General features: G+C 41.2%; 10 protein-coding genes and 1 long non-coding RNA gene across 19 annotated transcripts in view; 6 read left to right on the forward strand and 5 right to left on the reverse strand.

Annotated features, from left to right (window-relative positions):
* Positions 1-27240: 27240 nt before the first annotated feature.
* prss23 (serine protease 23) lies at positions 27241-30847 on the forward strand. Its single transcript, XM_082555091.1, has 2 exons — positions 27241-27508; positions 29207-30847. The coding sequence occupies exon 2, from the start codon at positions 29224-29226 to the stop codon at positions 30325-30327; it is 1104 nt and encodes a 367-aa protein (XP_082411217.1). The 5' UTR covers positions 27241-27508; positions 29207-29223; the 3' UTR covers positions 30328-30847.
* A 2041-nt stretch (positions 30848-32888) lies between these two features.
* On the reverse strand, positions 32889-39692 carry cfl1 (cofilin 1). The gene is made up of 4 exons (XM_082555214.1): positions 39561-39692; positions 35606-35916; positions 35443-35519; positions 32889-33923 (listed from the first exon to the last, which is right to left on the reverse strand). Exons 1-4 carry the CDS (start codon positions 39561-39563, stop codon positions 33811-33813), a joined length of 504 nt encoding a protein of 167 aa, XP_082411340.1. The 5' UTR covers positions 39564-39692; the 3' UTR covers positions 32889-33810.
* A 775-nt stretch (positions 39693-40467) lies between these two features.
* Positions 40468-43073, forward strand: LOC309719257. Its single transcript, XR_014280181.1, has 2 exons — positions 40468-40585; positions 42652-43073. It is a non-coding gene; the product is annotated as an uncharacterized lncRNA (long non-coding RNA).
* On the reverse strand, positions 42708-58436 carry LOC309719132 (atlastin-3-like). The gene is made up of 14 exons (XM_082555024.1): positions 58277-58436; positions 55716-55939; positions 55016-55150; positions 53053-53157; positions 52918-52968; positions 52518-52574; positions 52343-52435; positions 52050-52188; positions 51818-51945; positions 50835-50891; positions 50664-50735; positions 48697-48888; positions 48324-48563; positions 42708-44833 (listed from the first exon to the last, which is right to left on the reverse strand). The coding sequence occupies exons 2-14, from the start codon at positions 55917-55919 to the stop codon at positions 44771-44773; spliced, it is 1536 nt and encodes a 511-aa protein (XP_082411150.1). The 5' UTR covers positions 55920-55939; positions 58277-58436; the 3' UTR covers positions 42708-44770.
* Positions 58437-60297: 1861 nt separating this feature from the next.
* Positions 60298-65411, reverse strand: LOC309719146 (uncharacterized protein). Of its 4 annotated transcripts, none has more exons than XM_082555061.1 (5): positions 64807-65411; positions 63519-64141; positions 63231-63352; positions 62148-62203; positions 60298-61792 (listed from the first exon to the last, which is right to left on the reverse strand). In XM_082555061.1, the coding sequence occupies exons 2-5, from the start codon at positions 64104-64106 to the stop codon at positions 61461-61463; spliced, it is 1098 nt and encodes a 365-aa protein (XP_082411187.1). In that variant the 5' UTR covers positions 64107-64141; positions 64807-65411; the 3' UTR covers positions 60298-61460. The 4 variants fall into 4 exon arrangements, with proteins under 4 accessions (XP_082411187.1, XP_082411184.1, XP_082411186.1 ...); XM_082555058.1 differs by having other exon boundaries at positions 62124-62203; XM_082555060.1 differs by lacking the exon at positions 64807-65411 and adding an exon at positions 64238-64582 and having other exon boundaries at positions 62124-62203.
* A 1035-nt stretch (positions 65412-66446) lies between these two features.
* yif1a (Yip1 interacting factor homolog A) lies at positions 66447-74549 on the reverse strand. Of its 2 annotated transcripts, none has more exons than XM_082555173.1 (9): positions 74323-74549; positions 73892-73943; positions 71497-71741; positions 70422-70526; positions 68938-69016; positions 68781-68838; positions 68537-68692; positions 68294-68387; positions 66447-67114 (listed from the first exon to the last, which is right to left on the reverse strand). In XM_082555173.1, the coding sequence occupies exons 2-9, from the start codon at positions 73920-73922 to the stop codon at positions 66956-66958; spliced, it is 927 nt and encodes a 308-aa protein (XP_082411299.1). In that variant the 5' UTR covers positions 73923-73943; positions 74323-74549; the 3' UTR covers positions 66447-66955. The 2 variants fall into 2 exon arrangements, with proteins under 2 accessions (XP_082411299.1, XP_082411298.1); XM_082555172.1 differs by having other exon boundaries at positions 74319-74547.
* Positions 74550-81680: 7131 nt separating this feature from the next.
* Positions 81681-85028, forward strand: fosl1a (FOS like 1, AP-1 transcription factor subunit a). Of its 2 annotated transcripts, none has more exons than XM_082555148.1 (4): positions 81681-82064; positions 82387-82644; positions 83524-83631; positions 83742-85028. In XM_082555148.1, the coding sequence occupies exons 1-4, from the start codon at positions 81951-81953 to the stop codon at positions 84294-84296; spliced, it is 1035 nt and encodes a 344-aa protein (XP_082411274.1). In that variant the 5' UTR covers positions 81681-81950; the 3' UTR covers positions 84297-85028. The 2 variants fall into 2 exon arrangements, with proteins under 2 accessions (XP_082411274.1, XP_082411275.1); XM_082555149.1 differs by having other exon boundaries at positions 82390-82644.
* A 1471-nt stretch (positions 85029-86499) lies between these two features.
* On the reverse strand, positions 86500-89005 carry ccdc85b (coiled-coil domain containing 85B). Its single transcript, XM_082555188.1, has one exon. The coding sequence runs from the start codon at positions 88247-88249 to the stop codon at positions 87647-87649; it is 603 nt and encodes a 200-aa protein (XP_082411314.1). The 5' UTR covers positions 88250-89005; the 3' UTR covers positions 86500-87646.
* Positions 89006-91604: 2599 nt separating this feature from the next.
* fibpa (fibroblast growth factor (acidic) intracellular binding protein a) lies at positions 91605-98201 on the forward strand. Its single transcript, XM_082555104.1, has 11 exons — positions 91605-91968; positions 92055-92139; positions 94603-94801; positions 94949-95075; positions 95325-95425; positions 95647-95780; positions 96658-96766; positions 96876-96939; positions 97028-97114; positions 97319-97416; positions 97949-98201. Exons 2-11 carry the CDS (start codon positions 92055-92057, stop codon positions 98016-98018), a joined length of 1074 nt encoding a protein of 357 aa, XP_082411230.1. The 5' UTR covers positions 91605-91968; the 3' UTR covers positions 98019-98201.
* A 1368-nt stretch (positions 98202-99569) lies between these two features.
* Positions 99570-111117, forward strand: efemp2a (EGF containing fibulin extracellular matrix protein 2a). 2 transcript variants are annotated; one of them, XM_082555038.1, is made up of 12 exons: positions 99570-99788; positions 104540-104769; positions 105396-105444; positions 105533-105721; positions 106202-106324; positions 106786-106902; positions 107728-107847; positions 107956-108075; positions 108233-108359; positions 108861-109056; positions 110256-110445; positions 110818-111117. In XM_082555038.1, exons 2-11 carry the CDS (start codon positions 104668-104670, stop codon positions 110427-110429), a joined length of 1317 nt encoding a protein of 438 aa, XP_082411164.1. In that variant the 5' UTR covers positions 99570-99788; positions 104540-104667; the 3' UTR covers positions 110430-110445; positions 110818-111117. The 2 variants fall into 2 exon arrangements, with proteins under 2 accessions (XP_082411164.1, XP_082411163.1); XM_082555037.1 differs by having other exon boundaries at positions 110256-111117.
* A 26805-nt stretch (positions 111118-137922) lies between these two features.
* The window catches only part of npas4a (neuronal PAS domain protein 4a), a 6019-nt gene continuing 3488 nt past the window's right edge, over positions 137923-140453 (forward strand). The window contains exons 1-7 of one of the 3 annotated variants that reach the window (XM_082554989.1): positions 137923-138450; positions 138901-139064; positions 139155-139257; positions 139350-139659; positions 139788-139897; positions 140059-140194; positions 140314-140453. The exon at positions 140314-140453 is cut by the window's right edge and continues 1626 nt beyond it. In XM_082554989.1, coding sequence (XP_082411115.1) covers positions 138276-138450; positions 138901-139064; positions 139155-139257; positions 139350-139659; positions 139788-139897; positions 140059-140194; positions 140314-140453 — 1138 coding nt within the window. In that variant the 5' untranslated portion in view covers positions 137923-138275. The remainder of the gene's footprint in view (positions 138451-138900; positions 139065-139154; positions 139258-139349; positions 139660-139787; positions 139898-140058; positions 140195-140313) is intronic. The other 2 variants (XM_082554990.1, XM_082554991.1) reach the window with 2 other exon arrangements.

The following is a 140453-nucleotide window of genomic DNA, read 5'->3' on the forward strand; positions in this document are numbered from 1 at the left end:
TAAGATGTTTGGAGGACAAGCACACTACATGGACAGAATTACTGAGCCATGTGCACATTATACATACAGGCAGTACTCAGCCACGATGCTCCCAGCACAGAGTGTTTATGCCAGAAGATTGTGGAATTAAGAAAATGAAATGTCACTAAGTGACTTGTGACAGCAGTTGCATCCCATTACAGATTTCAATGAGCTCTTTAGACCAAATCTTTCACAAGTCATTGTAAAGTCAGACTGTGTGGCTAGGCACTTGATCTTATACACAATGGCAATGGGACTGAAAACACTTGAATTCAAATATTAAAGAGGTGTTGCCTAATACTTTTGTTCATGTTGTTGATGTGGTAATGGAAAAACTTTTGCAGGTATTGTTTTCGATGTTAACTGTTTCACCTATAAAAATGACATGTGACGAGCTCCCCTGTAACCTTGAGGATGAGTTTTCCTCAGTTCATATCAATGAAGACGTAGTTTGATAACCATCAGAATAGAGTTTTTCCAAGGGTAGCTACACAGGCAGAGGCCACCCTCACTAACGTCTTATGCAAACTCTGTCATTCTGTTCTATAAGCAGGCCTGAGCTATGACAGAAACCACTCAGTTCAGGAAAGAGCTTCACGGATTAGTCCTAGTCTGTTTTCAAGTTGTAAAAGTTAAAGATTTGACTTGTTTGTACTCTGACCTTATTACTTTAAATTCCGGTCATATCAAATAAGAACATGGCACCACTGTAAGAGCAAATGTTTATGACTAAAAATAAGGAAAAAGATAATAGAGTTGCCTTAAAATATTAACCATAGTTTTCAATGTAATATGATCAACTGTCATACTCTGAATGAAGAATTTTAAGGAGGCAGGGTTATCCCTTGGTTAGAATGATCAGTGATTGATTAGATAATTTATTTAATCACAAAAAAGAAACTTTTTTCTTCACATAAAAGTTGGCATCTAGATTTTTTCCCTCTGATCTGTGCTGTAATCTTTGTGTTTTTTGTTTATTTAACTGCACAAAATTGAAGTAAGGGATGTTTTTCTATTATTGGGGTTAAATTAACCTTGAAAGAATGGTCTACACGGATATTTCTAAAGGTTATAGTTGCACAAATTTTCTGTTTGGAGCTTTAACGAGAAGGAGGCCGATGGACAAACTTCTAAAGATCTACTTGGTAGTATTGTTGCAGTTTAACGTCTTGACCTGTAGGTGGCATTGTTCCTCTTTTTGCCTAATGAGTGAAGGCTGTTAGAGGCTGCTGGTGGAGGGTTTAAAAGTACAAAGCGGTGAGGAGTGTTTCCACGGATGGTTTTTGAGACTGCTTGAAGTTTAAATGAAGTCGTTTGAGGGTTAAGTCTGACAGAACCAAGGGAAAGGAAACAGCTTGCGACCCACATGCTGTCATCTCCATCAGCTCCAGTCACTGCTGTGTTGTTACATCGGGGTCATGACTTTGTGTTGAGCTGATTTCTCCTTGTCTGCCTCAGGAATCCGCTCCTGACGTGTCGCTGCAAGACATCCAGGTTTCCAGTTGACACTGGCAGCGTAACGTAGGAAAAGTGCAGTCCACCCACATCCCCCTGAACATACTGCACTTTTAAACCTGCTGCTGTGCAGAAGCCTTTTTTCTTTCTGTGTCCCCTCACCTTTTCCCTGTGACCCCAGTAGTTTTGGGAGTTTTGACAGAATTCAGTGGAGAGAAGAGCCTGAACAGGAGCTGACCGCAGAGGAGTCCAGGGAGGCAATCTGCTGAAATCTCGGCTACTTAAGACCACCACATTCACAGCTGCTTCTGCAGGATGAATTGCTTTCTGTGGTCAACATGACTCAAAGCACGCATGCAGACAGTTTCTTGAGTGTGCTGCGGTGTGCTGCACTCAAACCACCGTTCGCTCGTGGCATGTTGTCCCTCTGAGGGCGGACTGCACTCCTGAAATGTAGGGCTTAACTCCCACTCTGACAGCAGAGGTTCTTGCTGCTTTCTGCTCCAGGAATGTCATGTTAAGTCGAAACACTGCTGTAGTTAAACTGTATTATTATTATTTTAGCTTTTTTTGTTAGTGGGAAGAAAACAAACTAGGCCCGTAAGTTTGTGGCTTACCTTATGTGGACTATCACAGAGGATTTTAAATCAAGCATCAATCTATGATTGAATGCAGACTTTCAGCTATAAGTCAAGGGGTTTCCTAAATGCAGCCATATTTATTCAGTCTCCCACTTTCAAAGGATCAATATCAACTGGACAAACGAACAGATTTTTAAATACTGGAATTGTTTTTAATAGTAGGATGAAAATCCTTTGCAGTTGACGACTGCCTGAACTCTAGAACACGTGGACGTCACCAGACGCTGCGTCTCCTTTCTGGAGACTCTCTGCTCTGCTAGGCCTTTACTGCAGCCGCCTTCAGTTGCTGCTGGTTTCTGTGTCTGTCTGCAGTCAGTTTTGTATTTAATAACTGAAAAGCTGCTCTACTAGGCTGGGATCAGGTGACTGACTTGACCATTGAAAAATAAACATTTTATTTGCCTTGAGAAGCTCTTGGGTTGCTTTTGCGGTTTGCTGTGGCTCATTATCCACATGCACTACTAAGTGCTGTTTCTCTCCACGTCCATACTTTTCTCTTCCCATCATTCTGGCTCCAGTTAATTGTGGTTTCATCTGTCCGAAGATCTATTTTTTTCCAGAACTGTGCTCGCTCTTTTAGATATTTCCTGGCAAAGTCCAACCTGTCCTTCCTTTTTTGTTTTCTTGTCTTGTTTGCACCTTGTTGTGTCCAACCCTCTGTTTCCATTCATGAAGGAGTCTCGTGCTTGTAGACCCCGACAATGACATGTTTACCTCCTTGAGTGTATTCTTGACTTGTTTAGAAGTTTCACCATGGAAATAATTCTGCCATCATGCACTTCTTCTGTGGTCTTTTTGGTGTTGCTTAAGAATGCACCAGATTCTAATTTTTTCTGTCTCTCTGCTGAAGAAGGCCATGAGATGTGATAAGAAGCTATGAAACAGCTGCTGGACCATATTTTCTGCTGATGTTTGATAATATTAAACACTTTGCCAAACTTCAGGGTAATTTTGCAGACTTTTGTGGGCGTGTAACCTCAAATCCATTCATTCATCTTTGCATCTTTGTCGTTTCTTTTTATTTAACAAATTTAGAGGCGGTGGCACAGGGGAGGTTCGTGGATGTAGCAAAGGAGGAGAGTTTCTTTTCGTCCCATGCAGAGGGTCACTGTGACAGATGACGATGCCAGGGACAGGGTGAGATGGAGGCAAAAAGGTCCTTACTGTACTGACCTTGAGGTGAAATTGTTCTTTTACAATTAGAAGCTGTTGCCAAGCTCCAGAGTAAAGTTTTAAGGTTGAAAAGAAAAGAAAACTTTGGTAGTTTTAAGAAATGATCATATTTGCTCATTAATGTCCCTCTCATCTCTGAGTGTAATGCAGGACAACTGAAGAACAGGAAATGCAGCTTCACATGAAGACTGAAAAATAAAAGCTCACTTTAGTTTGTTAGACTCATAACTGTTCAGAACTTCTGCTTTCTGTGAAAATGCACATAGTAGCTGGACTGGATGGAGAGAAAAGAGCTGAATGCCTGAATCCACAGGCGACTCTGATATATGTGTTATTTTCTTTGATGGTATTTTGAGCTCCAAATCCCCCGTTCCCTTCATTGTAACTCATTTTCTAATCTGCCAGTTCCTTCTGTATTAAAACCAGCTGTGACCAGCTGTTAACACACACACACACAAAAGCAAGCACATACCGCAAGCGACTGATACACTAAAGTTAATCGTTTGGAGGCTGAGTTTATGTTTTGACACCTTTCATACTGCATAGTATCATTTTTAGAGTGCAAATTCAGCTACAAAAACATTATTAAAAAATTAGAAACATGCCTAAAATTTGACAAATGTTTTATTGTAATTAGTCAAAATGTTTCAGGGTTATAGAGACTTAATTTCCTCTCTATGCTTTGTTTCCTTTTATATTTAATTTTGCCATTTTTTTAACCAAAATTTCACCTTTTACAACAAACACGCGCTTATACATATTAACAAGCCACTTTATTAGGTACATGTTGCTTGTTCTGTGTTTGACTGATGGCATGAATCTTCTGTTCCACCTCATCCAAAAGGTGCTCTATTGGATTGAGACCTGATTATGTGGAGAACATTGGAGTACAGTGAACTCGCAGTCATGTTCAAGAAACCAGTTTGAGATTATTTGAGCTCTGTGACATTGAATCAGACTGTGGTCATAGAAGGGCCGACATGGTCAACAACGATACTCAGGCAGGCTGTGGCGTTGCAGCAACGCTCACTTTGTACAAAGAGCCACAAAGAGTGCCTGGAAAATATTCCCCACAGTGTTAAATCACCAACAGCCTGAACCACTACTAGAAGGCAGGATGGATCCATGTTTTCAGTTTTTATTACGATAAATTATCGCCCTACCATCCAGATATCTTAGCAGAAATCGAGACTCATCACACCAGGCAACATTTTTCAAATGATCTATTGTCCAATGTTAGTGAATCTACGCGAGTTGTAGCCCCCGCTCTTCTGTTCTTTGCTGGCAGCAGTGTACCAGGTGTGGTCTTCTGCTGCTGTAGCCATTCTGGAATCAGAGATGCTCTTCTGCATAGCTTACTTTGGTTCCAACGAGGGGTTATTTGAGTTAATGTTGCCTTCTTATCAGCTCAAAGCAGTCTGGCCATTTTCAATCAGAATCAGAATCAGAATACTTTATTGATCCCTGGGGGAAATTATTTTTTGTTGTTTGTTGTTTTATTTTCTTCTGACCTCTGATATTAACAAGACACCCAGAGAATTTTTGCTCTTTTTCGCACCTTCTCTGTAAATCCTAGAGACAGTTATGATGGAAAATCCCAGTAGATCAGCGGCTGCTGAAATAGTCAGACAGGCCGGTCTGCCACCAACAGCCACGCCAAATTGAAAGCCACGTAAATCAAAGTCAAGCACTTTGTTTTCTTATTCGTCATATTTTTGTCACATGTGAGACGCTGGCAGCTCTACGTGTCCATTATCAACTTTTCCCTGCTTTGAGTCTATTTGTCCACACCAGAGGTCCTCTGATGGCATGAAATGAAAGAGTTCAGTAGGCCAGTGTGAAAACATACACACTCATGCAGGGGTTGAATTAACCCAGCAGGGTGTTAGCAAATGAGCAGCTTTCATGCTGCTTCCAGAAGCTGCTGCTGTCTCTCTTCATCTCCAGCCCTCCTTTCTTCTCCTAATTGGGAAAACGACACTGGTTCCTGGTTTCTGAATGAAGGGAATGTAACCGGTACTCTGAACCAGGTGTGTGTTTTACCTTTGATGTTTCCATAACCGAGCTGCAGCAGAAGCGTGACTGAAGGATGGGTCGGTTTATTAACCGTTTATTTTCCCAGATGGTCCCCAGTTTCTTGTAATGTGCTGCTGTGAGGGAGCCATGGCTTTAGCAGGAAGGTCAACTCTGTGCATGGGAGAGAGAGAAGGAAACCTCCAGGGATCATATACAAGATGGAAATCTAAACACTTCTCTGCAATACTTTGGTACAGAAACCTCTAAAGGTGCAATAAAAAAGAAAAAAAAAAAACAGACTTTTGCTGACTCCTTCAGGAAAAAAATGGCCAAACGTCATGGCTGATATGCTTGTATATAATTTATAGTCTGAAAAATAATTCTATCATTATTCTACAAATAGTCTTTTCTGATTTGTGTGCTTGGGTAAAAGTTCCTTCAGTCCAAAACTGGGGTGAACTTTGACCTCTTTCACATTGTCCACAGGTTGCAAGTTTGCACTCCTTTAATTTTAATGCGGTTAGATCTACATTACTTATTAATGTACGTATTATATGTGTCACGGACCCGGATCTGGAGGACTCGGGGGTCCGTGAGCAGGATGGATTATTATTATTATTATTATTAGTGTTGTTGTTATTTGGGGATGTGTGTTTTTCTGCACTATGCTGTGTTCGGGTTTCCACTCATATGTAGAGGCAGGGTGTGTACATGTGTGGCTGGAGGATGGAGAACAGCCACATGCAGGCCTGATGGGTGTGGCCCTGCAGGAGGACTGGCCACACCTGAAGTTCCTGCCACACACCTGTTGGTGATCAGGGCTCGTCGGGGGAGCTACTTAGGAAAGTGTTGGAGCTCCCACGGTGCGGGATCATTAAGCTAAGACTCCAAGTCAGTGTGTAGCAGTAGGAAGTGTGGATCGTGTGTGTGTGCGCGCGGGTTCAGTGTTTAATGGCTGCTTCTGTATTGTCCTGCAGGTGGAACGAGGGACCAGAAGGGCAGCACGCACAGGGTGTGCAGAAACACTACTGCCGGGAGCACGAGCACGGACGTCGGAGGGGAACACACATATGGGAGTCTAGGGAGCAAAGGGGATTTATTGGGCATCTGTTACCTTCACTGTAAATAAAGTGCACTGTTTCCATCGCAGAGTCTGCGTTTTGGGTCCTCATTCCCCCCATAGCCCCACGGTCTGCCAGCCAGACCGTGACAATATGTGGCTCATGTGACAAATAATCCAGAAAATATTTACTGGTATGCTTTAAAGAATTAGAATTTCAAAATAAGAGCATTCTGTTTAGCTTTTTTAAACTTCTTATTGTCAAATATTTTGTCTCTTCAGCTTTTTTTAGCCACACCTGTTGAGTAGCAAACAACAAACTCAGCAGACAACAGTAAAAAGACCTCTGAATTTCTTCCAGGCTGTGTAAAGTCTTTCAGTTTATTAATGGAAGATAAATATGCTTTGAAAAATGCAAAATCTTACAACTTAAGCCTCACCAGACAATGCAAGAAGACAATAACTGGCAACAGCAACAATCATACTGCAATTTTCTCCAGAAGCTGCACAGTCTAATCTTTAAAACTAGCCTAATTTTCAAACATGTTTCCTGGTTTTTATATTTTTAACAAAGTGGGAAAATATCAGATTATAATAATAACGTTTAAAAAGTTTAAAACCTTCAGCACCAGTTATCAAAAGCTTTAAGTGTACAGTATATGTACATATATTTATGTATATTTGAGTCTGTATATATCTGTGTGGATTAGGGAAAAATCAAATAACCAACCAAAAATCCAAGATAAATTAAAACTTGCACCCAATTTTTGTTTTTTTAAAGTCATTAAAGAGGTGTGCTGTACAATCATTCCACCCTGTCAAAACAGACAGTTTAAAGAAATTATTAAAAGCCCCAAATTACCAAAACCTTCATGCCTTTGATGAGTGTAAGTAAACTTCAGGTCTTCACAGTGCAGTTTTCATGCTCTAGTGAACGTTTGCCAAAAAATTCAAAGTTTAGCTGGAGGCTAAAGGTGTCGGTGGCAGTAATAAGGTTTTAGAAACCAGTCGGCTCATTGAAACTTTATTTTATAAGCTGCAATATTACACATCAGAACCCGATAGTAAAACCAGAATTGTAATGGCTCAGATGATTCCAAACACTAGAAATCTTTCCCCCACAGGAACGCTTTTCTGTTCTTCTTGGCTCCAGAAATGGTGTCCTCATTGTTTTGTTAGGACAAGTGGTCACTGGAGGGTATTGGCTTCTCACCAGAACTTTCTGCCTTTATTTCCCTTCGACTGAAAAGCACAAACTTTGAGGGGAAACATACTAAAGTGATTACACTCAGAGCCGAGGCCAAAATGTGGAAAATGGAGCCCAGAGTAATTCAGGCTTGCTCATTACCCATAATCTCCTGCTGATTACTGCTTTGTTTGTGTACCTGCGACTTGGATACCTGAATTATAGGTCTTCTAATGATCACTGAATTTATACGCGAGCCTTGCTCAGCTCTCCTCAGCACGTGATCGGCCTTTTTTCCCTTTCCCTCCTTTTTTACGTTGAGGATCAGGGTTGCGATTTGTGTTCAGGTGTCTCCGATTTCTTCACCTTCATGCTCCAACACCCACTCTGATCACTCTCCAGACATCATTAAAGTGAATAAATTTCCTGATCTCCGGATCTAGTCCTTGAATTATTTCTCGTGTTCATATCGTGTGTGATTATTGCTCAGTGACACCAGATGCTGACCCAGAGCTATGTTACCCTTCTGTAGGTCTGAGAAGAATGTAGACAGCCCCCCCCCCCCCCACTCCTCAGATTCTTTAATTTCACTTTAAAGATGAAGACTTGTATTAAGACTCATGAAGATGCACTGAACTATAATCTCCACCAGTTTTAAAAACTGCCAAGCTGCATCTGTCCCAACTTCAGCTCTCAAAGTGTTTCTTACTGTTTAACATTTCCTGTCTTCGCTGTGAGCCGTCGCTTGTTTGAAGCGGTTTCTTTGCTGTCTGCAAACTCTGCTGCTCGTTTCAAATTTATAAGTGCGCCTTATTGGACTTGTTGCTGTGTGTGCATGTTGTTCATTAAGACATCAAAATGCTTTACAGTTCATTGCTCTTTTACACTGCCCGCTGGAGCCGGAGCTGTAATTCCAGTTAGTTAGGGATCAGATGGAGGTCACCGCTGGCCTGTTGGGGGGTTTGCAGTGCACCACACGTCCATCAGACCTCTCTGGACTACATTACAGCTTTTATCCTCACTAATGGGATCTCTTGGTGGGGAATCCCAAGGGTGGTGGGGATTAAGATACCTGGCCATGTGGGGCACAGCAAATATGTTGCACATGCTCAGACTTCTTCTCCTGCTGCTGCTCTAACCTAAACATCTTCTGGATACACAAAAGTGGAAGGGGAATTACGTGCTCACACCCAGATTGTTAGGGATCTATCTTACATGCAGCCTCTCCTTGCACATTTGCAGCATTTCTGCCTTTCCACACCTCTGACTCCTTGTGCAAGTCGCTGAGAGAGTATCAGATGATGGAGCGCTGGGACACCATCTGAATGTTAATTTTCTACTCTGTTTGACTTGAGTGACATTGTTGTATGTGTTCTGGGGTTTCCCAGCAATCCAGGCAGGGAGGAAGAAAGAGGACAGAGTGAGAAAAACTTAACTTGGAGGACAAATAAAGTGTTGAGGCGAAAAAAGCTGTGAAGGAGGAGACCGGCTGAGAAAATCATCCCTTTTATCGAGATATTGCAACAGAGCAGGAATTGTTCCTCTCAGCTTGTCTCTGTCCTCTTTTGTGTATCTTAAACCTTCATCACGCTCAGTCGCTACAGTCTGTGTGAGTCACGACTTAACGCCCCATCTGTGGTTCACATGGCGTCTGGGCGACTCTTTAAAAGCAACAACACAGCTCAGTAATTCTCCACCTCCTCCTTCAGCGTGTTTGTTTCCATGTTGTTCATCAAATGGTTGATGAGAAGGTTGTGTGTCAATGACAGCAGCCAGTTATAATAAAGCATACTGTAGCACGTAGCTCGCGGTGCTTTCACACACTCCTTGTTTTGTGTTGAAACAGCGCGCTCATGCCCGTAACCCTGCTGGGCTGCACAGATCATCAGACTCACACCACCCTGCAGCAGCAGCAGCAGCAGAGGCGCTCTGGTGCTGAGAGCAACAACAAAGAAAGGTCAGGTGGAGTCCATTGTTACAGAGCAGCAGGTTCACACTATTTGCGGTGCCCTGACTCACCCACTATTTCCATATTTTTGTTTCATATACAGGAAGAGACAGATAAGATACAGACGGGAAACAGCGTGCAGACCCTGCAGAGCGATCGCTGCACAGTCTCACTTTTGAACTTTAATCATAGCAGCTTTAGAGCAGAGCTGGAACTACTATTTACTATCAGTCAATCTGCTGAGGCTGTACTTGAATTGCTGTTAAAGTGTAAACATGCAAAGCATGGAAATGGTGCATGACAGAATACTTGATCCACAGGTTGGCTGTGGATTAGTGAAGTCTAAGTAGCATCTAATAAATGTTTATGCTGCTTATGAATATTATTCAAAAGAGGGGTTAAGAGCTTATTACGCTGCTTTTATAAACATCTTTTTTGAAAGAAAGTGTATTTACATATAAACCGGCCACTTTGTTAGTTACAGCTTGTTAGTATCTAGTTGTCTTCAGAGCTGCTTTAATTGTCCGTGCTGCCATGTAATGATTAAAGATTTGTGTTAACGAGCAGTGGAACAGGCGTGCCTAATGAATGAAGATGTTTCAGATAAAAGCACAAGAACATCTTCTTTGTGTTGAAATCACTGTTGATTACAGTATTATATGCTCTTGTCCCTGAGCTTTTTTTGTTTTTACAGCTCTCTTCTGTTTCATTTCTCTGTTGTATGGAAGTGACACAATGTAAAACAAAAAGAGCGAGAGAGCGAGAGAAATAAAATGAAGCATATAATGCCCATTTATAACTATATTTACCATTCCGTCTGCAAGTTACTTCTTATATTGTCCAATTCAAACCTGAAAAATAATTGGGAAGTTGAAGGAAGAAATTTACACTTTATTCTGCTGAACAACTTTAAAAAAAACAATCTTCGAGTCGCATCTGTGAACGATCCAATTACCGCTATGTTGTATTTACAAGGTAGAAAGACTGGTTTGTGGTTTCAGTGTTGCTGATTCGTAGCAGTAGGACAGGGAGTGACACATTGTTCGCTAGAGTCAACCTTAAACTACAAATGCAACAATCAGCTGTGAAACAGGGTGCTAAGAATACCACAAAGTCTAAATAAAGTTTTTATGAGCCGTTTTAAATATAATACTCGTAAAGTGGTTTTTTGTGTGCTTTTTTTCACCTAATGTTGGGGACCTAATGACGACACAGTTCAGGTTACATCCTTTGTGCTTTGTATGTGTCCCCGGGGGGAATGACGGGGTTGCTGTGGGTGACTTGGCGGCTGAATGGAGTTGCTTTGGTTTTACAGCAGAGTTGGTGAACTGCTGCTCTTTAAGTTGACAGTCATTCAACACGCTGCCAAGTCACAGACTCATGATTCAGAAACACCTTCTGGCTCCAGAGGCCCTGCATTAGAAGAGAGGGTGACGACAACACAAACCCTGTACCCAGCGCAGAGCGGAGCTCCAGAGAGACGTAATGCAGCCTTTACATAATGAGTAACAAGAAACAAAATATATACACTGATTAAATTAAAGGAGGAACCCAGAGGAACTTTATTGAAACCATAGTTTGTTTATTTATGTGGACTCTGTGTCATGACTTTTTCTGAAGATTAGGTTAGTTTACCCACAAACCCTGAGGCACATTTACACAATACAGGATAATAATGGGAAGCTAGAGAAAGCCAAAAAGCTTTAATCTCTTCTCAAATTTCTGTTTATGGTCAATGTTAAGGTTCAAACCTGCTTTTATAGGCTTTAGCCCTGTTGCACAGTAAATCAGTATCAGAGTGGGGTTTTTTTTAATGCAAATGTATACCTGTTATAGGCTACATAACACAGACTGTATATAAAAGATGGTCATAGCTCCTAGGTCTGAAAAGTAAAGCCACCAAGGAAAAGCATGAAACCTGCAATTTTTCTAATGAACAGTAGGGGGCAACTGATCCACATGAGTAACGTAACCTCAGTAGCCATGTTACCAATAAGTTTGTGATCTCAGTTATTACTTTCAAATCCTAATGGATGTAACATGGTATGTATTTTAGTCAAAGAGGAGGGTATCCTTATGGCGTAGCTGTCTTGTGATTGGCAACTCGGCTGGGTGAAAATCCTCCACAGTCTATCTTGAGTTGGCTGCTTTCGCAAAAACTACTAGGGTCAAAATTATTAGCCCACCTGATACTAATAGTCAACTGTGTATCTTATTTCTTGATAACACCCGGAAGTTGTTTGTTGTAGTTTTCAGTAAGTCTCCCAGTGCCTCCTGAGCAATTCCAGTCTGTTCTTTATGGTGGCCCCTAGAGACAAAGCACATACAAACTCCAAAACATGTACAAACCCTGAAGCACGTACAAACTCCAAAACACCACTGAAGTCCTTCAGGACACTAGGGGCAGTGTTGAGCTTGATGTGCAAAATAAACGGCAAGTTTGTTGCAAACACATGGAGTTGGATAAAACACCTGCAAAGATAGAACAACCACGCTTTATAAGAAAGGATAATGTGCAAACTGTTGTTCGTTTAATGTTTTTTAATTACTATGAACGCTTGCTTTATGGTGGAGTGAAATCTGACGTCAGCTAACAGTCAGTGTGCTTTGCTCAGAGAGAAGCTCAACACTGCCCCTAGTGTCCTGGAGCACTTCGGTTGTGTCTTAGAGTTTGCACGTGCTTCAGAGTTTGTACGGTATGTGTTTTGTCTCTAGGGGCCACCGTAGTTCTTCAGTGAATCTCTCAAGCTGAACACACTTCAAATATGCTTCACATTTCTTGAGGTTGTCCTTAGGATACTCCAGTCTGGCTTAAAGGTGTTTCTTCTGCAGAACTGGAGTTTTTCTTGGTCTCTAACCTCGCAGTACGTTACTGTGCACGCTTCCAAAGATTTTCTTCTTTCAGACCACAGTCCCAGACTTGGCTAAGTCATTCACAAGTGTCTTGGCAGTTGTTCCGGGGTCTTTAGTACCATCTCTCAGTAGTTGTCTTCCCAGAATCTTCGTACCTCTGCCAGGCTTGTTCTTTACTGTTTGTCTCTCTTTGAATTTTTTAATGATACTTCTCACTCCAGTTCTTAATACGTGGAAATGCTGTGATAACTTTGGATATCCATCTCCTGCTTTGTAGCATCAACAGTTCTGTTTCTCAAGTCTAAACTGATTTATTTTGGTTTTGGCATGCTTATTTTTTTTGGAGTGACAGCTCAAACCCTTGAAGACCCTGGAAGATAACCCTCAATTCTAACTTGATTTCTACAAGCTTTGAGCATTGCAAGTCAAAGCACATCATTGCACAGCAGTAGTTTGTGCATTTGCTCAATAAAAAACTAAATTTTTGTTTTTTTCTGAAATAATTCTGCTGTTGTGTGTAATTAGAAATAGTTTATGTTTTCTATCTAAATGCTTTGAAAGAAAACACATGGGGAAAAATCTGACAAAAATGTGCATGGTGGTGGCTAATAATTTTGTCCTCATTGCGTGCATCAGCGAGCTGTCATCCTGCATTTCCATTGGTCTTATGAATGTACATCACATTGCACAAGTGCTCCCCAGCCAGTGCGCTTACTCAACGCATCAGGAAACCATTATTGTGCGGCACAAACCATAGAAAAAAATTGGTTACAGAGGGCATGCCATTTTCTATGAGAAAGGGCCCTCAGTCAGAAACACTCATCATTCCTGCATCCAGTGCACTGTTCACAGCAACACTTTCACCCGCCAGTGGGTGATTAGGCCTGTGTTTTATAGACGGGCTGTGCACCCAATTCACATCGGTGTTGACCACACTGAACACACAAAGATGAAGAAAACAAAACAACAAATAATTTTTTTATTACTTTTTATTACTAATTTTGTGGCCAAGCAGTGAAGCCCTTCTTCTATCGTTTCTTCTTCCTGCCATTGGAGTCTATAACAGCTCATGAATCCTGATGTAACCATTGAAAGCTTGGCCCACTGACTGTGGATACTCCCTGACTCTTTTCACCGAGTTTCATGTCTGCACCTCTAGCACAAGCGTTTTGAAGTAAAACTATACCAAGTTTGATTCCTTGGATCAACCTGAGATCAGGGTTTTGTTTCTAATTTATGTAATTAAAAAAAAATCTGAATATTTAGGTCACAAATTTGTTCTAGCATTGGACATCTACAAACCTTATTTTTTTTGCCTGCTAACTGGATGTCCTGAAACATCCTCAGCAGAAAAGTGATGGAGCTGGTTTTGGACGACCTCAGAAGAGGCTTTCCAAGTCATACACCAAGCTTTGGTGTCACTACATGCTGAGATATGACCTAGCTTTCTTCTTCATTTGGCTGTAACAGACAAACGGATTTGAAAATCTGAAATCCTGTTAGCGTTTGTGAGACTCTATGGCCTGTAAAAGTTTATAAAAATGTACTACATTTTATAAAACATTACAGACTTAAAACAAGACCATACAATATAAAGGTCTTTAAATGATAATATTCAGTTATGGGACAGCTGTTGCTTGGTGTCTCTCTTTTTTCCTCTTTTATAATTGCTTTAATATGTGGTATAGTACATTACAGCATCGTCAGCTGTCAGTATGCGTTAGAGTTCAGTATGGATTATGAGACAACGGTCCCCTGGGCACAGTCAGACTCAGCCTACAGAGGAACAAACAGGATGTGTGCATCCTGTAGTTGATCCTACTGGTCTTTTTTGGAGCTTTTTGTGTCTCTGCGGTTATTTTTGCTTCCTTTTACTGTCATTTATTCTTTTTGTTGTTGTGTGCATTGTTTCTGGTCTCATTTGTGTTGTTTTGCATTACTTTCTGTTATAATATCAGGCCCTGTGCCTCCTTGAGCCCAGGGCCTGTGCCAGGTAAAAATCCAGCTGAGTAATGTCTCAGTCTAGTGCATTAGACAGGTCTATTTATCATGCTAACAGTTTACATCTGCATCCTTGTCCGTGTAGTTAATGCAATAATGAAGCCATTTACAAATTGTGAACAGACACATGCTGCAGACACATCAATAGAAAAATAAAGACCCCAGCTTTGTGTAAATGTATACCACAGTGCATTTAGGTCCAAGTGTCAGTGGGAGCAGGTCTTGGCTGAGTAACAGTGTTACTAATCTGGATCTAAAGGGGAGTTGAACATGAGGACACACAGCTGCAGCCCAGCCTTCTCTTAGCTGAGATCAGGCCTTGGCCACCTTGGCTGCCTCGTGCGTGTGTCTCTTTTTCAGTGCGATTTCAGACTGTTGTCACCCTTCCCACTGCCTGCTCCGTGCCTTCAGACATTCAGGCCTTGCATGCTTTTGGGAAAAACAGGAACAATTAGTGTGAGATGTCAGAGGAGTTTCATCAGTGGGAGTCGGGTGGTGGGAGGTATCAAAGTGATTATCATGGGTTGTAATTTTTCACAGGATTGCACAATAGTCACTTACATAACAATTAGAGAGTGAGATAATTGTGAACAGTGGAAACTAAAATGTTTCATGGGTTCAGAAGAGGAGAATAAAATAGAGGAACAGGTAGACACGACTGCAGGCAGCGCCGATTAACTGCACACACTGGTTTTGGTGATACAGGACATCCCCGCCAACTGGATCTCCGGTGTTTTCTCCAACTTTTCTTTGGCTCGGAGTGTTTTGGATCCCGTCACATTATTATAAACAGACACGGTTTAGGAAAAGCTTTTGTGATCGCCACAAATCAAAGGGCTCTGAGCTGTTTGTTCTTCTAGCTTCGTATAATCTTTAGATAAGTTTACAATTAAACAGTTGTCGCTGGAATGTTTTGCAATTGCACTGATGTCTCTTTGGAGCTGTAAATCTGTTGCACCTCCTGTCTGCTGGATTTATAGACCAGAGTCAGCTTTGGATTAAAAGTTGGTCAAAACCAAAAACAAAGCTCCAGCTGTGCACAAAGGAGAGATGTGCCCATGCTGGAATCTAATTATCAGCTGCATTTTCTTCATGAATCTGTCTGCAGCTGAAAGGAGTGCAGGTCTGGGGGACAAAACACTGAGTCAAAGCTTTTGGCTGGTCTGCGCAGAGAGTATTATTCTCAGGAAAATGAGCTCCGCTGTGTTCAGAGGTCTGTTACAGACACTTTGTTCATGTGTTTTATGCAGTGTTTAAGGATGAAACTGTGGGTGTGTAGTTGCCCTGAACACTTGGACAGCTCTGAAGCCCAGTCTGCGGCTTCCCCATTCAAAGCTCACTGGGACAAGTAATGGACGGCCTTGTTATTCCCAGGCGAGCAGGAAAAGGCTCCAGTAAAAAAAAAAAAAATGAAATGCACAGCCAAACCTCAGTGAATTCCTGATGAAGGAAAGAATGCGGCAGAAGAAGCCACGTTCTTGTCCTTCTTAGACTGTTTTTCAGCGTTCTCACTTTTGGCTTGCACAGCTCTGCTCATTCACTTGCACAGCTCTGGCATAGTCATGACCATAAAAATCCTTTGGCGGTGGGAGGAGAGAGGTGAGCGGTGAAAAAAATGCTTTAATTTCAGTGAGAGCAAGCCCAACACATGCACTGGTAATTAAGTTCTTGTTAGGAACTTTAATTTGCTCGGTAGAGACAATGATTGGGGTTTGTCTGGCTCTTGAATCCAGCCCAGTGGGTTTTTTTTTTTCATTCACAGAGAAGTTGTTCAGTATTTTGTCAAGGAAGTGATCTTGACAGCCGTTACCATCATGAATTTGGAGTTGATTAAACAAAGCGAAATAACAGAATTATAGAAGAAACGTACAATAAAAGAACAGCAGCTTTTTCAGTGAAGAGGGGGAAATGCCAAGTGTATTAAAAGGCCAGAGGGCAACTTGCACCAGTGTGATGGAATAAAAATAAAAGATTTTTTTAAAAAATGCTTGTGTGAATAATGCATGTTGTATAAAGTGCTTTGAGTGCTCAGAGACAATAGAAAAGCACTATGTAAGAACCGTTTACCACTAGCTTTCTGGGACGTTAGTTTATTTAAGTGAAAGAAATGTCTACATGCAGTAGGTACTTTCAGCTGTTCCCTTATTATCAGATGGATCTGCATATTTGATTTTACACCAAATGCCCCCCTACGCCAATGCATCCATCCCTCCCATTTATCTGGGCTTGGAAGCAACACTAGGAGAATCGCTGAGGTCAGGTCTGTGTCTTCTCCTGGAATAGAGCCAGGGCTCTTTCAGGTGTAAGATGAATGTGTTATTCATTATTATCTGCATTACGATAACAATCAGTGTTATCTGAGAGTAACTCCTCTGTGTGGATATAAATGCAGCAGTTATCTGTGTTTAAAACTGACTTGTAACTCAGTTTTAAGTAGATGATTGCTCTTGATGAGGGATAGACATTCTTTCTAAAATTATTTATGCTTTTCTGAAGTTACTTTAAGATTTTCTGGTATGTGATTTAGTGAAGCAAACTCTGAAACTAGTTTAGCTGGTGACCTTCAGTCCTGACTGTTTTACAAGCATGAACTGCTTTATTTCTAAAAGGTGCTGTTGTGTGTTGTGTTTGGTGGGCTTGAGTAAACACACTCACACACACACACACACACACACACACACACACACACACACACACACACACACACACACACACACACACACACACACACACACACACTCCCTGGATTCCTCTCCTCAGTCCAAACTCCACACAGTGGTCGTTATCAGGGCTTCTTAGTTTCCCAGCAACCGCACAGTTCTCGTGGGTGGGCTCTTTGTGAGTTCTTCAGAGTGGAGAACTGTGGCGATAACATTCCAGAATGTCGCAGAACATTCCATTCAGGACTCAGGTACCCCTCCACCACCACCACCCAGCCTCAGGCTTGACTCAGTGGATGTAACTGTCCACTACATGATGCAAGACTGGAAAACATCACGTTATTGTTTCTGTTTTTTTAAGACATGTTACTGTGTGAGACATGTAAACCTTTTCTCTAGTCTCCAATAAAAGCTTCAGTAAAATAACACTGAATTAAAATTGAATCACAATCAACAGGCACTATGAAAAACACCAAAATTGTTTAGGAATTACAGCCATTTTTATACAGGACCACACTCAGCTACCTTGTTGTTTCGTGACAAATGAAGCAGACATAATATACAAAGTTTATTAATAGTGTTTAATTTCTGTTTTGTAGCTTTTGTAATTTTAAATATGAGGACAAAAGAGATATGAGTGCAAGTGGAGGAGGTCAAAGAGACAGCAAAAGTTTTAGCAAGTCATCAGTCTGGTGCATTCTTAGGAAGAACGAATGCTCTGGCCACCTCAGCTACAACAAAAGGCCCAAAGGACCACAGAAAACAACTAAAGTGCATGATGGCAGAATTATTTCCATGGTTAAGAAAAACAGCTTCACAACATCAAAGGTAAAAAACAGTCTAGAGGAAGTTAGGTATCACTGTCAAGGTCTACAATCAAGAGTTGCGTTTACAAATACAAGGTGCAAACCACCGGTTACACTGAAGAACAGAAAAGGGCGGATTAGACTTCACCAGAAAACATCTAGAAGGGCCTGCACACCAAAATCCAATTTTTAGTCAGATGAAACCAAAGTATACTTGCACCAGAATTATGGGAATGATTCAAGACATATCACAAAGTGTACGACATCTTCTGTCAAACATGGTGGATAGAGTGTCATGCCATGGACATGTATGACTGCAGACAGAAGCAGAGGGATGTACTGACACCGATTCACGGTGCAAGTGGATAACGACCCAAAGGAAGCTGCAAAAGCAAGAAAACAAATGAGATATTCTTCAATGGTCAGTCACCTGATCTCAGCTCAACAGAGCAGCTTTTCAGTGAATGCAGAAAGAAGCACCAACAGCAACTAAAAACGGTCTTTTTCCAACAAATTAATGGCCTAACTGTATATGACATTTTCTATATTTACAACACATGCTTGTGTTTTCAAAACAGTCCACCAATTAGCACTGTTAGCATCTAAGAAGCTAAAGAAGTAGCGATGTCCATCTACTACTGGATACGCAAATTAGTTAGTTCTAACACTTTCCCACTGCAAAGCTTAAAAGTTGTTTTTTTTTAGCTTGTTTCTACGTCCTTTATCAATCTATGCAGCCTTAATTAACATAATTAATCATGTTAGTGAATCAAAGGAGCCCATGCATGCTTTACTCTTTGTAAACTTACTCATAAACAGTGCATAAAAAAGATTATTTATCTATTATCCATAGGCCTGAAGCTTTTTACCAAGACTGATTATACACAAATTGGCAATACTTGTTAAAGAATATCAAATATAATAAATTAAACTCAAAGGAGCTCATTTGGTGCTCCTGGTTACAAGTTTAGTTTCATGGAAACTTAAGCCGGTTTTCAGGGCAGGTAGGCAGAGATCTGAAGGAATATCACGCTACTCAGAGGGTCAAGTGAGGACATGCAGGTGGATCAGAGGGTATTTTTAGCAGCAAACTCATCAGTGAAACTCTGCTGCGCCTGTGCCTGCACGAGAGATCCACACAGCCAGAGTGTCAGTGGGAATGTTCACCCCGAGCCTGTAAATATTTGAGTGTGTTTACAGAGTGCTTCACACCAGACTTGTTCCTGCGCTCGAATAGCTTGAATGCTTTTTGTCTCCATCACCTCCGCAGAAACAGCTTTAGCTTTAGTGTGATCCATCTTTTGTGGTCAGATGGTCTGCAGTCGCCTGCACTGTGTTCCTGTCACAGACTCTTTTGATGATCTCTGGATATCCAGACTTTATTGGTGCGATGAAAGCTCCGCACTCAGTCGCCCTACTTGAGACACATGTTTGCATTTTGCACAGCATATCCACGCCTGTCTTTTCCTCCAGATACTTTCGCTGTTGTTGACAATTGACAATTCTGCATTAAGTCTGGTCTCACCATATACCTCCAAAGATTGCCAGCATTCCTTTGTCCTTCTGGTATAAATTACCCAGATATTCAGCTCTTTGGTGCCTGCCACTCTTGAGTTTTATCAAATATTCTAGGAGCGATCTTTTAATTTTGCTTGGAGATAGCTAAGCTGAAAGCACAACTTATTTACTTGTTTTTAGGGTCAGGGTTTGTTCAGGGTTAAGATAAAACAAAAAAAAAAAGTGTTTTCTCGTGACGCAGCAACAACTAATGCAGCAACAATCTGGGAGGCGATTTTATAATGATTAGTGGATTTATTTTCATCATTTTTGCTCCCACCATCACTTGTAACTTGATTAAACAAACAGATGCCCTTCTCCTTTCCATATATCCAGTTCAAAGGCTGTTAAAGGAGGCCTGAAATCGAGAGCCGGCTGTTTGGGATGACTTCCACACTCCCTTCCACACTCTCTGCCCAGAGTGGTTAGAGATATGAGGAGGCACACTTTCCTCGTCTCTCCTGACGGATTTCATCGCAGTCAGTTTGCATTCCTTACTTCTGTTTCTGCTAACTGTGTTTTCCCCCCTTTTTTTCTCCTTTCCTCTTACAGCTCGTGCAGCCAAAAAATGAAATGACATCATGCCGAGGGGAAGTCAGGCTGAATGCGTACCCACAAGGCCCTGCAGGAGAACCAGGGACTAATGGCAGGAAGGGTATCTGCTCAACAGGAGGATGAGGTAGTTATCAAAGAGGAAAATCTTACTTCTGAAAAGGTCATTGGTGGCACAGATGAAGCTTTTAGTGAAGTGGGAAGCGCAAGGACTGAAATATGGAAAATATCTGCTCTGTTTTGAACAGATGATGAGGAGAGACAGATGGGATGAAAAGGGAAGGAGTCAAGACGCAATAAATATATCTGGATGGAAAAAGGGGGCGGGGGGGATAAAACACTGAGGCACAGGCTGGAGGGGAGAAGTGGAGCACTCTTTCCTTTCACAGCCCTGCTCTGTAAACGAGCTGCTCTCTAATAAAGGCTCCAGTTTGTGTGTTTTCAAAGTGACAGGAGGGCCCAGCCGAGATCGTGTCAAGAGCATCAGGACTGTTATGAACAGTTCATTCTAAGGTTTTAAAGCTCGGGTAGTTTGTTTGAATTTGAAGCCAATTATCAGATTAAGGAGTGCAGAGAAAACCCTCTGATCCTGCTAATAAATCCCTCAATCTCTTAGACAGACTGTCGTGGGGCCCCCACAGCATGTCAGCTGAACGGTCACACATATCTTGATCTCTCGGCCCACCGTGCTGGCTCGATAATAGGAAAGGAGACTGCATGCTGGTTTATTTATTTCAGCCTGAAGTGCAGGTGAGGAGACATATGTTAGGAATGAACTCTGTTTGTACAGTATGGCGCTATTACAGGTTTTGACATGTGTTCAGTGCCACAGCACCACTCTCAAGAAAATTTAAAGTATGCATGCACACTGCTGTACTGAGCAATGAACTCTGCAGGCTGAATAAGCTCAGCTCGAACTGGTGGGAGTGACAAGATTTATTAGATAGCCCTATTCAAACACAGAATTATAGATAAAAGAAAAAAAACTGACACTCATACTTTCATTTTCAGTGTCCTGTATTTGTTTTCTTCTCTTTCCTCTTCAGGCAGTGACAGACTAAGCACTGAATTCCCTTCACAGTGGTCAGGTGCAAAGAGGAGTGTAGAGTCAGGGCCTTTGTTTACTTAAATGAATCATCTTGGAAAGTGTGAGTGTGGGTCAGCGAGAGAGGTAGTTTTGAGAGCTCTGGGGTCAGCTGGGAGCTGAGCAGGGAGGTCACTGACCTTCAGGAGCCAAGCGTTAAAGACACAAACGTGAAGTTGAGGAAAAATACACCAGGAAACTATGTTAAACATCTGAGATATGTAATGTTTTGTGAATTTCCACAACTAGTCAACAAAAAATATTTTTTTTGTACTTTTTCTAAAATTAGCATTTAATGGATGGAGGAGAAAGTGCTCACTCATCTAAAAAGGACTTCATCCACACAGGTGAAATAGGTCTCATTTAAGGCGGACTCATCAATGCAACGGACCAATCAGAAAATAGTCAAGTTTTTCTAAGAAGTGGTTTCTGACTTTTTGAACTTTTTGACCAGTTACATCTTTTGTAATGAGTCCTTGTTTACTTGAGACCAGTTATCACAAGTAAATTAGAGTAAATCTTTCATGCCTGACTGTTTAATCTGAACAGCTTTTGGATGTGGCATTTGCAGTCTCCCAGTGTCTGTGTGGGTGCTCCACCTTCTTCCCACAGTCCACAGACATACATTTTAGGTTAATTTGTGATTCTATGTCTGTCTCTCTGTGTTAACACATCCACTAGACTGGTAATCTGTCCAGGTTGTACACACTCTATGACAGCTGGGCTACTAAATTCAATTTTATTTACATAGTACGAATTCACAACCACACTCACTTCAAGCTGCTTTATATTGTAAGGTAGACCCCAAAGTATTAGAGGGAAAACCCCAACAATCTGACCATTCCCTGTGAACTGCATTTGGTGAGAGTCTGAAGGAAAAATTCCTGTTAAACGGGAAGAAACCTCTGGCTGAACCATTTTCATTGAAGGAGCAGTCATCTGACACAACCGTTGAGGGTGACTCCTGGGGAAAGAGAAGAGCTGAAAAGAGAGCATAGAGAGAGGACAAAATTTAATGATATGTAGTAGTAAAACCTCCTCCCAAGGAGTCTGAGCCTATACCAGCATAACTAAGGGATGCTTCAGGGTTGCTTGATCCAGCCCTAACTATAATCTTTATCAAAAAGGAAAGTTTAAAGTTTGATCTTAAAAGTAGGAATTCAACTTGGGAGTTGGTTCCAATGGAAGGCCCCCCTGCCTTCCATTGGAACCAACTCCCAAGTACTTCTAGAAACAGTAGGAACTTCAAGTAAGCCTGCTGGGATAATATGAAACTATGAGCTCTTTAAGACTTTGTATCTGATGAGGTTTTATTATCAGAGAGACATGAAAGGTACCTACCGCCCTGTGACCCTAAATTGGTTAAGAGGTTAAGAAAATGGATGGGTGGATGGTTGCATGGTATAGTATATATGCTGTGTTGGTCAAATAGCTCTTACATCTGGTCTGTGAAGGACCTGGTGCTTAGACAAAGAATTTCCACTGAAGTGAGGGTCCCACCTGGTGTCCATGTATGACAAGCATAATCTGTAACGTGGCGTTTGAGGTCTGCAATGCAGTGGGAAAAAAATCTGTCTTCTAACAAAGGCAGCAGTGTGTCAGCATCATTTGAGTCTCAGTCCAGGAATTTTCTTTCATGTGGAGCTGACGTGTTTCCCCCAAATAGCAAAAACATGAAACTCGGGCACTTTTACAGTCTAAAATATGCAAACTAGTCTAGAAACGTGTTTATTTTCACTCACCAGCACCCAAAGCTGGCAGCTTGGTTTCCAGGCTTTAGCCCTTTGTGACCTTTGACCAGAATTGGCAGGTACAGCTTAAAGAATTGAACTAATGCTGGCAAGCATAACAAATGGTTTCAGAAAGGAAAGATATATCACCACCATCTGTTTTTTTTTAACAGCTTCTTCCTTTAACTGAATATAGCGGCTGTTCCTTTTCCTAAATACTGAACCATGGACAAACTTTGAAACATGTGCTTAACAACGATCTGCTAATCAACCACATTACCAACAGGAGACAGGTGGGACACTGGGAGGCTTTTTATACACACTGATTTATGCAGGATAACAAACTGAGTAAATTGTACCAGAGAATTTCAGTCATGTGTAATAAATTTGAATACAGCTGAACAAATACAGGCTATAAAAGCTTTTGGGGGAAATCTGGTTTTCTACTTCCTCTGAAGGGCATATTACTCTACTGTAATTAGAGGACCACTCTCACCCCAGCAACCAACTGTTTGAACTATTACCGTCAGGCCGACGGTACAGGTCACATAAAACCAGGACAAACAGATTCAGGGATAGCTTCTTTCCCAGAGCTATCACCGTAGTAAATAAGCACAAAAACAATTGAACCTATTCCATACCGTCACTGTCATTATATTATGCTGCTATTCATACTGTCATTATATTAATGCTGCTATCCTGTATATATTGTACATACTATTGTTTGAGTACTTACGATTGGTTTTTTTTGTACTTTTTATATTTTACATTTATATTTATTATTGAAACTTGCACCAAGGGAGTGGCACTCCAATTTCGTTGTACTCTGTACAATGACAATAAAGGCTATTCTATTCTATTCTATTCTATTCTATTCTAATTCTACTTTAGCTTTTGCTAACACACCTAGTAGCACACCTTTTTTCTTCAATTGAAGGATTTTTTTTTTCATATTTTGAAAGGTAAAATCACACCTTTTATCTTAGTCCACACACAGCACCTCCAAAGTTCACTGCTTGTATCACATTTATTTAATTTGCTTTAAGTGTAGAAGGTGAAAAGTTATCTGTGGAACTTCTAAAGTGGTGTAAAAATACAAACTATGATTGTTATTATTATGCTTTAGCTTTTGCAGAGATTTTGGGTAGCTGTAGAGTCTGTTGGTAGATTTTATCACTTGTGGTTAAACGATGGCCATAGTGGAGATGATACAACCTACTGACACGACCTTTGACACTGCACTCACACATTGTTTGCACACAAATTACCACCGGCTGCAGCAATCATCAAGGAGAGAAATAAAATCGTTCTTATTGAATTGCAGGAAACTGCAGAGCCAACAGTTTATATTTGATTGTGCATTCAACGTTTCATAAAAAATGCCTGATAATGTTAAATGATTGTGTATTAATTACTGCACTTAATAACAAAATTATGTACAGCTGGGCTGCATAATTACTGGTGGTTTATCTTTCTAATCATGCATGTAAACATTTGGCATGCAACATGTGCAGTGATGGTTGAAAATATAGATTTACAACAATATTATGATGGTATTTACAAGTTTTGATAGTATTTTATAGTACTTGCCTGTAATTTGCATGAAGGCCACCAACTTGTCTGCAAACAGTCACCAGCTACTCACCAAGCAGTAGTTGTGTTATTGTAGGGTCATTGCCTTACAATATAAAGCACCTTGAGGCAGCTGTTGTTATGATTTGGTGCTATATGAATAAAACTGAACTGAAATTGAACGGAAATAGTGGATCTGTAAAAAATGCTATCCGAACTGGAAACTGAGAGCATTAAAACCTGTACTGCAGTGCTACAGCCAACACATTTGAAAAAGTGCAACTTTTACTTTGAAAGAAAATGGTCTCCGTTTCCAGTTTGCATCGCATTTTTCACAGTTTCACAACCACTTGGAGAGTACTTGGGGAATGTTTGCAGAAAAGTGGGTAACTTCCGTTTGCTAGTGCCCAAAGCAATCACAGTGAGGTTTTTAAACCATCTTTGCAACCAATTTCACCTTGAAACTCCCGACAACCACTTGCCAACCAGACTGGGAGTACAGATTTGTGGTTGCCAGGGGATCACTGACTGGTCTCTAGGCCTGTCTGACTGGGGCCTGATCACTTGATAGTGTCACACGTCCAAAACAGCAGTTATAGTTATTGTTGTGTGGTTAGCAGTCATGTGACTGAACAGAAATTACCCCTTTATTCCAGTCTTTGTAGTAAGCTAAGCTAACAGGTTGGTGTCTGGAAATCAATACTTTGCAGAGGGGTGTTAATCTCCTCATCTCCGCGCTGGCAGGAAAGCAAACAGTATTTTACATAATGTTTCTGGTAACATGTGCATCTTCTGCCCTGTTTAATTTGAGCAGAATGTTTTGTGAGGAACATTGAAAAGAACAGGACGGAAAGAGAGAAATTCCAGAGAGAAACATAAGCCAAGCTGCTTGGTGCCAAACACACACATGCGAACACACAAAACTTCTTGTGCTCGCTGCCTGTAGCACAGAGACAGGCAGTGATACCATCTTGCTTACAGAAATTGCATCAACACTTCTCTAGCTTTTTGCATGCTATCTTTCTTACCATCCTTCATATCTCAGAGGGAATATACCTTACACTCAATCTGTCAGCACCATAGTTCTCCCTGAGCACCAGCTGAATGTCTAATTACAGAGATGAGGAGCGGGTTGGGTAGGTGTTCTTCTCGGGTGACATTTGCTCTGAGGACAGCAGCGACAGACAGACTTCTGTCTTTGGTGGGAGATTCTTTGGCTTCCCTGAAAGCACCGTCTCTGTGACTGGGAGCTCTGTTTTCTGCAACAAGTCGTCGAATAGTGTCACTCCAGGGCTTCCCAAATTCCACAGGTTGACAGATTCGAAAGACCTCTGGAAATCAAGGTCAGAGGACGCGGTGAACACTGCAGCTAACATGCCCTAACAGTCGTCTGCCTGCCAGCTAGAGTGTCTGAGTGCGCTGAAGTTGGTCTTCAAATTTATCTATCTTTTGGCACGCATGAAAAGTGTGATGCCAGGAACAAGATTTTTCTTGCTATGGTGTAGCTGTGGGCTACAAAGCTCAACACCAGACACTTATTATGATATGAAAATGAACACTTATATTCTGTGACTAAGTCGGTAGAGGAGAAACAGTAATCAGGAATGGTGATTCATGGAAGTGAATGTTAAGTCTTCATGTCACAACAGAGCTACACTAAAGATATTACAGTGGGGAGAGTGTTATGGAAAGAAACAGAAAGAGTTTTTCTAATAAAGGGAATTTCCCATTCCCTCCAAAACGACATATATAAACTATATGTCCAGTGAGACTTATATAATTTCCCCCATGCAACAAACAGAATGCTCACATATTTAATACTAAGTCATATAATTACATGTATAACAAAAACTTAAAAAGTAGGCTGCTTTTATTGGCGATTTATATACAGTTATGCTTGGCAGCTCACGTGCACTCACCATGGGCATGAAGTTTGAAGACCAGACTTTAAAAAAGTGGTGACACATCAGAATAACTGGTACTGACATGTTATTTTTTAAACTGATGATCTTGAAATCTGCAGTTGTTTAGAAATGGCTCAGCGAGACCTTCCAAGCACGTGTAAATCTACAGCTCTCCTTCTTATGTCTTCACTGAGGTCCTTGGACTTTCCCATTGTTCTGAGTTTTGGTTGATACAATGAGTGCTGTCAAACAAATCCTTTTTCATGCTGGCAAAGAGAAGCTATCAGTTGTGTTCAATCATGATCACCAATGAGACTCTAACAGGACAAGTTTAGAGATATTGTAGAACCTTCTGCACCACTTAAAAGATTTAAATTATTGTATGTATGTGACCCTGTGTGAATGAGACACAATCTAAAATAAACGTAAACTTATGCACACATTGTTTTTTAGAGTCATTAAAGATGCATGCTGTAAAAAGCCCCAAATTACCATGACATTCACGCCCACAATGAGTGCATGCAAATGTCTGACCAGAACTGAAAGCCTTAGGAGATTTACAATATGTACTGTCGCCAATATACTGCTTGCTCAAAGGGAGTTGTTTGATTTTTGGGGTTTTTGCTCTATTATTGTATTACAATATGAAGCACCTTGAGGCAACTGTTGTTGTGATTTGGTGTTATTTAGCTACAATTGAATGAAATTGAATTGAACCGAAACTTTCTTGCTTTAAATTGAAATTTGTGGGCAGCCTGAGGAACATTCAGTAGAAAGATGATTTGTGATTTGACATTTATCATGTAAAACTTTTCATGTATTTTTTAAAAGAAGGAAAACTTTATAAACCGTTTAAAACCAGTACCATTCAGCACCATTCAGTCAAAAAGTCCGTTTAACTTTGTCTTATGATTAAACCTGTAAAACTACAGCGCGTGCTGCCCCTCGGCACCCTGGCAGGCGGGAAGTTGAGGGGCACTAGGACCGCGAGGCCGGCCGGTGCATGAAGAGAAAACACTTGTTTTCAGGCTCGAGGTTTTATTTGTGGCGCTCAGGCTGAGCAGAGCAGGTTTCACGGCACGCCCCGAGACTCGCTCCACACCTGGAGCTGCATGTGCACGCGCTGTAAAAGAGCCTATGAGATTTACCTGTCGGAGGTGGGAGAAAGTAGCTAACCTGTCAGCGCAGAGGTGGAGGACAACCTGGGGAAATGATCCCGAAGGAGTCGTCTGATGGGGAGGAGAACTTGACTGGGATGTAAACACGGACTATCGATCTGTAATCAGGAGGTAATAATGGGAGGCTTGGCTGAGAACTGCTGCTGTGTCTCTACTGGGACACATAAAGCGCTAAACTCGAGTTACATTCACATTTACGAATTATTTTTGTACGTGAACAATTTCCTGAATGAGGTGGTTGAAAGATTTTCTAAGAAGTTTTTTAAGCAAACTTTGAGCTACGGTCCATCTCACTGCAGCATATGATCTATATGGACTAGATCAGATGCTGATCGGGAAGTTTTCTGCAGGGTTTTAGATACTTGCCTTGGATGATTGTAGATATTTAAACTGTTCTAAATGACTTGTTGACCTATAATCAGCTAAACAAGTCTCTCACGAATGATAACCAGACATTTCAGGAACAAGGTAAAAGCTGAAATCAGTTTTTGGCAAGGTGATTTTTATATATGCTTTAAAAAATCTCATTGAGATTAAAAATCTTCTTTTCTGGAAAGACCTGGGGTCAGCAGAAAGGGCAACAAATATGATATAACAGCTCTATAAATATATTTTAAGTGTAAAAAAAGGAAATGGATTGTTTGTAATGTAGGACACAGCCATTTCTTTATCTTATCCTAACTGCTTACCAAAATAAGTAAAAACAAATCCAAACATCAGGACTCACTTCCTGTAAGGGCTAGACTTTGATATGCGATACAAAAACTGTTTGCACTTGGTCTGCTCAAAGACACACCATGATCTCAGGTTACTGCAGTGGCCACAAAGCCACACCTTTCCCACCATCTTTCCTCCAGATTAATGTGTCTTTTCCCGTGTTTTCATCTTTATTTATTTTCTATCAAAATAGTTCTCTAAAACATTCAACATTAAACAAAAGGCTGTGAAAAGACAACTATTTCATTTATTTTACACCCTAAAACGTGGATTACACGTCTTCCCAGGCTGTTACCACTTTGAATGTCCTCACAGCTGCCATGGAAGGATATTTGTACTTTCCCAGCTTACAGGATCCCTTTGCTGCAGCTCTACCTCCGTTACAGTGCTTTATGGGGCAGCTCATAGGTGTGTGGACAGGCCCCACCCTGTCTTTAGTTAGGAGTAATGCTCTGTTCTGCTGCCCTGCCTGGACTTGTAGCCTTTTCACTTTTTTTACACACCTGCTCTCTTCGTGCCATGAGTGCCTGGGGATCCACAGTCTTTAAAGGGGATCAAGTGTCTGCTTATCCCTGCTAATCTGCCCTGAAAGCCCGAAAGCCTTGTGTACGCTGTAACATAGTTAATGTTTAATGAAAAATACCTCCTTACATCCGAGTGCCTTTAAAAACTCTCAAGTTTGTTAAAGAAGTTTAACAAACGTGAGTTTTTTAGAGCTTTTTTTTCTGACTCTTTCACTGACTTTTCTTTGTAATTTGTCATACATTAAACCACGTCTCTGCTTCCACTGGGCTGAAATCCCATTTTCCTGGTAATCTATATTGAAGGAACAAGAGGTTCATTGTTGCCTCTCCACACCACATGAAGTTCAGGCCTGCGTTGCAACATAAAACTTTCTAAGCTGACCTCACTTGTGGTGTGATTTACAATCAATAATCATCTGAAAACAAGTGCAGATTTATGAAGGGATTAGAGTTTGTGTATTTCTGGGGCATCTTGTTTGGGAATGTTTTCCACATTTGTCGTTCCTGTCAAACGTGCAGGAATCCATGCGATCTCAGAGATGCCTGATCATTTTCTGTGTCCTTTCAGTGTTTTCCATCACCACGATGACGCCGTCTGGGAGCTCCCTCCTGACTCACCTGTTTCTTCAGCTCCCCCTCACCTTCTCTCTCCTCCACCCTCCTCCAGCCCACGTCCCCACGCTGGTCCCTCACGCTCCGACGCCTCTCGCCCGCTCCCGCTTCAGTGCTTACGCTCAGCTGGATTTCACCACTCACTGCAACGCAAGTTGCTTCCACAGAGGAGAGCAGGAAGAGCAGCTCATGGAGAAACTGGCATTCGAGACCCTGTACGCCGACGGCTCGCGCACTCTCACCACGGTAGATGTGGAGGATGACGCAGAGTCAGGAGGAGCTCACCCTTCGCCCTGGAGAGTGAAGCCCAGGCGTGTGAGACGGCAGATCTATGGAGCGGATGGCCGCTTTAACATACAAGGTGACAACTTCCTGTTGGATTACCCCTTTTCCACAGCTGTGCGGATCTCCACCGGCTGCACCGGCGTTCTCGTGTCTCAGCGGCACGTCCTTACAGCTGCACACTGTGTGCATGATGGGAAGGATTATGTCAATGGGGCGCGAAGGCTCAGGGTGGGCTTCCTGATCCCTCCATCTATCAACGGCACAAAAACACACTTCACTTCTGCCAAGAAGCCTCTGGTCCACTGGGTGCGGGTGAGACGCACCCGTGTGCCAAAGGGCTGGATCCAGGGTCCTCAGGAGGTTAGCATGGAGTTCGATTATGCCCTGCTGGAGCTGCGTTGGCCTCACCGTCGTCCCTTCATGCGTCTCTCTGTGGCTCCGTCCTCTGACGATCTGGCAGGCCATCGTATCCACTTCTCCGGTTTCGACAGCGACAGGCCCGGGCAGCTCGTGTACAGGTTTTGTCCCGTGGAAGAAGAGTCCAATGACCTGATATATCAGCACTGCGATGCCCGACCTGGAGCCAGTGGCTCTGGAGTATACGGCCGAGTGTGGGACAACAACTTAGAGCGCTGGGAAAGGAAGGTCATCGGCATCTTCTCTGGACACCAGTGGCTGGAGATAGATGGCGAGAACCGGGATTACAATGTGGCCGTGCGCATCACTCCTTTAAAGTTCGCTCAGATCTGTTACTGGGTTCATGGAAACCGGCTAGACTGTGTCCAGGACTGAGAAAGACCAAAGGCAGGAGGTTTAAAGCAGAGCATGAAAAACACAATAAAGCTCAAAATGACTTAAAAAAAACACACACAGGGTCAAATATCTGATCCATTTCAACACTGAGTTATTTCTCTCCTGTCTTTAATTTGCTCCCTGTAACCTCTGGGCCTATTAAATAAACCAGCCTGTGAGATCATCAGAACGGCATCTTTTAATATGTTTTCACTCGCAGTCAGATTAATAAGTCAGTGTTTCCACAGCATTAACAGAAGCCACTTTTAACAAGAGGGGGAAAAAACACTGTAACTCATGTGTGTGTCAGTAGCTGCACATTATTTTCCTACTGTGGACAAATGTAATCCACCAAGGCTGTATTTGCATCTTTCCTGCTCTGGCTTTGGGGACTTGGTTTTTGGTATCTTGAGAGCAAAGACCGTTTGCTGTTCTTGGTCCGGACTGGAAACACAGAGTTTTGACTTTATTTTATTTTTAAAAAAATGCTTGGTATATTTTAATAAACAGAGATTTATAACTGTGTGTGTCCATAGTCTTGACTCTGGTTCAGGAGTGGTGCTGTGCTGCCCTCCTGTGGTCATAACACCTGCTGCCGCTGCGGAGGAGTGATGATCCAGTTAGAGGAGTCTGCAGAACTGCAGAACAGAAGAGGCCGTGCCTCAAGCGGAGGCTCAAACCTGTCTGACGGGCTTTGCAAAATGAAGGCGGTGTGCATTTTGGACGGTTCTCATACCAAAGCACTCTATACTACAAACCACATTCACTCACACATTTATTTGTTTTAGTCTATGCTTTTAAGCACTTTCTAACTATCATTCTTTTGCACTGGGTTCAGTTTCTTACCCAAAGCTGGAGATCGAGAAACTCAACATGTGATCGGTAGGGGACCGACTCTACTCCACTCTACAATGAACCATTAAAGACAGAAAATTGTGGTTTTTAAAGTCAATAATCCATAAAAAGTTGCTGTTTTTCTTTTTTTTTAATTGTGGGGCAGAGTTTAGGTAATGAGCTGCCAGTTATTATGGCAGCATTTCTTTGTAATGTGCAAAAACTGAGACGTCTTACTCTTATTAAGATATCTCAGGCTAGGTGGGTGTCAGTAGTTCACATTTAGATGTTCAGATGTGAACACTTTCAAAATCTACTTAAAATTTGTTACGCTTAAATAAAGACAAGCAATTTTTTTCATTTGTTTTTTTTTTTTAAGGGTTATTAAGAGATAGTTTCGCAGACTGATCCTGATTAAGACAATTTCGGCTATACGTGGCCCAGGAACTAAAAAAAGATCGGCACTCCTTGTTTTAGGCTGAGGAATCCAACACAGGAGTGTCAACATGTGACCTGGATGGCTATGCAAACTAAAGACATTAGTGTTAAATTACATGATTTTATTGTATTTATTTTATGATCCGGCTCATTTTAAGGTAAACTGAGCTGTCTACCTGGCTCAGAAACTGCAGTCCAAATTCCAGGTTAGGACACTGTAAAATGCAAATAAAAACAGAACGGTTAACAAATCTCATAAAGCCATATTTTATTTACAATAAAAAGGCTGGGCTAAATTGTGAAGATTTTTGAATATTTCATTATCTACAGTACATATTATCATCCACAGATTAAGAGAATCTGAAGATATCTGTGCGCACAAGGAACAAGGCTGAAAATGAATATTGCATGCCTGTGATGTTCGGGGACTGAGGCAGCGCTGCTTTAAAAACACCCACGATTCTGTCATGGAAATCACTGCACAGGCTCAGGAGCACTTCCAGAAATTATTGTTTGTTAAAAAAGTTCACTGTTTAGTCCACAAATTTAGCTTAAAGCTCCATCATGCAAAGATGAAGCAATGGAAGCATACATTGCTTCATCTTTGCATGATGGAGCTTCATTGAAAGCTTGCATATTTCAGCAAGACATTGCTAAATCACATACTGCTTCTATTACAACAGTATGGCTTCACAGCTGTAGAGTCCGGGTGCTGAACTGACCTGCAGCCCAGACTTGGGAGTGGCTGAAGCTCAGGAGGTAGAGCAGATCATCTGTTAATTGGCAGGTTGCCATTTTGATACCTGCTTTGAGTAGAAACGTGCTATGCAAGAACCAGTCATTCTACCGCCAACGGGAAACATTTGGAGACTCCATGAGACAAAATAAATGAGAGGCTGATGATCAGCTGGAATCTTTCCTGTGTTCTTTTGTGAATAAATTTTGTGTTTAGGATTTGGATCATTGCATTATGTGTTTGTTTTTTCATTTTGATTTTACAGCATGCCCTCAGTGGGTTTATTTTGGTATTCACCGACTGTCGTTTGCTGGCAATATGTCAGTAAAGATTTTCAACATGAATATTTCATCAAGAAATATTGTTCAGTACATTAACTGAACATAGGACACTTTCATGCAAAATGATATAGATTTTCTTGGACTGGACATGCAGGTTGTGCTTTAAATACTGGTCCCCCATGACCATGTAGCTACTAAAACTAATTCTGTGTCACACATCATCAAAAAGCCAAAACACTGTTGAGAGTAAACAAACTCAAGAGCAGCACGTGTCAGTAGTTTAGTGCTTTTTATTAGAGATAAGGAGACGATACAAAACATCCACCATTCAGTATTCAGTCTAAACTCTGACCACTGGTCTTTCATATACACATCGCTCCCCATCAGACCTTCATAACACCAAAGTTTTTAAGTTGAGGAAATCCTGGTTTTAACGAGTACAAGGAATGTCTGTTCACTACATCAAATGTCATGTTTTTTTCTCACCCGGAACTGGAAATATAAAGGAATTGCTCAAGTTTTGGAACCTTTCAAAAACAAAAAAAAGAACAATGGAATAACAAAACAAAGAAAAAAAATTATATATATTTAACCGTGTTCCCCCAGAGTGTTTTTATACAGCTCCTGCAATCAAATGAATTAGTTCATTACTACACCTACTCAACTATACACACTTACAAAACTTAACTAGAAGTTTGGCAAAAAAAACAAAACAAAACAAAAAAACAAAAAAAAACAAAACGTAGTTGGAACAATTATCTGTCAGGATTCAGTGGTTGGGAAACTAGAAGGTTTGCTGACCGTCTCTTTCTCTGCAGTCAGTCAAATGGAACCTGGAAAGAATGAAACCCTGTCCTTAAACACGAACTGTGTGTATTTAAGTTTTAATCATCGTCATCATTTTCCTTCTTCAGTTGTATCTTAATGTTTTCCTTTGTGTTTTGTTCATAATCTTTACGTTGCATGAACTGGAATGACAGTCTGATTCGTTGTTGTTTTATTTTTGTTGTTGTCGTTTTTTAAAACTGTCACTTGACCCCAAAAACCCACCCATGATATCCCTCCCCGAGAGTCCCACGAATTGATGCTGGTTCTGCTTTTGCCCTTCTCCACACCACACTGGAATGAACAGCTAAACCCGACAGATGTGTCTGAAAGGCTTTAATCGAAGCCGGAGAAGAGGGGGAGGGATATTTATAAAGGAGCTCCTTCCAGACTGACTACCGATGAGCCACCGAGCTTTTCTGCCAGAGTGTGCCGGTCTTTAAGATCTTCAAAACCGTTCACCTGCCATTCGTGCTTAATACCTGCAAAATAGACAGGCAGAGTTATGCATCAAGGGGGGAAAAAACTCAGCAGGTGAGCTCATTTGATGAATGTACACTGACAAACAAGTTTAACAGGAGAAAATATTCACTCATCCTACAAACAATGCCTGACATTTGGAAGCGTTTCAAATCCACTTCATTTTAATACAAAATTACTTAAATAACAAACAAACAAACAAACAAAAACCTAAGGTGGACAGACACACAAAGTCCCAAATGAGCTCTTAAAGAACTCATGGTATCATATTATCCCAATACAGCAGTCCCCTCTCAGACTGCAGCCTTACTTGTGGTTCCTGAGTTTCTAAAAAGTAAAATGGGAGCCAGATTCTTCAGCTATTAGACTCCTCTCTCAGTTGGGTTCAGGGGACAAACACTCCTCTCTGCTCACAAGATCAAGCATTAAACTTTCCTTTTGATGGTTAGAGCTGTATCAGCGGACCCTGAACCACTCTCACTTACACTGCTATAGACTCAGACTGCTGATGAACTTCCCATGATGCACTGAGCCCTATTAGATGCCACTACAGCATGCCATTAATTCTTGTCTTTTCTCTCTCCTGTAGCTTGGCCCTGTTAGTTTCTCGTGTTTTCTGCTCCTCTTTTCATTTTCTTCTTTCGTCTTCATGTCAACCATCACCAAGCATTTGCTCATAGGGCAGTGGTTCTTAAACATTTTATGGCTTGCAAAAAAACAACAAACAAAGCTCCTTCTTGTGTCACAAATCTTGTTTTTAACCTTAATAAAATACTGGGACCATGATGAGTTTAAAATCATATAAAAGCTGGGTGCGACACCATCAGCAAACTTATTGATCAAAAGAAACACTTCAAGTCATGTTTCACTTCATGATCGTCTCTGGCTGACTGCAGCCCGGCAGGGGGTACCTCTTTATGGAAGTGCACTGTGAAAATGACCCTCTGTCCCCTCAATCTGAGACCTCAGTAAACACATCCCAGATGACTTTACAGACTTGACCACTAATTTCATATGTTAATTAATAAAACATGCAACTTGTGATCATTATTAGAATCAGAAAGCTCATTGGCTAATAAAATGACAATCATAAGTCTTGTGCAGTGCTGGGTTTCACAGTTATATCCACCCTCACTAAACACCACAATTGCAACAGCGTCTCTACTCACCAAAAATCTTATTTTCATCTTTAAGCTCACATGTGGCCACATTTAAAGGATCCACCCATCGCATCTATGAGCAACAACATCCAATACATAATTTCCCTATGGATCAATAAAGTATTGTGATACTGGGGACTGAGGGCTCGTCACTTATAATACTGACATTATTAAAACAATATTAAAACAATTAACTCAAAGATGCATTCATCCTTTGTGAGCTGAGGGCGACAGCAGAGTCAGGTGATACCCTCTGTTGTGTTGTCTCGAGAGCGTTTACATAATTCAGGTTTGAGTGTGGTTCAAGATCAAGTGTGAATACTTGTTTCTGATGATTCTCTGATCACAACCAGACACTCACCTTCAAATTTCCTCTTGATGGCATCTTTTGAGCTGGCATAGATCATCTTACTCTTCAAGGGAGCGCTATCTGGAGCCCTGTGACGTAAGGAAAACAATTTAACTCTAATGTCAATTTAATGAAGCTCAAAAACTTTTAAATGTGTAATAACGGTTGCTTTCACCAGAAGATAAAGACGAGGTCCTCCTTCTTTGTTTCTTTGGTCTCGTAGGTGGCGTCATACAGAGCATAGCGACAATCGTTTGGGGGCAGCATCTTCACAAAGTGCTGGTATGGGTCCTGCACGGTGGTTCCCAAGTCGCCCACGAGGATCTCTTTGCCGTCGTCCAGAACAATGTTCTTCAGGTCCTTGCTCAGGCAGAACAGGATGGCCTTCTTCCTCTTCTTCTTCTCGTCCTCATTTGGCTGAGCCTTACGCACCTTCATGTCATTGAAGACCGTGATGACTTCATCTGTGACTTTCACACCGGAGGCCTAAGGATCGAACCATGTGTTAATACAGAGTCTCATATATCAAAATCACGACAGCTGCCCTAAAACAACTCTTGAAAATTCAAGTAATTCCCTAACATGCCTGAATAGCTTCAGTACAGTATATAACTCATAATTCACAAAATACGGAGAACAATACAAAATTAAGAACAAAATGTTATTAATGTGAACTGACTAATGCTTCTACTCATCAACAAGTCTGCAAAAAATGCCTTTAACTTTTCAAATGTGAGTATTATCCACATAATAAAAGATCGATGCAGCCACTGATGTCATCCACTAGTTTATGAAGGCTTGTTATGAAGCCTTGAACTAAGAGTCTCTGCCATCACCATCTTTTGAAACCAGATGCGAAAAGCAAGAGGCGGATCTGACAGAGAAACAGGTTATCCAGGATATTACCTCATTAGGAAAGTTGTGATAACAATGTTTTACCAAACTAACTAATACTAAAAACTAAAAAGCCATTTCCTCTAAATTTGTTTTTCATTTTGTTTAGTGTTCCAAGTTCATATACATCACTTGAGGTAGCTTTAATGTTTTTTTAAAGTATACTTTTTATTTCAATTGTTTACAATGAATTAAAAAACTTTTTGATCATTCAGAACATAAACCAAACACTAGATAGTTTACACAAATATGTTATTCAGACTGGAAAAACATCCAACAGAGAAAGTTCAAAAAAGGTTCCGAAACCTGTTTCCTCGCCCATCACTGGAATAATTATTAATTTGTTTGTCTGACTCTGCACGAGTTTCTTCAAAAAACAATGCCATGAACATTTTGGCATGTAAAACACCCACGTTCATTTTTATTATAATTGTGTCCTCCCTGATACAAACCAAGCAGAAATGGCTTCAGGTCTGCTGGAATTTCTTTTCTTCAAAAAAAAAAACCCTGGAATTTTTCAGCACCTCTGCATTTACTATAAAAGGTGATGGTATATTTTTACAGTAACTGTTTAACTTGGCAGGAGATGCACAGGAACTGAATGTATTTTACGCTTGAGTCAAACAAAAGGGTGGGTTTTTGTCATTTTCTATAGTCACTGCTTCGTCAACGCGAGGCTGTGGTCTTCAACAGGCCGAACGTGACAACTACAGTAAATACAGACATCGTTAGGCTGAAGAATGGCCTGAGAGGGTGGCATGTGACCATCACACAGAGAGAGAGAGCAGGAACACTCCCAGTGACTGATGAAAAGGCTTGAACGCACAAAAGATGTGGTGATTACCAGATGTGGGCTGGATAAAACAAAACTGAATATTTTCACGAGTTTCAATTAAATAAACACTGATGATTTTGTCATAAAAACACAATTTCCTCAATAATATATAACAAGGGAATAGTGAAAACAAAACGGCAAACTGTGGCCAGTCTAGACTGTCCAAAGTCCACACTGAACATAAAAAAACCCTGCAAGTTCAGCTAACAGGTGTGTCTACACTTCTGTGACTATGACTGGACGAGCAGTTATAAAACATTACCCAGCTTCGGCCTTTCTCCACGCAACAGGCATCTCTGCTATAAAGATGACCACGTGGGTGAGGGTGTGGTCAGGATTTGAGCATTTCAGCGTCGCCCTTAGTCATGAACAATGAAGCTTCTGTTGAAATGTATAATACAGGCTACCCAAGTTCACTGTCACAATCATGTCTTCTGACTCTGTTTAAGGCCCCTTACAGGAAAGGAAAAAAAAAAAAAAAAAAAACAGATCCCCCAAGCAATGGGGGAGAAAAAAAAAGACAATGAAAAGGAAATAATGGGGCAGGAAACATGGAAAACTGGGGGAGCAGCCCGGGGCAGACATTGTATGTTTGCTCAGGGCGTTAAAGGCCTGTAAGATAATGAGAATTCCAGAGTAATAATTAACCAGTGAGCAGCCCTACTTAATAAAGTAAGACTAGTACTGCACCATTTCTCCGTGCCTTTGCAGTTTGGTCAAGTTCACACACTATTTTGCACATGAGAAAGCACAGTCATCTCACTGCATTCTTCCTCGAAGGAAGGGATAAGGACTACAACCACCAAACATGGCCTGCAACTGTTAAATAATAATAAAAAGAGATGGTACTAGTTTTTTTTTTTTTTGTGGAACCGTTATGACTGCGCTCAGACCCAGCTCTAATCTTATCTAATGATAATCACTGACGCCAAGGTTCAACTGAATCAGTACAAAGGAGTCACAGTCCAAGTCTTCCTTATCAGGATTACAGGCCTCTCACCTTTATGCTGCAGGACAATTTCACTGGAAGACCACGGCAGGCTTATGTCTAGACTCTCGGGGTGATTTAGTGCACGTCTGTGAGGATAGCGAGGAAAATGGCGATAGTACTTAGATAAACATTATTTTTCCCTTTGGGGGCGGTGGGGGAAAACTATCCCTGCTTCTCTAGTGTTTCACATATGAATGAATGAATGAATGAATGAATGGACATCTATTTATTTTCCCCCCGACCCGCGTGAGTAAACAGCTGTATGAATTAGATGCGCAGCGCAAAATAAAAGATGCGCAGCGCCGAACGTGAAAACACAGCGGCCCCGCTAGCTTCTAGTAAGCGGCCCCTAACGCTGCCAAATTGGTGTTTCATAACGGTAATAATCCGGTCAAAGATGCGGTTCCTCCCTGAAGAAACGGAGTAAAGCTACGGGGGGGGCAGTTGCGATAGGTCCAATCTAATCGCTGAGACATAAAAAATAAAAAAAAATACAGCCCCAAACAAAATGGTCTTTGCACCAAATTCAGGGTGGGGCCATGAATGCAGCACACGCACATGTGAACGCTAGCTTGCTATATAAGGCAAAACTGCTCTAAAAGGGACCGGTCGTCTGTCAAATCGCACATTTATTCTCACGGCGTCCCTCCACCACAATCATGCGGTTTGTGCTTTTGCCCTCACTGTGGGATAATATAATAATAATGCTTTACGAATGCACCTGCACTTAAAACAACAGCGTCAGTATGGGAGCCGTGTACAGACAAAGAAGAAAATTTCAGCTAGCGCCAAAATGGGTGTCATTTCTGGCTGCACTGTAACGCAGCTACTCCGGCTAACAATACAGCTAGCCGGGCAGCCCCGGAGGCACGGGTGCTGCTGCACCTGCCAGCGCCGCAGCCCTGTGATGCGGGAACACGGGCGAGCACAGGTGAAATAACTGAAACATGATGCAGTGGAAACACCGGAGCAGTGTCATGGCAACGGTGCGGACGTTAACTCAGACAGGGGCCCCTCGATAAAGCGGCTTTTTGTCGGCGAAACACTTGGGAGATGAACGAAATGGCGCCAGTGGCTTTTACTTAAAAAAAAAAAATCGTTAGTGATTAACCTAGTCTGTTATCTCCATCGTGTGAAAATTGCCGCTCGGAAAGTTCACTGAATGCGAACACAAAGACTACACTGCGTTACGGCATTATTAGCCATCCAGTTTCCTAGTCAGCTCCCCAGCCTAGCCAAGCGCTAGCACAGGCTCCTGCGGCATACAGCCGGCTCGAGTGACGCTAAAACACTTACAAATTAAACCCAGTTAAAATTCCCCGCGGGCTTAAACTGAGTCATTATTAGGCAGAAAAGCCATCGAGAATGCATAAAAAACACAAAAGTACGAAAAGGCTGTGTTAAACCTACCATAGCTGTAGCTCTGGATTCGTCTGCGTCTCGTAGAAATTGAAAAGGCGATTGAATCGTCGCTCTTGCTCACAAACACTGGATGCGAAGCGTGAACGCGCCCTTAAGCGCGGCCCCGGTTAGACCAAAGTGCACGAGCGGGAGTGAATGTCTGTTAACCGCGGTAGTCCGGCTGTTGTGCCTACTGGTCAATAACAAACATGACGATAACACAGAGAGGGCCTCGAATCTAATCCACGCAAAATGAAACCAGGCACTAAGTGGCGCCTGGTTTAATTGTCAACTCATTTTTAAATATATAATATTTTTAAATATATAATATGTATCGTTTCACAATTTTCCCATTGCCATCTGATATATGTATATTTCATTAGGGTGGTGGCGGCAAGTGTACGTGAACAAATCAAACATACCAAACCGATAACAGAGTGCATTATGGGAATATGTGTTTTTCTTAAAATGTGAAAAAACCTACAAATCTCGGCAAGTGAGACCTATTTAACCTTCAGTGGTACTTAATGATGAGTAAAATTAGCACGACTGCAGCGTTTATTCCAGTTGCCATTTTTAACTGCCCTTTAAAAGCCGTAATAATTATTACATAAACCGCGTGAGGGGTGTTTGATAGTTGAGACCAGTCTGTCACTGTTTAATGACCGACATTCATCTCCCAGCCGGACGCGGAGCGGGTTTCCAGAGTGGGAGGAAAATCTTCATCATCCATCCTCTCTCCTCTCCTCTCCCCTGCCCTCCCCTCCTTGCGGTTTTTGTCGAACTCACTTCCAAATATGGAAGCGAACGGTGAGCGGCGGCGGCGGTTAGTGCACGCGCCTCGCTCACAGTTTCAGGGAGGGGCCAGGCTGCGACGCTCATCACCATATAAGGAAACAAGGAACCCGAAATTCGCTGTAGCGGAGTTTTTGTACGGACGGCGTCGGCACGCAGTCAGGGAGAGAGGAAAGGACGAGGGGCGGATGTTCAGGCAGAACGAAGCCAGCGTGGAAAATGAATGACGAGAATGACACGTGAGGCGGATAGCAGAGTCCGTGCATGTATACAGGGTGTGAAATGAGGCAAAAATTTCAGTTCGTGCACGCAGACTTATGCGGAATATGGGTCGAGTTACGGCGATGCTATGTAAACACGCTGCTTGCAAACTGACCTACATTCATTACGCGGAATAAAAACAAAGATGGTGTCATGGCCTTTCATTCATTGTTTAAAAAAAGAACAACACTATATATACATTAAAGACTACAAGAGAGGGCAGCAAAGAGGTGGACAGTGTTTCCTTTATCGCTGTGGATCTAAGTCATTAAAATGAAACATGTCAACAAAGCTGTCCTTTCTTATGGCTTGTATACATCCCGAGTTCCCTCACTGGTGGGTTAATGCTTTCTATGAACATATAAAAGGAGAAGTAAGGCTTTCACTTATTCAAAATGATTATATTGCCTATAATTTTAGGCATCTCTTTTACTGCCAGCTGGGAATGGCTCCAGGAGGAGAATTTGATATATTTTAAATACAACATAATTATTCTCATGTGATGTTAAAGTGCTACAGAAATGAGTGGCCATTAGTGGAATATCTTTCCCTTTATGTGGGGAGTAAAACTCTTGAAAGGATTAAGAATTTTTATCTTATCTGCAAGTAAAACTTACTATAAAATCCCTGCTTTCTAAGGGCCTAGACCAGGGATGTCAAACTTTTACATTATGGGCCATATTTCAAGTGGGCCAGACCATCTAAACTCCCCTTTCTGTCAGTGTAAAGAATTTTAACTACACATTAGAGTACTGTTTTTAGTAGTAAGTTCAAATTAATGAAATAAATCTGTCAGTGGGACTCTTTGGACTTAATTTGTAAGAAATAAATGTGTAAAATTACAAACAAACAAACTGTTGCCTCATTGCCTAGACTGTCCTGTAATAAACAAATTCGGGTACAAGTTAATCTTGGTTTTATCTGCCCATGCGTTTCCTGGTACATTGTTCCAAAACCTCTGCATTTCCATTCATGAAGGTGTGGCTTGAATTTAGACCTTGACAATGATACACTTACCTGCTTGAGAGCGTTCCTGACTTGGTTTGATGGTATGAAGGTGTTTTTCTGAAGCATGGAAACAATTCTGTCATCATGCACTTAAATTTTCTTGTGTGGTCTTTCCAGCCTCCTTCACCTGTACTGACATCTCCTTGGTCCCCATATTTAAAATTAAAGCCAAAGCTGTAAAATATAAATTTCACACACTGAATCAGGTTCACACAATGTTTGCTTCATTTGTGATGAAATAAGAGGGACCAGGTTTAACCTGGCCATGAAAATAATTGTCAGTCAACTGTCCAATTAATTGTTATCCTCAAATTTGGGAAAACGGGGGACTGTGTATAAAAAAGTATTGTAATTTCTAACCAGTTAATGCAACACTTCAGATAAATATCTTGAATTAAAGTCTAAAATCCAATCCCATATTGATTGATTTAAAATCCACCGTGGTGGGGTACAGAGGGGAAACTATAAAAAATACAGTTAGTTTGTTGGACAAAGATGCAACACATATTAATGGAGACAGCTACAATAACTCATACAGTAGCCTACAATTTATTATTGTTCATATTGTAGCTACATACCTACCACATAGTACCCACTTTGTATTACTAGTACATATACTTTACACGCTACATGACATACTGTATTGACTCATTGTTTATGTGCATTACTCGTTCATTGGACTGAATATTACATAATGTAAACTGCTTGATTATTTGTACTGTAAACACACATGTATCCTGTACTATTACACTTTCTCTTTATCAGTGTTTTGCTCATTTGTGCAATAATCCGTGTTTAGAAGACCTACATTCACTTGAGTACTGCTTGCACTATGTAGTTTTATGAACAGCATTTTGCTAGGCTCTCGCTGCACGATGACAACAGAGTTTAATGTGATTTAATCTAATCCAATATCATTCAAAAGCAATCTGTGGCAATCAATTCTTTGGCTGCGCAGTTACATCAAATGCAATGGCGATGTAAGAGCTTTGCATAAGTAGTATTTTTGTAACTGTGCTGATTTGCTTATTCACAGAGGCAAGCCTGCTGGTGGAAAGGGCAGAGAAATGAACAGACCAGAAACGCTGGATCAACAGTTTGAGGCTCCTGTTTATTCTTTATAAAACAGCACTTCTCAAGTTAAAGCCACCATGCACCTGCAAGAGATGACTGCATTAGCTGGGACTACTTGCATGCATTTGCTCGCCTTTGGAACAAGCTGTGTACAAAAAGCACCAAAGAAGAGGGGAAGTGCAATAATAACTGCTTTTTTAAAAACAATTTAAACAGTTCCCTCCTCTTGTGGAAAGAGACAGAAATGGAAAGTGCAAAATGATGGTCAAAAATCACAAATATTCAATATCATATTCAATTTGGAAATTTTTGGCCCTTTACTATGTGGATTTGTATCATTAAGAGTAATATGGTATCACTGTGAGAATAAAGCATCACTGTACAGCTTTTTGGAGATTTTTTTTTTTTGGAATAGTTATTAAAGTGCATACTGCTGCATAGTTACAGGAGCCATCTTCATGTTATCATGCACGTTATCATATTTAGAGATGTAGGGCATAGCTACAAATAATCATCGTCCTTTAATCCACTACCTGATTTACTCTGAGCTGGCTGGAGCAGCCCCTGCTTGGCCCCACAAAGACAAACTAAAATATAATAAATCCACTGAGTGGTCCAGCTTTTTATTTCTCAGTACAACTTGCTGATTTGCTAAAGATTAAATGTTTAACTTGCTGCATGCAAACAAGAATGTAAGAATCAAGCCCATATTGATTATTTTTCTTTCGCAGTAAAAGTCAGTCATATGAAATGGTAGTTTTGAGCTGAACTGGGAGCCAGGTAAATCCAAGTTTTACCTCACACAGCTTAACAAATATTTAAACAGTCTTTTTATAGAACAAATTAATGTGAAGCAGTTTAAACATTAATTTAACTTACAGCTATTTTACCAGTGGGGCTTTTGAATAGGGTGGGGTGTCACAATGTTATTTCTCTGCTGACAGTATAGACCATTACCCGTCACTTAAAACATCACAAGATCATTTGAGGGGAAAGCATGACTAACAATATCATATGTTACATGATAATAATCCGTCTAAGTGTTGCAGCCCTCGGAAAAATGAAACACTTGTACAAAAATTCAGGATGACAGCTGTGCTACAGTTTTCTGCTCATTTCTCCTGCTTTTTTGTTCTATTCATACATTTTGCTTGCCATTAGTTTCACGTATGTCTCCAATTAAATTACTAGCATGTTTAAATGTCTTTAAAGAGACAGAATTATCTTGTTTATGCTGTGGACTGTATTATCGCTTAAACTCACTGATTTTTGACATGATTAAAATTTTACATTAGCGCTCACAACATAATGAAAGCAGTTTATTTGGTCAATCAACAGTTATCAGCATTCTAATACTGTCTTTCGTTTGGAATTTTTTATGGAGTGTATGAGTGTGTGTGTGTGTGTATATATATATATATAGTCTATTATTTAGTACTCAGATCAACAAAGTATAGCATATTTCCATAAAAGAACAAACAAGTGAATCTCCCATTACATACAGCCTCCATGCTGTGCTGTGTAGAGCAAAAAACTGTTTACTCTCCCCTCAAAGCCTCCCAAGAAATGCTAGTTCATGTTAAAATATGAAGCCAATCTACAAACAAGCTGGAATGTTTTAAAGTCAATGAGTGAAAACAAAGAAAACCTCACAGGAACCTGAATAAATGTATACGCTTTAAAGCTAGCATTTTAGGAAACTATTTCAAGATACACTGCAGAAACCCTGTCTTAGCAACATACGGCCAACGAAGATGCATTAAGCTTGAAGTAGAAAATAAAAGTGTTTTTAGGTTTAAGGTAAACTTTGACTTGTCTATTAAGACCAATTGTAAACTTGTAAAGTGATGGCAGTGTCAATTTAAGACATAAAATACAGTTTACGTCCCTGCCTTAGAGAATAACAGAACCGTTAACAGGCAGAATATTGTGCATAATAGAGATGCTGGTGAAGTGGCATCATCTCGCTACCCCGTGTCAGTGTTGTTGAGTTTGGGTGGCATGATAAGGCTTTGGGTGCTGACTGTGTGTTTGCTGTGGGCGCCGTTTGCTTTGCATTATGAAGAGAGTGTGGAGGTCTTTTAACGGGTTTTCTTGTGCTCCACCATGCTTGTCCCTCTCGACTTGTTCAGCATCACAGTGGCCTGAAAGGAGAAAGAACAGGAGAGAGAGAGCTGATATGAGTGCTTGCAGTGTTCACTGACTTCAGTTCTGGTTGCTGTATCCATCACCGTTTTTAAACTCTGCCAGCGATGGCACGGTCGAGGAACTTGTAAGGAAAGTGAACTCAAGATTCAAGAATGGACTTCAGACAGCCTCTGAGGGCTGGAACACTTTCATTTTCTGTTTCAGTCCTTTTTCATGTTGGATACATACATCATACATTTTTATTTCTATCTGTTCTTAATAATCACCATTGTTCAACAAAAAATATTTGTGAAAGCATTACAATAATCCACAAAGAGCACCATCAAACTGGCCTTCAGTAGTTCATTGTTGAGGCTTCGTGGGTCAGACATTTATTGCATGGTCATGGTTCAGTCTCACCTCTCTTATCAGCTCAGTTACAAGAAGTAACAGTCGAGCCACTTTCAGAAAACAAGCCCTGATAAGTCTGCTGTATGTAGGCCATCAAGCTCCAACACAGTCTGCAAATAACTGGTAAAAACTGGCATGTGTTATACAGTTGGACCACAATGTGATAACAAATATACTCCTTCAGCTTCAGCTGCTCGTCAGATGGCTCAGCAGCTTCAGACATGTCCGCCCCACACAGCAGCTCAGTGTTGGACTGCTCCAAGATGAGCTCTATAGACTCTAGCAGCTCAGGCCCAGCCACACCCAAACACACAGACAAATTAACCGTGTACACTTATATAAACAAACATGCAGGCCAATCATTCACACACGCACGCACACGCACGCACGCACACACACACGCATCCGCCCTCTAGAGTGCGGGTGAACGGATGCACCCTCTGAAACAACATCCCACCCCTACACCGGGTAGGGTGCAGGAAACAGGGGTGTAGCACCCCGTCCACTCCCCTCCCACATTGGTGTCCCCAGTGTTAGACTTTCTGACATTCATGTCCACGTCATGCTGGTCTGCTGTGGTAAAGGCGTGAACGCAGCGCTGTCCATAGACTAGTAGATCTAACTCACCTATGGCCATGAGGGTAGGGACGGAAAGAATGAGATCACAGATATGAGCAGCGGAAATTAGCTTCCTCTGGAGCAGGGGTATCAACATAAGGCCTGGGGGCCAGAACTGGGCAGGCAAAGTCTCATGTCTAGCCCGCTGATGGCTTTGAAACAACTAAAGGATAGCATTAATTTTCATAAATTTCGCAGCTTTTCCAACTGATAAGGGACCTTCCCCACTGCCATGTCTTGGCAGAGAGCTACTAGAACTTTTGTAATTTTACAGATTACATGTGTACATATAGTTACACACGTAATCTGTAAATATACATTTTTATTTATTCATACTGACAGATTACTTTCATTTACTGCAGCAGCAATTTCGGGTATCTGACTAGGATGCACCCCAGGTGAGGTATTCTGAAAGGAGACCATGTAGCTGACCTAGGATGACCTATAAAAAAAATTGGCTCGAAGTCCCTCAGAAGAGCCACAGGCGAGAGTCCAGTGGGCTGGATATCCACTTCATGCTGCCACCAGCCAGGTGAATGAAGGCAAGAAAATGGGAAGGGTTTAAACTTCTCCTCTCACAATTCCTGCCTGGTGAACAACCAAAGCCAACGATGTTAATGTCTTCGTGGAGAAACCAGAAAACACATGCAGCTATCTCCATAGGTCAGTCACATTTGTGTGCAGTTTGTATCAACTACAAACAATTTTGCTTTCTCACGTGGTTAAAAATAAGAAATAGTAATTTTTTTCTAATTTATCAGCCCTAAGTTAAGAAATGTGACCACAGGAGAAGTTTAGAGGGCAAGGAAAAAAAATTCACAGCTTTTTGGTGATTATCAAGTAATGAATCAGAGTCGTTTAAACACAGTTTAACAACTTGAGGCGGTCAGCTTTCTAGCAGCCCACATAATTAACCTGTGTGGTCCCATATTCTTTTTGAAGGAATTTATAATTTTTGCACAAAAAATGATGCCTGATGTTTCTGATTCTGTCATTTTTTAAATGCATTGAATGTTTTTCCTTTCTTCACCACCTCCTTATCGATTTTCTGATTAAAATCAATTCTCGCTTGAATAACATGATATCGATTTATTAAAATCCAACTTTTAAATATAAATTTATTTTGCCAGAAACACCAGAATCTCAGGTTAAACCTCACAAAATCTCAACAACCACCAAACAACTTAAACAGTAAAAGAGAGCAGGTACAAGGATTCTGCACAAAGACGTAAACACAAAGCGCGGACCCACCGATGCATCAGAATCAGTGAGATGTGGCTTTCTCACGCCGCTGAGGCTGAAAGCCGACTGCTCACGGATTCTGATGCGTTGGCGGGTCCGCACTTTGTGTTTACCATTTTTTCGCGCTAGATTCTGAAGCTGCAGGTTGTCTCAAAACCAGCAGCAAAAGAAGACCTAAACTAAGCTTCACATTTCGCTTTACATAAACATCGTCATGAATTCCCTCTTACTTTTGCTTCCACCATGATAAAAATCACACTTCCTGCACAGCTCTCTCTCTCTCTCTCAGTGTTCTTCAGGAACAGTTTCCCATCTAAAAATCTGTTTTCTGCATTATTCACTTGCTTATTACGCACCAGTCTACTGTTGTTTACAGCACTGTCGCTGTTTGTTTGTTTGTTTTAATTTAAATGATTTCCAACAAGAAAGCCTAATTTCTGCTGTTCAATACTGAAGAAAGTTAAACTTTTTAAAGTTATGCGAAATTGCAAAATGCTTAGCTGAGCCTCTAATTAAACCTCTGCAAACCTTTGCTCTGCTTCACTTCAGCAGCATCAGGTAATGTTTGTGTGTTGATTCATGGTTTTCTTCCGTTTTTTGTTCTACTGCCGAATATTTTTACGGTGGTAAAAAGCCAGGCAAGGAAAATCCCCTTTGGGGTTGTGTCAGGAAGGGTCTCCAGCATAAAAACCTGACAAATCAAACATGCAGCGCTACCCGTACAGACCCCCTTGTTAATAAGCAAACAGCTGAAAGTAACTTCTACTTTTACAGGCATTTCAAACTTTCAGACTTCACGTTACCAACACTTTCCAAGATCCGCTTAGTGAGGGAGCTCCACTTAGTGTCCTCGTTGCTAAAGTTTTTCAAGTTTACTCTGAAAAGGTTTGAACGCACTTTATTCAGGCTCAGGAAAACTCCTCGGGCACAACCGCTTTAACTAGTTTGTGAACTTTCCCCAGATCCCTGAAGCATTTAAGCTTAACATAGGACAAAGCTATCTGCTCAGACACTTAAACCTCTAAACTAGCACTAAAGTGGAAATTCACACTATTCAAATGTGTTGTATAAGCCGTTTTTATTTAGAGAACCAGACTTTTTATTTTTAATCCTGGTGGTTTTGTTGCTCTCTACAACAAGCACTCCCTCTAGTGGCTGTAACTGGTGCATTACACTAAAACAGAATCCAGCAATGAAAGCTTTGAGACACAAATGCCTCTCTCCCTTTATTCTCACCTGCTCCAGAACGACGCCGGCAGCCTGGTCGATGGCTCCTCCCACATTTCGGTACCGACCCGAGTAGCGGATAAAGGCCCACGTCAGCATGGCCACCATGACCGCACCAAGAGTGCAGTCGCAAAACATGGCGAAGGTGGACAGGCCGATAAAAAGAAGCAAACCAGAGAGCACGTAGAGGAGGCACACCAGGACAAAGAGCACAGCAGGAGTCCGGAAGGCGCTGAAGAGGTTTTTGGACTTTGAATACAAAGAGAAAGAGCAAGTGATCAGGAACAAAACTGAAATTAAATCATGTTTGACCACGTTTTACCTTCATTAATTGATTTTTATACTTAGATAATAAAAGAGGGTAAAACAAACCACTCTTTACCTCGTTGTGCTTCAGGTATGACTCCCACATTTCCAATAGCTCCTTTTCCAGTTTCACCTGGTAACGGTTGCAAAACTCCTGCCCGCCCATCTTCTTGGTGGATGCAAAGACGTGAAGAGCCTCCCGGAAGAAAAACTGATGTTTCTCTTCCAGGGAATCTGGAGAAACATAAGGCAGGTCTCCTCCACACACCTTAGTAAAAGCACAGAATCATAAAGAGGGAGGGTGTTTCAAATTCAACATTACAGATGATACAGTGGGGCAAAAAAGTATTTAGTCAGCCACCGATTGTGCAAGTTCCCCCACTTAAAATGATGACAGAGGTCAGTAATTTGCACCAGAGGTACACTTCAACTGTGAGAGACAGAATGTGAAAAAAAAATCCATGAATCCACATGGTAGGATTTGTAAAGAATTTATTCGTAAATCAGGGTGGAAAATAAGTATTTGGTCAATAACAAAAATACAACTCAATACTTTGTAACATAACCTTTGTTGGCAATAACAGAGGTCAAACGTCTACTATAGGTCTTTACCAGGTTTGCACACACAGTAGCTGGTATTTTGGCCCATTCCTCCATGCAGATCTTCTCGAGAGCAGTGATGTTTTGGGGCTGTCGCCGAGCAACACGGACTTTCAACTCCCGCCACAGATTTTCTATGGGGTTGAGGTCTGGAGACTGGCTAGGCCACTCCAGGACTTTCAAATGCTTCTTACGGAGCCACTCCTTTGTTGCCCGGGCGCTGTGTTTTGGATCATTGTCATGTTGGAAGACCCAGCCTCGTTTCATCTTCAAAGTTCTCACTGATGGAAGGTGGTTTTGGCTCAAAATCTCACGATACATGGCCCCATTCATTCTGTCCTTAACACGGATCAGTCGTCCTGTCCCCTCGGCAGAAAAACAGCCCCATAGCATGTTTCCACCCCCATGCTTCACAGTAGGTATGGTGTTCTTGGGATGCAACTCAGTATTCTTCTTCCTCCAAACACGACGAGTTGAGTTTATACCAAAACGTTCTACTTTGGTTTCATCTGACCACATGACATTCTCCCAATCCTCTGCTGTATCATCCATGTGCTCTCTGGCAAACTTCAGACGGGCCTGGACATGCACTGGCTTCAGCAGCGGAACACGTCTGGCACTGCGGGATTTGATTCCCTGCCGTTGTAGTGTGTTACTGATGGTGACCTTTGTTACTTTGGTCCCAGCTCTCTGCAGGTCATTCACCAGGTCCCCCCGTGTGGTTCTGGGATCTTTGCTCACCGTTCTCATGATCATTTTGACCCCACGGGATGAGATCTTGTGTGGAGCCCCAGATCGAGGGAGATTATCAGTGGTCTTGTATGTCTTCCATTTTCTGATGATTGCTCCCACAGTTGATTTTTTCACACCAAGCTGCTTGCCTATTGTAGATTCACTCTTCCCAGTCTGGTGCAGGTCTACAATACTTTTCCTGGTGTCCTTCGAAAGCTCTTTGGTCTTGGCCATGGCGGAGTTTGGAGTCTGACTGTTTGAGGCTGTGGACAGGTGTCTTTTATACAGATGATGAGTTCAAACAGGTGCCATTCATACAGGTAACGAGTGGGGGACAGAAAAGCTTCTTACAGAAGACGTTACAGGTCTGTGAGAGCCAGAGATTTTCCTTGTTTGAGGTGACCAAATACTTATTTTCCACCCTAATTTACGAATAAATTCTTTACAAATCCTACCATGTGGATTCATGGATTTTTTTTTCACATTCTGTCTCTCACAGTTGAAGTGTACCTCTGGTGCAAATTACTGACCTCTGTCATCATTTTAAGTGGGGGAACTTGCACAATCGGTGGCTGACTAAATACTTTTTTGCCCCACTGTATATGTAACCCCCTTTACTCTGTAGATTACTGAGGCAACAAGCACTTTAAAGTAGTGACTAATGGGAATGATAATAATCAGGGATCACCACAGAGATTAACATGAACTCACCTTCTCCATGTTCCTGTAATACTGGTCTTTGGCTGACGCCACAGCTGCCAAGTTATTGGCCTCTGCTGTGGCCTGGTGAGACAGACACACACATGGTAAAGATGATAAAGAGTGACCTACTCAAGAGCAACACTAAGTGCCTGGTCAAACTGGCGTAAACAGTATACGTACCATGAGCATAGTCTTTGGCTGCGGTAGGTCTTCTCCCTGATAAATCTTGATATAAACCTGGTGACACAAAACAGAAAGGACTGTTCAGACACAGATATGGAGAACCCTGAGTAGAGAAATCTATGACAGCAGCTGTCTAGAGAGACAATCATCTACTTTGTAAGAGCTTACCCAGGAACCATATAATCCACTCACACACACATCTGTTCCACAGATACCGGCAAGATGGAGGTACACTTTTTCTTCTTCTTAGCATAATATAACCATAACTTGAAATAGATTAGACCTTCTTTTGTGCCTGTGAGATAAGCCACAGATGCTGACCGTGTTGGTGTAAATGTAACATACAAGAAAAAAGTTTAATAAAACTTAATTTGAGCTTTTTTAAATATCCTGGTGGCTCTTGAAATCACAATTATGGTTTTCTCCCCCCAGTGGGGACAGGCTCCAGCACCCTCGCAACCCTGAACTGGGTAACTGGAATAAGATGGGTGGGTGGACTTCCTTACTACTTCCTTACATACTTGATCTTGGTAGCTTGAAACCTGTCCAGAGCCATTGTTGAGATTCCTGCTAACTGGCAAGACATGTTTCTATTTCTACAACTGCAAAGCAGAAGGAAAGTTTCTAGAAGTAGACGAGCTGTTTGAACCGTAAAATCATAGACTAATATTTAGTTACAAAAAACATGAGGATTTTGTGCCTTTTCACTGTGATCTATAAACAGTAATAGACACAGGATGGCAGTAGACTCAAAACATCTGGCAAATTTTAAAGGAAGTGGGCTAAGACATGTTTTCCATTCCCCCCATTGTTTCTTTTTTAAACCCTGTCTCTAGCTCAGGTGAACAGCTTCAAAATGAGCTTCTTTATACTCAGAGAAAAAGAAAACTTCAGAGCAGGTAAAGTAAAGGAAATATTTAACATTTCTAGCCAATGAACTAAAAAAAAGGGGGCCTGTAAATATCTGATTGTGATCTCACCTTGAAAAACTCGAGCAGGCCGCTGCATGTGACTTTGTTTCCATTTATTTCTTTCTCCACCAGACGGTCTGGATGCAGCAGTTTGGGAATCAAAATCTTCAGCTGGTCTCTGAACTCAGGACCAACATCTGACAATAAATAACAATAAATTAAGAACAAAAATCTAAACTCAGGAGTGCACTCTGCTGAAGGCCATCCAACTAAAAATATCACAAAAACCCGAAGACCTTACCGCAGAGCTGTCCCTTAAAGGCAGGACTGGTGGCAACTTTTAAACCAGGGTGAGGTAAGAGGAAGCAGGATATGCTGGTGAAGCATGAACGAATGTGCTCCCTGACTGTTTGCAGCTCCTCGTGTTGAGCCTCCTTAACCTAAAAAAAAAAAACAACCAACCAAGCAAACAAAGAAATAAAAAACAAACAAACAAGCACTGCTGAAACTCATCATTTCAGATCAGTTACATAAAAATTCACAGCCACAGTGCATTCATGATACTCTGCCAAATCATCAACACGTGGCTGGTACCTGTAACCGTTTATCCAGGAATTGATTCCCGCCTTTGAACCCGTAGCTGTACTCGTAGGGAAAGCTCCAGTCCCTGATCAGAAACATCAAAGACTGCAGGAGGAGAGAGAACGTGTTAGAGAACAAGAGAACAAAAAAACCCCCACAGATCACTGAATGTCGTTGTTTCTCATACCTGAAAGGGCTTCTGAAAGATCTCATCCATGGCGAGACGACCATACTCTGTGAACAGCTACAAGGAGAAAGAGGAGGAGGCGATGCCCATAATGGAAAATTAACAGTGAAATTAAAAAATGTGGCACGTGACTTATGTTAGGCAGTGAAATTACTTCCATTAGATGCAGAAAAACTTCAAGTATGAAATAAAACGCATGAGCATAACAGAGTACACCAAACAAAACTGTTTAAAAGTCGATTCCTTAAAGTAGCTGCTGTGAATGAATGAATACAATATCAGAGCCAGCACCACGAGGAAAGTATTATGTGTGAGAGTCTAAGTCTAAATAGTAACTAGATTTAATCGTTTGGAGCTTAAAATCTTTGGTGGGATTTTCCAAACACCAATCCAAACTGACCTGCAACTGCTGCAGGTCGTCCTCCTGGATGTTCTGTGAGAGATTGTAGAGCTAAACAAGACAAAAACATGTTGGCACACTTTACAACAGTATCAAGAAAATACTGATTTAGTGATGCTCGGAGCAGATCGTCACCTGTATGGAGCTGGTCATAGTGCTGAGGGCAAAGATGGTGGCACAGTCCTTCACAGTGGACTGGTCGTCAAACGCTCCCTGAGTGTCCATCAACACCACAGCCACCTGCAGCAGCAGAGAGGGAGAAGATGGGGTAAATGTAGGAATCACGTGCTATGACATGTGCTCAGATTTCAGATTTTAGACTGGCTCCAGTTTCGCTCTGAAACCTCAACAAGCTCAGTGCAGTGGCATATGAAGCAGTTCTCCACCAGCTGCTGGTACAGCTTGCAGCGGTTCAGAGAGCAGAACTACCATCGCAGTTCAAGACAGTGGCGTTAGAGGGCATCTGACTGCAAGATAAGAGACTCTGCATGATATTGAGGACCTGGGCAGTGAGCCAGACAGGAGTGAAACATAGAATGAAAAGGTTTTGGACAAGCTAGTTAGCAGTAATAATAATTTACAAATAATATTGAGGGGATCTTTCACAGTAACCTGACCAAATATGGCTGATAGGTTTGTAGCTTGAACCCATCCGCTGGAACGTTAAAGGCAATATAATTACACTGCAAAGCAAGACACAAGTAGGCAAGCTTCTTCATGTTTCTCGTGCACGGGAGAGAACCGGACAGGCACCGTTCCTTCGCTTGACCCCAGTTGCTCTCGTCCGTTCTCCCGTACCACTGTTCTTTTATTGAGGTTACATGAATATGCATAAGTTCATTAACATATGACGTCTACATACACACAAAGAGTACCTTGCCTGTGTGTGTGTGTGTGTGTGTGTGTGTGTGTGTGTGTGTGTGTGTGTGTGTGGACTGCTGATCAAAGGGTCAAACATCCTTGGTCAGGAAGAGGGTAGCCTCCCCCTCACCCTAGATGGTTCATCCTAGATAACACGGTGAGGAAGTCCTGCAGTTCATCTAAACAAAGAGCACTTAGACTAGAACAGACGCAACTACGTTAATCCTACCATAAAACAATAAGACACGGTATGACCTCTCATGCTCCCAAAGTGCTGTCTAATACACACAAAGTTTGCAGACTATCAAGGATCAAAACCTCTACCAATCTACAACTAATTACAAAACTCTAAGCATATATAAGTAAATATTTCTAAGCATAAATGACAATCAACAATACAAATCTAACAATGGCGATGGATGAGAAATTAGACATAAAAAAAATTTCTAAAACAGGTTTGACAAATATACTTTAACATTCCTTAGTGGACCTAGGCAGCTTGGCAAAGTTAACTCTATGTGAGCGAAACACTAAATACAAGGAGGCACAATACTCCAAACAGTAATGTGTATTAATGAGTCACTGCATCTGAACCACTGCCCAACCTTGCTTTCATTCATTCAACTTTTATACTGATCTGAGGTGTGGCAGAGAAACTGAAATATGCAGAACATGCATGCAGAAATGAGGAATGCAAGGAATTTAGAAACAAAACATGATTATAGACTCTATAATGATTATAGACATATAGAGCTTACAGATGGCTGACCTCTAACCTTGAGGTCAAGGTCATCAAGGTTGTGATTGGGTATAAAAAGTCCATCTTAGCTGCTTTCAGAAAAAGCAGCTAAAGACGCCTGTAGGCAGATGAACCGCTTGGTCTAAATTTAGAAGATTGCTTTTAAACTTTGCTGGAGGCTGACAGAAACCAGCTCATCTCTTTGTAGCAGTGACATTTGCAGCATGCAGGGATCTGTCCACTGCACTTATAAACCTTTGTTATATAAAATACAAACCTACAAAATGTGCTTTATTCTTATACAGCTAGAGTAATAAAGTCATAAGCACAGACTAAAGGTTAGAGGAAAGGCTGAGACCAGAAATTACTGTGGCACTGAAAATCTAAAACAATGAATGAACATCAACTCAATATTTCAATATGAATTCCATTAGTAAATCTGAGTGCTTACATGTTTACTCTCTTAAAACAAATAATCACACATAAATGTTCAAGTACCTCTTCACCATCGCTCTTTTGGACAAGGAAAACTTCGCTCCACAGCTGGATGCCTGATGTTTCCGGTTCTGACCCTCCTCTCCAAGAAAACCCGGTCAGAGGCTCGTCATCGTTACCCATCCATTTCTCCTCGTCCTGATACAGAAATGCAAACTTCACTTTTAAACCCCCATCACAGCAAAGCCGAGGCCTTCAGGTAAAGCTTCGGTGCTATTCACTCAGCCATAACCTAAATTATGAATGGAGATCCCAATTGTTTTGAATAATTTACATAACAAATAAGTACCCAGTGGAGTGTAAAGTGTTCAGTGACTGAAAGATGTCATAATAGTCATGTTGTGAGGCCAGACAGTGGCACTATGGTAAAAGTAATGAATAAAAGTAATAAAGTTAAGAGAGGGCATTCACAGACTCTAGTCCTTAGTGGTCATGGCAAAATTCTCATTTACTCCTAGTCAGTAAACTAGTTAGTTCACATGTTAGTTAGTCCTCATGCAATCCACACACCAGGACTAATTCTGCAGGTTATCACACTTTGAGGACAAAAATCAGTCTCTAGCATCCTGCTCTGAAGCTTAGTGAGAGTCCAGCATCTGATACTGTAAGTGCACTTCAGCTGATCTCTGAAGTGAACTTCAGCTGATCTTACAGAGATATGGTGATGAGACACGCTGAAGGATCAGGTTACAGCACAACTCACCTGTCTGTGCATGTATCGAAGCATGAAGTCGAGCACAAAGCTCTTCCCCTTCCTGAAGGCTCCGGCCACTGACACCACCACAACACGTTTGTCTCGGACCTTGGGGTTCAGCAGGATCTGACTCAAAGCATTGATCTCCAAGGTGAAAGAGTGATCGTCCTTACAGACATTGACAATCTGAACTGGGCCTGGTTCGCTCCCCATTATTCTTGATGTTCTGGTCCCTGTGCGAGATCACAAACAAAGAAACACCAAAATAAAATCAACACTAATTATTAATTTTTTTATAATTGAATGTTTTTCTTTTTTTCTTGAAAAAAAGAAAAAACAAGTTTATACTATGCCATTCTCGAACAGTAAATCAGAGAAAAACTCATGAAGCAACAGATGAAATTCACCTGTGACACTGCCACATGCAATATGACACGATATACTCCAACATATTGGGCAATAGATTGGTGCATCTTAGCTGAACATTATTATATAGCAACAATCATACTACTTGGAACATTAAATTGTTCTTGGTATTTCAGAAACTGCTGATCTACTGGGATTTCCCCACATAACCATCTGTAGGGTTTGCAGAAGATGATATGAAGGATCTTCAGGAAAAAGAGAAACTATTCAGTAAGCAGCAATGTGCTTGGTGAGGCTGGAGCAGAAAAACAAGACTGTCTGGAGATGACAGGAAGACATTAGTAATAGGCATTTGTTACGACAAAGGTATGCAGAGGAGCATCTATAAATTTATCTTGTCATCCTGCCATCACCCCAACCGGTTGCGGCAGATAAATAGGAAACAGGGGCTACAATTCACAGAGGCTCAAGAATCTTGCCGGGGCTGATGACGAGTCTCGATTTCTGCAGCAAAATTTGGATTGAAGGATCAGAATTTGGCATAAACACCAATAAAGCACAGATCCATTAACAGTTCCAGCTAGTGGCAGTGATGTAATGTTGTGGGGGATATCTTCTTGGCATAGCTGAGCACTGTTTAAATGCCACAGCCTTCCTGAGTGTTGTTGCTGACTATGTCCATCCCTTTATGACCACAGTGCAGTGCATCTTCTGATGGCCACCTCCAGCAGGATAATGCAGCATGTCACAATGCTCAAATGATCTCAAAGAAGTTTTCTAAACATGAAAATGAGTCCATATTTGGCCTCTACACCATATTGAAGCCAACAGAGCACCTTTAGGATGAAACAGGAGATTCGCATTATGGATGTGCAGCCAACAAATCTGCAGTAACCGTGTGATGCCATCATGTCAACATGGACCAAAATCTCTGAGGAATGTTTTGAGCACCTTGATATGCCACGAAGATTTAAGACAGCTCTGAGACCAAAAAGTAGGTCCAACTCAGTAATAAAAGGGTCAGTGAGGGTAGTAATAAACTGATTTTTAAATTCTGGGCCTCTGTATGTTTTTTGTTTTATTTTTAAATCTTCTCCTTTTTGACAGGAAAGTGGTTCAATTGTCTTTACAAATAAATAATACCTCAACTGTATTAAAGCCTTTCAGTTCTTTGTTGCACTCGTCTTGTAGAGTTTGCCCACAAAAACCTGATATACCGAGTTACAAAATCAGCCAACATATTTGTGCAATACTGATACAATCCTATGACATTTGTGCTAACAAACTAGAGAAGCTAACGAGAAAATATCTCCTATGTCTGCCTATCACCAGAAAAGAAATCATTCAAAAATGTGTTCAAGTTGGTCATGAGAAAACTATTAGGAAAGCTTCATTTATCATTAGTTAGAATTATGATGACAACAGACTTCTCCAGCTTCACTAAGACTTTACTTGTGCTTCCTGGGCTTGCTGACAGAAATCAGGCATGCACTGGTCCCTCCATCAGGGACAATATCAGGCTCTGTGTGAAGCTGACGGAGGGCTCCTCTTATGGGTGTCACGTTGCTTTGCCTGAAGCATGCTTTCCCTGCTACTCTGATGGTTTCAATACACTCCACTGTCGCTGATTTTGCGGGGTGGATGTCTTCTCCCGCGATGAGTAAGACAGGGAGGTGTCTGGATACAAGTTCATAATGCCCAGAAAGCAGGCTGCTTTCGGTTAAAGCTCACTACCTCAAAGGTGTGGCGGTGAGGAGCAGCATACCAACCATTTCTCAGCAGTGACTTTGTTCATACGCCTCGATGCTAACAAGCAGAAAAAAATATGCAGTTCAGACAAAATCTGCTTGCACTTTGCAATCTAAACACGAGATAAACTAAGTTTACGAGACTGATCTATGACGAAGCTACATGATATTAGCGCTAAACTGACAACACTGCGAAGAGCACAGCTAAGCCGAACTGTACTGACATCGACGTGAACTTCACCGAAAAGCTAAATAACAAACTACAGCTCACAACCACTGAGCTAACATACAAGTTAACGGATGCAGCTAAATTCTTGTGTGGCTACAAGCTTTCAAACACCAGCAAAACGATGACATACGTTACCGTTGTTAGCTAAAAAAGTGGTAAAACATCTGAAACTAGCTTTTAAAAACGCTTCTGCGTTCCTTAGCTCCTGTTTAGTGATTTAATGTTACCTTTGGTGTCTCCAAACAGCTTCAGCACAGTCTTCTGAGAGTCGCCAAACCAGAGAAACGTAACTTTTTACACTGGCATGAAAATAACCATGAGAACTTTTTTCCATCAACAAACTTCCACACACTTCCTGCCTCCAGCCTGCGAAACGCCACACGGGAAATGTAGTTTTAAAACAAGTTTCCCTGCCGGCGCTCCAGTGTCTCTGTGAACTACACGTCCCAATCAGCCAAATATCCAACAGCTCTGGGAAATGTAGTTTTTACCTTCAAGTTACGAATACGGAACTACCAGACAGGTAATGTAAAACAGTGCCGGGTGTTTTGCGTTTATACAAATGATAGCCTAAGGATTTGCGCAGAGGAAACCGAACATACATAGCAGGTTTCCAAAGGGGTTTGTTTTGTTTTGTTTGCGTTGTTTTTCATTGTCATATATGTGTGTCTGCGTTAAGTAAGCCGTTGTTTTTCCGCCCTCTCACGGTGCAGCCGATCACTGTTTCTAAAGCCACCAGATAAAGCTCATCACACAGAGACACCGAAACTTATCCAGCAGCATTTTAAAGCAAACCTGAAGCCGATAGACTCAGAAAATTAACATTTAGAGCTAACAAGATTATTATTTTTAAACAAACAGTCAAACTAACTAGAAAAGAAACAAAAACCAACCACAACGACATACAGAGGGAATCGTTCCTTCCTCATACCTGTAGTTACTTTGTTTTTTACTTGCTAAGCTGCCTACTGATTTATAATCACATTTGTATTCACTGGGCTCTTTTATTTTAATTCTCCTGTTTATTCTATTTATGGATTTTTCTAGCTATTAACCCATAGCCCATTTGGGCTTTAAAATATGGACTACTGGACCCTTTATGTTATAATTTTCAGTTAAAAACAAATATTGAACTTTTAAAAAATTCGATTTGTACAGTTCAGGCATCAAAAGTGTTTCAGTCGTGGATCCTTGGTGCATCTCACCAATACCCGAAGTAGACAATTTAATAAATGATAGCATACTTCATTACTAAATACTTATTCAGTTTCCGATAAAACGTAATTTATATCAATTTAAGAAAATTTTGAAATCTAACTTTTCAAGAGTCGCACGTTTTCGTCAGTAATTTCTGTATTTATTTTAAAATCTTTGCTCAAATACAATCTTTTATATAATAATTCAAGCTATTACAAAGGCAATAGTGGTAGTATTAGTGTTTTCTCAGAAAAAAAAACAGATGGCATGTAATGGACTGAAAGTCAAGGATAAACGTAGTTTTTAAAAATAAAGGAACCTTTCAATCTGTCCTCTTCTGGTAAATTGGGTAACATGGTTGCATTAGTTACAGTGACACATTCAATCTAATCAGAAAAGTCAAGAAAAATGCAAAAATGTCAAAGAGAAGTGACCTTTGGTCTACCCATGATGTTCATGCCACTTCCTCTTTGCCATGCCGGCTCACTGTTTTATCTCTTCCCCTTCCAGGCTACATAAGTTCCGGTCACAGGGTGGCACATATGTTGTGGGACATAACTTGCAGTTCATAATTACTGATCTTTAAAATATGTTGATCTTAAAGAAATCAGCAAAATAATTATAAGTGTAAACAAAATATTGAAACAATTATATACGAAAAGTAATTTGGTTATCAAGAAGTTGGGACAAAAGATAAATGTCCTTTTTTGAGGTGCTGAAATAATATTTTGGAACCACTTTTTCAACAACTGGGTCTGCATTTTGTCTCAGGTGCACACAACAAATGTATGTTTAGTATTTTGTGCATGGACTATTTTCAAATTCATGGCTGGAAAAGAAAATGTCCCATAATTGTAGAATAGCTCTTAAGCTGTTTTGGGGCAAGTGCCTCATGTTTAGGCGTTAGCCCACAGAGCTACATGCCCACCACTCACATGTAGGGGTCCAGTGCGGTACACAGAGGCACTGGTGCACATATTAAAACTGTGAATACACTGGCTGCACAAAATGTTTTATTTGTCCTGTACAAATCTATTCTGAATTTCTTGAATCATAACTTTGACATTATCATTAATACTAAAGACTTATTTTAACCAAGTCAAACTAAACCAAACCAAGCAAACTCACTGAAGCGGAAAACAAACATTAAAAATAAAAATAAAAACAAAACTATAACAACCAATGCACAGCTCAGAAGAAGGGCATCACATATTTTATTTATTAGATTATAAAACCCAAAGATGTTGTAAATACATACAATTTATGAAGAGAATTTCAGTGTAACCGACATGTAAAGTGGTTAAAATGGCAGTGAGTCAATCAAACCTTTCCTGATTGAAGACATTGTGCAAATAAAATAAACTCAAGCAAAGATAATCTTGAAAATAATGGACATTAAAAACCATTAGAAATAAAATTCGAAGTACTTATTATAACGGAGGGGTGAGGTGGGGGCACTCATAAAAAGCCAGGCTATTGCCGGGTTGCCAAGGTAATGTATCTATGAAGCGCCTTGAGGCGACTTTTGTTGTGATTTGGGGCTATATAAATAAAATTGAATTAAATTGAACTGAATTGAATAGAAGTGCTTCCCTGTACTTCTTAAGTACAATCTAAAATCACAGCTACATTATAAATTATTTTTATCTATTGTCTTCAACTATCAAAGCAACAGTGTTGCTGAAAACAACAAAGACTGTCAACTACAGTTTACTTTGAATGTCCTACAGAAACTTTCTTAGAAAGAAAAGATGGTCACTGCTTAGAACAACTGAAAGAGGGTAACACATACTCATATTTTACTGGTAACGATGTGGAAGTGAGTCAATGTGCTGTTTGCTGTACATTAAACGTGAAGATTTCAACAGCGTGTTAGTCACACCTGAACTTGGGAAACCTCTCAGTCGAGAAGCAGCACTCTGTATTGAGCTCGAAGCACTCCTTCCACCCCTGAGAACGATGTTAACATGTTAAAAAATCACTGTGGAATCACTTCATTTTTAATACTTTTGTCTCAGTTCTACACCCTGAAGGCTCTGTTCAGGCTGGATGGGATGCTATGGTGATATATTCAGCTTGTGTACTGGAAGCCTGAAATTATGTGGAACGATACTCCATCAGTTAATTCGATCTATACTGTAATATCACTACAGGGCAGTAAACAGGCTATAGGGCAGTGTTGTCATCCCAGGACGGTTTCTTTGAGGATCTGAACTAATATCCACCGCCTGCGAGGTCCAGGAGTGACCCGGCGGCCTCCTGGGCCTCGGCATCAAGCTGCAGGATCTCCACAGTCTCCAGGTCGAGCTCAGTGTCGTCCGGCAGCACAAGGTACTGGTACTGCTGAGACTCGTAATAGTGCAGCTCGATGTAGCCGCTGTCAGACAGGGGGTCCTTCTCCATGTCTTCGCACACCTCCTCCTGCTGGTATTCCACAGACTCCATGGTGACGAGCTCCTCGTGATCCGGGGTCAGAAGGCACAGCGGGTTTTCGGCTAAAATCGGACTGTCGGCGGTAGACAGGAGGAGGGAGTGAGAAAGAGGATCTGCATGAGAAAGACAACGTTAACATTAATAACCCATCGTCCTGCAGCTTGGCCGAACAACCACTTGCGGGATTCTTTAGCGAGGACGTGGGCCCGTATGGCAAAGAGGCTCGGAAATAAAACGGAGGGGTGGGGTGGGGGCACTCATAAAAAGCCAGGCTATTGCTGGGTTGCCAAGGTAATGGAAGGCAGTTTCCATGAGAACAGAACACAAACACAGGAACAATGATGCATGCTGGGAAAGCTGCAAAGCTACAGACAAGCTGCAGGTGATAAAAGTGTCACACAGGGCTGTTACTCTGCAGATAAAACGACTGAAACAATTTCATACCGGGTCCAGTATGTAGGTCCTGACCTGATATTTCCATCGAATCACACGCAGCAGGCATCTTGTAGCTTTCTCCCTCCAACCTGCGCACAACACACATCACAGCAAGAGAGCCATTAAAATGTAAAATTATTTAGAAACACTCCTCCACTAGACGCATATTAGATTTTACTGATGTGGTGGTTAAGGAGAGAAATATACTGTGTTAAAAGAAAAATAGCATGTACGACGACAGCTGTAGATGATATTTCATCTTACTTCTGCAATATATCAGTTAATATGTTTGCCAATTTTTTTAAAAAAGGCAAAAGATAGTGAAGGAATACCCAAATATTTAGTTTAATAAAGTCAGCGTTTTGCATCACCTTCAGTTCCAGTCAGAGGAGACTCCAGTGCAATGATTCATTTACAGGTGCAAAAAGACTGCATCAGCAATGACATGGAGACCAGAGGAGTTGAGAAAGGTTTAACCTGGGACCATTGTCACTCGAAGTCACTGAATGTCATGACTTCTCTGAAAACCACATTGCTGCGAGTCACTTCCTGTGTGGAAGCCCCTTAATGTTTCACCAGCACCGTGTTAAAAACTCATTAGAAAGGCAGCAAATCCTTAAGAGAGGTCGATGCCTGTAAATGTTTGCATATTTTTCTTTTTAAAATTAAAGATCCTTTACACATCAACTACCGTATCATGCAAAAATATTGAGCCACCCTCAAATTGTTATTTTGCTTCCATGTAGCCGAATTTACTTTAATTTTTAAAATTAGTCTTGTCCAATAGTTCTCGCAGCTCTCTGAACGTCTTTCAAAGTTTTTCTTTGGACACTGGCTGCCTTTTCAGTCACTCACACTCCAGGTTTTGTACCTGACCATTTTCAGAAGAATTTTTACGTTGACCTATGAATCATTCAAGCCTTAAAAAGTACCCATATTTCCATGTATGTCTGCACATATTTCAATATATCTCTGTCTGTATTTCCCCATTTTCAGAGTAAAATATAAAGAAAAGAAATGTGACTCATTTCTTGTTGAACACTTTGGATTTTCTGGCCGTTCCTCAGTATGGGGCACTAAAGCTAATTTTTACAAATCCATATTGCAGATACTCACAGTGCAGGCTTGTGTAACAGGTTGCTGTTATTGCTGTGATAACTGTGGGTCTTCCTGAGCACTTCTAGGAGCGCTGGCCGGTACTCTGGACACACACACCACAGTGATCCCTTCCCCACTGACTGCAACAAAGAAACAAATCCATGTAACAGATGTTAGTCTTCAAAAACCCTGCACGAGTCATTTTTGGGAGTTGTAACCAATGTTTTGAATTCAGACCATCTGGATTCAATGAAGAGTTCACTTAGATCAATGAGTTTGGTGCTGCTCTGTTATTTAAGCACTCACCTGGCTCTTGTCCCTCTGAATGCGTCTGAAGCTCTTGCTCAGAGACAGATTGTGTCTGACAGAGTTCCTCCAGCCACCCGTTGCCGTCCTGTAGTAGGGGAAATTGTTCACAATCCATTCGTAGATGTCCTTCACTGGAAGCCTCTTTTGTGGCGAATCTTCTATTGCCATGAAAATCAGACTGCTAAAGGAGTACGGCGGCTTGGACGAAGCAGCGGGAAGAAGCTGGGAAGCCACGGAGGGCTCCTGCTGAGGCAGCAGTGTCATTTTGGTGAGGGGCTGCAGTGGCAGCAGATCCCCTCTTTGATGAAGCCAGTTGAGACAGGTGAGGTCATCTTGGTCAGCTAGGCTTTGTCCTTCGAGGCAATGAGACACTGTAAAGTGTGAAAGAGGGGAGCAGGAGTGAACAGACTCTGCTGTTGCTGGGGAAAATGAAGCTGGGGATGGCGGGAAAGAGATAGGCGAAAGTGGCAGTGAAATGCGACCATTTGAGGAGGTATGCTGGGGTGAGGAGGACAACGGCAGAGGCCCTCTGATAGTGGCGGGAGAGGGGCACGAGAGTGGCAGTGTATGAGAGCTGTTTTCCATCTCACTCTCAGGGTGAAGCTTCCAGGGTCATGCAGCTGAAAGATGAGGTTGAAATGAATCAGAGAGAGGAGAGATGAAGTCATCAAGATACAAATTGCTTCCAGGACAGGCAGGAACAGCAAGGACTGTACCTGTATTTATGAGTTGTTGTTTATTCTTTTCAGGTATAATATACCTGACTTTAACTGCTACCTCTTCATAGATGAAAATAAAAGCCAAACATACTAGATCACCACACACACAAACAAAAATATTGAAAATGCTGGAAAATAAGAGCTCCATAGCAGGTAAATGTTTGCCACCCGTTCCCCTCTGATGAGCATCCACTAAACGTCCAAAGTCCACTCCTACTGCTCCAGTTTAATAAAGGCAAACGAAGTCAGAGAACAAGTGCAGGTCCCAGAGAAAGTTACTGCTCATCGTAATCTACTGACCATGACCAGGATTATTAAACATTTAAAAAAACAAAACAAAACGAAGGCCAATAATACACGTATAGCATGTCTAATCTACTCTTATAAGGCTCCGGAGGTTTCTGTGTGAAGCCACATGGTTCTACAAAGCAGTTCAGTGGGGAAATGGCGGAACAATATAAAGTTTCATTTAGCTATTGTAGAAAGCCGCCTTTCCCCCCTCACAGGTGACCCGCTCGGCGCTGTTAGCTAGTCTTTCAAACGTATAATATAAACTGGTTACTCACCAAATCACCAAAGCAGGGACTATGGTGGGAATTGCCTCCTCTTAAATGTCGATGTCGTTAAAAAAAAAGTTAAAGGTGAAATCCTGATGTTCAGAAGTAGACTTTCATTCGGACACCTTTCACTCCGCTCTCTGTGGCGGTCCGTGGTTTCCATGGACACCATAAGGACGCTGTGCAGGGTGCGCGTATCCGGGCGCGTTCCCACAACATTTGGTCTGACACCAGCCACAGGCGGCAGACAAGGGATATTAAACATACGGTCCTGGGGCTAGAAACGGCTCGCCAAAGTGTTCAGTCCGGCCCACAGGATGGCTTTGAAACACGTGAAAATTACAGAGCAGAAGGACATACATTTTAAACTCCTGACTGTATTTTGCGGCTACAGATGAGTCATATAATAAGAGTCTGAACATCAGGAGCCAAGAGTCTGAAAAGTGGTTGTTTTACAGGTCTCTTACTGACAAAACCATCCCTTATAGCCTACCATACTACACCAATATATAACACATTAAACAGGAAATCCATCCATCCATTCGCTTCCGCTTATCAGGGTCCCAGGGGGCGCTGGAGCCCATCCCAGCTGTCTTAGGGTGAGAGGCGGGGTACACTGGTTCTTTTTTATTATTCATTTGTAGAAATCATTCTAGCTTTATGTTTTATTGACTGGTATTTTTCATTTTTCATAGTTAATAATTACAAACTCAATAAGATTGTAAACACGGGCTGTAAGATTGGATGTTAGCAACTTTGGGAGTCATGAGTACTGAAAAACAGATGAGACATCCTCAGAGATCCATCACAGCCTGTTCATGGTGGATTCACTTTACTACCATTAGCATGGAAGTACACGGTCCAACCTCTGCCAACATCTTGTGGCCAGGGGACTTGTAGTATAACTGTAAAACAAATCCAGGTGAGAGTATATGATGTAGTGTGATATGGGTGTCACTTACACATCGTCGTTTGCTTTTTGGTGATGTTACAGCAGAACTTTCTTGCCATTTATGTCTTTATTGTTGGTAACTGTGAGGTCTCTACTGTTGTGATTACATTTGATAAAAGGCACAAATGGAATTTCCAAAAGGACAAATAAATCTGAATCTAATGCCAACAATTACATTATATTACACTACTTGTCTCCATGTTCTGCACGGGCAGAATAACAGTGCTCTGGAATTTTAACATACTGAAGATATCTCAGGAATTTGTGGTTCAAACAACATTAGTTAGGTTTACTGTTATATAACATGCTAAATCTTGTGTAATTATTCATTTATGCATTAATGTCTTAGCAGCAATTTTCCAAATGCAGGTTTGGATGTTTTGAATCTGCAAATGTCAACCAAACACCCGGTTTAAGGTAAAACTAACTGCTGTACGGTTCAATTAGCACTAAATGGAAAGAGAAGGCAATTTCCTTCAGCTGCTCACTTCTTTACTGAGTGGACGCCACCGCAGCTGATACAAAATACTTGAGTACAATTCAAGTAACACCATTATAGTCAAGTGCATAATTGAGTTAATGAAGGTTAATTTAACCTCTAGTAAAATGAATGAATTCTAAATGTAGGCTATTACACCTTACATTGCCATTTATACTGTTATGACCTGAAGCAAAAAGCAAAAAGAAGCAGTCTGAATTCAGTACACAAAGCTAAATATATTTATTTTTTCTAGAAAAATCCAAACATTGTCGTGCTTTGTCAAATGTAGATAAATAAAATAGAGGATTCAGAAGAAAGGGAGATAATGCAGCAGCATTACCGTTGAAACAAAATATGTTACTGGAATCATGTGTGCAACGTCAATACTGAAAAGCATGTTGCGAGCCTTCATACAAAAGTAGATCTGAACCATATCGGTTCTGATCAAGCAAATCTCTCAGTGAAAGCCCTTTTGTTCAAGGTTAGGTGGCAAAAAATAAGCATCTGTCAGAGTTCTGTACAGTTACGGTGGATGAGACAATTTCCGTTTCACACTTTCTTGTTAAATCAACAACAAGCTCAGTGCACGCTGCACTCAACACCATCTATGTATGCTTTGAGTTTAATGACAAAAGAGCGTATAAAGGCAGGTATACAAACACTCACAACCACATTTTTTTTGGGGTCCACTACTCCTGGACTATAGGCTATTGAACACCTCACAGTCACCTGACCAAGTGAGAGGTTAACCAGTAAATAATGATTGGTTGAAAGAGCGCAGATGCAACAGTGATATAAAGACGGAGCTGAGGTTTGGCATTCGATCCCATTCCCATAGAGTCCGAGGACAGCGAGGGGAGGATCTTCATTTTCAGAGAGCGAACCTGTGGAAGAAGGAAAATCTTTAGAAGTACATAGATTGAAAGCAGATTCAGTCTGTGTCTAACAGCACGTCAAAGACAATACTTACCAATGTGTGATAGCAGCTTTAACCTTTATGCAAACTGATAGTATCTTTAATGAGTTTCTGCTGACTAATTCTCTGCATCAGCTGTTCCCATACTTTAAGTCTTTGCTACTACTATTACTCATTCAACTTTTGACATGAGTAGGGAATGACATGCAGCAAAAGGTCCCGGATTAGACTTGAAGGCGGCCTGCTGTATTGAGCCTTGCAGCATGCAGTCACCTGCTCAACTCAATAAGGCTAAACTGGCACCAGCTATTATTAATTCAAATATCAATACAGACCCAGAGCTTTACAATCAGTGTGCCACTAAAGTAAACACCCCATCACATGATAAACTGGAAAAACAACAAATATCTGAAAAATGTATGGATGTGTACGCATTCTGCATGAATGTAAATGTTGGTTACTAATCTGCTTTTTCTTGCCTTTTTTGGGTATTGTTTCTTTTTTTCCATTAATTGTAGTTTTAGTGAGTTAAATGATAAAAACATAACTTTGAAAATATTTTTTAAAAGGGGCATGATTCGTTACCATTTATCATTCTCTTTTTAAAAGTGTGAGAAAAAGAAGCTACTCCTTCTACATAGCTGGTTTCTTATTCACAGCGGTCACCATAGCGGGTAAGCACTGCATGTTTAATTTGGCAGTTTTTATGCCGGATGCCCTTCCTGATGCAACCCAATGGGATTTTTGTCTCCTCCTGGGATTGAACCGGGGCTCTTCTGCTTGTTAGGCAGTCCGCCTGGAATTTTATTCAGCCCACTGCACGGCTTTGCAAAAAGAGAAAACGGCAGGGGAGCGCACAAAATTTGAACTTTGTACTGTCTTTTGTGCCTAAGTATCGGTGAAGTAAGAGACAATTAAATAACACAGGAAAAAGGAACAAGAAATAAAATAAGGGCATTTTTTTTCTTTAAAAAAAAAAAAAGATTATCAGACAATAGATGTAGCAGTGTGACTCACTTTACAGTCTGGGCCAGGAAATCAATTAAACACAACTCATTTAGACTGACGAAATGTAAATACTCCAGTGCATCAAACTTATAAACTTTAGATTTGAAGAATGCCGTCAATACAGACTGAAAATACTCACAATGAAGAACATGAGCGCAAAGGAGGACCAGGCAAGCGCCACAAAATAGCCATCACTGCCAAACAGCAAGCCACACAACACTGTGAAGATCATCCTGGACGAAGACATAAACAGACACATTCCCTCAGTAAATTCAGCATGATTTATTTAAAAACAATACATGACTGGAAGAAGCTTTCGCAAATAATTTCTAAATAATAAAGAATCATTTTGCAAATATATGTGCATCTGTGATTTATTTACCCAACATATTTGTATCCACTGTAGGCGATGAGATCAAAGGTGGAGAGGTCGGTGTGTACTGTCAGCAGATATAAACTCAGCAACATCACCAAGACCTCGATGATGACCCACACGAGGGCAGTGCTGGCACACAGGCCGAGGACCTCTGGACTGAACCTGCACACAAAGTCAACATTTGGCTTATCTCACATACACCGATTCTCTGTGAGTCATAAAACAAATGAGTGGAAGAAAGATTAGTCACCTTTTTTGAATGCCAAGAGCCATTCCAGCAAGTAAAATGTAGGTGATAAAAGCCATCGCTAAAAGATTTGAATAACAAAAAAACAAACACTTAATATGTTACACAAACATCCCAAAACATTATGCCTGGAATGATTTTGTGTGTACATGAAACTGACTTGGTATGTAAAGGTCTGATGCATTCACATCCTGTCTTGGAGTCAGTGGAGTGTCGCGATGATAACGAACTTCCCAATCCTGCCAAGAAACACAAATACAAAACACAAATACGACATGAATCACCCCCAGAGAAGAAAAAAAATTTAGGTCCAAGTCAGCTTGTTTTAATTACAAGGAAAGCAGAGCACTGCAGCTTTTTAAAATTGACAATCGAGCAGTAGTAGGCCAGTTTTAGCTCAGCATTTGCAGCAGCAGGATGATGTCCAAAGTGAACTTTAATCCACTGTTAACCACAGACATTAAAAAGTAGAGACAATACACTCAAAGACTCCTGAATGGAAATTTTTATGGGAATGCCTTAACCTCAAAAGCCAAATCTTTTGGTTTATAACAGCCAAATTGAGACACCTTTGTGTTGTTGCAGTGAAACACCTCCCCAAAAGGTTCTAACTGTGCAAGAGACTTCTATTCTTTATCATAGTAAAGACTTCTAATCTACTGATTTATGCACATGAATAGTGTTTTCCCACCCTTGCATTTGTGCTCTTAAATACCTTTTTCATCTGTCCAGTTTCACATGTACTGACTCCTGCCCATATTTGCATTGGATGGACTGATGGAGTGCATCATTTTGCCTCTCTAAACAAAAAGTTCATTTCCAGCAATAGACATGATGGCATTTTATGTTTCCTTAGGATTATTTTTAGCACATTCTTAATTCAAAATGACGATTTATGTTTAGGATTATAAACGATTCAATTAGGTTTGTTCATGGACAACAACTTGGTTAGGTTCATAAAAAGCTCTGGGTTCAAATACAGTGGTTGCCATATCTTTTAAAACTTTTTGTGGTTGTCAGGGTGACACATAAAAGCTGATATACGTATTGAAGACACAAGCTTCTTACCAAAATATAGCAATTTCAATTCATGTTGACCATTGTGAAAAACAAACAGATGTGTGTCTGTGAACACAAACAAATGGAATTGCCAGTCTGTGTACATATGTTTTTAGAGGGTACTCTATATGGAATAACCTGAAAATGAGCTACAGTTCTTGTGTCTCGGGTGTTGGATGTTTGTGAGACTCAAAGCAGTGGTGTCCCATTTTGTCCCTATTGTTGATTTTGAGCAGCTTATAATCACTACATAGCAGTTAACTGTAAATACAATGTGATCCTGGTCTTTTAAGGAACATCTGCATCCTGCATAGGCTGCATATTATCAAGGCACATATTGTTTGGAGTGGTGTCACATTTACAATCTGAGTAAGTTACACTGTGCAGGAACTGAATGAGCTCAGTGTGTCTTTATACCCAAACAAGTAGTCAGAGCATAATAATGTTCAAAAATGAAGCTGCAGAAGTGATAAAGTGTCTGATGTGTGTTTCAAAACATATCAGAGAAAATTATCATGCAGTCTTAAGTTTGATAAATGTCATGTAGTCTCCCTTATGTTGACTCTGAGAAGGCTCAGAGCTTACCTGATGTGTATAAGGGAACATGAGGATCATAAGTTTCTTCAGTACATATCTGGTGTCGACAGCAAAGAAGTATTTCAGCTTGTTCACAGACATGAATCTGCTGATCTGAAAGCCAGAGGAAATGCAAATATTAACAAAAACAGACATGAAAGGCTGCCAAAACTAATAAATACAGTGGAGTCATAATCATTTTTACAAGAGGTTGTTCCTTTTCTCAGCATTATGCATCATTCTGGCATGTTGTGCATTAAAGGTGCCAAACCAGTAAAACAACATCTTCATTATTGATATGCTGCATGTTTTTAAATTGCTCTTTCCCCCCAAATTGTTAAGACAATCATCAACTCTTATTTAATATTAAAAAGCAGAGCAGAAAATAGTGTAGTTGATGGAAAACATGTCATTTAAAATGGCAACCCCAACACATTACAGTTTCAACCGTGAAATGGCTTTGGATATGACTAACACCAGAATGTTTCAGAGTACAGGAGAGTAGCTGGAAAGCAGGACACATTACCCCTGTGTCAACAAAAATAACTCATCTCTGTGCTCGTGTGGGTTGGTGGGAAATACATTATGAACTTATGAACAACAGCAGGGACACTTTAGGGAACAAATAAACAAAACAGAACAAAAATAACCATCTACACAGGAGAGTGCATTAGTTCTGTCCCTGCTGAAAACAAAAGTGCTGTATTTAAGATACTCTAGTCCTACTTAGAACCAATATCCTAAAAGATCCCAGACGTTGGGAGGTTACTGTGTTATAGATGCCAAAACACTGAACACAACCTATACCAGAAGAGCTTAAATAAAGTACAGTAATTGGATAAAATTAAATAAAATATGGCAAAACAAATAACTCAGCAGAGGTACAAAAGACAGAAGATCAAATTAATAAATAGCAAAAAAATAAAAACTACAGAGAAAAATGTGTGGCAGCTTTAAAGCTGGACCATTTACCAGTCCAGATCTTGATCTTAATTACGAGTCCCTTGGTTAGCACCCTATCTTCCATTCAGTCACATTTGGTGCTACGTATCAAGTCTCAAACGGCCCCAAATAGGAGACTCACCTCTTTGTTTACCATATCCTTCCCCTGGTTGGCTAAGGAGGAGCCGTACATCATCGCAGCATTGGCCATAGGGTCAGCAAAGAGGTTGTTCATCCCACCACCTCCTTGCATGTCATTTGAGGGTCCTCCCATATTGTACCCAGAAGTGTAATACCCCTGACTGTTCATTGCAGGAGCTGCTGAGCTAGTGTCTTCAAACAGGACGGAGTCACCTGCGGTGGGGGCTGCACGAGCTCTCGGCTTAGCTGTGGAAAAATGGACACAGGAGGGTAAACGGAGAGTATGACAACATTAATATTTAACTGACTGAAACATTCAGGCATGCCACTTATTAACCACTGACAGTGAAATCCACTATAATATGTTAATGAGATCACAATTTAGTACTTCTCAAAGCAAGAGAGGCATTTTAGTGGAGGGCAAGATAACACGTGATTAAATAATAAGAAAAGATATCCTTTCCTCATTTAAAAAAAGAGGATTGTTTTACAACAGCCAAAACATTAAAACACAACCTATAAGAAAATAGCTTAAAATAAGAAGGGCTTAATAAAATAAAAAGTGGCAAAAAACAGCCCAATAAGATAAAAATTAGAGTCAAATTTAATAGAAAGAATGGAAATGAAATACAGTAAAAGAGTATCTAAATATAACAAGGAGCTTAATAAGCGAAAATCTATAAAAAAAAAATACAAGTGCCTGTTTAAAATATTAATATTAATTTCCCAGTGACCCTCAAAGTCCTCCAATATTTACACCTAGTTAGTAGTAAAGTACACAAGAGGAATTGGGAACATCTTTTCCCTAAGCAACATTAAAGAACAAGCCAAAAGCACTTCTGGGCATGACACCTTTAGTTGTTTTTTTTATTTTTTGCTTTGTGTTAAACTCCACTAGTATCCAACCTAGATCCACAACCTCATTAGACATTTTCACACAATCCAAAAAATGTCCTTTCTGTATATTGTTAAGATCCTCTGCTCTTTTTCAGAAGGAAGTGTTTTTCTAAGTAGTAATTAACTTCCCACAACAAATGACGCACTTAGGCTGAGGCCCATTGACATGCCTGAAGCCTGACAGGTAGAGACAGGTAAGTCTTTCAGTAATTTTCAATGTCTTGAGTTGGTTTTGTGTGGTTATGCCCACACAACAAATTGATCCTTTTTGCTTTACCCGACATTTGACGTACACTAATAAACATAAATGTCCTTCATTACTTTTTCTGCAGCTCCAGTAATAATGATTTGTTGATGCAAATCTCCTGAGATACAGCAGGATTGCTTCAAGTCCCACCAGTGTTCCTCATCATTTTTCAATAGAAAATCCCACCTACAGCAATTTCCTGTTTTGGGTTTAATTTGCCTTGCATGATACTCTTACGTCAAAGCAATTATACCAGCCATTTTGTTAGGTACATCTGTTCAACTGCTCGTTAACTGAAATATTTAATCAGTTTATCAAGTAGCAGAAACTAAGAACATTTAGGCAGGTACACATGGTCAAGAAAACCTGTTAAAGTTCAAATTAGCAGAAGAATGAGGAAGAAGGGGGATTTAAGTGACTTTGACCATGTCATGGCTGTTTGTGTCAGTTGGGCTCATCTGGCTATTTCAGAAGCTGCTTATGTCTAGGGTTGACAAAGAATGGTCTGAAAAAAGGGTAAATATCCAGTTAGCAGCAATTGTCTGGGTGAAATTGCTTTGTTGATGTCAGACATGACTGGCCGAATGGCTTCATGCTGAAAGGAAGGCAACAGTAACTCAAAACACCACTTACCAAGATAAACAACCCTCCATCTATAGGTGCACAATAAGATGTGCTATTCTCATGGTAGTATCTGAATATAGTGTAAATAAAATGAACCATGGCTCCATCCTATATTGTATTAATGGTTCATGCTGGTGGTGATGATATTTTCTGAGTACACTTTGGGCTCCTTGGTGCCAACTCAACATTGTTTAAAGTAAGCATTGTTCCTGACCATAGCCATCTTTTTACAAACAGAGTGTCCTGGACGTGCACTCAACAAATCTGCACTAACTGTGTGGTGATATCATATCAACATGGAGAAAACTCTGTGAGGACCATTTCCAGCACCTTGTTTAATCTGTGCCACGCAGAATTGAGCCAGTTCAGCCAGCAAACTGCACTAGCAAAGCAGACCTAAAAAAACAGTGGCTGGTGAGTGTATACGGTAATCGTATGTAGCACTATGCGATCATATAACAGTTATAACCTACATCAAGACACGTAAGTGTACCAAATAAACTGGCATGTTTGATTACGTGACAGCAACCAGCTGAGTTTGGTGAACCCTGTGTGACCAGAAAAAAACAGGAAGTGAGGATATTTGAGAAAATTTTGCAAATACAACAATACATGGTGATTCACTTACTTTCTCGGTACCCATGATGTGGCAAGTCCATTGTAACACTCGCTGACGTTAGCTTGAAATAAAGACAATGACACGTTAGCAACAGTTCTGCTTACTTAGCATTAAATCTCTGTGCATTACGCTAACGTTAATGCTGACATTGGGTTAACACCCTAAATGTTACAAGGGACTAGCGTTTCTCTAACACCTGCTAGGTACGCTGCTAACACATACTTACTGTTGCTTCCACTTAATGTTAACCAGCTGCTACCTAGCCAAACTAGCTAAGTTAACATCATCCTCTTTTTAGCTCAAACTAGGCAGAACAAGGGAGCCGATATAAGAAGCTCTAGCAGTAGCGTTAAACATGTCCAAATAGTCTGTCTGGTCTGGGGAAAAATATATTGTTTCAATTTTTAAAGAAAATTGTGAGGATAAGAGCACTTACCTACACAGCTAACGTTGGTAGCTAGCTACGTGGCTATCAGAGACTGTAGATCCCACCCATCCACTGCGGTTGGTGGACCTCAGTGTGCCTGCGTGGCAGAAACGGTGCAAGTACAAGGCAGAGTACACAACACAGCACACAGTTCATAATAGGAGTAGTTGAGTGTTTCTTTTCCTTATGTTGAGTTACTTTCAGGAAGCAACAACTTAAAAATCGGAATAATGCAAAATAGCTAGCAAACGGAACGTGCAGTGGAGTAAAAAGTACAATACTGTGCAAAAGTCTTGAGCCATCCGTCCTTACACACACACACACACACAGTGTTGTTCAAGTTACTTGAAAAAAGTAAATAGTTACTAATTACCGATTGCTTCTCCAAAAAGTAATCCCGTTACTGATTACTAATTTTCAAAGGTAATTAGTTTCTTAGTTACTTTTTAAAAACATGATACACAAGCTGAATACGTAATAAAGCAGTAGACCTTTCAGCCCAATTCTATTTTTATGCATAATCCATCATATAAAATTGAATCAAATGGAAAGCCTCTTTTTGTTTTATTAGTTTTAACCTTTTAATTTTGAACACATTAAGCAAAAAATAGATTATATGCAACTGTCTTTGTCTTGAAAATTTTTTTTAACATTTAAACCTATTTTCTGCATGTTTTGTGTTTACACTCGCTCTTTCAAATAGATGCAAGCAAAACACAGCAAAATAAATAAATACAATCATAGATGCAGCGGCACTAAGTCCTGTCGCTCTTAAATCTATTTTGACCCCTTTAACTTTTTATGGAATCAAACTCAAAGTAATGTAAGTATGTCCACACTTTAACCGCTGCATGGTCGTACTCTCTCCCGCACTCCATATCATCTATTGTTTATCTACACACGTCTGTTGCTACCACTGACGTTGCACGCGCTTACGTCATTGTCACGAGGCCCTCTCATCGCGACGGTTTAGTAAGGCAGTAACGCAGCGTGCTTACGGGAAAGTAACAGTAATCTAATGACTTTTTTTGCAATAGTAATCCCTTACATTACTCGTTACGTGAAAAAAGTAATTGGATTACGTGTTACTGCCCAACTCTGATCTTGAGTCCAGAACCGCTGAACTAAATCTATGAAAATATATTCCAAATATATCACAGTTTGGCAGGCGTAAAACAATTTTTTGCACCAGCAAAGTGATTCCCAAAAAACTATTAGCTGAAAATGTGTCATATCTCTGCATGGTGTGCAGTGCCGTCCTTAAAATAATCTGAGGAAACTGGAGTGGAGGACAAAAGAAGAAGCAAAATAAATAAATAAATAAATATCTAGAGTAGATGAACAGTATCCAAAAGTAATGTCTTTGAGAAATAGAAAATAAAATCCAGCGAAGACCTGATACAGGACCTGAGAGATACATTTTCAGTTGAGTCATCACCAAAGCAAATGGTCTCAGTCAAAGGGTGGCTGTTAGGAGGAAATGAAACAGAGAGAAAAAGCTGAAATATGCCTAATTATACAAGAACTGGACTGAAAATTGGTACGAGCATTTCCTATGGAGTTCTGGATCCAAATCAGAACTCAGCATTATTGAAGCCGTTTGGGATCATCTTGATAGAGAAAAGAACAAAAGTCAACCGATATCTAAAGTAGAGCTTTGAATTTCCTTCAAGAAGCTGCGTTGAAGAATATAGGTTGTCATACAAAATATTGACTTTCAAGCTCATTAGATTTGTACAAACTCTATTTTTGCCTTTTATTCTGTAATTCCATCTATGTTTTTGGTGTTGAAAATAAATCGCTGCACCTATTTTATACTTTCCTAACAAAATATGATAAAATAAGGGGTGACTTAAGACCTTTGCATGATTAAATGGAAATGCAAAGAAAACCACACTCAAAACTACACATGCTGGTACAGGATGAACGAAAGAGACTGGGTAACTAAGGGAGAAACTGTATCACCCACTTTCTATTTGCATTTAATCTCATCACTTTTCCTCTGAAAGCCAAATAAAATTTTTCCATCAAAATATGTGATACTAATGACTTAATGGATTGCCAGCCACCTACACATTTGTATTCATTTGAAGATGTATTCACTTTTGTCCTGCTATCTGTTGAAATAGTGTAATAAACACAATTCAGCATAAATAAACCAAGTAAAGGGTTAACCTAATTCATCAGGGTTTATTAGGCCAGGTATTTTTATGTGTTTAGAAAATGTTGGTTGTATTTGTTTCATCTACGCTTCAGTAAGAGATATGCAAAATAGGTAAAACTATCAAATCCCAATTCATGGAGATATTAAATGCAAATAGCCTGAAATATTTTTTAAATAAATAAATAAACACTAGCCTATATAATGTGTTTAATGTACCCCAGAGCCGCCTTTCCAAGACATATTTGTTATAAACAATTATTTCAATTCAGAATGTTACCAAGCCTGGTATATTCACTGAAGAAGCCACTGACTACTATGACTAAAATGTATATACAGGTATTTGTTATACTTCATTTCTGATGTGTCAGATGTGGTTGTTTGGTTGTTGGGAATTTTTGGAGCAGTTTCAATAGCATCACTGCTATAAACTGAGTCATTGCTTCATGGCTATTAGTTACTCACTTATTAAGATGATCTCATTAAATGCAAGCCAAACATTTGTTGGGGTTTTTCAAATTGCACTTGGGCTGATATTAAGAAAAGTGTGATTCATTGTATTTTAGATTCTTCAAAGTTATTTGTTTTTAACTTTTAGTCTAACAGCTGCTGCTAACAAAATATGTGCGTTACTTTTTCTGTTAGCCTTGCTCCTTTTTTACAACCCACTTTGATCCTAAGTGGGCTGCATCACTAAAACTATCACTTAATAACCTCTTTTCTTTTTCAAAAATAACTCCAAATCATTCATCATCGAGAGGTTTGAACATGAATTATTTGAACCATTTGCTTAAGGACAAAATACAATGTAAAGTCCCAAATTTTAAGCCTTCCTCATCTGCAGTTTTCTCATTTTCTAAAAACACTAAGTGGCCTACTTTAGATCCCTTGGCAGGCCAGAGGTTTGATACTCTTCACCCAAAACTAGGCGCATCAAACTACTTAGTTCCTGGGCAGCATGTAGCCTAATTTGATCCTAAATGGGTTTGATCTCCTAATTGGCTTAAAAAAAAAACCAAATAAACTCCAAATTGTTTGTCTTACTTTTTGTGCAAAAAGGTTTAAGTGTATCATGAATTTCTAATAAACTGTTGAGTCATAGAAAATGGAAAATGAACAGAATGAAATGTCTTCATCTAATCTCAGTTACAAGACAGGAACTCTTCTGTCATGTAATCCATTCCTAAGGACATAAAAACAAAAGTACAAAAGCCCTCCTTCTGTTCCAGGGCAGCATAACCGGGTTAAGGAGTTAGATATTTTTCCACTTGGATCAGCTGCACCAACATACTTTTATTTTCACTAACAGATTTTTTTTTTTGCCAGTAGTCCTTAATCTTTTAATAGTTAATTATATTTGCTACATAGCCATCCATTTCATACCGCTTATCAGCTTTCTTACCACTTACTTTGTACTTTAAATATTAATCTTTTGATTTTCTATTTAAAATTTCAGGCTTACAACACAGAAAAAAAGAATATTCCTAACTATTTTCACAGCAAGAAATTTGCATTAGTGTTATATTTATATCCACTCACATCTTTATTTGAGACCTGAGACAGTGGCTGGCACTGTCAATACTGTCCTGGCACACGCATGGCACGATTACGGTAAGATAATCTGCTTCATACTGCGTGATCATAAATTAAATGGGTGTAAAATGCAACATCTTTTAAATCAAATAAATTGAAGTTGCATGACAGTAGCGTTATACTTTGTGAAGCACGTATGTGGGATGTGTGTGTGGGATGTGTGTGTGGGTGGGTGGGTGTGGATATTGTTTTTTTTTTCAGGATGAGTAAATTGAAATGGAATCTACACTTCCCCCCTCTCCCCTCTTGCCCCTAACTTTTAGAGGGGAAAAGTTGAGTAAAACTGAAACCAACAGGTTTCACTCACACTAAGAATAAAAAATGTTACATTAAAGCACTACTTCCATTCTTTACACTGATGTTTATCTATTTCATAAATAAACCAGACTTGTCTTGATAAAATAACAAAAAACAAACAAACAAAACAAACAACTTCCAGCTGATGAATGAAGGTGTAATCAGCCAGAAAAAAGAAGTTCAGACAAGTTGTGGCATGTCCCAGCAGAGTTACTGCAGGTGTGTCATCACTGCATTCCTGAAGCTTTAGTCATGTGATGCTCACCTTTATCCTACTGTCCCATATGACACCATAAACAGTGATTTCTGTCTTTATTATTACAGGGTGTAGTTTCAAAAATCTGAAACATTACGCTCATTGAAATGTGTCATTGAGCAACAGGTATTGAATCTGTAAAATGTCTGGCTGTTTCAGCTTTTGTTCACAGACTGTTGGTAAAATGAAATTTGAATCCAAACTTCAATGTTCAGTGTCTTTCTCTCACTCTTTTCTCTTGGCCACAGAAACACACGCATACTTTTTCTTTTTTCTCCCCAAAACACACCTTTTCAAGTAGACAGCTATCTGTCTTTGTAATTAACCTCGAAAAATACTGATCCTGGAGCAAGCACTGGTAATATGAGAAACTGATGCAACAGTCAGCAGCCGGGAACTCTGTCCCCAGGGACTGCAAGGTCAGCAGCTGCTGGGACATGCTACGTTTACCAGCTCTACACCATGTATTTCTTTTTAAAATCTTTACTAGCTAGAGATAGACATAGACTTTATTTGATCGCACACTGGAGAAGTTCATTTGTGACAGCAGTACAAGGGCCAGGAAGAAAAAGTAAATTAATTGAAAGTGAATTATTTTTTTTCAAATTTGTGCATAAAATGGGGGCTGTAACAGTCTGCTGCTAAAGGAGCTGCTCAGGGCATCCACAGTGCCATGCGATGCAGGGGGAGGGTAACTTGGCTAACGTCCTCCTCTTACTCACCTCCTCTAAGGCATCTAGGAGACTGTCCAGACCCTCTATGCCAGTCTGTTAAGCTGTTTCCTACTATATTATCCTTTTAAGTAAAAAAACAGAAGTTCAAATGTGTGGTGAAGTAAGTAAGCAAGCAGTTTTTTGCCGTTTGACTGACTCATATCCACAAGCATGCATGCACACTGATGTGGTTAGAAAAGTGAGAGTGGCAGCCAAAAAAGTGCCGCCAACTAACCCCATAGGATACATGACACATTTCAAATATATTTATATATAAGATATAAAAATGTGTTTCACTTATCAGAAAATTTATAGCTTACAGTTGTGTGTTATTAAGATGACAGCAGTAGGGTCAAACACAATAATAACATGGACTGAACCACCACTCACAACCACTAGCACTTTATATAGCCTCTGTAGGAATTATATCTCACTTATCTTAACTGCACTACTGTATAGCTCTGTGTAAATAATCATTCTGTACATTCGATAATCTTTAATCCTACAACTGTTTACAACTTGCATAGTTCCCATTTCTGTATAGCTGTATATCCCAGATTCTGTAAAGTTATTTATTTCATATTCTGTATAGTTTTTCATATTTATATCCTGTTCATATCCTGTACATAGCTTGTACTCACTACAGCCTGTACATACTTATAGTTATAGAATATTCACAACATACTTCATACCGTGTACATTATAACATACCATAATAGACCCATTTCTGTAATATACTCACATATCTATATTATTGCTAATATATATTGTAATATATCTATATCACTAAAGCACTTCTGGATGGATGCAAACTGCATTTTGTTGCCCTGTACCTGTGCATGTGCAATGACAATAAAGTTGAATTCTATTCTATTCTATTCTATTCTATTTACCCCTGTTGTGTAAAGGTTTCTGTCATAGAGTTTTTGTTTTGTTGTTGTTAGGGTTATTTTTTAGGTAGCATCCTTAAACTGTTACTGAATATGCTTAAATTATGTTCAAATAACTTCTAGAAACTTGTCTAATCTATCTTCAAGGATATTGAAGGATTTCAGTTGAAAAATGTGCTGTTTGAATCCCCATGAGGTGTAAGAACTCAGTTTATACAAGTGGAAATAGAGTAGTACATAACATATAAAAACAAAAAAAAACATCAACCAAAAAAGTGTAAAATCAAGTTAAATTATCTTAAACAAAAGGAATCTGAGAGATCATTACAGAAAAAATAAAGTGCAAGTATTAATTTACATTGAGTTTAATGATAAAACAGTTTTATTAATCTCCTGTTCCACCACATCCCAAAGGTGCTCTATTGGATTCAGATCTGCTGACTGGGGAAACCATTTGAATACAGTGAACTCATGTTCAGAAGAATAGTTTGTGGTGATTTGAGCTTTGTGACGAGGTGCATTATTCTGCTTGAAGAAGCCATCAGAAGATGAGTACGCTGGTCAGGGATGGGATGGACTTGGTCAGCAACAACACTCACTACTATACTGTGGTGTTTATATGATGTTCAGTTAGAAAATATCACCCACATCATTACACCAGTATCAGTAGCAGCAGGCTGGACTGATTTAATCCACCTATCCATTAGTGTTCTCCTGGTTGTCCATGTCACTGGGTCAGCAGTCTAAGCAGAGATGCCTAGACCTCTCCACAGCCACCTCTAGCTCTTCTGGGGGAACAGTGAGGTGTTCCCAAGCCCATGGGAACATGGAACAAGACATGATTTCCTAGCCCAAGAAAATTACCAAGAGGTATACAAGAACCACCTGCTCCTTAGCCTATCTCTAATGGAGATAAGGCGGGGAGTTATGTCACACTGATACTTTTAGTCACTGTTTCATGTTTGTTTCTAAACAGAAATGTCTTAAACTTTCCATAATCCCTGGAAATAGAGGTGCACATCAATAAAAATAGATCAGTGTTTTTTTAAGTGTGAAAAAACAGATTGCTCAGGGTTTCTCACTGAGCAATCTGTTTGCGTGTGTGTGTGTTTTTTTCAAACTTCAACCCTTAACTGGTTACCCTTGTACTGATAACATGTACAAATTTCACTGCAGTATAAACAAAGAGTCTCCGTGCTTTGGCTTTCAGTTATAAAGTGTACCCAGTGCTTAAAGCCTCCTCCAGATAAGAGAAATCACTACAGCGCCAGTTTCAGAGCACGAGGTGTGGGCTGTCTTTGAGAGGAATCCCTGTACTAGTCTCTGGAGGAAACTCTCACCAAATATGGTAAATGACGTCACGACACGTGGAGAATTTCGTGAGAGGTTCCAGACAACACTATTTCCCGTAAGTACAGAGGGGCGTGGTGTGCATATACTGCTGCTTAAAGAGTTTACAACCTCACGATCATTCCCAGACTTCCGATCCTGGATGTACGACTGAGGACTACCGTGAGCGCTGAAAGTTGTTTTCGAAGGTTTTTGGACGACTGGGGAAAAAACAAGGAGATATTTCTTTCCTCGCTCCCCCTTGAAGACTTCTTTGGACTCTACCGGTGGGCTTGCCCCCTATTTGAATTAAAACACAAGACTCAACCACTTAGTTTCGTGAGAACGGAAGACTATATAGCCACAGCTGGATTCAGTTTTCTTTTCACTGAGAAAGAGAGGATGTATCGAAACTTTGGGAGTCAAGAAAGAGGCAACCCACCGTACACAGGCACCTCTGGGACAAACCCTGCTTCCCTTGGAAACACCAGCACTTCAGCCACACATCAGGAGCAGGTAGGTGTGCTGTCACTGACTGAACTGGGTAAAAGGTTAGGGGTCAAATAAGAACAATACGGTTAAAGTTTTGAGAAATAACTAAAAATGTTCTAGCTAACATTAAGGAATACAAATTTAAAGCTGTTAAATCATCACACTGTAATTTAGTTTAGTTGTACAAGTAATAGATAAAAAATAATAATATTTATAATAATGGTTATATAATAGTTACGCAATAATATTAGTTTACACTTTTAATCCTGCACTTGTTACTTATCGTGAATATTTCATTATATAAAATCTTCTTCTTTCAAACTGTTTATTTTTCTTTTTTCCCTAGAAGTTTACAATGGCAGGGGCCAGTCAGATTATCCCCAGCCTCAATGCCATCACAAGCAACCAGGACCTCCAGTGGCTGGTCCAGCCCTCTCTCATGCATCCACCAGGCCCTTCGCGATCACCAGTACCTCCTTACCCAGTCCACCCAGGGGCGAGGCCAATGGTTCCACCACCTTCCCAGTCTCACCTTCTCAGGACAGGGGTCATAAGAACTTCTGCAAACAGCCCATCTTCAACAAGGCGCAGGAATGATGAACATGTAAGCACATAGCTCACAAATGATTGTGGGTTTTTTGTTTTTCCACTAAGAAACAAGTGAATGAGCCCTCTTGGAAGTTGCATTCTCCCCCGAGGGAATGTGGTGTGGATGCTGAGGTGTGGAGTGTGGCTCAATCACTTTTGTGTAATCAGTGCGTAATGTCCTGTAATTCTCTGTGACACAATAGTGCCACTTCCTCTAGATGTATGGAGAAATAGGAAGAAAATCTAAAGATATGTTTTTTAAATCTTTTTCTCAGCACTGGAGTTAAACACACACTGTTGTATTCTCCTTTGTTTTTTTACTGAGTTTTTGTTGACAGTAAAATTAACAGGTGATTATCAGTTTTTTCTTACTATAGAAACATCACTCCATTCAAAGTAACTTTACATTTGACTTCCAACACACAGTATAATTCTGTACGTTTCCCCAGGTACGCTTTGGCACACATCCTCGTCATAAAGTTGTAAATTCATTGAACAGGAAGTGGACTGTCATGTGACTCATAGGGGCAAGTCATGTTCTGTGACTCACACCTGAGTCACTTTAGGGGTCTGAGCGTGACTCATCACCCCGAAAGGGCGGGAAATGTTGGATTAACTGCAATTATTCAGTAGAATGTTGGATGAAGTCAGAATTCGGGTGTTACAAAGGCACAAAAGCCCAGACGCTTTTCAACCCTGCAGCTGCCATGGCTGTGATGAGTCAGTGTGCACACATGGTGGGAGTATTTCACCTGTGTCATGCTGCCTGTGGTGGAATTTCACTGTGCATGTGATGTTTTGAAATTAGCTGTTTGCCTAAAACAAGCCGGATTAATCCAGTTCAGGAGTTTAGGCCGCCTTCATGTTTTGTAGTAATTTTTCTTCTCCTCTTCAGTTATCTCGGGAAGAAGTCGAAAGGCGCAGAGTAAGAAGGGAGAGGAATAAACTGGCAGCAGCAAAGTGTCGCAATCGGAGACGGGAGCTGACAGATTCCCTGCAAACTGTGAGTGATCTTTAATATAATAGTATATGTAATATGTAATATGTTAATATGTAAGGTGTTGGTCTCAGTCAGGCATGAATGAATCAAACTCTGTCTTTCTCCTGCTGTAGGAGACAGACATGCTGGAGGATGAAAAGTCCCGCTTGCAGAAGGAAATAGCTGAACTACAAAAGGAGAAAGAGAAGCTTGAACTGGTCTTGGAAGCTCACCGACCCATTTGCAAAATAGAGGACTCTGATTCGGATTCTGACTCAGGTCCATCCATTTCCTCTTTGGCAGCCATCAAACTAGAGCCAGCGGACTCCTGCAGTCCTGGACCCTCAATCAAACCACCCATAAAGCTGGAGAAGCCCAGACCAAGGATAACTATCCCCACAAAGCCTGTAACATCAACCGCCTCTGCTGTTGCTACTGAATCAGAGTCACTCCACACCCCAGTTCTCTCCACGCCCTCTATCATGTCCTTCACAGCTGGCACAGTTTTCACCTACCCCTCTGCCTCTTTAGACACCAGTGCCTCCAGCACATCCCACGTTACATCACACCAGGGAAGTGTCCAGCAGTCTCAGGCCCCACAGCCCTGTGGGATAGCTCATCGCCGCAGCAGCAGCAGCGGTGACCAGTCGGATCACTCCCTGCACTCACCAACCATCCTCTCACTGTAATCGACGGCCCTGCCTTCCTGGCAATACACTAAGTTTGATTTCAGCGCAGTCACAGTGCAGGATGTCAAGGAAATGTGATGGAAGTGAAAACGACGGCTCTTATCATTTCGAAACCAGCAACGTGCAGCTGCTCGATTTCTTTAGAAAGTTGATGCTTTTCTTAGATAATATGCAAATCTGTGGCATTATTAGAAGACGAATGTTACACTTTTTTTTAGTTTTTATAAGAATATAAAGTCTTTATATTTCTAATTTTCAGAGTTATAAAATAAGAATGAGTGTGTTTGAGGTTTATTGCGAAAGCACTGCATGCAGACTATATTCTCTAATTATACAAACGTTGTACACATAACTGTGATAACTCCATTTAATCATATATTATTAGATATAATACATTATAATGTTCCCTTTGATGAGTTACTATATTGTTACAGTGTGTTGTGAAAGTCCTCAAAAAGGGAAACGGAGTGCTTAAACTAACAGGTCCATATTTATGCGTGGACCCTTTCAGAACCCTAATATTATCTTTATACAAATTACTGACCACTAAGGCTGGGCCATAGGAGTTATTATAAATGATATAATCACATATTTATTATGGAGAATATAATATATTTTTTGGTACTGTTTATGTTTTCTGTTAAAATGAACTGTTTGGAGGGCAGTGCCTTAAATTTGTCTTTGTTTGAAAAAAACCAGATAATAAAGAACAAAGGTGTGTGCAAAGAGAAATGGTGTACAGTTATTGGCAAAATAAGCAAGAGACTGTGACTGAAAATCATCTGAAAAACAGCAGATTACTCAGAGTCGATTGTCTGGATCATTCGAAATGTGTGAAAGAGATTCAGAAATGTAAATGAGACGTGACAACGCGACTGAAATGAGGATTCGATTCATTGATCAGTTGCCTGATTGAAGTTTAATGTTCTAGTAATTTCTTTTTAATTGAGCAGTAATGCTGAATATTCTCCAGGCGCAGCAGTGGTGGAGTCAGACAGTTTTATACACTTTTTTTTTTTTACTTAGACTGGGATGAAACACAAATTGATGGAAAGTTGTCTTTAGGTCAAAAATAAAATTTTTGAGTTGCTTCTTTCCACCATCAACATTTTTCTGCCATCCGAAGACAAAATTTTGGTTTATCTCAAAATATCAACTCAAATTTTTTGGTAATAACACAGCATTTTTACTTATAGATGAAAAAATTGTTCATTTATTTATTATTTCTTAAGTGGCAGAAATAGGTTTTCACACATGTAGACATGTACACTGTGAAGACTCGTATACAGTCACATTTTAAATCATTTTAAAAGAAATATGCAATGGTTGTTAATTTAATTATTTTTTAACTGTTGATAAACATTAATTGATTGTTAAGATTATACCCAGCTGTGTCTGATTACTTCTTAACTCCTATGATTATGTGCGAAGAACCCCCCAATAAGCTTCATTATTGGTTCTGGGGGCAGTGCCACCCCAGACCCCTGCCTGGCTCCGCCCCTGGACTGCAGCTTCTCCAGGTTTCTGTGGTCTTTGATCTTAACATCTTCAGACTGTTGATCAGAAAAAATCCAATACTTTGAAGACATTACCCTTTGACTCTGGGTGTTAAGGCCATACTTCATATCAGTTAATTGAGAAAATACCTGACACAGTAATAAATACAGAATTAATCATTAGTGGCAGCGAGTAAGAGAGTTTGATTACTGCACCATGCGCTGACAAACTCTGCTGGCCACTCTCTGACCCTCCACTCTCAACACTGTGGCCTCTGTTACCCTAAAATGAAGTGAATCTCTTGCTAATACATACACGGCTCAGAGAGCATTGAATTGCTAAAATGGGATGAGCGAGGCAGAGAGGCGGAGATGGAACAAGAGTCAGATTGAGAGCTGGAGAGCACGAGGGAGAAAAAATCTGTATGTACGCTGCTGTCAAAGGACGTCTGTGCATCAGTAAGTGGGTAAAAGCATCACCCCCCTCCACCCCCATCAGCTCTCCAGACTGTGCAAATAGGGCTCCAAAAATAAAACTGATGAATATCCATAACGTCAGTCAGTGTGGCATGAAGGCAGCATCAATCAAGCGCAGTTGGTTCAGACACGAAGGTCAGAACAAATGCAGAAATCAATTTGTCGTGTGTGTCATGTTAAATGCATGTTTTCTGCAAGGCAAATACACAAAGAAAGGTCAGAACAGCCCCGAGTGTCATAGCCACTGTATTTAAAGCTTTTCAGTGCACTACGAGCATAGCCCACCAATAAACAGCTAACAACAAAATAAACCTCTTGTAATCCAGGTGCTATGGTTTAAACTGAAACTGGTTAGTAAAGCTAGTTAATACAGACAAATCAAGATTAAAGAAGGGCTGAAGTTAAGTTTGCTCCTAATGTTACAGATTAAATACAAAGCATGAGTTACAGAAGAAGAAGCTAACAAATCTTATGATAATTCAGCAACAACTTCATTTAAAAAAAACAAAGACAAGAAGAAAAAAAAAGAATTTAAACAGCTCGGCTTAAACAGAATAAAAATCAACCAAAACTTGTAGACCTTCCAGTTTGATACAAAGAGTTTTCCAGTTGAATTTTAAAAATAGTGACAGAACTTATTTTTCAGTTCAGCTCTGCGTGAGGTCCAACAACATCTACCATGCCTGATCCAAAGTGAGTGTGTAGGTCTGCACGTGTTACATTATTCTCAGCAGCCCCACCCCTCAGGAAACCTAAAGGGCCTTCACGTCAGGCTGCTTCACAGGCTTTGTTACAAATGGTGACAATCATCATGCACACATGGCACTCCAATCCTGTCCTGAGGAAGCGAGAGTGCATAAAATATTATACATCATTAGCAAAAAAAGCAATTATCAAATAGTTTCCTTTGTTTCAGTGCTATTGGAATTCAGAGGACTAAATATGGCTCGAAACTGGATTGAAATGAATCTTTAGATCTGTGTTTTCAAGATCCAAGATAACGCTGTCCAGTGCAATTGAGAAAAAGGCTTCTACCAGTGTAGGCTAATCCAGTGCATGAGATAAATTTATATATGTGACCCACTTTTTTGGTCCCATTTTTTCTCAACAACAGACCACTGAAAAAGGAGAATTTTCAGGAGAATCTTTAGAAAAAACACTGTAAAATTTAGACATGTTATCATCTGGCAAACATCTAATAAATGTCTTTGTAAAGTCCTGAAATGTGGAAAGAGTCTCAAGTCTAGTGGCACACAAATCTTTGCAGCATTCAGAAAGCCCTAATGCTTTTTTTTTTAATCCTCCAGATTAATTTGTACTATCTGACAGAGCACCTTTGTCTCCCTCCAGTCCTCAGCTGCTGACACACACCTGCCATCAGTCATCAGGTGAGCACACCAGGTGAAGCTGGTCTGGGCTTCCCACGCTGCCTGTGCTTGAGCTCCCATCTCCCAGGTCCCGGGCCACCATGCAGGGCAGATTCAGCTCGGTGGAACCTCCTGGACTGGAGTCACTCCTGCTCACACACTCCTCTTCCAGGACCAGGCACAGCTCCTTCAGGTCCAGATTCTCCTTCACCAGCCCGTCCTGCATGCGCTCCAGGTCAGCGAGCTTTTTCAAGTACCCGCCCAGGTCCTCCCGCATCACTTTGGCTGCGTGATGCCCGAACAGCTGCCATTCCCGGGCCAGCTTCTTCACTTTGAGCCGGTCGTCGTCTAGGAAGCAGCACAGGTCCCGCAGCTCCGTGTTCTCCTCCTGCAGGCGCTGATTGATGACTTTCAGTTCCCTGATTTCGAGGAGGTGTCCCTGCAGCTGTTTATTTACCTCTTTGATAAGCCGACCGCGCTGGATCAGAGCCGATATTTTCTCTGACTCCTCTTTACGCAACCGGCTCACCAGCTCCTCTTTGGAGCACGCCAGCAAGTCCTCGTCCGACATCTTTGACAGTTCTCTGTTTATTATCTCACCTTCGCTACCCATTTTTTTCTTCTTTCAGTAAAAAACGACACCTATGGGTACCTGAGAATCTATTAAAAGCGCTGAGATGTGGCTATATTTAATGCTCAACACATGCATCCGCTGTAATCCAGATGTAATGTATTTGATCACCGGAGGTAAAATCAAGGCAGAAACATGTGGTGTCTTTATTTAGATTGTCTTTATCTCCAAGGCTGTGACTTCAGTCCCTTTTTGTGCTGTTCTCCGTGGATAACGCCTTAATGAGGTCGTGTGTGAAAAACGCACCGCAAGCCCCTATTAATGTCAATCTGTCATCCTCTCAGCAGCAGGCTGCTTTCTCCAAAGGCCTCCGGGAGCACAGCAGCCCTTATTTCTCCTCCCCGCGCAGTTTTTTTTTTGAAGGCAACAGCCGCTCCGTGGGCTTTTCTGGACAAAGGCCCGGTGAGTCCACGGAGGCTTGACCAAGCACACCCTGCAGATGTTGTGATTTCTACACCGCTGGCATCGTCTCATCGGGCTGTGCTTGTCTCGCCTCAGCTGAATGAACTCCGGTGGCTGCAGTAGTCCGCACGGCGCAGCAGCTTTACCCCCCTTTTTCTTTAAAAAAGATTCATTGTTTAGATAAAAAAATAAATAACAAACAAAGCTCACCGCTCAAAATATGTACATCATCATCTGTGCTCATCCTCCGGAGATGGACTGTTACCACAACAATGTCCGCCTCCGCCACTTTCACGGCTGTGACTCCGCTAAGCAGCGAGCTGCGTGTGAAGCTGGAGCTCTGACGGAGACCAGTACAAGCAGCCTTCAAAATAAAAGCTTCAGATTGTTGTTTTTAACAAAAGAACTGTCACAAATGTTGCTTTGAGAGCACCGCTGAACTAGATTATATATTTGTAACGAGTGACGCCTTTTAGTTTTGGTCGCGTTTTAGTGAAGCCGCGATGCTCAGCAGAGATGCTTTTATTTTGTAGAGGTTTTAAAGGAAACTTTACTGCTTTATCAGGATTTGTAACTTGGCAAATTTCCTTAGATAAGCTAGTAATCAGAACTGTTTGTGGTTTTCTCTGATGTTCGCAGTGTGGCAATTCCACATTGCGTTATTTGAGCCTGTTTTGTAGCCGTAAATGGCAACATTTAATAATCTAAAGCTCTGTGGTTCATCTAATTCCACTCTAAATAACGAGATTTGACATGGAAGATCCTCTCTCCACGCGCTCCCTCAATGAGGAACGTGTGCGCCCCCATTTGGATTCAAACCCATTTTTTAAATTTCTTTATTTTATTGTATTTTTCTTTTCTTTTTTCTTATCCTTTTCATGCTATGAAACCAAAACAAGTTGGAAATGTATGAAGGAAATTGATAGGAAAAGCCTGTGTAAACCCACTTCCTTCGGTTTTTCCTGTTCATTAGAATGATCTCATCCTCAAAAACCAGATACATGTCTATGACAGTGGAGTGCATGAGTGACTCCTGGTTGTACTTGTTACTTTTCAAAGAACATTGGCGGAAAGTGTGACTGCAGACCCTTTTTTTCCATGGGTTTATGCTGAGGCATTCAGCCACATCCTTCCGCCCTCTGTCCCACCTCCATTGTTTCACTGAGGCCACAACAATGTAGGGTGTTAACCGCGCAAGGGGGATCTGGGGATGGAATCAGGGTGTCATGTGAGGTTAGAAATGAGAGTGTTGATGCGCAGCAGGAGAGTCGACAAAAAAGGCGTGTTTGGCTGATTCGTTTTCACCCTCCCGTGTTGTGATTTTTCTTTTTTGAAGGACACATGCAGAAACACAGAAAGGGAGGGCGAGGAGAGGGATTTACGGGGATTTATTTAGATTAATCGTCAGAGGAAAAGAGCAGATTGTGTAAACGCAGGCAGCAAGCAAAGCGCACAGCACTGTGGGGCCCGGTGCTCACAAAGAAGCCTATCTGTGATCTGACACATTTTATAATAACTTAGGGAACAAATGATCAACAATAGGGTACTGTGTGGCTGCCAGGCGCAGTGCTGTAATTTGAGTCTTCACATAATCGTTCATTATCTTTCGGATTTTCTTTTCTGGTCACTGAAGTCTTTCTTTCTTTATATGAATGTTACCTGTTGAGTTACTGTAGGGTAATTCACCTCTAATCCACCCCTTGGATGGTCAATCAGAGTAGACGTTGGCTTAGAAGAGAGGCCAAACATTGAAGAAATAAAAGAAAACTGCTGATCCTGAAGGCCATTTGTCAAGCTTTCAATGATAATGATTTTCTATGTATCTAAACACTCTAATATCACAGAAGTTACCGTTTTGTCTGCACTAACATTACCTATTATTACGTATTCACTTGTCAGAGCCACACCTTAAAAGCACATGATCAGCTCCTAAAAAACTACAGATGAATGGTGTGTTATTCATATTGGTAATCCTCAGGGGCGTCTCATAGTTGTGTCACATGCTGCCCACAGTCATGTGAGACGTCTGCAGTAACTGTTAATGGGAAAAAGAGCAAGACCCCCCCTCCCCCCCACACACCGAGAAAACTGATGTTTAAGCCAATGAAAGATAATTGAAAAAGAAAAAAAACACGGGAAGGGCTGTGCTATATGTAGATATAGCAAAATCCTGCAAAAATAAATAAATAAAATAGAATCACCATAATCTAGAGAGTTGGTGATGGACTTCACAAGGAAGAGGACGTCTGTTATACGACCCGTTTCTATCCTGTGACGGGGTGTTTATGTGGTGGAAGAGTACCAGTACCTGGGTGTCCACGTCTACAACAGGCTGAACTGGAAGACCAACACAGAGGCTGTAAACAAAAAGGCGTGCCGGGCTCCTGAGAAAGGAGATATCCTTCAATATGTGCAGCAAAAGTATTCTCTTTCAGTCATTTGTGGCCACTGTATGATCTTCCGGGGGAGCAGGGGTATTATTATTATTATTATTATTATTATTATTATTATTATTATTATTATTATTATTATTATTATTTGCCTTGAGTGTGTTGATAGAGGTGTGAGTGAGTTGGAAAGAAGTATGTTTCTGTATTAATATGAATATATATATACTATATATATATATACACTATAAAAAACACATTTATTTATTTATTTAATATAAAAAGCAGTCACGTGTACATTGAATGTTTTCAGTGCCTGAGTTTTGTGATAAGACGATGACATAATAGGTATCTAAAACAATAGCTTTATTGCAAGGAAGGTAATGAACATAGCGGACATAAACGATCAAAGGAATTTCACACGATACAAAAAAGATGCGACCGAAATACTGATTAATAGAAAAATGGGAAAGAAATTAAAATGGCAATTAAATTAAAATAAACTTAAATTAACCAAAAAACAAAAACATATTTTTAATTCGGGAGCTTTTCCTGTGACATCATAGAACCGGAAGTATCTGCTACGTGACTGCTGTTGTTGACATTACGCACTCGTGTCTCTCACGGGCTGTAATATTTCATAGACGTTGTTGCTGTAAATTCAAAAGCTGCTTAATAATCGTGTCATATCGTCACATTAACGTGGTCTTAATTCGCCGCAGTGCTGCCCGTTTATTGGCCGTCGATAACTGTGCAGCTCGGCTAGCTCCGGAGGCTAACATTTTATGGAGGAAGTTAGCTAATCAGTAAGCCATGGAGAGCAAATTTAAGCCCAGCTAATAGAATTAAATAGTTCACTTTGCAGACACGATTTTATCGCCGCCAGCTACCTGAGAGAACACTGAGAACAAGGTATAATATCACCCGAGCTAATCAGCTATATGTCGGTGATACCTGAGCTAAACAATAAACATGTTTTTCTTGTTTGTTTTAAGCAGATGTCTGTAGAGCTGGATGTGTTCGTGGGTAACACCACCATCATGGATGAGGAGGTTTACCAGCTGTGGTTGGACGGATACACAGGTAGGGGTAACGCTAAACACATGTGAGAGTCTGGGTCACAACGATCCTATTAATAGATGCGTTTTTATATAAAGAGTGTGTGATTACCTGGAGTTGGCGGCTAACACAGTCAAAGCAGAGGTGCCCAGCCTGAAGGTCATCCACCTCAAGTATCAAAGTATATTTTAAGGGGTGGTTCAGAATAATAAAGCAGTCCAAAAATAGTAATAACATGTAATAAAGCTTCAACATCACCATGTGACACTTTGTTTTGCAGACAGTGATCCAACTCAGTACAGACATAGAATGCAAAATCCTACAGTGAACTGAGGGAAATGGTTAAAAGTTATTTAAAACATACAGCAGGAGATGGAACAAATGACTGCCTGAGTCTATTAGTGCTAACTGTGGGGCGACTTAACCTTCTCTCTGATAGAAACGTGTGGTTGTTAATATGTAAAGGATGCTGAGATTCTAAAACGACAGTCTGTCCCTTTGAGAGGACGCTTGATTTCACACAGATACTGAAATTCACTAAAGGTGGTGCCCGGTAATCTTACAGGACAACTTAACCGTTTTCTCTACTTTTCACCGGTTTTAAAGATTAAGGCTTTGCCAAATAAGCAAGTCACAGAAAATAAAAGCACAGACTCAGTAAGAAACTGAATAAAGCATTTCCAAGATACTTTAAAAAACAGCCATGATTGCCCTTTCTGAACAATGCATCTGTATTTGAAACAGCATTTAATTTCTCTTCCAGGTATTTTTATGGCTGCACTTCTCCCAATGGGTCACCTTTATTGAGAAATGGTGCAGGAACAGGGGGACTTGGCCTCCTCCAAAAATCAATAAGCGTTCTTTGGTCTGAGCCACATTTAACTGGAGGAAATACTGATCACACCTCTTAACACATTTGTAAATGACTGGGCCATGATTTTGCTACACAGCCTGTTGAAAACGTATAATTACAGAGTGACTGGCTTCCTTTAATTATATAAAATAAATTAAAGTGTTGAAACCAAACAGTCGAGAGGGGATCAGTGAAGGACCTCAGTTTTTAAAACTAATTAATGTTCTTGTTTTTACAGAAAATAAGATACTTTTGTGAAATACATAATGGTTTCACATCTTAGGCGTCTAAAAATGTTAAAATGAAGCATCTGAGAAGGCAAGGGAAAAAAACTACAGTGAAGACGATTTAGTGTAATATTTAAGCTCAGACTTGGCAGTTAGGCTGCCGCATTACACCAAAGCAAATACACATAAGAAATAAAAAACAAACATAAAAACATAATCAGACTGTAATAGTTTGATTGCAATAGGAGCTATTGAGCATTTGTAATGATTCCACCTAATCCATAGTTTGAGCTTGAAGGCAGAGCTCTGCATACAGAGGTCGATCATTCTCTGAGAACACAGAAATACTTCAGTCAGGCAGATCGTTTTCTGTCTCCTGTGATCTGCTCACTGTTTCTGACAGTGCTGTTGAGTGTTTCAATTTAGTTTATTTCCAGGCTGTGTTTACTCCTTCCAGTTAAAGTTTTTATTAGTTTTGTTATTAATTTTTAGTCATAATATGGGGTGTGTTAATTAGGAGATTCAGAGATGAGGCTTGATATCCTCATTGGGACCCAGTCAGAAAGCACAAATGATGCTTAAAGGCTTAATTTTTCAACTTCAAAGTAATTGCAGTAATGAATCTGAACAAAGCAAACAAACACACGCTGTTCTGTCTGTAAAGAAAACGAACAAAAAAGTTTAGATTGCTTCAAATTCTTGAAGACAAAGTTAGAGAGGCGAGGCTGAGATAGTCTGGAGATGTGCAGAGGAGGTATGGTGGATATATTGAACAAAGATTAATGAAGATGAAGCTGCCAGGCAGGATTTACTAAAGCTAATTACTGGTTAAATTAATTTAGGATAAGTAACACAATGTATAACTCTCTCTTGGTGTAACTGCCACCCCATGTGAAGGTGAAAAAGTGTGTTATCTCTAAATAATTTCATCAAGTAAGTGGAGAACAGGTGTTAAAAAATACATGTGACATACATTCATGTAGACATCCCATTATAAATAAAAATATGCACCAAACCCTCCTCATGAATCCATCCACTGTTTCCATTCTCATCAGTATTAAACATAGGAGTAGGTGTTCTCTCTTTGGAACGGGGTTTACTGGGTGCGCCTAGCAGGATCACATGTTAGGTGTGGTGATTTCAGGTCAGGTACAGTGTTTAAACACACGCACGTGTGGCTTCTAAGTATCATAAGACTAATTTAAGGAACAAGTAAACTTTAAGAATCAAATATGGTAAAGAAATTGGAAATACAGGGTTTAATGCCCAAATATGGTGCAGCAGCTGTTTCAGGCTGCTGATTATTCACAGCACAGCAGTGATTGTTCATTCATGTTATCACATTTAACTTCAGGCATCATCGGTTCATCAACCATTTGAACTGCGCTTGTGTGATTTATCCAACAGTGAACGATGCAGTGAAGGTACGCATGGAGGGAGGAGTGATGGACGAGTGTGAGGCAAGTAAAGATGTCCTGCTGAGTGACACCATGGACCAGTACAGGACTTTCCAGATGTGTGAGCGCCTGCTGCACAGTCCGGCCAAACTAGCCAACCAGCTGCTGTTCCAGATCCCTCCTCATCGGCAAATCATGCTCATAGAGAGGTGCGGCCATGACGCTCTAATTTAATTAACCCATTTATTTCAGAGGAGTCACAACTCTCTATTCCTGTATTTATTTGCCAAACCTCCTCCTTTATGCTACGTTTCTTCTCATGGCAATTTGTTTTTTGTGTCTCTTGCCTTGTTTAGATACTATGCTTTTGATGATACATTTGTTCGTGAGGTCCTGGGAAAGAAGCTCTCCAAGGGAACAAAGAAAGACTTGGACGACATCAGTGCCAAGACAAGTGTGACACTAAAAAGCTGCAGACGACAGGTAAGTCTTCACTGTGCATTGTAAAGATTGATATTTTAAAGCTCCGGCAGTGTGTTATTGAATGGTAGGATACAGCTGAGTGTTGAAACAAACATCAAACCATGCCAGAGCTCCTGTTGTGTGCCGGCTTCAACAATTAATTTGGTTTTATAGCTCTGGGTACATTTTATTAGTTGTGGTGGGATTTCTGATTGTGGAGCAGATTCTTTCAGTATTAGTAAATCTCTTGCATTGTGTGTGTAATTTCAGTTCGACAACTTCAAACGTGTTTTCAAAGTTGTCGAAGAGCTGAAGGGACCCCTGGTGGAGAACATACGTCAGCATTTTCTTCTGTCTGACAAACTTGGAAGGTAATCAGCGACAGGCACAGAGCACAAGCCTTCTGCCTCAGGCTTGTGTTTTACAGCAGTTGTATAACTTAAAATCTGTTATGTTGTAGTGTTGTGATGAATTAATATGTTATTTTGCAACAAATTCTAACGAAATACCACATGAAAAGATTGGGTGCTCTGATTGCTTGGTTTTATTTTGTGTTTTTTTAAATGCCGTGTGTTTATTGTCTTTATCACAGGGATTACGCTGCCATCGTTTTCTTTGCCAACAATCGGTTTGAGACGGGAAAAAGAAAGCTGCAATACCTCAGTTTCCAGGATTTTGCTTTCTGTGCCGGTCAGCTTATCAGCAACTGGACAGTTGGGGCTGTTGGTGAGTGCTTAGTTTTGACTCAAATAACCACTTGATTAGAACCAAAGTATCTCTAAACACACATAGTATCAAACCTTGAAGGACATAGGCTACAGCAGCTGAAGACCGCACTGGGTACCTCTCCCTTTAGCTAAGAAACTGAGGCTCAAATTCACACAGGCTCAACAAAATTGAACAATAGAATATTGGAAAAATGTTGCCTGGTCTGATGAGTCTCGACTCCTGTTGTGATGTTATGAGGTAAAGCCAGCATAGATCCATCCTGCCTTGCATAAATGGTTCTGGCTTGTAGTGGTTGTGTGATGGTGTGGGAATATTTTCTTGGTACTTTTTGGGCCCCTTAGCTCCAGCTCAGCATCATTTAAATACCACAGCATTCCTGAGTACTATTGCTGACCATGTCCATCCCTTTATGAAGATATTGTACCCATCTTCTCACTAGTAACAAATCTGCAGCAACTGTGTGATGCTGTCATGTCAAACCTGAGGAATGTTTTTAGCACTTTGTTGACCCTATGAAGAATTAAGGCAGTTCTGAAGGTAAAAAGCTGGTCAAACCTGCTATTAGCAAGGTGTACCTTAACAAAGCCGGTAACTATATGTTGATTGTGTTTACTAAATAAAGTTTAGATCAATGGCTCTGTCAGTGAGGTTTACTGACCACCAGAGGTCCTTCAGGCTTTACTTCATCAGTAAGAGGATGAATTTTAAATTCCCAGGTTAACAATTAGGAGAGTGAAAGAGGGAATAATATTAGGTAGCATCTGAGTCATTATACTTAATAACCAAGTAGTTATAAGAACACAAATATTTAAAATATAATTTCTAGAAATATTTCCCATTAAACTAACTTGACAGTGTCTGAATTTTCCTGTAGACAACATGGTGGAAGACATGGACGTCGATCTTGACAAAGAGTTTTTGCAAGAACTGAAAGAGCTGAAGATTTTAATCACTGACAAAGATCTGCTCGATCAACACAAAAGGTAACAGGAACACGCTTTCCAGACACTTCCATGTTTTGCTGACTCCTGAAAAAACTTCTGAATTTTTTTAATCTGTTTTCTTTTCCTTTCTTCTCTTATTTCTGCTCAGTTTGGTCTGTACAGCCCTGAGAGGAAAGACGAAAGTTTTCATTGAGATGGAGGGTAGTTTCAAGGTGAGAGATGATAAGTATCTTTATGATATTCCGTGAGAATAACTGTGAAAAGGAAATAACAGTTTCGAATGTAATTTTGTTTCTGCAGAATCTTTCCAGAGGCCTCATCAACATAGCTGCAAAGCTGACCAACACAAAAGATGTCAGAGATTTCTTTATTGATCTTGTAGAGAAGGTGAGATTTTCTTTAAAAAAAAAAAAAAATTAAATTAAAAAAAAAAAAAAAAAAAAATATATATATATATATATATATATATATATATATATATATATAAAGTAAAGACGGCTCAGCCAGCCTGAATTCTTTAATGTCTGTCCCAGCATCAGTCTGCCTTTGAGGCTTTATGCTGTAACCTTCTCACCTCCTTTTATCCCACAGTTTATTGAGCCGTGCCGTTCAGACCGGTGGTCAGCTGCGGACATGAAACTCTACCTCACTCATTACACCAACTCTGCACACATACTCGACACATTCAAGTGAGTTAATGTGCTTTTATTCTCCGAAGCTTATCAGTCAGAGCCTGGCACCGACCCAGGTTATCAATTCCCCCGGGGTATCCTGTGCTAAAATAGAGCTGTGATTTTCATAGAGAGCTTTTGGGGAAAACTTCAAATAACCGAATAAGGATATGCATGGTGGTGTTAGACGCTGCTGAAGCGTGAAGCTGTATGTTAAAACCCTCCCAAAAATTGACGCTCTTGTTCTGCCAGTGGGTGTCTCCCTATCTTGCTCATGACTTCTTAAACTGTAGTTACCTTGTTTCTCGTGCAAACACTCAGGAATGTAGTTAAGGGTTTACACAGCCCTGAACCACTACAAGCTTAACAAAGACATATTCATAAAAAGAAACATAGACCCCCCACTCCCCCACCAGTATACACAGGGGGGACACAGATTGCCTCATTTACTCTCTTCACTCTGATTTCACAATTACAGTCTGACATGAAATTTGGAGCACCTCTTTTCACTCCTTTTACTCACCGTTTTCTTTCTCTTTTCTGCCCTCAGACATCAAGTTGTGTGGGACAGATACATGGGCGTCGTCAAAAGCTGCATCTTCAAAATGTATCACGACTGAAGAGTTCTCCTAGCGGTTCACGTCTCCTTTCAGTTTGCTATGGCGTTACTTCGCTCCTTCGGATGTGCTTTCTCTGCTTCTTCCGTCATCGCTGTATGTTTGTCTGCCTGCTTTGCTCCTAGCGTCCCCCAACGTTGTCTGTAAATTTGGTTTGTAAATAAAATTAAGATTTTACATTAAAAATGCCCTTCTGTTTTATTTCCTATGTAATGTTTCATGTTTATTCTGGAAGGAAGAGATGTTGTGATTAACCCCCCCCCCAGGATCTTTCACCGGGGGTTGGGGGTTGGGTGAACCATACTTAAGAAGTGAAAACAGCGAATTTGATATTGACTCCAACTGAATTAGCGTTTTATTCACTAATTCACTTTAAGAGGACCAGCGGATCACATGCACGACAGGCTGTGACTCCAGTCAGTGTGTGGGGTGTCTCTGTGTGTTTATGGGAATAGGGACCAACTGGATGAGGGGTGGGGGCACAGTTAGTCCAGCTGGGACTGTGATTTTTAACAACATCCCCTGTAGTGACAGCTGCCATCTCTGCCACCCGACAAAAACAAAAGTCAGACAAATAAGCTGAGGCCGAGTGAAGGTTTTTAAACCAAACACTGGAGGGTAGCTGGAGAAACCGCCTCCCATCTAAAAATAAAATGCAGGGAGCTATTTTGCAAGTGATGAGATATTTTTAAGGAAAATTAAGACTAGCGCTGCCGCTGCTGTTGATCCCAATTTGAGGATAGTCTGAATTTGTGTCCATTAGAGTTGAATGAGACTGAAACTAATGAGGATTAATGTGAGTTAAGCAACATCTTAACCCGTTTGCATCATGACAGACTACAAATTTTGCAAGACAACATGCTGCTGGAAATGATTCCAAGCGCAGTAACGCATTAGTCACGCACAAAAGTTGGTGCGTGGGTCAAGACTCATGATACTTCTTTATTTTTTTTGTCTTTTGTCCCAGAAAGCACCGCTGGTTTATTCTGTAAAATAAAAAATTTCCAAACACGTACACACACACACACACACACACACACACACACACACACACACACACACACAGACTGTCGCTCTCTTCCACTCTCTAATTTTTGTCCACATTCCATTAACTTCCCTCTCTCTCTGGCTATAAATATCCCTGCATGTCAGATTGGACGAGAGCGAGGGCTTTAGTGGCTTTATGGAAAAGAAAAAAGGGGAGTGAGAGATGGGGGAGGTAAGTATAGATAGATGGGGGGTAAATGGGAATAGGGAGGGTAGAATGGGTGGGAGAGCTTCGGGATTTTGCGGGGGTTTGGTTTAAATGAAACCAGGTGTGTTGTGGGACCAGTGAGAGGGTGAAAAGATGTGGGGGCATGTGCGTGTGTGAATCTGCGAGTTGTGCCTGCGATTTGGACGGGTTTGGAATTTCGGTATTTGGGCCGCAGACCAGGAATTTGCATCCTGGGGGGTCAGGGAGAGGGGGTTTGGGGAGTGGAGGATGGCAGTGCAGGGGGCCAGAGGGGGGGTAAGGGGGCTGTTCCTCTCCTCCCTTTCTCGCTCTCTCTCGCCTCTGCCTGTCTTGCTCGCTCCCTCTCTCTCTTTCTCTCTCCCTCCCTTTCCATGTGCTCAGCTGCTCCAGCTGTCGGTCTCCCCACTCACTCTCTCTCTCAGGGTCATACAGGCAGGAGTTTAAGGGACCACTTCTGTACGCCAACTCGGCTGGGACGACCGCAGCCGGCAGGAGGGACACACTGGTCAGACGGAGACTGAGAGACAGAAGATTCCTCTGTGAGTTTTCCTGTGCTTCTTTAGCCTCTTACACATATCAAAGAATGGCTGTTTGTTAAAGAGAGACTTGCTGGATGACTTACTACGTTTTGCGAGCATTTTAGGGAGAAGTAAGGGAGGTGAGATGTACCTCTTACCCACTTTTTCTTGTACAGGCCATACACGTCACACTTGCACCACTGCCCTGCTCTCTGCTCTGCTCTCCCAGCTGCACTTGGCTCCTTATGAGAGCCAAGATAACGTGGCTAACTGTGTCTGAGTAGTTTACTTCTTGGCTCTGACTGTAATATGGGGTTAGACAGGAAGAGAGGCAGTGAGTCACAGGGCACATGTTATCGTACTGTAATATTGCAAAATCCTTCCGCCTCATCCCTCTTGTACAACTTTCAACGTCAGTGTCACAAGATCAGTTTAGTCTCTAGGTGGGGGAAGTTCAAAATCTGAAACACAAACAGTCAACATGTAGACGAGTTCTCTAAACCTGGATGACCTCACAGTGCACAACTGCTGTTTCACTTTTTGTGTAATCAATTTCCTGCAGGTAAAAGCAGATGTTTCCACTTTAAGGTGGGGATTAGAAAAAGCAAGCATGTCAAAGTTTTCTGAACTCTAACACAAAAGCATCACATGTTAGAGTTCAGGAGGAACATGTTTTACCTTGTGAGTGAGTTTCTCCGACAGGGCGTTATTTCTGTCTTTACCTGTGGAGCTTCCCGGAACAGAAGTCAGGCCGAGTGTGAGATGGAGACTCCCTGATTGTGGATATGCAGGTTCACTGCCACAAATGTAACTGAGCACAGCTGGTGGAGCGCGCTGGGTCACCGTGTTCTCAGGCTGCTCCACGCACAGCCAAGCACATCAACGCAAACTTTGTGTATACACTACAACAAGTGACCATCCTGGAGTCTAAACTCTGTGTGTGTGTGTTCCAGCTGTTGGTCTTTTTTTGGTTTCCATGTGGTCACTGATATAAGCCGCCTGACATTTTGCTTGTTAAGCTGTTCTGAATGTGTGAATTTAAAAATGGGTCATACTTCATTAAGTATCGATGATTTGTATTTTTTATTTTTGTGGGCTAGTAAATGGTAGACTTGTATAAAAAAGAAGCCCACCACAAGTTCCCAGAGTCCAAGATGTCGTTTTCAGATGTCTCATTTTGCCCCACTAATAATCAAACCCTGCTGCATATTTGGGTTACTTTCGTATTGACAGAAAAAGCAGGGGAAACTGCATATTTGTGTAGTTGCTTTCACTGTTTTGCTGGAAAACGAGTCATGAAAATTCTTCCTGATTCATTTTCTATGGATTGACTCATCAGTTATTCAAATCATGTATTTTCCCTGTCAGTGGTGGTCGAATGCAGACAATGAAGTTCTGTATCAGAGCCGCATTCTCTGACATCCTCCTACACATCCTCCAAAGGGATGGGAGGTTAGGGAAGAGTGGCTGGAGGTCTGGCACCAGCTGTCCTCTTATGTGAACTGTGGGGGGTTTCCCAGAACCCGATACTCTGGGAACCACTGTAGTGGCAGGGCATCCCAGCTGAGAACTGGTGCCCACATCCTTGCCACGGGCATTCCAGAGATCTGCCGCCACTTGATCTCCAGCAGCAGGAGGGAAACACCCATGCATCCTTGCTGCCCACACTCAGTAGCCAGTGAGTGACTGGACCCCAGTCTGATGGTCAGTTTGTTTTTGGGTGGTTTCGGGTCAAATTCTTGCTGGTTGTAAGTCACTGTTGGGCCAATTCAGAGAGATCACGCACTGCGGCTGTCTGATTGCGCGGTGGTATGCCTTACCGTCTGAGCTTACAGTGTGAGAGCATATTTTTCTGCTTTTCACCACTCAAAGGTCACGGTGATGTCATTCCTCGAGTATTTCGGGGTGTCCAAGTCACCCTGCGGCCTTCTGTTTGTCTCAGCCTGAAATAAAACAATAAGCAATGCCTGCAAATGTGGCCTCGGGAGTTTATATCAGAGCGTGAGTGTATGCACGTAGACAGGCAGTGATTATGACCTTCCTCCCTGTATTTTAACTGGCGCTCACTCACTTTGCAAACAAGACTTGCTTAGGATTTTTTTATTACTTCAATTTGTCTGTTTTTTTCCCCGTGTCTTTTTGGTCTGGCGGAGATGGAACGGGCAACTTGTTTATGTTTAGGCTCAGCTTAAACACTTATAGCTTCTTTCAGGAACATTAACTGAAGGATGGTTGTGTCATTGCTGCCAGAGAGGCCCAATCCATCAACAATGAACCATGCAATATATATTTACCTTAGAAATACACTACATGGTACAGAACAATGTATTAAAGTAAAAATAGTAATATCAAAAAATATTCTACTATAGGAAAAAATCTTGCAAGAGGTGTGGGTAAAAGACCCCTGTGCATACAGTACTAAGACATCAAAGATAGGGCTCTTAAATAGTGGCCACAGAGACCCTTATATTTTGATAATATATTATAAACATTTAGTCTAAAGCATACTGGAAGTTGATTTAAAGAGGCTAATATGGCAGTTAAATGGTCATGGCTTTTAGTTCTTTACATTCTCATGTTGATTAATAGTGTTTTGGTTAATTTGTTCTACAATAATCCAGGCAGATAAAATAAAAGTGTTTATAATGGACTGATTTATGGTTTGTATATTGTCTATTTTTACTGAACAACAAAAAAGCCAGTTGAATTACTTAATCTAAAAGTAACCAAGATTTATGTTTTACATACATCCAGGCAGGGTACACCATAGACAGGTACTGAAGTTGCTGCAGGGCAAATATATTTTAGATTTTAAATCTATATCAGAAAATAGCCATAGTAACTGAAGCTTTAAAATAAATGTAGTAAATGTTGTGCAGATCTTTTTACCCTGCACTGGTCCCTTGGTTTGATTGAACCCTGTAACTCTGGAGTAGTCATCATCTATCAGTCTCTCGCATCATTCTGGAGGTAATCTGTCCAACTCTTCTTTCATTCATGCACGGCTCTCTGTTTGATTGTCAAACAGTTTTTCACAGTAATGCATAAAGACTATTAAAGGCCCACCACAGGATTTCAGTCATGTATGAATGGCCCAGCGATTATTTTCTTTTTCAGCCATTGTGTTGAAGATGTGCTGCTTTGCTTGATTTCATTGTCCTCTCCCATGATCCAGTTTCAGCCCAGCTCTAGCGGGCAGACTGCCTTACATCTGACTGTGGAATAACTTGGTATACAGGGGAATTCATGGTCCACTCAGTGACTGCAGGGTGCCCAAGTCCAAATAATTACCCCTCCACCACAGTGAGAGACAGTTACTATATGAGGCATTTGTGCTGATATTCTGTCTTTGGCCAAACATCTCCACTTTGGGCTGACCTGTCCAAAGGACATTATTCCAGAAATCTTGTGGTTTGTTCAAAAGCAACAAACTTAAGCTACAAAGCTACAAACATAAGCTACAAACTTTTTTTTCTTTCCCTTCCAAACAAGCCATACTTGTTCAGTCTTTTTCTTACTGGACTGCCATGAACTTTAACATTTAACTGAAGCCTGAAAATTTTAAGTTTCTGTGACCATTGCACAGATTGAATTTGCTTGTCAAACCGGGTTAACACACCTAAACGCTTCAGACCAGCAAACTGCCAAAACATCTGCTTTTATAGAGGTGGTCACAGCTGCTCATGATCACCTAATTCAGTCCATTTCATTATCAGCTCCTGGCTGCTACTTAAACTTTTAATTCTGATAGAAGCAGTAAAGGTGTTTTATAAAGTTCCATGAAAGCTTTCACAGAGCTTTAAATATTTCTTAAATAAGTGTGATTGCACATACTTTTTAAAAGATGTTCAGTTGCTTTCTCTGCACAGCTTTGCATATAAACCGAAACAAGCTCACTTAGACATATGACGACATGACATGTCCTATAATCCATAAAAATCCATAACGTTTTATAAGCAATGTTTTTGTTAAATAAAGATTCATTTACTGAGTACAAATGTTCCCTGTGAAATGCAGTTTAGCTGAAAGTGGCATAAAATTGGAAGTTACGCAAGTAAAGAACCAGAAATTCTACTTAAGTGGAGCATTTAATGTGTTTGGTTATTTTGGCAAAGACAGATTCCCCCGTCCGTTAAACAAGCATGACTCTGATTCTACATAAAATAAGTTTGGTAGGTGCAAACTAATGTAATCTGTGAGAGTGAAACAGCTGAGCAGGAGAGGCTTCTGTAAAAAAAAAATTGATGTTTTGGCCTGGATTGATGCGGGCCCACCGATGCAGCGCTGATACACTGTAAACCGAACCTCTGGAGGCAGCGCTCACCAGGACTGTCACCCTGCCGGCTGCCAGCATGCAGACATAGAGAGCTTTCTGTGAGCAGCTAATATGAAAGTATTTCTGGGATGTTGACTTTGTTATTTTCAGCAAAAAGTTGGAGGACGTCACAGTGTTTATGTTCTTACCTGGCACAGTGATTCACTCCATTTATTCTCGCTGCGATCAAGGGGGAACTGTTTGGTTGTCAAACGGTGAACCGAGTCCAAGAAACGAACTGTTTGCATTCTGACTGACTTCTTAAAACTTGGCTCTGGTGCCTTTGCTTCCAGTTGATTTATCCATCTCAGCTGTGGGAACAGCTAACAGCACAGGAGAGTTTTGAGACAGAATCAAACCGTTTTTGTGATTTTTGAGTTTCGAATCTTGTCTTTTGATGTTTTTTTTTCTTTCCCCCCCACTCCTTCTTTCCCTCTGTCTCTCTCCGTGAACACAGATACCACTGCTCTGCACATCACAAAGGCTCGTCTTCAGGGCACCGCTACCTGCCTGATTGTTGTGTGTGTGCGCTTGTGTGCATGCTCCAGTCCGATCTCCCAATCTCCCATCAAATAGTGCATTAGTATGCAGGGTATTTGTGTGCCAATCTTGTGTGTGTGCATATGTGTGACTGTGCTCCTCCGCAGTGCGATTTCACAGCCACGTTCAGAAAGTGACACCTACACGGTAAGGATGGATGAATCTCTCTCCCTCTCCTACTCCGTTCTTTTTTATTAGCATCTCTTTTCCACACCTGTCACTTCACATTACAGGTTTTGTGTTGAAATGCTGGCCTCCAATCCTCTCTCTGTTCTTTCTTTGTGCTCTTTCTCATTGCCTCATCATCTTCTTGTTCAAAGTTCCACATAAATGTTCCCTTCTCAGGACTTTACAGTGTTCATTGCTGGGGTTAAATTTGGTTTTAATACCATGTTTCTTCAGGCCTCTGGTTTCTCTTTCCATGCAGGTTACAGCAGCATTTTTCCCTTGAATGATAATGACCCTTTTTCCAAACAGTGGCCTTAAATACTTTTTTTTGTTTTTTAGGGTGACATTTTGCTTTAGGAAAGTAGTTTACATGTCACAAATCCTCTAACAGAAGCAGGCTTCTTGTCTTTTTGGCTTAGCAGAGGAAACAAGTTTCTCTATCCTCCCCTTTTTCTTTTCGTTTTAATTTTTTTTACACGTCTCACTACTGGGAAATTTATTATGTATTATGAATACATTATGCAACTACTTGGCACAGGGGGGCTGTTCACATCTTTCTTTCCATCATTTTCTCACACACACACTATGTCTGTTGCGTTTTACAGGAATGCACAGATGGGTATCATTGGGACCCTCAGACTGAGCACTGCAAAGGTAAGGCTATGTTGAATCAAGTAACACCTTGATTCTCCTCTTGCTTCTATAATCTTGCCTTGTGTTTTACATTTCAATCTCCCATCAGACATAAACGAGTGTGAGACCATTCCTGATGCCTGCAAGGGGGAAATGAAGTGCTTCAATCACTATGGAGGCTACCTGTGCCTTCCCCGCTCTGCGTCACTCATCCCTGCTCCAGAGCCTCCTATTACACCCGCTGAGCCCTTAAACCCATGCCCTCTAGGCTACGAGCCTCAGGGAAACAGCTGTGTGGGTGGGTGTCTGGTTTGTTGGTCTGGGGGTTGGAGGTGGACAGGTGGCCGCAGGATCAGCGATTGTTAAGCATGTTTGTGTGTGTGTGTGTGTGGTTGTGTAAACTCATTGTTGGCGGCCACAGATTGTGAGGGACAGGTGGCTGCAACAGGTGTTAGGACTGGAGGCAGCATGTGGGTGCAATCTGTGAGGGTGTGAGTGAGCATGAGTCCACGGGAGGCGGGCAGACAGTGCAGGAATTTGGAAGATTTCACACGAGGACAGCTGCTGTGTTTTAAGACTTGTAGCGAGAAAGTGGCCTGCATGACACAGCAAACATGACTCAACATGATGTTCTCAGCTGCTGGGTGCAAGTGAGGGGAACGTAGTGGCCAGTGGCATGTAACACTCACACTGTATATGTCAGTCATGCTGCATGATGGTGTGTTCGCTCACAATAACAGCGTTTTAAACGTTTGTATCACCACACCCACAAACACAGACATCGATGAGTGCGAGAGACACGAGCACGACTGCCAACCCAGCCAGGAGTGCATCAACTCGGTGGGCGCCTTCACCTGCCAGTGTCCGGATGGATACCGGAAAGTCGGCACAGAGTGCGTTGGTGAGATATTTTGAATTTCACCTTTAATTGGTGTAATTAAGCTTAACTGGGCTATTATGCGTTTCTTTAGTTTCTCTCCTATATACAATGGTGGATTTGAGTCTCAAATAATGAAGTCTGCATACATAAAAGTGTGAGCCAAGAAGTCAGACTTCAGACTGCTCTAAATGCCCAGTTTCCAACTGTTTTTTCTCTTCTTGTGGGAGCAAATGGCAGCTCAGCAAAGACCTCCTTATATGGAAATAAGGCGAGGCTTACAAGCACTCTGTTAACAGCCCATGGCCCTTTGAAACAGACAGAAATAAATAACAATTTGTTTGAACTGTGAATCATTCAAAGCTACAGAGTAAGAATATGAAGCTAGAAAAGAGCATCATAGCCCCCCCCCCCTCTGTGGCAATATGCCCAAAAATCTTTAGAAATTTAAATCTTGTTCTTAATAACTCTCGTTTGTCTCGCAGATATCGATGAGTGCAGGTACAGGTACTGCCAGCATCGCTGTGTCAACGTGCCCGGCTCCTTCTCTTGTCAGTGTGAACCAGGTTTCCATGTGGCAGGAAACAATCGATCTTGCATTGGTGAGTTTTAAGAGTACAGCAGTGTGAGTAACAGTCCTGCATTTCTAATATTGACTAAAAAAACTCTGAAATAATAACAATTTAAAGTAAAAGTATGTTAGGTTAACATCGAGAATTGTAATAGTTGATGTGTAATGATGCCAGTTTTTTTGGATGTTTTTCTTGCAAATGTATACTGCTGCCTCCCTCTCTCAGTATCACTCCCCATTACTTCTTGTTAATGCTGTAGTTAATTTAAACTTCTTTATATTTGTTTGGTAGTTTAGGCTATTTTTTTTTTAAATAATTAGCGCTTCAATAAAACAGTTAATTACATTAGTTGCATAGTTTTTGCCTAATAGTCCAATAAGTTGCCTATTCTGTAAAACAAAGGCTAAAAAAAACTTTCCAAATGCAAAATAGAAGCAAATGGCAATACTGAATTGCCCCCAAACTGTATGTGAGTACAGTTGTCACAGCTACTTTCAAAAGTATAATTGTTTATTGAGGCTTTGACCTCGGAAAAACTCAGCTGATCTCCTTCTTCTTCATCAAATCCATGTGAGTTAAATTTGATGGGATTTGGATTACATCATTATCTTATAACTCCACAACTGTCACTACATAATAAATCACGTTGTTCAAGTTTAATCGGTGCTTTGATTTCCAGAAGTTCATGACATCACCTTTTTCCACCAGATCCAGTCTTACGTTAAAAATAAAACTGGAAAACTGCATGTTCAACACACTGACATGAACACAGAGTTTGGGGTTTTTAACTTTATTAAAATCCTTTGATCCACAGCCTACAACAGACCTCAGATTCTCTGCTTTTCCTCTTTTCAGATGTGAATGAATGTGAGATGGGTGCCCCCTGCTCGCAGAGATGCTACAACACATACGGCACTTTCCTCTGTCGCTGTGATCAGGGCTATGAGCTCGGGCCCGATGGCTTTGAATGTAAAGGTAATGAAGGACAAAAGGAGCGACAGTGATAGTGCACGCTTATCCCTCTCAGTTTTTTTGCTACTTAGTGATCGACAATTAATAAAACCCAACCTTGTGAATTGTTAGACATCGATGAGTGCAGCTACTCCAGTTACCTGTGCCAGTACCAGTGTGTCAACGAACCAGGGAAGTTCTCGTGCGTGTGCCCAGAGGGATACCGACTGCTGGGCACCAGAATGTGTCAGGGTGAGTGCGCCCGCCTCCATTTCCTCCTGAAACTAACACCTTCCCCTCTGTGCTCTCAGAGTCACAAATGGTGCACTGAGTCAATGCCTATTCATCCTTGTTCTCGAGCCCCTGTCTGCTGTTCAGCGAAACATCACAAGCTGTTTGCTCGCTTTAGATATAAACGAATGTGAAACGGGAGAACACGAGTGCACGGAGACGCAGAACTGCGTGAACATCCACGGACGATACCAGTGTGTGGACAAGAACAGCTGCCAGGAACCTTACATCCAAGTGTCTGACAAGTGAGTGACACTTCGTGAAAGCTTCTGTGTGCGTACGCGAACACGCAACTCCACACACCTTTTCTCAATTACTCAAATATGTGCTGGCCATCGGCTCCGAGTATAATCAGCCCCTGTGCTGAGTTTGGCTCAAACTCTAAGATTACCCCAATTACTTTTTCCACGTACGAGTCCAGCTTTTCAACCTTTTCGTTTGAATGTGTTCCAATGCAATAAGAAAACCATTACATCTGTGAACAAGTGCTGGCTCAGGAACAGGTGTGGGTCACTATTAACATATCCCTGAAGATTTAGTAGTATAAGATGATTTTTAGAAAAACATGAAGGAAAAAAATGGCCACTGTTCAATATTTGTTTAGGTTTTAGCCCTTTGCTCTCAGTCATACTACTCCCTCTGTTGGCTCATTTTCTAACTGCTCATGATGTTTTCCTACTACTAACGCACAACTGTTCTCTTAACTGTAACTGTTTGCTCCTCTCTGTGTGCATTTGTACATCCAGCCGCTGCGTGTGCCCCGTCAACAACCCCGCCTGTCGAGAGCTGCCTTTCTCCATCGTGCACCGCTACATGAGCATCACCTCCGAGCGCTCCGTCCCCTCGGACATCTTCCAGATCCAGGCTACCAGCGTCTCTGCGAGGGCTTACAACACCTTCCGCATCCGCTCCGGTGATGAAAACGGAGACTTTTACATCAGGGTGAGGAGAGTGGGATCCTGTAATCACAACACCAGATGTCTTTAGGTCTAAATACTAACTTTAGACTGGTAATAACAATAATAATAATAACAATAACAGTTGCATCGCACTTCACAGTTTGAATAAAACCACACTTGAAAAATAAGTATACATGTTCCAGCATACAGACACAGAGGAAACATATGGTCTTATATTTATTCCCATATACACACTTTCATCCAGGACCAAAAATAATGGTTAAAGAAAACCTATCCTATAAAAATAAGTGTTTAAAACAAACCACTGAATCAGCTGACCTAAGAGCGTGAAACAGTTAAGACCCTGATCACATGATAGGAGAGGCTGACCTCAATAACTGAGTTATATACCCAGGAGCCTGGACATGTAGATTTTATATGCTATTAGTACAATTTTAAAAGGCAAGACTCACTTATTTTAAATCTACTATGTGTTTGGCATTGAGTATTTGTTTTCCCCTGCACATGTCCATCATCTGAGCCTCGCCTCTCTAACTTTGTCTCCAAACTGCTCAACCTGAGCTTTCCCTCTGATGAGCTCATTTCTAATCCTGTCCATTGAAAACCTCAACATCTTCAGCTCTTCCTCATGTATTTTCATCAGTGCCACCATCTCCAAACCATCTTTTAAACTGTCCTTTTCATAGTTGACCCCCAGTAAAACTTGATAAGACATGTAATGTTGGGTGTTTTGGGTGCAATGCCCACACACCCACTAAAATCACTGAAACCTCCTCCACAGACACACAAAACAAAGGTACGATAAGTAACCTCATCTCACATTGTTTCGACTTTCATAAGCACACGTGGTTCATTACACGTATTTCTTCTTTATTTTTTCGCTTGGACTTCTTAATGTGCCGCCTGTGTTCTACTTTCACCTCACTCGTCTAGTTTTCTAGCTCCTGTTTAGGGCAAAACGGACTCTATTACCATTTTTATTGGTACATGTACTTTGGTAAGCGCAGCCCAGTGTCAACCTGAGGAGAATTTTAATCAGCTCGAATAAATGAAAAACAACTGTGTGGATGTGCAGATTCTTGAAAAAAGAAAGAAGAAGCTCACCTCATATAGAGGTGATGAGACGTTTTAAAAGAAGACACTTTGACATGTGACAGTGAGAAGAGCACCAGTGTAAATGCCACTCTGCTTTAACACTCCATTATTTTCTGTCTTCCCCAGCAAATCAATAACATCAGTGCCATGCTGGTGCTGGCCCGTGCCGTGTCAGGGCCCAGAGAGTACACGTTGGACCTGGAGATGGTGTCCATTAACCCCCTGGTCAACTACCAGAACAACTATCAGACAAGCTCCGCCCTCAGACTCTCCATCTACGTCGGGCCATACACCTTTTAAAGAAGAAGAGTTGGAGGTGACACGGAGAGCGAGACACAGACACAAACAAGGAGAAAGAAGCTGTAAAACACAAGTGGTGGATGCAGTTCAACCAGTCACTGTGATGTTAAACTAATAGCTTTTTATACTGTGTTGTCCACGGAGAGTGACAGTTTTCTGTCTGCCCTCACTATGTGTAAAAATATACATGCAGTACCGTATGCAAACACATTGTAGCAGCAATGTCTCACAGATAACCAGCAGCCTTAAAATAATTAGTCCTGTCAAAGTCATTCCCCATTTTCCTGTTATCATGTTTACGGTTATTCAGTCATTCGTGTAGAAAAGAGGTTTTTCTGCATTCATGGCGATAACGAATCTGTGTGACATATTTTCTGTCTGCCTTCAGGTGGAATGATTCACGCCGGGCGTCACCAGACTTATCCGTTTCACAGTTTACACCCTTATCTTCTTCTGTTTGTCACTTTATTCTTGTCAGCCCTGTTTCCTGTTGACAGACGTGATTCAGTAACCACTCACATCAGACCTCAGCACCCACGCTCCTCCTTCGCCCGCCGCTGTTCATTTCCCGATGAAATCTCCGCCACTGTTGTTCCTGAGTGTTGTACTTTGTTTTTTTTGTTTTTTTTTTTTAATTTTTGTTTTTAAGATTTGAACCCAAATAAAACAATAAACCCTTTCAACCATGTGTCAAGAACTAAATATAGTTTCTTTATTTCAGGTCCCTGTGGAATTTCTAGCACGCTTAGCGAGCTGAAACAAGTACTCGGTTTACTGATAAATTAATTGGTGAGGATTCTTTTAACCTTTTATATATTATATAATGGATTATGTTTGGGTTTCAACTGCAAAATGGAGCGCCATAAAATTAAGGACTGGTCAGCAGATCATAAGTATTAGAAAACCTAATATTTTCTGACAAGCATAGTGAAGCACTGGGAAATTTTTTTGTACTTCTTTATTGAACCCACACTATCCCGTTAATCCTGATCAATTAATTTTTTTTCCTTTAGGAAGAAAAGAAGAAAACAAAAAGTCTATTTAAGGTATAAACCTGACCATTGTGTCACTTGCTGGGTTGCCACTGGTGGAAAAACCACTATTACCAGTGAGGGTTTTCCATCCCTCAGTTTCAAGAAGCTGTAATGAGCCCGTTACTCGACAGACTGCCTGTCTACATCACATAATTCATACTTTTTTTTTTTATCAGCCGGAAACCCAAGTGATGTTTTTATTATTTCTTGTCTGGGTTCAACACAAAGACATATACTTTCTATTCAGTGATAAGAATCGGATTAATAAAATACATCCAACAACTTTTATGACCAAAATATGTACTATATCTTCTCTACAAATGACCAAATGATCTCACCCCTGCCTCTCTTTCTTTATCAACAGCCTGCTCTCTAATGCACTCTTCCGAAATCCTGCCCATCCTGTCTGCTCAAAATGAGAAACATTAAACGCTCAACTTAGAAAGTTCCTTTCGTTTTCGCCTCTACTTCTTTGGTGTACTATATCTATTGCTTCTTAAGCTCAGCCACCTTCGCTGCTCGTTTCATTTTCACAATGAGACCTGTTTTACTGTCGCCACATTCCTGTTGTGTTGAGGACACATTCGCTTTTCCAGGCTGTTAACTACTCTCACCATGTCAGTTGTGATTTGTGTGGTTCAAAATGTGAACGCCCAACGTGGGGCTCGAACCCACGACCCTGAGATTAAGAGTCTCATGCTCTACCGACTGAGCTAGCCGGGCTTACAGAGAGATATACAGTTAGCCATTTTGGCTGTAGTAGCCTAACAAAAAGCTAGTTAGCCTAGCTGATAGACATATATTCAAAGCAGCCAAATACCTAAAGAATGCATCAATAACAATTAAGAGAAGTGAATAAAAAGAAAATTACCCGTTGCACAGAAGAAAGGACCTAGTCACAAAGACCACAACAGTTTTCTCTGCTATGCTGTGAACCCGTTTTTTCTGCCAACATGGTGAGAATGGACTCCTTGCTGCCACCCTCAAGTGGCCACTAGAGGAACTGCAGTTGTTTGTACTTAAACGCTTGGGAGTTTCTGCTTGCCATCAAACAAATGAGATGCTTCACTGGACTGACTGATTGGTATGCCTGCTTAACTGACCCTCCTCCTGTAAGTAGCAGTGCAGTGTCTACACAGGACCGTCTCCCGCACAGTGGGGAGTGTCTTCAAGCTGACATTTAATTGCACTTTCCCACAAACAAGGAGTCCGGAGCAGAGTTTTATAGCTGCGCTGCATCTGCCAGGTCTGATCATGGCTGAGCAGCTGACGTACTGCTTCATCTATATGACCTCTAGAGTTCATCCTCCCTCTTTTAGCCTTACAGATTCTTGCTAGTTGAGTCAGAAAGTTTTAGACATTGCTCTCTGACCTAATCCCTACTCCTACCTGAAGCAAAGACCAGCACTCCAAACCTGTCCCACTGTATCCCTCTGTCTGCCCCGTGACCCTTCACGGCAAAGGAAAAATGATGGTTTCATCTCACTTTGTATGTCAGGAACTATATGAGTGCAGGCAGGTCTACAGGGTCATCTCAAAAACTGCTGTTTTGCTGAGTTGGACCACGACAGCGAGAACAACTCACACAGTGTGCTCAAACGTCCCGGAACCACCTCCTCTTTACCTGCACCCACACACTCAGCACGAGCCTCCCAAGAAAGACGTGTACAGAATGTGCTCCTGTTTTCAACATCATGGCAGCTTTCAGCCAGCTCTCCAAAACAAACTCAGTAATGAAAGACAGAGAAACTGCTCTCCCTTTTTGTTACATTCATTAATGATACGGATATTCTCTATATCTACACAAAGAAGAGGCAGATGCATCTCATACGCGCCTCCTAACATCCTCAGGACCTCCAGCCTTGTTTTAGTCAAACACCATTGGAGCTCTGCTGCATCTGCTCCATTTTTACTGTCACAGCAACTTCACTGGAGCAGTAACTGATTCTCCTGACCCACAAAAAAGAAAAAAAACTGAGGAAAAACAGACAGAGAGAGGGAGAAAAGGGAGCGAGAGAGGGGGAAGCCCTTATTTCACAGTCCACTGTTGTTTTCTCCGCCCAGTCCTACACACAAACACACTCACACACCGAAACACCACGCACACCTCCCATCTGTCCTCAGTGGGGGGGCGGAGAAGGAGGAGGAAGATGGGGGGTGGGGGTGATGATGACTCACCCACTGCCCTGTTTTATGTAATCGGAGCAGACAGGCTTAAGCCACCAGGGGGCAGCAGATCCTGCAGATCTCATCTGCAGCAGGCCAAGAATAGCAACAACCAGAGGAGACGGTGCTTGGTTTTATAACCTAATTTACTATCGGGCCTACATTTTCTCCCATTTTCAGCGAGTCATGCACCTGTAGGAGGAACAACTGATGGGAACTTTGTCTACTTTTCACAAATAATGTACTGTACAGCAATTTAGAAGCTCATCCCCCCCCCCGCCGCCCCGCCCCCTTTGTATAACCTGGCATCATATGATGGAGAACAAACATGTGTCGGGTGATGGTGTTAAAGAGTGCAGCAGAGTAGGAGGTGTGTGTGTGTGTGTGTGTGTGTGTGTTCAGTTAAGGGAAGAGTAGCCCTGGCATTTCCTGTTGGCATTCACACAGAAATAGACCCCGACAGGGGCAGACAACATAATGGGTGAATTTCTCAGCAGGACTGGGGTTCAGTGGGTAAGCCGGCCTCTGGGCTTCACCCGCAAAATTTTACTGAGCGTGTCACAAATCTGCAATAAAGAGAAGGTTCATAAATGACTACAAATAGGTGCAAAAAAGTCAGAAGGGGATGCAAAATTCCCACAGAGACACCCAAGAGACAATAAAGTAATACAAAATAACCAAGAAATGATCCAATATGACAAGAAATGATCTCAACTAACATAAGGTGAAAACTGGGTTAAAGTAGATGACAGATGCCAGCAAACACGCAGACAAAGACATAGAGCAGCTAAAAGAGCCCCAAAAGATGAAGACGATGATTAGAATGAAGCACAAACGTCTGGGATGGTGTAGATGGTGTAGCGAGGCCTTGTGTATGTCTCATAATCCATATTTGCGGGGTGTAATGGTTCAAAGGATCCACAGGAGAGTGCGTGAGTAGATTTGTGCGTGCATCCAGCATGTATTTATGTTTATGTGATTATATATATGTGTGAGTGCAAGGTGTGGGTGTTTACATAGGAGAGCATGTGTTTGAGAGTGTCAGTGCCCACACAGATGAGGGGGAGGAGTGTTTGGGGTGGCAGAGGGGAGTGTTGGAGCATTTGGGCCTCAGTTTTTTTGGCTCCATGGATGGAGTATGATCTCATTTCTGGGCAAGCCGTGCCCCGTAGGCCGCAGTGGGGGAATGGTGTGGGTGTGGAAGCTCAAAATTGAAGCTTCATGTGGTGGTACCAACCACTTAAACGCAATGGAACAAACATGGCCGACAGAAATGCTTTCTTTCCATGTCGTACAATCATGCTCTGTTCCTCAATTTGAGACACGTTGCCATGATGGAGGAGCAATCTTTTCCCCTTTGATCTCCTCCTGTTGCATTACAAAAAGCTCTCAAAGCCTCCCCCTCCACTACACTACAATGCAGGTATTATATTTATGAATGAAAGAGCGAGGTGGAGTGTCATTTCCCTCCACCCACAACCCCGAACACTGAATGAGTTCATTAATGAAAAGAGCGGGGAGCGAAATCTGCAGGACATGAAAAACAGGATGCACAGTACAAGGAGGGCTGAGTGATTAGAGAGTGTAAATTAGTGAGGGCATGAGGCAGGAAATGGCTCTCTCCTCTGGATATTTGCATGGAGTATATATAGATATATGGAGAGGGGTGATCAGCGGGGGAGGGCAATTATGAAATACAACATAAACAATAGCATCAAGGACTAATTTAAAAAAACTAAAAAAAACAAGACATGGTTCTGACTCTGGATACTGCCATTTACAGACAGGTTATAAATCAGACATTGTTTTGTTCCACAGAAACAACACAGGTTCATAAACAGAGTGCATTAATGTACTAATGTATTGCATTTTTGGATGCAATCAAACATCTCTGATTGGAAATAAAAACATAAACCCTAAAGATGGTTTAAACTAAGTGCAGTCCTTGCATCACTAATAATATCTCGGGCTGTGTACAGCAGGAAAGATTGCAGAGTAGACCAGCTTTGCAAGAAATAAAACCACTCCATTAAAAGGAAAAAAAAAACAAGTAATTTTAAGTCCCATCCCTTTATTTTTGGGCTCTATTAGTGTGGCTTTGCAAGATTAAAAGTAAAAATAAATAAATAAAATATTTACTTATCTTATGGTGGGCCTTGGTACATCCCTCCAGTTGATCCACTATGTTAGCTCCTCTCCCTTTTAAAACCACCTTCCCTTTAAGGTAACTTACTTCTAAATGGTTGGCTGTCAAAAACAGAAGGCTTGAATTGGAGGTGGGTGGAGCCCAAACTCCCAGGGTTACTTTTAGATGGTTTGGTACATTGAGTTTGGTACAGTGACATCATGCAAAGCCAAGAGTAGATAGTCGGACAGTCTGGAATTGATCATTTAGAGCAGTTAAAGCTCTAGGACCAGAGTTTGTATGTTCTTCCTGTGTCTGCATGGGTTCTCTCCCAGTATCCTTCCTCCCATAATGCAGATAGGTTAAGCTAATTAGTGATTAATTGGTTAGCCCTGCAACAGACTGGTGACCTGTGTAGGATGTACCCCGCCTCTTACGCTATATAACAGCTATGATATGCTCCAGCGCAACTGTGACCTTGAATTAGATAAGTGGAAAAACAACTTGAACATTTATTTTTGTAACTGTATATATGTGACAGAAAATGAGTAAACACGTATATTGCATGCCAAACTGGTGTGAGGTTTATCAGTAGTTTATTTATTTTTCCTAAAAACTGAGAATTAAATTATTAGGTTGTGCATTATGGTGTGAATAATACTATTTCAGTAGATTGTATTATGATGACATAGTGGGGTCAGGGGTAAAAACACTTATTAGCAATGCCCAGATATTGTAATACCTCTCTAAAGTAAGAACCTGAACCCTTCACATTAAGAGGTTGGAGACTCTGAAGAATTCTTCCTTTTAATATATGATAGTAACTCTTACATTTAATTTGATTCTTAAAAGTCTTCTAGTTTTTTTGTCTACTAGTTTTTTTTCACTATATATAAAAACTTTATTTAACAAACTACTTTTTTCATACTCTCAAAGATTTTGTGCTTAATTTCTCCTGAATGTCCTGCAAATATGTTTTAAAATGCTTTTAAAGACGATCTGGCTAGAGAATGACATTTGAAAATTAGCCCGTTAGCTAAGAGTAGGTAATTGCCCCGAAGCTAATCAAACAAATAAACAAAATACACCTTCACAAGGATATATTTAAAGACAGATAAACTGAGATAAGGTTACTGCATTAATATCTTTAAGGTTAAACTTCACTGTGCTATAAAATCTTGAGCTAAATGCTAGAGCTAGCATGGTAACATGCTAACAATCATAGATTTAAAAGGTAATTTAACATATAAAACACATGCATTCCTACTAATAATAACATGGAAGATACAAAGGAAAACCACTATTTTATATTTATATATCACCCAGTATTTTTTTTTCTCTGTGTGTATCTTTTTCTGTACAACAACAAATTAAAAAAGAAATCTGGGATAATCGCTCTATCAATCTGAACAGGAAAAGTGGATGTATAGATAACTGTTGCTAGCCTGGTTATATGCGTTCAATGACCTCTTTGTTAGGTGCACCTATTCAACTGCTTGCTACCAAAAATATCAGCTAATCCTATGGTAATTCAATAAATGTAGGTATGCAGATGTATTTAAGACGACCTGCTGATCTTCCAACTGAGTATCAGAATGGAAAAGAAAGGTGATTAAAGTGACTCACGTGCTTTACAACACAACCATTGCTAGGGTTTACAGTGAATGGTCCAAAAAAGAGAAAATATCCAGTGAGCAGAAATGCTCTGGTTGAAAAAGTCGTGGTAATCCCAGAGGTCAGAGGAGAATGGCCAGACTGCGTCAAGCAGATAGAAATGCAACAGTAACTCAAGCACTCGAAACAGCCAAGGTATGCAGAAGAGCATTTGTGAACACAACAGGTTGAACTACACTGGCAACATGGTGGCACAGTGATAAGGACTGTTGCATCACAGCAACAAGACCCTGAGTTTGACTCCACCGTCTGGCTGGGGCCAGAGGTTTGCCCTGTGTTTGTGTGGATTCTGGTTTGAACCAACAGCCCAAAGACATGCAGAATAGAATGGATTGATGTGCTACAGCAGCACACTGGGTGCCGCTCCTGTCTGCTAAGAACTGTAAACTGAGTCTACAATTCCAAGCCTGCTCAGAACAGTTTTCATTTCTGCTGCGATATTTGGCATAAACTCCATCCTCCCTTGTATCAATGGTTCAGGCATGCAGTATTGTTGTAGATGATATTTGCACTCTCTGGGCTCCACAGCACCAGTTGAACATTGTTTAAAAACCACAGCCTGTCTGAGTATTGTTGCTGAGCATGTCTATCCCTTTATGCCCACAGTATACCCATCTTCTAATGGCTGCTTGCAGCAGGATAACTCATTATGTCAAAAAGCTCAAATCATCTCAAACTGGCTCCCTGAACATGACACGTGACTGTACTCAAACGGCCTCCACATTCAGCAGATCTAAATACATACGATTAAGACCTGTAAGGTGTACCCATTGAAGTGTCCGCTGACTGTATTTGTCAACAGCGACTCCATTTTCTAATCTAGCGAGTTTGTGGCTTTTCTGTTATTCAGTGGGATATTCTTCTCTGTAAAACTGATCATTAGAGCAGACGTGACTCAATGTTATAAGACAGGAGCTTACATGTGAAACGCTCTAAACTGTCATTCTGTAATACAACAAGAGTCACTTCTTATTAGCTCTGGAAATAATTATCTTATCAGTCTGGTCCAATTACAGGTTCAATTGCTGGGTTTGTTCACTGCCTGGGGTCAATGCAATCTCCCGCGAACACCCTGGGAATTCAGAGCGGGGTATAGCAGCGAGCAGGATATTGGGTCACGTGTCAGTGATTAACAACAGTGTTAATTAAAAATATGACTGTTCAGGAGTCTGCACACACACCATGCGCTGTGAGGGAAAACCATGCTGCGATACAGGTGCAAACAAGAACACAGAGCCCCGTTCAGAAGCACGCAGACAACTTCTTGCAGCTTCTTGAGCTGTTCGATTACATAAAAGCAGCGGAGATAGATTTATACAAGGCTCCGAGCGAGACCCGTGTCTACTTTACTTCCAGTTTCTTTACTCATTGCGTAAATGTGGTTACCAAGAGACGTGTTGCTATGGGTGTGTGGGTGTAGAGCGGCAAAAGGGACCGATGCTGAAAAGACATTCAGCCCTGAGAAAAATAACAGAAAAGAAAAAAATGAAAGGTATGTGAACTGCAGGAAACAGAAGGCTGGAGAGAGTTTCTGTGAATCACAAAACACAAACTGACTGTGAAAGAGATACTTGGGCAGCTGCTGAGGCGCTAAAAAAAACAACTCAGTATGAACTCTCCAGAGTACTTGAATAGTTACTTTTCAAAAACATACGGTGTGTGAATAAACTATGATCTATAGATCGATTTTGTAAACTAGATTTTACACTCTGGCTGTGTGTGAAGTTGTAGAAATTAGCCTTGATTTTGCAAACAGTAACACAAACTTATCCATCGCAAACACCAGGGTTGACAAAAAAAGGTTTCATTAACAGACAAATTATCCTGTTGATAAGGAAATAATAAATAGAGGATGAGGCCCACATGTTCTCAAGATCTCAAGTGCTGCCAGACAAATTATGCACCACCCACTGCAGGGTTAGCGGTGATGCACAGGGAAGTATCGTCTGTGCTAATACCTCTACTCAAGCTAATTTGACCTTTGCTTGTTCTAATGGAGTAACAGACCAGAGTACTTTGTCCACCGTTGGATTTTAATCAAGTGTTACCGTCACAGTGTAAAGATCCCAGGAAGAAGCTGCTGGATGGCTGTAGATGATTGGATTTCTAATAAATTGAAGTCAAACTAATCTTGGTTTTAGCACCTGTATAAACAAACTAGGGCATCAAAAGTAAAGGTTATTTGATCCACAGCCCCCCGTCTACACTGGCACATTGTTACAGACACCACTTATCCATTCATTTCCTCAACCACCTCACCATTTCAACCCAATTCGAGGGCAATCTAAATGGTAGAACTATGTCAAAAGCTTTAAAGCGTCACACAGTTGGTGCAGATTTGTCAGTTGCACATTCACGGCCTGAATCATGAATCAAGTGACATCTTCTGCTCCACCACATCCCAAAGGTGCTCCATTGAATGGAAATTTGGGGTATGTGGAGACCTTCTGAGTACAGTGAGCTTGTGGTCATGTTCATGAAACCAGTTAGAAATGATTTGAGCTTTGCGACATGGGCACGTCCGTAACCATATTCAGGCAGACTGTGGTGTGTAAACAATGCTCACCTGGTGCTAAGGGGGGTGAAGTGCGCTTTAAGATTCGAAGTGCTGTGCATTCATAGATGCGCATTCCTAATATGATGGGCTGACATCATAGCAAACCCTATGAATTAAGAATGGGATTTCACTCAAGCTCATATGTGTGTGAAAGCACACAGGCAAATACTTTTGGTAACATAGTGTATTAGTGAGACAGTTAAATTAAAATGCTCCAAAAGGCACAAAGAATATTGAGAATATTGAAAGACTCTCTTCAATGACTGGACTTAGCAGACAGCATCAGCTACAGCTGTATGTGTCCTTTCCCACCTATCAGTGAAAGTGGCTACGCCTCTAACTTTAAGCTTGAACCAAATCTGTTCTAAAAGTGGAGCCTAGGGGAGACTGACTTGTTCATGGAGCAAACTCAAGTGTTCACAAGAGGGACTTCCATTTTTTGCTCTCTTCAGTCCCAAAGGTTGCTGATTGGTAGAACACAATCTATAAAAGCCACTCGTAGTGTAAACACATGGATATTTCCAGCTGAATTATTGTGCTGTAAAATATGTTAATACTTTATTAAAACACAAGTGCACTACAGTAAATATATTTAGGTACGTCCCAAAACTGCCCACGGGATCCATTACATGTGCTCACAAACAGTAAACCTAAAATAGATAAAAATCCCTCTGGCCGGTAAAAGCACAACAAACCACTAATATCCACAAGAATCAGGCCATTAAGAGACCACAATATTGCAATTATTTTTTTAATAGGCATTTCTGATTTAGTGTTACAATAATACAAATATAATAATAACATCCTGTAAAAGGCTTGCCTGTAACCTGCTAACTGTTTCCTAGCTTGTTGACCCCCACAGAGGTCTTGTTTGTGAGTTAATATATTTTTGGAGCGCTATAGATAGCTGATAGTAATTGACCCCATCCATTCACGAATCACTACAGAATGAATGGGTCTGTATTGGATAACAGGGAGGGATTAAAAAAAAGAAGTTATGTGAGAATAGTTATTTGATTGGTATCAAAACACTGGGACAATGCAGATATATTTTGAGCTGCTCTGCACAAGGACAGGGATTGAAAGGAGGAAGGGTGGACTGAGACTAAGAAAAGCATGCATTCAATCTGCTCCTTCCTCACTGCCTTCAACCACTCTCTGCTTTTGTTATGCAACAACTCGATCTATAGGCACATCTCCAACATACGTCCAGGTGAGAGACATTAAAATTAACTCTTTGGCTGACACCAGATGTAAAAAGCGTCCGTGTGTGATGTCCGCCGTCTTTGTCTTTTTTGTCCGGCTTTATCTGCGCTTGACCTTTTGCCTGAAAAAAAGAAGAAAAAAAAAGCGGCTGAGAGGTAATGGAGAGGAGCAGGACACAGAGGAGCGAGGGGAAGGCAGAGAGGGCGTCTCAATGAAAGCTCTGCTGCTCGGAGGTCTCTCGTGATGTAACACATCTACATCATGTCGCCATGGCAACCCCGCATCAGCACCAACTGGCTGTGGGGAGGAAGAGCCAGTGTCTGTGCTGGTATGTTACAGTACAGTACCCTGGGAGAAAAAGTCTGTATCTGTCCAGAAAACATAAAGAACCATGGGTACAAATTTCTATTTGATAAGAGTACCTTTCCATTTATTATATAAATGCCAATAATAAACATAGCAACTAAATGAATACTCACTAGTGACTATTTTCAAATGGATTAAAACTGTCCGCAGGCTTTGCTTGAATTCAAAGGTTTCTCCTTGAAAACTGCATAGAGCATTTAAAATATTCAGATCCTATCATTGAGCAAAGGCACACATTCAGCCTCATTCAGTATAATAAAGCCTCTCGTGGCAAACTCCATCCTCAATAGAAACATCAGCGCTATTCACTGAATTATTGTCCCCATGTTCTCCAGTGAGTCTAAGTATAATCCAGGGACCTTGAAGAAACAAAACTCGAGTACAAACAAAGAACCACTAGTGAAAAACTTCTGCCCCCTGCTCAGTGCCCTGGCTGCTAAAAATAAACCAGATATTGAAAAGGGAAGAGAAAAGGCACAAGGCTACTGGCTCACAAAGCCAAACTGAGAGATGGAGGCAGGCATTGATGGAGGCGAGGAGCAGGAGCGTGTGTGGGGGGAGGGAGGTGTATGTGGGTGTTTGTATACTTCATTTTCACAGGTTGAATCTGTCTGTCGGTTTCAAATCTGATGCAGTCCGAAGGTGTTGAATTGGTGGCAGACAAGTTCAAAATTACCAGAGCTCTTCCACTCTAAAGTGGACTAAGTTTGTCTGCTTCCACCGGGTCGCTGTTGATTTACTTTGAGGACCATAATAAGAAAACTGATCCCTACCATCTCTAAAGGCATCATAATGAGATCCAAATCACCACCAATGGGGTTTGGGCATCAGAGTTTGATAGCATTGTGCAGTATCTTAGCTGCTCCTAGGACTGCAATCTTCTATTAAACAGTTATCACACAGAGCTTTATTTATAATGTGAGGTAAAGAGCCTACAATATTAGAGAGAACACCCCAACAACCAGACATCTTCGCTAAGAATAAGCACTTGGCGCGAGTGGGAAAGAAAAACCCCTTTTTGACAGGAAAAAACCTCCAACAGGACCAGGCTCAGGGAGGGGATGTCATCAGCTGTGAATAGACAGGCTGTGGAAGAGAACCAGAGATTAATAATAAGTAATGATTAAATGCAGAGTGGCGTATAAACACACGGTGAGTGAAGAAGAAACACTCTCCAACAGCCTAGGCTTATTGCAAAGCAATCAGGAGGGGCTTGGGGGTCATGTCTGTCTCATGAATCCAAACTGCGAGCTGGTTTCACAGAAGAGGGGCCTGAAAGCTGAAGGCTCTGCCTCCCATTCTACTTTTAAATACTCTAGGAACAACAAGTAAGCCCACAGTCTGAGAGTGAAGTGCTCAATTGGGGTGATTTAGTAAGTTAAGATTAGCCTGATTATTCAAGACCTTGAAAGTGAGGAGAAGGATTTGAATGTGAGAGACCTCAGGTGTTGTACCTGGAAGGGGAATGATTACTGGAGGGGTTACAGCTCACAATGATCTCAATACCACAGGTACCACTTTGGACTTTCCACATCTTTCCACAGCTTTGTAGGTATCTATATTTGGATGATTCCTAATCAAAAAGGGGGAAATAAAGAACCACTATGCAAACTAAAGAAAGCACAAACTTCCTGTTAATTGGCTTCTACATATTAACAGTAATTTTCAGAACTCGTAATCTTTGCAAGTGCCCTAAGTCAGTCATTTCAACACAAAGAGCACAGAAACCGTATTACAGGAGGACTTTGGTTAAAACTAATTTGTCAGTTTCCTGTAAAAAAAAAAAAAAAAAAAAACACACCAAAGAAACAAACTGTTTCAACAGATTTGTGATAAAATCAAGAGAGCAGATGAAGCTGACTGTGCAAATGTGCTCCACTGACTCGTGCCTCTATGACTTGTGTATTGTACGTGACTCCATTCACATGAGAGCAGAGGAAAATTTACCTCCACTTTTTTAGACTTCAGGAGGCGATTACAGCTTCAGCTCCCAGTGTTCCCAGTTGTCTCTCTGTACCCCTAAATTTCCCTAAATGTTTTTTTTCTCCCTCTCAACTCTTACTATTTACTCCTCATCCTCTCCCGCGCCGATGCAGGAGTGGGAGGTGTTGCTAGGCGACAGATTCGCTCCTTCTTTTCAAGAAAAAGAGTGCAGACCTTGACTCTCTGGGTGTAAAAATAAACAGAAAAAGAAAAGACGGACTTAGAGAGAAAAGGACAAGTATCATTCACCTCTGGCATGAGAGCCACACTCTTTGTTTACCGTGAAAATATTTTCCATACAACCCCCCCCCTCCCCGGAAGCTCCTCATCTACATCCTGAAGTGGTCCAAAAATAACCCACTTATTTATAGCTGCATTTACATCTGAGATAAAAGCAAGGCATCTCTCACTGTCTGTAATAAACTTTCACACTAGGCTATGATGGAGCTGTTGTGCTGATGATCTGTCCGCTCTGTTCCCAATGATGTGATGACTAAGGTTGTGGAGGAACAGGCTGCTCAGCCCTCATCCACAGTTTTACTCGCTGCCAACAGCCAAAGCTGTGAAAGTCACACCTGTTGTTGAAAAAGTGTGTGCACAGAGAGAGCCAGAGTACTCCTGGCCTTTGAACATCTGCTCAGTGTGTATGTGTGGAGAGGACAGTGACAGAGAGTACACGCTGATCAATGAGTGCGTGTGTGCACATTTGAGAGCGTATGAGTGGGTGAGTGACAGCATGAATATGAGTGACAACAAGTGAGTGAACAGAGTTTTTTTGGGGGGGGGTTTTAGCAAACGCTGAAGCACATTTTGTTAAACACTGCTAGGGCACTGAAAGGGATTCACACCCCAATTTTACACCAAGCAGCACTGAACTTAATTAATCACACAGAACTATCAAAGTCACTTTAACAATATGCTCATCACTACCGCCAAAATAAAATACTTTTTTTAATCACTGCTGGTGACATTTCTTCCCAGTGCTGCACATTCACTGTTGCACACGACAACAGTGCCACTTGTTTGGAGGCATGTTTCTTGACACCTGATGAATATCTGGCCCATTAGCTGTTAAGTGCTATGAAAATAGTGATGTTTGTAAATAGCACTAATCTAAATCACAGCTACAAAGCAAACCACAAAAGCAAGTAATTAATGAAGTAAAAATACGAATAATATAAACAGGAAAGGAAATAAACATTATTCAAGACCATTTTTAACATGTTAAAAGGTTAAAAAGACATAATGTAAACACATTACATACACAAGGTGCATCACTTTAAGGCAGCACCATGCAAAACTCAAGTGCAACATAAACAGAAATTAACAATAACCTTAAATAAGATTTAAAAGTCAGATTTTTCTTTCTTTTTTTAAAGAAGGTCCTCAGATTAAAAATTCCAAACATGATTCTGATTGCAAGATGGAATTCTAGATTTACATTTATCGGCCAGTTTATAAGGCTCACCTTGCTTGCACCGGTTGGGACGCCCTTTTGTCTTACAGAGCTGCTTTAATTCTTCGTAGAACAGGCTCAAGATAGTGCTGGAAATATTCCGCAAATCTGACATGATAACATCACACAGTTGCTGCAGATTGGTCACCTGGATGTCCACGATGAGAATCTTTCACATCTCTGGTGTTTCAATTATGCTAATTTGGTGATAAGGGTCCAAAATGTGCCACATAAATATCTACCAACAACAACAACAACAACAACTAAACTGTCAATTTAAGGTAGGTTGGATCCATGCTTTCATTTTATGTCAAATTATGATTCTACCATCCCAATGCTGCAGGAGAAACTTTGACTCATCCGACTGGCAATGTTTTTTTTTTAAAATTTGACAATCTTATGTTGTCAAATTCAGGTGAACTCGTGCAAACTCTAGCCTCAGTTTCGTGTTCTTAGCTGATAGGAGTGGCACTTGATGTGGGCTTCTTCTGCTGTAACGTGTTGTACATTTAGAGATGCTCTTCTGCATACTTTGGTTGAAACAAATGGTCATTTAAGCTACTGTTACTTTACTATAAATCTAGAAGCAGTCTGACTATTTTCTCTCTCTAAAGAAGGATTGTTTGTACAACCAATACAGATGTTTGTGAATGAAGTTATGCTTAGACTCCTGATTGGTTAAAGAGTTTGCTTGAACGGAAAAGACAGCACCAAGAAGTGGAAGAAGAAGAAAACCAAAGATGTGAAAAAGCATGCATTAGAAGACAAAAAGTGGCCGGAGAGGACAATTTTCATTGTTTTTAGCCCTCATTTTCACTGCAGATGAATTCTTTGTATATGACAAATTCAGCCTTCTTGTGACAAAACAACAAACAACAGCACACAAACAAACAAAAGAGCAGCTAAGAGCAGCTCACAGACTAGTTGTTCCTCAGATTTTTGACACTGCCTCCTGCTGACAGTACACAGCTACAACCTAAAGGCAAAGGCCTACATTGCTGAGTGTAGTACTCGAGGAAGAGCCCTGGCAGCAAATGCTCAATCTCCTTTAATCTGTAAGTGGATGTGGGAACAGTTAGCAAGGCTGAAGATTTCAACCTGGTTACTGGCTGGCATGGACAGCAGTTCCATATTCTGGACACAGGACATGAGTGAATAGCTTTTTGGTTGAAAACAGCTGCTTGCAGTGCATGAAAACACCCAGTAAAGCTAAATAATGTGAAGTCAAAAGGAGCTGGAGACTCTTGGAGATCATGTGATACATTGTAACTATAAAAATATCAAATAAAGTGATTAAAAAAAAGATCAAACTTTGTTCTTTTTTTTGTTTATTTACAGACCTGCAAATGTCCAGAAACCATGTGATCAACTTAACAAGTGATAAATATGTAGATATATTTTCTGTTGTTCACATTTATTATGGATCATTAGCTGATCATGCTAAAGCAGCACATTAATTACTCTTTGTCTCTGCCTTTCCTCAAAGTTTTATCTATTTGCCACATATGAACAGAGATTAGATGAACTGATATCTTTCATGATAAATTGCCTCTTTTTTTCTCCCCCACGATTAGAGGACTGAGTAAAAAAAGTGATTTAATGAAAAAATTCATGAGCATTCGAGTGAAGATGTGAGAGAGAGGGGAAATGAGTGAATGAATGAGCGAGTGAGCATGTGAGTTAATGCGGGCTGGATGAGTGGCTGCACTAAAGAGGGTTTTAAGTCTAAATGAGCCTCCACATGAATATCGAGACAAACAGAAGTTTCTAGCACAAAGACACCACACTAATTGGATTCACTTGAGTCCATTTGCTGTCGGGGAGACGAGGCATTCATCCCTTCGACCCGTTGCTCTTCATCCATCCACCTCTCCACAGCCACCCACCAGCGATACCAACACAGCCTCGTCTCATAATGCCAGAGAGTCTCATGACAACCACAACAATAGCAGCGCTTGAGACAAAACAGTGTGTGGGACACCGGGACAGCTTAAGTACCTGCGAGACTCCTGGCTGGAGAAAAACAAACAGCTTTGAGTGTTTTTGTTCTGGGAGCTCCTGAATAAAGATGTATGCTATTTTTGCCCTGTTTTTGTTTTTAAGGCATCTCTGAAAACACTACATCTTGAAGAAAGTGATGTGTGCTTGGTCACAGATACCAAGAAAACAAGATTCACGTGTGCAACAGCAGAGTGAGGGGCGCGCTCTGTTCAGGGAAAATAAGTCAGTGAGTAACAGTCAACACTGTTAGCCAATCAGATACAGTTGGGTTAATACATTTTTGGTCAATGACAGACTTTTATGGTTAATTGAAGGGGTTTAACTAAAAATGTTGCCATTTCTGTTTAGGAATTACAGCCATTTTTATACACAGATCAGAGGTTTTAAAATAATATAAAATAACTGACTGAAAAGCAGCTTCATGTTCCTTTGCTAATCAGATGAATTAATCTGGATCATTTGTCAAACATGGTGGAGGCAGTCAGTATTTACTGCTGATGTATTAGTCCCACATTTAGTTTGTTGGGATCTGGCCATCCTATAAACACATGACACCAATCCTAAAGAAACAGGTTTTTAACAACTCTCTAAGGTATAATGTTAGACGGGTAGATTAAATAATCAGTAAACATAAAGTACAATTTTGCAGGAGCGTGCTTGCCGTTTTGCAGCCATTTCCTTATTTTGAACCAATCACAGTACTCGAGCAAGGTGATCGTAACCAGGAGTTCATTAAGGTCTGTGCTAAATTTCCTGGCAGTCCATCCAAACAGCTGAGTAAAATGTAAACCTCATGGATATGCAAGAGGAATAGTGACAGGCTCACCAACCTCAGTTCGTCTTGTAACCGGAAGGTTGCTGGTTCGAGCCCCGGCTCGGACAGTCTCGGTCGTTGTGTCCTTGGGCAAGACATTTCATCTGGCGCCTACTGGTGTTGGCCAGAGGGGCCGATGTGGCAGCCTCGCTTCTGTCAGGCTGCCCCAGGGCAGCTGTGGCTACAACTGTAGCTGCCTCCACCAGTGTGTGAATGTGAGAGTGAAGCGCTTTGGGTGCCTAGAAAAGCGCTATATAAATGCAATCCATTATTATTAATATGAATCAACTAGTGGCTACGATATGAGCCAATTTAATATAAACTGTAATATGTAGATCTGGACAACAGTTGTGCGCCAACTGATAGATGCTTCTGCAACCACAGCTAAAACACAACTCACAAAAACCTCAAATCAAACATAAATCATTTTGTCTTCCTTGTTTATTGCACTGCACAATAATTCTGACGAAGGCAAGAAGTTGGTGAATATTTATAAGAAAAGACTGTTTTGAATACTTTATTTAATCTTTCTCCCTACAGCAAGATCAAAAGCTCTTTGGCATGTGTGTATCACATCAGAGCAGACTTCCTGTCTAAAAGATGAGTTTTGATCCACAGTGTATTACAAAGTTTTTGACCCTTTAGAGGTCTCTTGGGTACTGGGAGTAAGAATTTTAAGAATCATGTAACCAGACGGTTACACCCATCAGCTGTAATTTATAGTTGGCGGTTGCTGCTGGACTCTGTTCTCAGACTTCCCTAGCCTTCCATGTGCATAGGCCTGAGCACAGCAACAATACTACCCAATGCAGAAAAGAGCAGACATCAGTGAGAGCAGATGTGAGATAAAGTCAGACACAGAATGAAAAGGACAAGCTGGAACAGAGGGTTGCAAAGCTTCTTGCAGAGTGGTTTTCAGTGGATTAAAACAGCTTAATAGAGTATCCTATATGAGATTTGTGAGTTGGATGCATAAAAACATATGAGGGCTGGCACTGAGAGCAACAGTTATCAGATCATGTACCAGGACTGAGCTTGACTTTGTGACCTGCTTGAATTAGCTCTCTACTCAATTTCACTGAGGCTTCTTTACTTTGATTTTTTTTCTTATTCTTCTTGTCTCCTCTTTTCTTCAAACACCAAAGTGTGTTTATCATCTTTTTTGTATTTATCGGGCTCTTTGTAACTCTGTTTTTGTAGCTCTCATTAAGCAGCTTGTAGATCCTGGTTCACACAGTGGAAATTACACCTATTACGACTTTTTATTTCATTTACTGAACGAGGCAAGAATTGAATTGGATAAAAGCTAATGTAATCAATCAAGTTCAAAAAATGAATTTCCGGTGATGTTTAGCTGTGTGACAAATAGCTCCGAACCGCAACAACAACCATCAAGAAGCTGCTGATGACAAACAAATAGCCAAAATATAAACATTTTCATCGCCGGTGTCATGCATGTCCAAGATCTAGATTTACATAGTCTGCCATAAATAATTCCGGCAAGTCGTCCAGCACCTCACTACCACCACCATGTTTGATTGTTTGCATGAAAAAGGTCAAACATGTCAAACACAGCGCCATGAAATGCTGGGTTAGTTTTACGCCAGGTGTAAGAGGAGGGCTCAAAAGGTCAAACAAAATTTCCTTAGTGTAGAGGGCCAGAGTGGTTTGGATAGCTGCCCTTAAATAAATGAATTCATCATTGTCACGGTCTGCGGTGGGCGGACCGTGTGTGGGAGTGTGAGGTTCCAGGTGCAGACACAGACGAGGAGACAGTACTGAACTTGAAACGAAAAGCGAGCCTTTATTTGGGCTGATTAACGTGGCAAACAACAGAAAGCACTGAGGCAAAACTAAACTAGAAACTGAACTGGGAAAACTAAGAACTGACACTTAACTCAGACAGCAGGGAAGGTTAAGACAGGGTGACCATGATGCACATGGCGGAGAAAACTATGAACAGGACTCTGTGCTGGAACGACAAAGAACTATGAAACGTATTCACGTAAGCAACATGGACATGACCAGCTAAGAGTCCTGAAACCTGGCGTAACATGGGGGAAGTAGAACAGACGACGCGGCGACGAACAAAGGAAGACTGAGGACTTAAATATACACGAGGTGATCAGGGGAAGTGGAGACAGATGAGAACACAGCTGACTAGAAGGAAACATAATGGCTGTGTTCCAATTCAGGGGCTGTGTCCCAATTAAGAGACTGCACGCTTGAAGTACGCATTTCAAGTGCGGTTACGTCACCGCCACGCGACGACGGCTGTCCCAATTCGAAGTGTACTTCAAATGCATACTCCAAATGCGCCATCGATTTCCCCAAATATCAAGCGTGGTCCGGTGCACGCTTCGTGGTCCCATATATCCCACAATTCATAGCGCAGCGGTGGGTGGGTATGAAATGATATATATATATATATATATATATATATATATATATATATATATATATATATATATATATAAAAACACCCAGCACGCCCATGCGGGCGGTTTATCCTTCAAGCTCGGGTCCTCTACCAGAGGCCTGGGAGCTTGAGGGTCCTGCGCAGTATCTTAGCTGTTCTGTTTGTCTACCACCACTATGTCCGGTTGGTTAGCCACCACCATTTTGTCCGTCTGTATCTGGAAGTCCCACAGGATCTTAGCTCGGTCATTCTCCACCACCCTTGGGGGCATCTCCCATTTTGACCTCGGGACTTCTAGGTTATACTCGGCACAGATGTTCCTGTACACTATGCCGGCCACTTGGTTATGGCGTTCCATGTATGCCTTGCCTGCTAGCATCTTGCACCCTGCTGTTATGTGCTGGATTGTCTCTGGGGCATCTTTACACAGCCTGCACCTGGGGTCTTGCCTGGTGTGATAGACCCCAGCCTCTATGGATCTTGTGCTCAGAGCTTGTTCTTGTGCTGCCATGATTAGTGCCTCTGTGCTGTCTTTCAGTCCAGCTTTGTCCAGCCACTGGTAGGATTTCTGGATATCAGCCACCTCCTCTATCTGCCGGTGGTACATACCGTGCAGGGGCCTGTCCTTCCATGATGGTTCCTCGTCTCCCTCCTCTTTCTTGGGTTTCTGCTGCCTGAGGTATTCACTGAGCACTTGGTCAGTTGGGGCCATCTTCCCAATGTATTCTGGGATGTTCGTTGTCTCATCCTGGACTGTGGTGCTGACACTCACCAGTCCTCGGCCCCCTTCCTTCCGCTTAGCGTACAGCCTCAGGGTGCTGGATTTGGGGTGAAACCCTCCATGCATGGTAAGGAGCTTTCTTGTCTTTATGTCAGTGGCTTCTATCTCCTCCTTTGGCCAGCCTATTACCCCAGCAGGGTACCTGATCACGGGCAGGGCGTACGTGTTGATGGCCCGGATCTTGTTCTTACCATTCAGCTGACTCCTCAGGACTTGCCTGACCCTCTGCAGGTACTTGGTGGTTGCAGCTTTTCTAGCGGCCTCTTCATGGTTCCCATTCGCCTGCGGGATCCCCAAGTACTTGTAACTGTCCTCTATGTCTGCAATGTTGCCTTCTGGTAGTTCAATCCCCTCAGTTCTGACTACCTTCCCTCTCTTTGTTACCATCCGACTACACTTCTCCAGTCCGAACGACATTCCAATGTCATTGCTGTATAGCCTGGTAGTGTGGATCAGTGAATCCACACTATATAGCACTACGGTGCTATATATATATATACACACACACATATCACCGACTTTCAGCTTGTTGTGTTTGTGGATATATGACTGACTTTAATTATTAAACATTCGCACATAAATAAGTGACGTCATATTCAGTACTTTTGACAGTTCACTCTTCGGCCGCTCCATCTTATTAGGGAAATTCCATATACATGAATGTAAATTTCAAAACTCAACCCCATCATTTAATTTGTTTTTGATTGAAATTGAATATTACGTAAACTCTCTTAAATTAACTTCCAATAAAAAAGGTTTATCATTGATTGAAGTTCATTCAGAAATGTTTAAGGAATGAGCTGTACAACTTTCAAGTACAAAGTTGTTATGAAGTCTGTCACCCCCCCCCCCCTTTTTTTTTTTCTTTTTTATCCTTTATTTATTTATCCTTCTTATTTCATTGTACTGTATATTGTTACTCTTATTTGCCTTGTATGTCCACTGTACAAACTGAACTGGAATGACTGACTGTTCGCTTTATAAGTTCAATAAAGTTTGGAAACAAAAAAAAAACCCCTCTTCGGCCGCTCCCTTCTGCCGTATTTTGCGGCAAAATTATCCACACCCACCGCCGCGCTATAAATTGTGGGATATATGGGACCACGAAGCGTGCACCGGACCACGCTTGATATTTGGGGAAATCGACGGCACATTTGGAGTATGCATTTGAAGTACACTTCAAATTGGGACAGCCGTCGTCGCGTGGCGGTGACGTAACCGCTCTTGAAATGCGTACTTCAAGCGTGCAGACCCTGAATTGGGACACAGCCAAAGACAATACAGGGGAGAGTAACACTAACTACAATGAACAAAGAACACCATAATCTTTCAAAATAAAACAGGAAACACAGAGAAATAGACATGGAGATAGAACATGAACTTAACCTAACCAGAGACATGAAACATGACAGGTAGACACACGGACCAGGGAGAGATGACAAAAGGGACTAAGAAACCAAGGACTAAACTGCAAACTAGAAAACAACTAGATGCGCTAAACTACACATGTGGATATAAAACAAGCATTAGAACTTAAACCCTGGGCCTCATGGCCCAGTACCGTGACAATCATCAAAATAGCATTTTGTATTTACTGGTGTTATGTTGGTCTAATTTAAAATAAAATGTATTTTGTTATCTGAATCCTTTAAGTGTGACAAATAGGCAAAAGTCTAAGAAACCATTGAGGGGGCAAATGCTTTTCCCACACACACACACACACACACACACACCCACCTATAGGGTGATAATCCACTGAAGCTCCTTTTGATAAATGTGAGTGGAGATTTTCTACATAAAGCCAACCGTTTTTAGTAGCTTTTTTACCCATAAGGACGGCATTTTGTATTTACCCGTATTATCTTTCTCTATGCTTGTCCAAGATGATTACTGAAGAGATAAAACATCACTGAGGTGGGGGGGGGACAAAAAACTCACAAAATATGATTTAGACTCCAAAAGAGATTCATAAACCAGAAAAAAACAAAAGAGCTTTAGTAAAAAGTTAGTCATAATGAATATGTGGATAAGGAAATGAAAAACACGATGTACAAAGACTGGTGCTTTAAGCATAAAGGGTATTAGAAATGAAATTATCCACTATCAGATTAATTTGTGGTTGAATCGACATCCCAGAGTGATTGTGTACTCCATCATCCTTTGTAAAGTAAAAATAGAAACTTTTTGTAGTTAAAGATTGTTGTCTGTCATTAATTACTTTAACAAGTAATTAATGACAGACCACAGACTTGTTTATGGGCTAGTTAATGATGCAGCAGACTTAAATGTGTTATCTGCTTAATGAATTTTTAACAAGAAGGACGAATGAAGGCGTAGTTATGCTGAAAAATCTGAATATTTTACTTTCTAATAGCAGATGACACCAAGATTCAGAGAACCACAATGTGTGCACTTTGTAAAGCAGAATTCATTACCTCATGGAAACCAAAACATGGGAGGTTTGTGTAGTTTCTGAGCCAAACTGATGACAAGAGAGAGAGAAAATGTCTTCATATGAGATTACCAAAGAGGAAGTGAAATGGCCATGATGCAGCATGTGGTTACTCTGAAGGGAAATGTCAGGAAAGTGAGAGCTTGTTTCCTCAGAAAGTGGCATGGGTCAATACAATAAACAACCTCTTTACACTAGCAGAGGGAAAGCTTTCGATTACAGCTGGAGACACTTAGAGTATTCTTCCAGTGTAATGCTGTTTACCAATGCTGCACCAATACGCTCGACATGATGTGAAGGTGGGTGACGACCTATTCTGTTATTAAAGGGCTGCCTTAGCATTACCATCCCAGCGGGACAAGCATGCAGATTACAAAAAAGCGTTCACCAGTGATATTTTCAGTAAAGGGAGTGGTTGCTGATGCGGTTGAGCTCCTAACACTGTTATCTGCTCAGGAAATGTTCTCTGTGTACTCTATATGGACAAAGATATTGACTTTGGATGTCACTCCCATCCAAGTGACATTTTTTTCAAGGAAAGCCATGCATACTTCAAAAACACAATGTGTTGCCTCTAATACGACAGCATGGTTTCTTAGTGGGAGGGTCGATGTGCTGAACTGGCCTGAAAACAAAGAAGACCCAGGACTGTTGAGCAGCTAGAATCTTATATTAGACAAGAAAAGAAAAACATTTCTCTCCCAAGAGTCAAGCAGCTGGTATCCTCAGTTCCCAGATGTTTATAGGCTGTCATTAAAACGATGGTAAACATAGCCCTACCCCACTTTTTTCGAGACATGCTGCTGCCATCAAACTCAACATGCAATAAAATAAATGTTTTACTTAAAATGGCAAATTTTCTCAGTTTTGATGTTTTCTATATTCTATTGTGAGTAAAATGCGGGTTTATGAGACTTGAGAGCCATTAGATTTTATTTTAAATTTACATTTCACAGCGTCTTAACTTTTTCTAAAGTCCACCAACAAAAATAATCTTGTGTTTGTAAGAAATATCTCTGGCATCATTCTTTGTCTGTTTTTTATTGTGATAACTGATTTCTAGAGAGATTTTTTTGTGCGTTTTGTGATTAGCAAAAAGGAAAACTATGTCTGTAATTTCCTTGTAAAACCTTGTGTTGTTTAGAAAATTCAAACAGAGAAAGACGGCAAACCTTGGTTAGAAATGCCCTCCATGCCATGAATGAACTGAGTCGCTGGGTCCAGAAGGATCCAGATTATTTTATGGTACTTTCTTAAGAACAATCAAAACAAGGCATTTGAGGGTTTTTTTTTTTTTATATTTCAGTATATGTATTTGTGAGGATATGAAAAAATGTTTAATTTTGCCCCAATTTGTAAAAGTAAAGAATTGTTCTGAAGAACACACAGTCCCAAAATTCTGCACCTGGAGTGATACAAAAAGTCTTAAAAGCTCAGCCAGCCCACCTTTTAGTATAATTGTGGTGGAAATCAATCAGTCGGTGAATAAAGAAATAGATACACCAAAACATCCTCAGTGGAGACAATAAGATTGAATCTTGATGTAGTACAAATTGTAAAACTGCTCCTCACAAACAAGGAATTTAGACTGTGTGAACTGTGGCAATGTGCTCAAGTTGCTCAGAGCTAAAATGAATGAAGTCCACATCTACAGTTTAAAAAAGTCTCACCGTGTGTCCAAACTGACGCTGAATACAGCACATAACATAGTTTTTAATGTTGCCCTCAGGACATGTTCATTTTAACTAATCTTTTTAAAACTCACCTTTCTTCAGTGTTCACGCCGAGGTTAGCAAATCCAGAAATCACTGGCTGGATGACATTTGACACATCAAACAAAAGGTTATGTGACACACTTGAAACAAAGAGCATGACTCACATTTAGTCCTTTACTCTTTCTCTGACAGATCTGCACTAATGAATGAGTGTGATGCTGCATCCAGAATAGCCGAAAGGAAAACTGATGTCACTCTCCTGACATACTGTGGCCACAACCTTAACAACAGACTGTTGTCTGATGTATTTCTCCCTGCTCTCGGGGCGCTGCTCACCCATGTGATGTGCAGCAGAGAGGACAAACTCATAGCTCTCATTTTTATGGCTTCGGGGTTCTTTTGGGGGGAAAAGACAATAAATTAAAAGTCTACAAATACAGAAATGTACGCACAGGGGTCAATTTTAGAGGAAAACGGTCCATTTAACATACCCTTAGGTGAAAATCTGTACTTAGATGCCACCAAATTACAGAAGTGGAACCAGTGATGGAAACACAGCTACAGAGGAGGAAGCAGATGTGTCTGAGCCATCCAATAAGAATAACAGAAGGTAGACCTACAAGCACCTGAGCACGGGAAAACACACACACACACACACACACACACACACACACACACACACACACACACACACACACAGAGGAGCTGAAAGAAATACAACTGAGTGTCCCAAAAAAAAAAAGAGAATTCATCAGTGAGATATCCTCTGCGGGCTGGAAAATGTCGCAGTGGGTAAACAGTGGTTTCAAGATCTATAGACAATCTAGATAATGGAAGATAAAACAGATCAGGTTCTGTATGCATATCAGTGCGCATGCGCGCGCACACACACACTGCACTTCAAAGAGCAATTCACTGATTTACATTAATTTCCCGATGACTAAGGCTGCCCTATAATCAAAGTCTTGCCCCCTTAAATTTAACGACTGGCGTTATGGGGGACTATTCTTTTGTCTCTACAGTGCGACCTTGTAGACAGATTTATGTCTCCGCAACACGAGTAATACAAGCAAACGCACACATACACGCACACATATACTAAATATATTAAAGTCGATTTTCGATCACCTTCGAAAAGTGGCTTTGATAGTCGTAAAGAGAGATGTGCCAAATTATTCTCCCCAGCCTCTTACCAAACCGCTCCCGTCTATCACACACAAACATCAGAGATAAACAAAGACATACAAACGTGTATATGTGCATGTATGTGTGTGGACGGCAAAACAGATCCAGCTGTGATCGGCTCCGCGACTGCAGCACATCTACTACAGACCGATTCCGGGGAGACTGAGATGTGAAATCTCTCCTCTATAAATAGGGACGATCGGAGCCGGGTGCGGGGGCGCGCCTCGCAGTCCTTGTGTCGGTCAACGGTGAGGTCTATTTTTAGAAACAGGCGCTGCTTACCTCACGTGCAACCGGAGACCGGGTTTGCAGGTTGCGCAACATTGGCCCGCGTTTGCGCGTGCGAGTGCCATTCATTAAAAAGACTTCACTTTTCATTGAAGAGTTCGACGATCGTCACAGCAACTTTTAAACAGATCAAAGAGGAGAGAGGGATGAGCCCACCAGCACACACACACACACACACACACACACACACACACACACACACACACACACACACACACACACACACACACACACACACACACACACACACACAGTTAAATGGTTATAATAACGTATAAAAACAGTCCTGAACACATGTGTGAATCAATGGTTGTGGGGGTTCTTGCAGCAGTCTGTGAGCAATATCGTCAGTCTTATTACAAAACAATCAATCTACATAATAATCTAAGGATCAGGGAGTACCCCACGCAGGCACATAGGATAACAGAAAGACTTCGCTTCCGTGGATGTCCTATATTGAAAAGATGGTGGAAAAAACGCCAAAGCTCGAATCTTAACAAACAAAATGAAATATTTGTAGCAAAACATGCGATACGTCCACATCTAACAGACTAATTAAATCGGTGCCGTCAACAGATTTTGCTCAGTTTTATGCGGCGACGGCCGCTTCATATGCTCGGAAAACATTTCTGTGCATTAAACAGGAGACGGAGACGGTGTGCGGCAGCCTTGTCTCGATCTCACATTTTTCCGATGCCGAAAGCAAATGTGGTCAAAAATGAAGTGCACCCATCAAGCACCTGCCGTTTGCCCACAGGTCCGGGGCAAACAGGTATCGGCGGGTATAGCCCATCTCAGGTGCCAGACATATAAACACAGAGACCTCTTTTCGTATTCAACCCAGTCTTCCCATCCCCCCTCCTCCTCCCTGCACCCCCTCCTTTTCCTCCCCCTCCAATACACCGGAGTCCGGTGACTCCGTTTACGTTTTACGCTTGCTCCGCCCCATACTCGGTTTTGTCCAAATCGGGCTTTTTGCGTCGCCGGAGCTCCCGATTTCAGCCCTACGTCATCACCGAGTAGAGGGAAGAGCTGACGTCGAGGAAGAGTCACCGAGAGGAGAGGGCACGGGAGAGGGAGGGGGAGAGTTTCACCATTGCTAACACAGATATGAGACATATCTATCCACCCCATGGCCCCCTCCTTTCTTCTCCACCCCCCTCCCTCCGTTTTACGTCGGTGTTGGTGCGTTGGGAGCCCCCCTGCTCCGACGGAGTCCCAAGCTATATAAGTGACCGGCGAGCAGAGTCCCCCAACCAGATTTACGGGTTCCGGACTTTTGTGCAAGAGACGGCTACTATAGCCGCCGATTCACCTGCACTCCGAAAGGAGGGACAGACATCCAGCAGCACGGCCAGCACCCGAGCTGGACGCTGCGGCGGAGCTACAGCTGACAAGGACTGGACGGGAGAAGGTTTTAAACCTTGCTCTGGAAAAGAAAACAGCTGAGATGAAAGTCCGATCACATACCTGAGAGCTTTTCCACTTTTGCCAACTGTCTCTTAAGAGATCTCGAAGACAGGGATCCGCCGAGGCACGACCTCAAACGGCAACACTCCGCTCGCAAACTCTCCAACTTATATCAGGAGGAATTTCGATATTTCACCGCCGCAAAGCAGCCACAATGTACCGCTCAACCAAGGGAGCATCCAAGGCTCGACGGGACCAGATCAACGCCGAGATCCGGAACCTGAAGGACTTGTTGCCCATATCTGATGCAGATAAAGCGCGTCTTTCGTACCTGCACATCATGTCACTGGCCTGCATGTACACCAGAAAATCCGTCTACTTCACTCAAGGTAAGAATGATTTTTTCAAAAATACATTTATCTATATACATAAAATAGACCTGTTGATGAATCTCATGTTCTGCTGCATAGACTGACTGCATCTCTCACAGTGGCGGAATCAACAAGTGTTTCGGTGGTATCGAGGAGCTTTTGTGTTTATATAAATGGGATTTGGAGGCTAAACTGTGAATCCGTGACTCATTGATTTAACGTAAATAATCGTAACTAAGGTTGATAACAGCGTTTAAACGGCACTTTGTCGCTGTCCGTGGTGCTGAAATGCCTCAGCATCCTGAGTGCTCCCGCGGCGCTCTCCGTGGTGCTGAAACACGCTGCGGCATCTGCGTTTACTATGCGGAGATCAGTCACATTGTGTTCTTTCTTTCTTATTAGCTACATTAACAAATATCATCCCCTGTTTTTTTCTTCCCTCCCTTCCCATCTTCCCCTTTTCTCCAGAAGCAGGAGCTGGTGTCAGTCTCGAGGAGGGCGCGGGGTTTCTGTCTTTTCACGAACTGTCGGAGTTGATGCAGGCGCTGCCGGGCTTTTTGATGCTGCTGACCGGAGAAGGGAAGTTTCTGTACCTGTCAGAGAGCGTCTCCGAGCACCTCGGACACTCCATGGTGAGTCTACACACGGTCAGTGCCTTAGCAGTTCAGCAATCCCGAGTTTGGGATTCGTAACTAACGTGGCTGTGTGTGTTTCTTTCTCAGGTGGATCTTGTGGCACAGGGAGACAGTGTGTATGATATCATCGACGCCTCAGACCACTTTATCATGAGGACAAATCTGTCAGCGACTACATCACTCGAGACCGGTAAGATAAATGTTTAATCTTTTTTTCCCCTCTACCTAACACAGACTGACAACCAAACGTGATGCTTAATAAAGCTCTCATTTCCCCTTCAGACCGTCTCTTTCGCTGTCGCTTCAACACCTCCAAGTCCGTGCGGAGGCAGAGTGCCGGAAACAAACTGGTTCTGATCCGAGCTCGCTGCCTTTCTCCCCCCTCTACTTCTCCTGCCGCCGGGTCTTACTGGACCTCCAACCCCGTCTGGGTGTGTTTCTGCTCTCCTCTGGAGCCACACCCGACCCGTTCCAGCCCCGGGGCAGAAAGGGAATCGACCTCCACTCCTCCCCTGGCCGATTCCAATTTATTCCTGGCCTGTTTCCACTCACAGCATGGCCGGGACATGAGGCTGCAGACAGCTCAGGACAGGTGAGTTCCCACAAAATAGCATTCCGTCTCCCACCTGTTGCTTTAATGTGAACCGGAATATGTTTATGAGATAAAGTGGTGAAACATTATCCCGCTAACACATCGCCACCCACTCTCTCCGCCTGCAGTGTGAGCGCCTATCTTGGCTTTGATGTGACAGCTTTAAGCTCCCGCTCTTGGTACAGCCTCCTCCACCCACAGGATCTGTCACATGCCTCTGCTCAGCACCGTAGCCTATGTAAGTGTACTCTTCACACATACTTACCAGTTACAACCAAACATGCCCACACACTTACACACTTTTGGCGCGCTGTGGCACATCCACACACTGAAAAACACTATGATGATTAATAGGATTACAAACTAACGCCAACTTGTGCTGCCACTCTTTTTCAACAGTGAGGGAAGGAGGAGAAGGCAGAGCTGAAATGGTGGTGCGCGTGCAGGCTCAGGACCAGTCGTGGGTTTGGCTCTACATGGTTCTTCAACTGCAGCCTGGTGAAATCCCCATCAGCAGCAACAACTACATCATCAGGTATTTACTAAACCAAACACCACTCATCAACTTTGAGATAAAAAAAAAAGTTGGTAAATGTGATCAAATCCCGCCAACCTAACTCCTCGGGTCTCCTCTGTTTTCCTTTTATCTCTCAGTGACTCTGAAGCTTGGTCAGTGCGCCAACAGCTCAGCTCAGAGCAGACACAGCTGACCCTGGTCCTGAGTACTGGGACGTCTCAGCAGGAGAGCCTAAGTCTCCAGTCACCAGAAACACTTTCCAGCCCAGACCAGGTGT

Source organism: Aulonocara stuartgranti (assembly GCF_965226115.1).
Source record: "Aulonocara stuartgranti genome assembly, chromosome: 2".
Taxonomy (NCBI): domain Eukaryota; kingdom Metazoa; phylum Chordata; class Actinopteri; order Cichliformes; family Cichlidae; genus Aulonocara; species Aulonocara stuartgranti.

Bases quoted from the DNA above. Each gene is read 5' to 3' on its own strand.
- prss23 (XM_082555091.1), top strand. From the start codon at position 29,224: ATGACGCCGTCTGGGAGCTCCCTCCTGACTCACCTGTTTCTTCAGCTC.
- cfl1 (XM_082555214.1), bottom strand. The intron at 35,520-35,605 runs GTGAAAGCAACC...CTTACGTCACAG, and splicing joins GACCTCGTCTTTATCTTCTG to GGCTCCAGATAGCGCTCCCT. The intron at 33,924-35,442 runs GTGAGTGTCTGG...TCTATTTTGCAG, and splicing joins CATCAAGAGGAAATTTGAAG to GTATTAAGCACGAATGGCAG.
- LOC309719132 (XM_082555024.1), bottom strand. From the start codon at position 55,919: ATGGGGAGCGAACCAGGCCCAGTTCAGATTGTCAATGTCTGTAAGGAC. The intron at 50,892-51,817 runs GTGAGATCACAA...TTGTGTCACCAG, and splicing joins GCCTGCTCGAGTTTTTCAAG to GTTTATATCAAGATTTATCA. The intron at 44,834-48,323 runs GTGAGAATAAAG...TTCTCCTTTCAG, and splicing joins CCGGCGTCGTTCTGGAGCAG to GCCACTGTGATGCTGAACAA.
- LOC309719146 (XM_082555058.1), bottom strand. From the start codon at position 64,106: ATGGAAAACAGCTCTCATACACTGCCACTCTCGTGCCCCTCTCCCGCC. The intron at 62,204-63,230 runs GTGAGTATCTGC...TGTTGTGCGCAG, and splicing joins CTGTTACACAAGCCTGCACT to GTTGGAGGGAGAAAGCTACA. The intron at 61,793-62,123 runs GTATGAAATTGT...TTTCTCATGCAG, and splicing joins GGACCTACATACTGGACCCG to ATCCTCTTTCTCACTCCCTC.
- yif1a (XM_082555173.1), bottom strand. From the start codon at position 73,922: ATGGACTTGCCACATCATGGGTACCGAGAAA. The intron at 69,017-70,421 runs GTAAGCTCTGAG...GTTTCTTGGCAG, and splicing joins TGTTCCCTTATACACATCAG to GATTGGGAAGTTCGTTATCA. The intron at 68,693-68,780 runs GTGACTAATCTT...CTTTGTGTGCAG, and splicing joins GCTCTTGGCATTCAAAAAAG to GTTCAGTCCAGAGGTCCTCG.
- fosl1a (XM_082555148.1), top strand. From the start codon at position 81,951: ATGTATCGAAACTTTGGGAGTCAAGAAAGAGGCAACCCACCGTACACA. The intron at 82,645-83,523 runs GTAAGCACATAG...TCTCCTCTTCAG, and splicing joins GGCGCAGGAATGATGAACAT to TTATCTCGGGAAGAAGTCGA. The intron at 83,632-83,741 runs GTGAGTGATCTT...CTCCTGCTGTAG, and splicing joins TGACAGATTCCCTGCAAACT to GAGACAGACATGCTGGAGGA.
- ccdc85b (XM_082555188.1), bottom strand. From the start codon at position 88,249: ATGGGTAGCGAAGGTGAGATAATAAACAGAGAACTGTCAAAGATGTCG.
- fibpa (XM_082555104.1), top strand. From the start codon at position 92,055: ATGTCTGTAGAGCTGGATGTGTTCGTGGGTAACACCACCATCATGGAT. The intron at 92,140-94,602 runs GTAGGGGTAACG...TTTATCCAACAG, and splicing joins GTGGTTGGACGGATACACAG to TGAACGATGCAGTGAAGGTA. The intron at 96,767-96,875 runs GTAACAGGAACA...ATTTCTGCTCAG, and splicing joins CTGCTCGATCAACACAAAAG to TTTGGTCTGTACAGCCCTGA.
- efemp2a (XM_082555037.1), top strand. From the start codon at position 104,668: ATGCAGGGTATTTGTGTGCCAATCTTGTGTGTGTGCATATGTGTGACT. The intron at 107,848-107,955 runs GTAATGAAGGAC...GTGAATTGTTAG, and splicing joins CGATGGCTTTGAATGTAAAG to ACATCGATGAGTGCAGCTAC. The intron at 109,057-110,255 runs GTGAGGAGAGTG...TGTCTTCCCCAG, and splicing joins ACGGAGACTTTTACATCAGG to CAAATCAATAACATCAGTGC.